Source organism: Oryx dammah, unplaced genomic scaffold (genome assembly GCF_014754425.2).
Source record: "Oryx dammah isolate SB20612 unplaced genomic scaffold, SCBI_Odam_1.1 HiC_scaffold_1, whole genome shotgun sequence".
In the NCBI taxonomy this organism is placed as follows: domain Eukaryota; kingdom Metazoa; phylum Chordata; class Mammalia; order Artiodactyla; family Bovidae; genus Oryx; species Oryx dammah.
The window spans coordinates 69285503-69401680 of record NW_024070185.1 but is presented as its reverse complement, the minus strand read 5'-3'; the positions used below and the strand labels follow the sequence as shown (position 1 = coordinate 69401680).

General features: G+C 45.1%; 1 protein-coding gene and 1 long non-coding RNA gene across 4 annotated transcripts; one reads left to right on the top strand and one right to left on the bottom strand.

The window, feature by feature from the left end:
• Nucleotides 1–43279: 43279 nt before the first annotated feature.
• SLC25A37 (solute carrier family 25 member 37) lies at nt 43280–89980 on the bottom strand. Of its 3 annotated transcripts, none has more exons than XM_040243116.1 (4): nt 89669–89980; nt 50249–50477; nt 48007–48063; nt 43280–46142 (listed from the first exon to the last, which is right to left on the bottom strand). In XM_040243116.1, the coding sequence occupies exons 1-4, from the start codon at nt 89876–89878 to the stop codon at nt 45622–45624; spliced, it is 1017 nt and encodes a 338-aa protein (XP_040099050.1). In that variant the 5' UTR covers nt 89879–89980; the 3' UTR covers nt 43280–45621. The 3 variants fall into 3 exon arrangements, with proteins under 3 accessions (XP_040099050.1, XP_040099056.1, XP_040099067.1); XM_040243122.1 differs by having other exon boundaries at nt 48822–50477; nt 89669–89896; XM_040243133.1 differs by having other exon boundaries at nt 49771–50477; nt 89669–89824.
• LOC120865821 lies at nt 88803–113938 on the top strand. Its single transcript, XR_005721521.1, has 3 exons — nt 88803–89262; nt 112061–112244; nt 113308–113938. It is a non-coding gene; the product is annotated as an uncharacterized LOC120865821 (long non-coding RNA).
• Nucleotides 113939–116178: the final 2240 nt, after the last annotated feature.

The window sequence follows — 116178 nt, the reverse complement described above, 5'->3', positions numbered from 1 at the left end:
AAATCTTCACTGACAATCAAGAAATTAGTCTATGCACATAGAAAACAAACTTACTGTTACCCAAGGGAAAAGCTGTGTGATCAGTCACATCTGACTCTTTGCAGCCCTGTGGACTGTAGCCCGTCAGACTTCTCTGACCATGGAATTTCCCAGGCAAGAACACTGGAGCGAGTTGCCATCTCCTACTCCAGGGGATCTTCCCGACATAAGGATCGAACCTTTGTCTCCTGTGCCTCTTGCTTTGGCAGGCAGATTCTTTTACCACTGGTGCCACCTGGAAAGCCGAAGGGAAAAAGGGAGGGGGATAAATATAGGAACTGGGGTTAACAGATGTACTCCATTATAACAAAACAGATAAACAACAAGGATGTATTGTATACACAGGAAACTATATTAAAAATCCTGTAATAACCAATAATGTAAAAGAATTTGAAAAAGAATATGAATATGTGCATGTATGTATATAACTGAATCACTTCTCTATTCAATGAAAACATTGTGAATCAACTAAACTTCAATTAAAAAAAAAAAAGAATTAGTCTTTGCAAACCTATTATGACCCAGAATCAAAATAGTGAAGGGGCAAACTTAGCTTTGGGCTCCCTTCTCTTTTTCAGTCACTCAGTTGTGTCCAACTCTTTGTGACCCCACGGACTGCAGCATGTCAAGCTTCCCTGTCCTTCACTATTTGCAGGAGTTTGCTCAGATTCATGTCCACTGAGTCAGTGATGCCATCCAACTATCTCCCCCCTGTCGCCCCCTTCTCCTCCTGGCCTCAATCTTTTCCAGCATCAGGGTCTTTTCCAATGAGTCTGCTGCGGAAATTAGATACCATACAGAAAAATTGAAATTCAACCTCTATCTCACACAATCCACAAAAGTCAATTCCATGTAAGTTCAAGACTTGAATGTGAAGAACAAAACTATAACACTTTCAGAGACCTATGTAAGAGAGTATATTTATGATGTAGGGATAGGAAAGGATTTCTTAAACAAGAAACAAAGCTACAAACTATAAAAGACTACAGTAAAATTAAGAGCTTAAATTAATTAAAGGATATCATGAAAACTACAAATTGAGAAAAGATATTATATAGAGTACATATACATAAAGAATAGTTAAAGAATTTCTACATACTATGGAAAACATAAATCATCCAAAAAATGGGCAAAAGATTCAAACAGACATGTCATAGAAGAGAAAAGCCAAGTAGCCAATAAACATGAGAAAATAATCAGTGAGAAATTTAAACAGTGATAAGAGATTTCTCACTTATTAGACTAGCAAAAATTTTAAATTCTTTCAACATCAAGTTTCTACAAAGATGTGAGCAACCAGAACACTGGGAGTTGGGCAAATTGGTACAGTTACTTTGAAAAACAATCTGACATTCTCAGTAATGCTAAACATGTACAAACCATATGACTGAGCAGTTTTACTCCTAGGTCTGTTATGCTAGAGAAACTTGCACACAAGCTCTGGGGACACAGATGAAAGAAAGACAGAGGAGCATTTCTGCAATAGCAAGAAAAAAACAGTGGAAAGCGCACAAGTCTTCATCAACAATATTATTATTAAAACATTATGGCATTGTCTTATAGTGAAGTACTTTGTAGCAGAGAAGGGAGTGAAGTACATTTATATGCCAAAACAAAGTTGAACTTTAAGAACATAATGTTAACCAAGAAAAGCCAGTAAATTTCAGCTATACAAGATGGATGAGTTCTAGAGATCTGCTGTGCAACATTTGCTTGTGGTTAATCATATTGTATCACATATTTAAAATCTGTTAAGAGACTAGGTTTCATGTCAGTCTCATGTCAGTTTCATGTCAGACTAGGTTGCATAATTTTTAAAAAATAGAGAAATTAACATTAATGAGAAAAGTAAAAAAAAAAAACAACGAATGCCTATGGCATTTTGTAATGATATGAATAAAAAAGTGAAAGTGTTAGTCACTCACACATGTCTGACTCTTTTTGACCCCTTGGACCGTAGCCCGCCATGCTCCTCTGTCCATGGAATTCTCCAGGCAAGAATACTGGAGTGTGTTGCCATTTCCTTCTCCAGGGGATCTTCCTGACCCAGGGATCAAACCTGGGTGTCCTGCATTGCAGGCAGATTCTTTACCATCTGAGCCATCAATGATAAGTATATATAATATATATACATCAAATAAATATAAATCTGAACAAAATGTTGTTTATAGATGCTAACATATTTGGTGAAACTATGAAGACAAGCAAAGGAATGATAAGGTGAAAATGGCAGGATTCCCCTCTGAGTGGTAAGAAGACAGGAAACGATGCAGGGAGGTGCACAGAAAGATTTCAAAGGTAAAGGTTATGTCATTTTTTAAACTGAGCTGAGTAATTGATACACATGTATTCATGATACCTATTTATACTTATATGTTATTTTGCATCTACTTTTTGCTCAATTACAGAAAATTTAAAAATAAAGGTTAATTCAATTAACAAATATATTGTGAGTCACTAAGATGTCTCAGACATGTTCTAGATGTTTAAGATACATCAGTGAATAAACAAAGTCTACTAGCCTTGGGCAGGGCAATGGCGATGGTACAAACAATAAACAGTAAGCACTATATATAAGTAAACCATACGGCATATTCAAAGATAGTTGTTGCTATGAAAAAAAAAGAGAGAGAGAGAGAGACTGTTGAGCAAGATAAATGAGAACGTTGGGTTTTGATGGGCAGTTTTGCCAAGAAACCATCTTGGAGAAGAGTGATCCAGATAAGAGAAAGAACCAAATGAGGCTTTAAGCAGGAAAATGTCTAGCTGTCTGTGGAACAACTAGGAGGCTTCTGTGGCTGAATTAAAGTGACAAAGAGGGAAAATAGCAGAGCACGGTGATCAGGGAGATACTGGATGGCAGTCAGGATGGGGGTGAGGAGTAAATAATGGCTACAGATTATGTGGGAGGTTTGAGTCAAAGGGGCTTCCCAGGTGGCTCAACAGTAAAGAATCCACCTGCCAGTGCAGGAGACAAGGGTTTGATCCCTGGGTCGAGAAGAAACTCTGCAGAAGGAAACGGCAACCCACTCCAGTATTCTTGCCTGGGAAGTCCCATGGACAGAGGAGCCTGGGGAGCTGCAGTCCATGGAGCTACAAAAGAGTTGGACACGACTTAGCAACTAAGCACACACCTACTTGTAGGGGAAAAGGGGCAAAGGGAGGACATGGGGTCGCAAAGAGTCAGACATGATTTAGTGACTAAACCTCCACCACCGCAGAAGTTGGCAGCTCTCAGTGACTCTTTTTCACAAATGGGGTCTATATAAGTCATGATCCCGGCAGGAAGCCCGTGGAACTCTCAGAATGGGTAATTCTGAAGTTTAGTAAAGGAGTAGAAGTAACTTGGGGCGGCTCTCCCCAAGGAGAAGTCTAAAAAGGACTTGGAGGGAGCAAGCACAGGAAGCTGAGGGAGCTAGGTGGAGAGGCACTCCAATAGAGTGAAGCTTTGGTAAAGGGATGAGGCCACCTGGTAGAGAGGGCCTAGGAAAGCTGCACCTCAACATATTACACATTCATTCCACTGTCTTTTAATATGCAATACTTTTTTCCTAAGTTCATAAATTTACTTTAACAGGAAAAAAAGCAAAAGCCACCAAACTTCATAGATTCTTACAATTTAAAAACTAAAAGTAATCATCCACGGTATGTAGTTCTGTTGCTTCACTGAAGATCCCCTGGAGTATGCAGTGGCAACCCATTTCAGTATTCCTGCCTGGAGGATCCAATGGATAGAGGACCCTTGGGGGCTACAGTCCGTGGGGTTGCAAAGAGTCAGACACGACTGAGCGACTAACGCGCGCCAGTGAAAGTCGCTCACTCGTGTCCGACTCTTTATGACCCCATGGACTATACAGTCCATGGAATTCTCTTGGCCAGAATACTGGAGTGGGGAGCCTATCCCTTCTCCAGCAGATCTTCCTGACCCAGGAATCGAACTGGGGTCTCCTGCATTGCAGGCGGATTCTTTACCAACTGAGCTATCGGGGAAGACTAACACATACACAAAGATTTAACCGAGAAAAATCAAAGAATAGAATAGAAACCTTCAAATGGCTAGCCTGGAAATCTTTATATCCTACTTTGTTGCTTCTTTTATCTGCTACTTAGAGAAACTAGAATTTTCTGTCCTTGGCCAAAAGTTTCTTTTCCGGAGATATGTGAATGTGTGTGTGCATGCTCAGTTGCTTCAGTCGTGTCCAACTCTTTGCAATCCTGTAGTCTGTAGCCCCAGGCTCCTCTGTCCATGGGATTCTCCAGGCAAGAATATTAGAGTGGGTTGCCATCCCCTCCTCCAGGGGATCTTCGCTACCCAGGAATCAAACTTGTGTCTCCCACATCTCTTGCATGGCAGGCAGATTCTTTGCCACTAAGCCTTCAGGGAAGCCAGATATGTGAATAGCCAGCACCAAACACTTTGAATAAAGCCCAGGGCAACTGAGATTATTTTCGCTAGGGTACCCCTCCTAACTGGTTCCTTGGTTCTCCTCACCTGACCTTAAGAGCCTATAAAGAAAAGAATTTGGCCACACTGGTAGACAAATATTTTTTACTTCTCCCCAATAATAGGATTGGACAAGGCAACGTGGGCAGAGGCGTGACTAGGACAACTATTCCGAGTCCGGCACTGCGCTGGATCCGGCCATCCAAGGTAAACAGACAGCTTAGTGAAATTTCAGGTCCTTGGCTCTCTGCTTTTATGTCCAATCCCCTATAAAGAAAGAGTTATAGTTGATGAGAAACAAAAGACTTGAGCAAACCAGATAATAATCACATATGAAAATAAGCACAGGAGTTTGATTGTTTAGATCCTGGATTAACACATGCCATCAGGTATAAAACTTCAAATGCAAGGACTCCAGCAGAAGCAGTGAATGGGGAACAACGATATGGCCCCTGCTTAGGGCTCTAGGCTGAGTAAGCGAGCACTGGAGAGTGAGGAACCCTTAAAGGGCCAAACTCTCCTTAAGTAGGAGAAGGAATCAGTTCATTCCCACGTGTCATTCTGGCAGTCTCCTATGCAAGAATAAGAACTAGAAAGTATGACTTGGTGAACTCACTGAGTAGTGCCATTAAGGAGAGGGAGTAGCAGACTATCCCCGATGCACCATGAGCAGGGCTGTCTTAGCGGTAGTCTAGGAGACAGCTGCGTATGAGGTTTCAGGACGGCCCTGTACAGTTGGGCAGCTTGCGTACTGTTCAAAGGTACTGTTCAAAAGAGTGCAGGGGCTGAAATCCAAACTACTTATCACTAGCCAGTTCACATGGGAGAAGGATTCTTTTCGCAAAAGCCCTTGCAGGCTGCTCAGAAAAGGGTACATCTTTCTGATTCATGCAAAGGTATTGTGTAGACTACTTGCCAAGATCTCAAGGTCTGCCTTAGAACTACTCAATCAGAATCTTTCTGTTATCAATATCCCAAGTAATCTGTATGCACATTGGAGTCTGGAAGCACAGAAACACTTTCAGGAGAAGGAGATGCTCAGGACAGCACTTTACTCAGGGAAAAGGTATGGGTGGCACTTCAGTTCTCTAGATTCCAGCCCTTTACTGGCTTTTCCAGGCTAATAACCTTTTATTTCTTTAAGATGATTTGATGTAGATCATTATAAAAGTAGTTGTCTGTTTTTTTACAATATTGCTTCTGTTTTTTTATGTTTTGGTCTTTTGGCCCCAAGAAATATAGTATCTTCACTCCCAACCAGGGATTGAAACTGCACCTCTTGAATTGGAAGGTGACATCTTAAATCACTAGACAGGCAGGGAAGTCCCAGACTCATAACTTTTTATTATCTCTGGTCTATTTTATCATAGTATCCCAGCACAAGAACCCATGGCCTGAATCCCTCATTAATTTTAGAGTTTTAAGGCTTCTAGAATCCTCAAGACTTGTGGCACATTTTTAAAGATTTTGTGTTCACTTCTGAATGAGGATCCTGGGGTTTTATGCGACCCCCAGCAGTAAAGTTGCCCCTGCTTGATCCTACTCAGAGCTCCAGTCCTTGGACCCCAGCTAGACCCTAGGTCTAGGAATGCTGGAGAAGCTTCGAGTGCCTGTGTGTTTACCTGTGGATGTCCCGGAGCACAGGCATGCACAGAGAGCGGGCACGCAGGGCAGACAGAATCTCACTGCCTGAAATCTTACTCTTCGACTTACCTTTTTATTTAGAGTTTTAAGCTCCCTCTAAGGGCCTCAGCCACCGTCTTAGCCTGCTCCCCCAATTTTCTTTGCACTCTTCACCTGTGCAAACAGATTGTCCTTCTAAACTTGGAGAGCCTTTCAACTTTAATTGTTCCATTGTTGATATAACTTCTCTCTCTCTCTCTCTTTTAAATCACCTTTCTTACTGCTCACTGCCTGATGATGCCCAGCTATGAGAATAGAAAATCATGAGGCAAAAGAATCAAAGTAAGAATTTAGAGTCAAAAAGCCTAGTTACTATGCATCCATTTGAAGTAATAGAGCATCTCACATTTGAGCTTACCACTTGGAAAAAATCTGTTAAGTTTTTCTACTTAGAATTTTCTCATTATCTCTTTCCTTTTTTTTTTTTTTCTGTCTCTGTCTCTCCTCTTCCTCCCTCTACTTCTCCCCAACCCACCAGAAAGTGAAAAGAAAGTGTTAGACACTCAGTTATCTCTGACTCTTTGCAATGCCATGGACTGTAGCCCACCAGGCTCCTCTGTCCCTGGAATTCTCCAGTCAAGAATACTGGAGTGGGCTGCCATTCCCTTCTCCAGGGAATCTTCCCAACCCAGGTATTGAATCTGGGTCTCCCACATTACAGGCAGATTCTTTACCATCTGAGCCACCAGAGAAGGACCCCTTTTGTCTTCTCAAAGCTGATTATAATTTTTCAAGCTCTCCTTTGTGAGTCCCAGGAAAAAGAGAAAGACAGTGGCAACAGGTGGCCACAGCAGGCTTTTGCAGTAGGAGAGCCTCTTCCTGAGCCAGGGCTCCTCTGTCTGCCCTCCTCCGGCTGAGTCTGGAGACTGGGGCCCTGTATCTAGTACTTGTGCACGCTCAGGAGGCCACTGACTCCTGTTTCTGCTCACACCCACCTCCTTTCTTCTACCCTGCCCACCTCTAGCCATTTGCAGGGTAGGTGGAGGATGCTGAAGGAGTTCCCACTGGATACTTACTCAGTTCAGTTCAGTTCAGGTGCTCAGTCGTGTCCGACTCTTTGTGAACCCATGAACCACAGCACGCCAGGCCTCCCTGTCCATCACCAACCCCCGGAGTTTACCCAAACCCATGTCCATCGAGTCGGTGACGCCATCCAGCCATCTCATCCTCTGTCATTCCCTTCTCCTCCTGCCCTCAATCTTTCCCAGCATCAGGGTCTTTTCCAATGAGTCAGCTCTTCACATCTGTTGGCCAAAATATTGGAGTTTCAGCTTCAATATCAGTCCTTCCAATGAACACCCAGGACTGATCTCCTTTAGGACGGACTGGGTGGATCTTGCAGTCCAAAGGACTCTCAAGAGTCTTCTCCAGCACCACAGTTCAAAAGCATCAATTCTTTGGCACTCAGCTTTCTTCACAGTCTAACTCTCACATCCATACATGATCACTGGAAAAACCATAGTCTTGACTAGATGGACCTTTGTTGGCAAAGTAATGTCTCTGCTTTTGAATATGCTGTCTAGGTTGGTCATAACTTTCCTTCCAAGGAGTAAGCGTCTTTTAATTTCATGGCTGCAGTCACCATCTGCAGTGATTTTGAGTGAGTGAGTGAGTGAGTGAAGTCTCTCAGTCATGTCCAACTCTTTGTGACCCCATGGATTGTAGCCTACCAGGCTCCTCCCTCCATGGGATTCTCCAGGCAAGAATACTGGAGTGGGTTGCCATTTCCTTCTCCAGGGGATCTTCCCGACCCAGGGATCAAACTCAGGTCTCCAGCATTCCAGGCAGATGCTTTAACCTCTGAGCCAGGAAAATAAAGTCAGCCACTGTTTCTACTGTTTCCCCATCTATTTCCCATGAAGTGATGGGACCAGATGCCATGATCTTTGTTTTCTGAATGTTGAGCTTTAAGCCAACTTTTTCACTCTCCTCTTTCACTTTCTTTAGTTCTTCTTCACTTTCTGCCATAAGGGTGGTGTCATCTGCCTATCTGAAGTTATTGATATTTCTCCCAGCAATCTTGATTCCAGCTTGTGCTTCCTCCAGCCCAGCGTTTCTCATGATGTACTCTGCATATAAGTTAAATAAGCAGGGTGACAATATAGAGTCTTGACATACTCCTTTTCCTATTTGGATACTTATTATTAAGACAAAAAACAGAGGAAGAGCAGCTACTTCTTAGACTGAGAGGGTAGGGGTGGGGTTAGAAGTCTAAGAAAAGTTGAGGTTTTCCATTGTTATGCTGGAGGAAAAGGGTGGGAGGTGCTCGTGGCTTTGCGACTTTCTTCCAACTGCTGTGCCAGTGGAACAGGGAAACCTTGGGTTTATACATATTTCACTTTCTTTCTCACTTTGCCTTCAGAGTATGGAGAATTATATATATAATTTTATTCATTTCATTTTGGGCTGTGCTGGGTCTTTGTTGCTGCCAGGACTTTTCTCTAAGTGTGGCGAGCCAGGGCTATTCTCTAGCTGTGGTGCACGAACTTCTCATCGCGGGGACTTCCCTTCTTGTAGACCACAGGCTCTCGAGCACTTGGGCTTCAGTAGCTGTGGGACATGGACTCAGTGGTTGCAGCTCCCTGCCGCTAGAGCACTGGCTCAGTAGCTGTGGAACATGGGTTCGGTTGCTTTGCAACGTCCAAGGAGAGGGTTTCCCCCCACAAAGAGACTCTTGACTCGTTAAAAATCAATTTATAGGGAATGAGGGGGAGGGAAGAGACATTTTTCAACAGAAGGCGCTTTGGCTGAGCCCAAGCCACGTCTCGCTACCCCTCTGAGCATCTTAATTCCCGTGGACATAAAACTGGGATGATGCCAGCTGTCCACAGGGATATTGACAGAATCATGTTTGATGATGTATAGGAAAGAATTTTGAAAAGTAGAAAGTTGCTCTAAGATTAGAAAGTGCCACTGATATCATGTCACTATTTCCAGTGCTTTGTGGAGTTTGAGTAAAAATTATTTACCAGTCAAAGAGTTTACAGTAAAATTAGGGATGCAAGACATCAGAGAATAGTACCAGCCAATAATAGGAGAGAATATATGGTGAGGAATAGATGAGAGGTACAGGGACAAGTGGAAACAGGGGTTTTGAGGATGTAATTCATTAAGGACATACTGCATTAGGGTGGATGCTTAATATAACATGACTGGTGTCCTCATAAGAAGGACAGAGGGAGATTCAGGCAGGGAAGACCATGTAATCACACACACACACACACACACACCCCCATACACACACATACATCCATACACACACACACCCATACACACACACACACCCATACACACACACACACACACCCATACACAGACACACACACACCCATACACACACACACATACATACACACACACATACACACACACATACATCCATACACACACACACCCATACACACACACCCATACACACACCCACACACCCATACACACACACACACCCACATACACACACACCCATATACACACACACCCATACACACACACACACCCATACACACACACACACCCATACACACACATACATCCATACACACACACACACACATACACACACACACCCATACACACACACACACCCATACACACACACCCACCCACATACACACACACACACCCATACACACCCACACACATACACACACACACACCCATACACACACCCATACATCCATACACACACACACACATACACACACACACACACCCATACACACACTCACACCCATACACACACACATACATCCATACACACACACATGAGGAGAGAAGGCCATGAGATGACAGAGGCAGAATCTGGAGTGACGCATCTGAATCCAAGGATGCCCAAGGACTGTTGGCAACACAAGGAGCTGGAAGAGTTAGGGAAACCTCCTCCCCTGCAGATTTCAGAAGGAGCACAGCCCTGCTCGTTGATGTCACATTTGCGGCCTCCAGAACGTAACAGAAAAAAAATTCTGTAGTTTTAAGGTCCCAAGTTTGTGGTACTTTGCGCACATGCATGCTAGGTTGTGTCCAACTCTTTGAGGCCTCATGGACTGTAGCCTGCCAGGCTCCTCCATCCATGGGTTCCCAGGCAAGAATACTGGAGTAGGTTGCCATTTCCTACTCCAGAGGATCTTCCCGACCTAGAGACTGAACCTGCATCTCTTGCATTTCCTGCATTGGCAGGCGGATTCTTTACCACTGCACCACCTGGGAAGCTCCACTTTGTTGAATATGGTCCAAATAGCATGGGATCTGAGCAGGGCCATGGAAACTATGCCTCATTGGCACAGCAGAGAAGGGCAGGCGATTCTTTGGAAGATGTTAGGATCCCCAGAAATGTCAGCAGTGAGCATGACCAGACAAGCTAATCATTTCTCAATACACTATAATCTATTGAAATAACATCTGTGTTCCCTCTGAACAATATCAGCAATTTCTAATGTACTATTTAGTAATCAATAATCAATACTATTATAACTTTGCTACCTAGTCTATTTGGTTTGGCTGCACAGACTCTTTTTGAATTATGTCTCTTTGCTTATTATCTATTTATTGCCCATGAAGAACTGTGCTGACCCTGTTTTCATTTTCTAAAAATCAGTGTTTGACTTTCATGTTTGTCAATGTTCAGATCTTCAGTTCAGTTCAGTTGCTCAGTCGTGTCTGACTCCTTGCGACCCCATGAATCGCAGCACGCCAGGCCTCCCTGTCCATCACCAACTCCCGGAGTTCACTCAGACTCACGTCCATCGACTCCGTGATACCATCCAGCCATCTCATCCTCGGTCGTCCCCTTCTCCTCCTGCCCTCAATCCCTCCCAGCATCAGTCTTTTCCAATGAGTCAACTCTTCTTAGTGGGACCCAAATTTCCTGGTAAATTTTGGCATTTAGCTCGAGGAGAAGCAGTTCAAAATGACCCACTAAGAAACTCCTAAAGCCTTCTGAGCTCTGTTTGATATTCAGATTTTGCTTCAAGGAAATCCTGTTCTCTTAAGAAGCTGTTCTGGTCGACTGGGCCAGTATCATACCTTGAGAAATGTCTAAGAGCCATATTTACACGTTGAGCTGTCATAGATCCAAAGTAGCCATTAGTAATGATTAGGTAAATAGAACAACTTCAAATGTCCCTAAATACATATTTGCAGGTTAATAGACCATTGGGTGAGGTGTTTCTCTTTTAAACAAGCCCAGTTCTTTTTTTAAATTAATTTTTATTGGAGTATAGTTGCTTTACAATGTTGTATTAGATTCTACTGTACAGCAAAATGGATTGGCCATACATAGACATAAGTCATTATATGTGTCTGTCTGATTTACTTCATTAGTATGGTAATCTCTAGGTCTATTTATGTCACAGCAAATGGCATTATTTCATTCTTTTTTATGACAGTAATATTCCATTATATTTATATACCACATCTTCTTTATCCATTTATATGTTGGTGGTTATTTAGGTTGTTTCCACATCTTGGCTATTGTAAATAGTGCCACCATAAACACTGGGATGCATGTATCTTTTTGAATTAGAATGTTCACCAGTTTTGGATATATGCCCAGGGGTGGGATTGCTGGATCATATAATAACTTTACCTTTAGTTTTTTAAGGAATCTTCATATTGTTCTCCCTGGAGAAGGCACTGGCACCCCACTCCAGTACTCTTGCCTGGAAAATCCCATGGATGGAGGAGCCTGGTAGGCTGCTGTCCATGGGGTCGCTAAGAGTCAGACATGACTGAGCGATTTCCCTTTCACTTTTCACTTTCATGCATTGGAGAAGGAAATGGCAACCCACTCCAGTGTTGTTGCCTGGAGAATCCCAGGGACGGAGGAGCCTGGTGGGCTGCTGTCTATGGGGTCGCACAGAGTCGGACACAACTGAAGCAATTTAGCACACACATGCATATATCCCTTCCCTTTTGGACTTCCTTCTCATTCAGGTCACCACAGTGCATTAAGTAGAATTCCCTGTGCTATACAGTAGGTTCTCATTAGTTATCTATTTTATAAAAGTGTCAATAGTGTAAATGTGTTAATCCCAATCTTCCAATTGCTCCCATCTCCCCTTTCCTCTTGGTATCCGTATATTTATTCTCTATGCCTGTATCTCTGTTTCTGTTTTGCAAATCAGACCATTAACAGAGGAATGGATAAAGATGTGATACATATATACAATGGAATATTACTCAGCCATAAAAGGAACAAAATTAGGTCATTTGTAGAGACGTGGATGGAGCTAGAGACTGTCAAACAGAGAGAAGTCAGAAAAACAAATATCATATATTAACACATACATGTGGAATCTAGAAAATAAGGCCAGTCATTTTCAAACAAAATTCTGGTTAGGTTATGAGAACACTGGGGAAGTTTGCCCCATTTCTGTTTATTACCAGTTACCACATCAGGGTTGTCTCTTAGCGTTCTTTGGGTTCCTTTAAAGATGCTGTGGAGTATGAACCCAGTCATCCAAAGCAAAGCTCAAGATACTAATTGGTATCTAAATGTTAAAGCAGAGACTTCTGCTTAGGTGACCCCAAAGCAGTAATAGATGTCTGTGTGATATTTTTATTATTTCAGGAACCCTAAGGATAAAGCTCAACATTCAGAAAACGAAGATCATGGCATCGGGTCCCATCACTTCATGGCAAATAGATGGGGAAACAGTGGAAACAGTCTCAGACTTTATTTTTTGGGGCTCCAAAATCACTGCAGATGGTGATTGCAGCCATGAAATTAAGACGCTTACTCCTTGGAAGAAAAGTTATGACCAACCTAGACAGCATATTCAAAAGCAGAGACATTACTTTGCTGACTAAGGTCCGTCTAGTCAAGGCTATGGTTTTTCCTGTGGTCATGTATGGATGTGAGAGTTGGACTGTGAAGCAGGCTGAGCGCCGAAGAATTGATGCTTTTGAACTGTGGTGTTGGAGAAGACTCTTGAGAGTCCCTTGGACTGCAAGAAGATCCAACCAGTCCATTCTGAGGGAGATCAGCCCTGGGATTTCTTTGGAAGGAATGATGCTAAAGCTGAAACTCCAGTACTTTGGCCACCTGATGTGAAGAGCTGACTCATTGGAAAAGACTCTGATGCTGGGAGGGATTGGGGGCAGGAGGAGAAGGGGATGACAGAGGATGAGATGGCTGGATGGCACCACTGACTTGATGGACGTGAGTCTGAGTGAACTCCGGGAGCTGGTGATGAACAGGGAGGCCTGGTGTGCTGTGATTCATGGGTCACAAAGAGTTGGACACGACTGAGCGACTGAACTGAACTGACTGAACTGAAGGATGATCACTCATTTATTTACACTCAGGTAACCACATGATCCAATTCAAGTGTCAACTCTGCATTATAAAGGTTTCAGAGTTTAGAATCTGGAGTCAGACTTCCTTACGTTCAGTGCAGCACAACTCACTAGCTGTGGAGCCTTGTCCTGTCCACTCATCCTCTTTGAACTTTGGTTTCCTCATTAGCAAAGTAATGATGACCACAGTGTGTACTTCGCATGATGGTTGTGAAGCTTACCTGATTTGATGCAAAGAAGGCACTTAGAACAATGCCTTGCACACAATCAGTTCTTGATAAGTGCTTATTATGACTTTTTCTTTTAGTGAAATTATATGAAATCCAATCAGATAGTTTATGCTAACCAGGCACTCTAATTGGCTGTGGCATGTCTCAGATTAACTTTTATTAATTAAAATAACTGATGCATAAGATATCTCTTAAACCTTGCTTTGTAGAAGGGAGGAAAAAGTAAAATGAGTCATTGGTAGTGAAAATATTGAAAATCACTTTGTTTTGGCTTTTTATAAGATCCTCTTGGGCTTCCCAGGTGGCCCTAGTGATAAAGAGCCTGCCTGCCAATGCAGGAGACATAAGAGATGTGGGTTCGATCCCTGAGTCAGGAAGATCTCCTGGAGAAGGGCATAGCAACCCACTCCAGTATTTTTGCCTGGAGAATCCCACAAACAGAGGAGCCTGGTGGATGAGAGTCCATGGGGTCGTAAAGAGTTGGACACGACTGAAGAGACTTAGCACGGCACACACAAGCCACTGTTATTTATTCTGTGTTGACACAGTATCCTCAACCATAAAGGGAAGACCCACTCACAGAACCCAGTCCTTAAAACACTACCATCCTAATATAACATTAATTGTCTTTTTCTAGTGACTTAGTGTTTTTATTGGACTATAGTTGCTCTGCAAGGAGATCCAACCAGTCCATTCTGAAGGAGATCAGCCCTGGGATTTCTTTGGAGGGAATGATGCTGAAGCTGAAACTCCAGTACTTTGGCCACCTCATGCGAAGAGTTGACTCATTGGAAAAGACTCTGATGCTGGGAGGGATTGGGGGCAGGAGGAGAAGGGGACGACCGAGGATGAGATGGCTGGATGGCATCTCTGACTCAATGGACGTGAGTCTGAGTGAGCTCCGGGAGTTGGTGTTGGACAGGGAGGCCTGGCGTGCTGCAGTTCATCGGTCGCAAAGAATCGGACGCGACTGAGCGACTGAACTGAACTGAACTGATAGCTGCTCTACAATGTTGTGTTAGTTTCTGCTGTACAGCAAAGTGAATCAGCTACACATAAGCGTATACATGTACCCACTCTTCCTTGGACTTCCTTCACATTTACGTCACCACAGAGCACCGAGTAGTTTCCTGTGCTATACTAGTCTCATTAGTTATTTCTTTTATACGCAGTAATGCATATATCAATTCTACACAAATTCGTCCGGAAAATAGAGGAGAAAATACTTCCTAATTCAAAATGGATGAAGCTAGCATTACGTTGTTATCAAAACCAGACAAGAACATTACAACGCACTACTTTAGAAGGAAACTGTATACTCATATCCCTCGTGAACATAGATACAAAATCCTTTACAAAGCATGAACAAGTTTAATCCATCAGTTTAATGATAAAAATATACAATGACCAACTGTAGTTCATCCCAGGAATTCGATATTCGTTTAGCATTTGAAAATCAAGTCATATATTTCATCATATTAACGCACTAATGAAAGAAGTCAGACATAAGACTGACCTGCACGGTTCCATTCATACGGAATTCTAGAAAAGGCAAAGCTACAGTGGCAGGAAGGTCAGTGACTCTACCTGGGATGGAAAAAGGGAATGGACTGCAAAGAAGCATGAGGAAACTTTGGGGTGTAATAGAAATATTACATTACTTGGTAGTGGAACTGGTTATGTGATATTTGTCATCATTTATCAAACTCTACACTTAAAATAGAGGAATTTCATCTAATTTATATTATACCCTAATAAAGCAGTTGTAAAAATTGTTTTCAAAAGCAACTTCCATAATCCCTCTGTTTCTCTAAGACTCCTCCTTCCCTTCTTTCTTTAGCCTAGTGATTCCTTAGTATGGTGTCAGGTCTGGAAGGTTGGTCCAAAGGTCCAGGCCTGCCACCACCAGAGATGTGAGTCGGTCACTGACTTTCCTGGAGAGTCTCTAAAAGAAGGTGGAGCTCAAACCTCCAGGCTCCTTAGTGGGTTTAGAGAAGTGTGTTGGGGGGTGAGGTGCGGGGGTTTGTATTGCGGCCATGGGCTCTCTCCTTCCTTTCCTTCTGTTGTGTAAGTAAATGTCTGAGGCCGGGCCCTCAGATATACTTTCTTTGGTTCAACTCAGAAACAAGTATTCATTTATTGTGACAAAAACTAATCCAAACCTGGACCTAAGATCAAATGACCAGATTTTACAACTGGTTTTGTGTGAGCTTGCAGAAGTGAACAAGTCGCTTAACTTCTCTTAGCTTCAATACTATCCTGCAAAAAACGAGGATTGATAATGCCTAAGATGCTTCCAATAAATATGATTCCTTACTTTCCAGAGGAAAGATATCTACACAATTACTGCTTTTCTCTCACTACATTGCTTGAGATTGTTCATCTACTTTCTATTCATAACTTCAATAACCATGTCCATCACATGTTAATGCTCAATCATATTCAGTCCAAAATCACTGCAGATGGTGACTGCAGCCATTAAATTAAAAGACGTTTACTCCTTGGAAGAAAAGATATGACCAACCTAGATAGCATATTTAAAAGCAGAGACATTACTTTGCTGACTAAGGTCTGTCTAGTCAAGGCTTTGGTTTTCCCTGTGGTCATGTATCAATGTGAGAGTTGGACTGTGAAGAAAGCTGAGCGCCAAAGAATTGATGCTTTTGAACTGTGGTGTTGGAGAAGACTCTTGAGAGTCCCTTGGACTGCAAGGAGATCCAACCAGTCCATTCTGAAGGAGATCAGCCCTGGGATTTCTTTGGAAGGAATGATGCTAAAGCTGAAACTCCAGTACTTTGGCCACCTCATGAGAAGAGATGACTCATTGGAAAAGATTCTGATGTTGGGAGGGATTGGGGGCAGGAGGAGAAGGGGACAACAGAGGATGAGATGGCTGGATGGTATCACGGACTTGATGGACGTGAGTCTGAGTGAACTCCGGGAGATGGTGATGAACAGGGAGGCCTGGCGTGCTGCGATTGATGGGGTCGCAAAGAGTTGGAACTGAACTGAAATGCAATGTACCTCATTTATCTAGCACCTCAGTTTTCTTGGTTTCTCAGTTTTCCAGAATAAAAGCAAGGATCAGATAAGGAGTTTTGAAACAAGGGGGAAAGAGTCTCTGAGTAGTCCATTCAAAGATTGGGGAATTTTCCTGAAGGAAGAAATCCATAGGCTTACTTAGAGTTAACTTGTTGCATGTTTTACAACCAAACCTAATAAAATCAGTCAGTTTGCTCTCAAACCTTTGCTAGTTTGTCATCAGTAAATTAAAAAGTACATTGACAAACCAATTACAAGGGGGGAGATAGAAAAACCATAAAACATAGGTACAATAAAATAACAAATGATCCCAACATAGAAATTGTCTTATACACATACTCCAGTAGGTCTTAAAAGAACTATTGTCTTGGAACTGAGTATAATTACTGTCTTTAATGCTACTATCTTATGTTTTAAGGGACAATCTCTCAGATACACAGAAAACTAGATTATTTTACCAGGATGAGTTAACCTTCGACAGTTCTGGAAAGCTGATGTTTACTATTTTTTATTTAGCCATTGTTTCATATGTGCAAATGTGTTCTCAACTAAACTGAAGCTTCTTAAGGAGAAGGCCAAGTCATATACTTCTTTGCCTCTCACGCAATCACTTTTATCTGTATTGTAAAATTGATGGCATCACTTTCACACGAGTGTAGATTAGGTAAAGAACCCAAACCAGATTCAGACACATAGCTGGTGCTTAACTGATGTGTCAAATGAAAGATGTTAATGTTTTGTGCATTTTAAGAGTCACTTAAATTATTGTTGATTTTAGGGATCTATATATGTACAACTGAATCACTTTGCTGCACAGTAGAAATAACACAACATTGTAAATCAGTTATACTTCAATAAGGGCTTCCCAGGTGATATTAGTGGTAAAGAAGAGCCTGCCAATGCAGGAGACATAAGAGACTCAGGTTCAGGTTCAATCCTTGGTTTGGGAAGACCCCATGGAGAAGGAAATGGCAACACATTCCAGTATTCTTGCCTTGGAAATCCCATGAACAAAGGAATCTGGTGGGCTACAGTCCATGGGGTCACAGAGTTGGACAAGATTGAGCAACTAACAGATACACACTTTGTGACCCCATGGACTGTAGCCCACCAGGTTCCTTTGTCCATGGGATTTTCCAGGCAAGAATACTGGAGAGGGTTGTCATGCCCTTCTCTAGGGGATCTTCCCAACCCAGGGATTGAAACCTCGTCTCCTTTGTCTCCTGCATTGGCAAGCAGAGTCTTTACTACTGCTCTACTTGGGAAGCCCAGAAACCATGTGTAACAAGTGCCAAATGGAGCATTTTACAAAGGAGAGAAAATAGAGCTTATAGAATCTTTCCCTCCAAACTCACTTCAAGATACTATAATCAAAGTATGCAAAAATGTCTAAAAAGCAAAACTCCCTATTCCAGCAACCTGCTGGTTAAATGACAAGCATTGAGGAAATGTTCCCCATGTCAATAACATCCAGCGATCCAAGTGGAAGACAAGGATTGTTAGCCCATCAACTCTGATGCAACCAAACCTTCAAACAAGCTGGGTTATTAGAGGTTTTACAAAGCTTTCTTCCCATTTATCCCCTGATTAGAAATGGCTTGACACCTCTATAGAGTCATGGCCAAAGCAAACTTTAGGTTAGACCTGAACTTTGGGCAGATACTAAAACACACCCCAGTCTTGAGGATGTTAAGTCCTCACCATTTTCCAAGGACAAACGACAGCCTGAGAAGAGCAAGCAGTTGTGCATTTTTGTGTTGGGAAATTCTTAAAATGCGCACTTTATTTGTGCAGGGTATGTCTCAAATCTCCCCACTCAGTGAAAAGCGCTGCCACCTCGATGCCAGGTGGCTTTTTCTTTTTGTGAAGTGGTACGGGGGCTGCTTTTCACTCTAAGCTTAAGAATCCTGGGACTTCCTTGGCAGTACAGTGGTTAAGTCTTCTCAAAGCAGGGGGTACAGGTTTGATCCCTGGTTGGGGAGCTAAGATCCCACATGCCTCCTGGCTAAAAAAACCAAATATAAAACAGAAGCAATGTTGTAACAAGTTCAACAGACTTTAAAATGATCCACATCAGGACTTCCCTGGTGGTTCAGTGGATAAGAATATGCCTGCCAATGCAGGGGATATGAGTTACATGCCTCGTCTTGAAAGATTCCACATGCCTTGGAGCAACTGAGTCCATGCACCACAACTACTGAGTCCAAGCCCTGCATTACTGAAGCCTGTGTACCTAGAGCCTGTGCCCCGCAACGAAGAGTAGCCCCGCTCACCATAACCAGAAAAAGCCCCATTGCAGCAATGAAAACTCAGCTCAATTAAAAAAAAAAAATTGGTCTGCTTCAAAAAAATCTTAGAACTGTATATGAGTTTTGGAGGTTTTTCAGTCTTTTTTCTTCACTTTGCAGTTGAGATTTTTGGAAAATAAAAGATTATCACGATAACATAACTATTTATATACAATAAATATATAGTGAAAGAATATTTAGTGTAAGAATCCTCTCATGCTTCCACCTTAGGGTAGTCAACTAGCATTTGTTGGGCATGTTGCCTGTGTCAAGAACTTGAGTTCTTACTTCTGGATTTATCAAGATGAGAAAATGTCTCAGGGAGTTTACATTCATGTAGGTTCAGATTGCTCCTAATTAGGTCTTAGAAAAATGTTAAATATTTATTTTTTTTAATTTTTGTTGGAGTACAATTGATTTACAATCTTATGTTAGTTTCTGCTGTACAGCAAAGTGAATCAGTTATACGTATAAACATATCTGCTCTTCTTTTAGATTCTTTCTCCATATAGGTTTTTATAGAGTATTAAGTAGAGCTATCTGTGCTGTATAATAGGTCCTTATTAGTTATCTGTTTTACATATAGTAGCATGTATCCGTTAATCCCAGTCTCCCAATTTATCCCTCCTCTCCTTATTACCTGGTAGTCATGCTTGTTTTCTATGTCTGTGACGCTATTTCTGTTTTATAGATAAGTTCATCTGTACCCTTTTTTAGATTTCACATATAAGAAATATCACATGATATTTATTATTTAGTACTTTTTTGGTTAAAAAAGCAAGCAAGATGTGTTATTCATACAACTCCCACTTTGTCTTAACCATGTCAAATGTAAGAGGAATGACCATATGTGTTTCAAATTTTAAAACCTATCTATGTGTGTGCTAAATCGCCCCAGTTGTGTCGGACTCTTTATGACCCTATGGACTGTAGTCTGCCAGACTCCCCTGTCCACTGGATTCTGTAGGCAAGAATACTGGAATTGGTTGTCTTCCCCTTCTCCAGAGGGCCTTCCTGACCCAGGGATTAAACCCATATCTTTTATGTCTCCTGCATTGGCAGGTGGGTTCTTTATCACTTAGGAAGCCCCTCTAAAACCTATATTGGATCCTTATTATCCCAACATGAATCATCCAGGGGACTAAGCTACAAGCTATATAAGGAAGAAAAAGTGGTTTTAATCAGAAAATGTTTACTAAATGATTTTCCACTTAAAAATGAGTGCCCTCTCAAATATCCCTCCTCACTTAGTGCTGGTGTTTAGCTTTACTCTTTGGGTCAACATCTCTGTTGTCTATTCTTTCCCTGATCATTATAAATACCAACCACAATGCTAACTGGTTTAAAAATAAAATAAAAAATCTTACTGAATCAAATTGGTGTTGAACTGCTCAATCACATGCAAAACAGTTGATAAATGAAGAGCTGCTGGCAATACAATGGTTAATGCAAGAAGAGAAAATCGTAAAGAGGGTGACATAAAAATTATTTCCAAAAAGAATGACATGAGTAACTTTGAATTAAGAGAAGCCCTTGAACAAATTAATGAAGTTCTTGAATATTTTCCCCAAAATTAACCTCTTTGTAATTGTGGGATTAAACTCAATCAAGAAGTGAAGGCCATTGTATTATGCCAACAGACAGTTTTGCCAGAAAAACCACACACTTCCAAAGGGAATGACCATTTACGTCATTCTTGGTTCATTCTAACAATAAAACAGTTTAAATTTTAAAAATATATTTTATATACAAAGTAAACTTATTTTTAAGATTTTTAGTTTGATTCTTCAAGATACAGTCCCTGTCACTCTTTAATTTGGACATTCGTTCCCAATTTCATGTAGATTTTGTACCCATGATTTTCAATAACAAGGATAACCTATGACTGTAGAGATGAAGGACTGAAACCCAGAAAGCATAGCATCTTCATAAGGTCACACATTTCACACTGGCAGCAGTCAGTCACTTGAGACTTCCATCACCCAGAGATTTCTAATCTCTATGCAAAGAGATAAAGAATTTGCCTTGCACTTAACATGGCTTTTCAGTTGAGGTAAGAATTTGATGGCAGGAGAAGAAATAAGAGAGGAAAGATCTTAAGGAAGATCAAATGAAATTTGTTCTCCCTTCACTTTATTTTATTTTATTTTATTTTTATTTATTTATTTATTTAATTTTTTTTTTTACCTGTGCCCCTTGCATTGGAAGCTCCGAGTCTTAACCACTGTCTCCCTTCACTTTAGCTAAAGAAATGACGTGTCTAAAATTGATCCTAATCCAAAGTGTACATTCCAGGGATAAGACCTGCCCATTTTAAAGTGTGTTTTGGTGCAATTAAGAGACACACTTAAGATAGGGATTAATTGTGATGGTTTGGTTGAGAGCTCTTTTTAAAAGAGAAGTTCTTCACAGACGCCATAATGCTCCCAGTATCATCACCCCTGCTGCCCCTCTCCCTCCAGCAAGTGATGATATAAGGCTGAAAGTAGTTCCAAGGTGCTATGGACTAAATGTTTTTGTCCTCCAAAAATCCATGTACTGAAGCCCTAAGGAGATGGCAACCCACTCAAGTATTCTTGCCTGGAGAATTCCATGAACAGAGGAGCCTGGCGGGCTACAGTCCATGGGGTCGCAAAGAGTTGGACACAACTGAGCGACTATCACTCACACAACCTCCAATATGATGGGCTTTGGGAGGTAATTAGATTTAGATGAGGTCATGAGGGTGGGGCCTCCTCATGACCTTATCTGCTGCTGCTGCTAAGTCACTTCAGTCGTGTTCAACTGGTGGGACTTCCCTGGTGGTCCAGAGGTTAAGACTTAGCGCGTCCCTGCAGGAGGTGCAGGTTCGATCCCTGATGGAGGAACTAAGATCCCTATACCCTGCAGGGCTGCCAGAAAAAAGAAAAAAATGTCCAGATTAGGTCACCCTGTATATGTAATTCTTATATTCTAAAACCTTGAATTCCAATTACTTATGTATTCATTTACTGCCCCCGTCTGTATGTCTGAGGTCAGGGGTGGCAGCTCTATAAAAGAGCTGCCTTTCCCCAGGGTCCAGCCAGTACTTAACACACAGCAGATGCTCAATATATTTATTTAAAGTGGGTTTTAGTTGTGGCTCAAAGGATTAGCATGATTTGAAAAGGCAGAGAGTAGAGACATTTTAAAGATGATTACAGTGATTACAAATAATATCAGGAGATTCCACTGCAGAAAATATTAGATAATTCCAAGTCCGTCCCACGTTTGACAGGTGGATTTCCTGAGAACACATGGCAGGTTTTCCAACTGTGAATGCAGGGCTGTGGCTGCAGCTGCTTCTCAAGAGCTGAGCATCCCCAGAGAGGAGGCCGAGCAGCCTGCACACAGATTTACCCAAGGGTGCCCCTGTAAAACAGAGTAGACCCAGGGTCAATCTGAGGCTACTTTTGTCTGCATGCAAGCTAAGTCACTTCAGTCGTGTCCAACTCTTTGCAGCCCCATGGACTATAGCCTGCCAGGCTCCTCTGTCCATGGGATTCTCCAGGCAAAAATACTGGACTGGGTTGCCATGCCCTCTTCTAGGGAATCTTCCCCACTCAGGGACTGAACCAGCATCTTACATTTCTTGCATTGGCAGGCAGGTTCTTACCACTTAAGCCTCCTGGGAAGCCCCCAAACAACAAGACATAACCACTTAACTTCCTTCTGAGAAGGCAAGGCCAGATGAGCTTAGGTTTTTGAGGAGAGCAGAATTGCTGTTGTTAAAGATGTTAAAAGAGGCTGGGGCACCCCTGGCATTTCTCTTCTCTGGTCTTCCCCCAGGCAGCCATCAGCCTCTCCATAAATGTAAATGTTAAAAGAAACATTTAAAGAACAATAGTGTAACAGGATATCAATTAACAGGCCTGCTCTGGGCAGCCCCACTTCTGGGTTCAGCCCTGAATCTAGAAATAAGCAATAAGGAGGAAAAAACAAGAAAAACATTCCAAGCATTGGTGATGGCACCCATTAATGTATCTAAATGCTATTAGAAGCTGTTTGCATTTTTGCAAGTTCTGTAAATGTACAACTGCTGCAGGTGTGTGTGTGTGTGTGTGTGTGTGTGTTACAGAGACACAGAGGGAAGGCTTTCACTGCAAATCTGGTGATGTTGAGATACTCATGGGAAGCAGGTCAATGACCCCTGAGCCTGGCTCCCAGTCCTCAGGAGCAAGATTCTTCAAGCTTCTAGAGGAATGGATAAAGAAGATGTGGTACCTATATACAATGGAATATTACTCAGCCATAAAGAGAACAAAATAATGCCATTTGCAACATGGGTGGAACTAGAGATTGTCATCGGAGAAGGCAATGGCACCCCACTCCAGTACTCTTGCCTGGAAAACCCCATGGACGGAGGAGCCTGGTAGGCTGCAGTCCATGGGATCGCTGAGGGTCGGACACGACTGAGCGACTTCCCTTTTACTTTTCACTTTCATGCATTGGAGAAGGAAATGGCAACCCACTCCAGTGTTGTTGCCTGGAGAATCCCAGGGGTGGGAGAACCTGGTGGGCTGCCGTGTACGGGGTTGCATAGAGTCAGATACAACTGACGCGACTTAGCAGCAGCAGCAGCAGAAATTGTCATACTGAGTGAAGTAAGTCAGAGAGAAAGACAAATATTATTCAATATTTGTTATATGTGGAATCTTAAAAAATGATACAAATGAACTTATCTACAAAACAGAGTCACAGATGTGGAAAACAAACTTATGGTTTCCAGGGGGTAAGGGAGGGGAGGGATAAACTAGGAGATTGGGACAGTCTCCGTCTAGTCAAGGCTATGGTTTTTCCAGTGGTCATGTACGGATGTGAGAGTTGGACTGTGAAGAAAGCTGAGCACCGAAGAATTGATGCCTTTGAACTGTGGTGTTGGAGAAGACTCTTGAGAGTCCCTTGGACTGCAAGGAGATCCAACCAGTCCATTCTGAGGGAGAGCAGCCTTGGGATTTCTTTGGAAGGAATGATGCTGAAGCTGAAACTCCAGTACTTTGGCCACCTCATGCGAAGAGTTGACTCATTGGAAAAGACTCTGATGCTGGGAGGGATTGGGGGCAGGAGGAGAAGGGGACAACAGAGGATGAGATGGCTGGATGGCATCACTGACTCAATGGACGTGAGTCTGAGTGAACTCTGGGAGTTGGTGATGGACAGGGAGGCCTGGCGTGCTGTGATTCATGGGGTCACAAAGAGTCGGACACGACTGAGCGACTGAACTGAACTGAACTGAACTGATATATCATCACTTCTGGATAACTAATAAGAACCTATTGTATAGCACAGGGAACTCTACTCAATACTCTGTAATGGCCTATACGGAAAAGAATCTAAAAAAGAGTAGATATGTATGTATGTATGTATAATTGGTTCATTTAGCTGTACACCTGCAACTAATACAGCATTGTAAATCAACTAGCCTCCAATAAAAATGAAAAAATAAAATATAAAGGCTTGCCTTTGACTCATCTGGCAGGCAGATGGATTAAAAACAGAAATCATCAGGCTGGGGTGTGTTGAGACAAGGATCATAGCACTGTTTGGGAGAAATGGCTAATAATGGGGGATGGGTAGTTTTTTAATTAATGAATTCATTGACTGTGTTGGGTCTTAGTTGTGGCATTAGGCTCTTCATTGCAGTGCATGAACTTCTCTGTAGTTGTGGCGGGTGGGCTTACTTGTCCTGCAACATGTGGGATCTTAGTTCCTCTACCAGGGATTGAACCCACATTCCCTGCATTGGAAGGCAAACTCCTACCACTGGACTACCAGGGAAGTCCTTGGGTGGGCTGTTTTAAATACAGCAAGGTATGCATTGGGATTTTTCTCTTGACCAGTCTCTAGAGGTTGAAGCTGGAAGCCTAGGGTTGCTCAGAATACCAGTTGCTCACATGGAGCACAGAGCTTTCCAGTGCCCTCAGTTCAAGGTTGTAAAGGCAGAAGGCAGATTCAACACTTTGCCTTTACCTGTTGGAGCACAGAATGGAAGGGTAACAAAGTCACGAGAACCTAAAGTCACTGCTAGCTCCTTGTGACCCAGAGACCCAGTGGCACCACAGGATTCTGGAGACAGAATTCTCAGAGACAATAAAAATGAGGACAAGATGGGCAAATCCAGATAAACGTTCCTGAGCCCGTATGCAACTCAGAAACTCCAAAGGACCCAAGAAAGATATGAGGGGTTGGATTATTCAGTTTTGAGAAGATTTAGTCAAATAAATACTGCTTTGGTGCAAATATGATAACTCTACCATACACACACAATCTAGAAGGTGTTGTAGGTCTTCATGGTGGCTCATTGGTAAAGAATCTGCCTGCCCGTGCAGGAGACGTGGGTTCAATCCCTGGGTTGGGAAGATCCCCTGGAGAAGGAAATGGTAACCTACTCTAGTATTCTCGCCTGGAGAACTCCATGGACAGAGGAGCCTGGAGGGCTATAGTCCATGGGGTCGCAAAGAGTTAGACATGACTTAGTGGCTGAACATCAACAACACACACACTCAACACCAGATAGTGGTTCTTGGGAAGCACAGTGTGTGTACGTGACTGGATACTGAGTTTACAAGGACCACAATTCATATCTGGACAGCTGGGAATCCCAGATGATTACTCACGTCTTAAGTGGCTTCTTAGGAGAAGTAGATGGCTGGCTCGTGGTGGGACCGCTCATCAGCAAGCCTTGGAGAAGAATTTCATCACTTCTGGAGTTTCTGCTTCTGATGGCATCTGAAATAACTAGCCTGATGCAGAAGTGAAAGTAGAACCTTCAGGAAGGTGGAGCAAATGGATATTGATGTGATCAGAGATTCTGTGGACTAAGGGAAAGTCCCAGGACTTAAAAATAACCTTTCTTCCACACGAGCCCATGCCAGATGTTTGAGAATCTGCCATTAGAGCCATTACTTTTTACTTCAGTTATTTCCATAAAATCTCACCTTCCCACTCCTGTCCTTCATTGTCCAGTTGCTGTCAATATCCTAGTACCATCATGTTATTAGTGTTCACCCTGAAAAGTTATGTCTTTAATGTCTGTACCATGTAGATGCAGTATCCATTTTAATTAATTAAATTGAAATTTAAGCTCCAGTGCATCTAGAAGCAACCCTCTACCCAGAAAAATACTACAGAACAACAGCCAGCATTAAAGACAGACAGAGGATCGCAGACATTCTGACTGGTGTGAAGTGGTACCTCATTGTGGTTTTGATTTGCATTTCTCTAATAATGAGTGATGTTGAGCATCTTTTCATGTGTTTGTTAGCCATCCGTATGTCTTCTTTGGAGAAATGTCTATTTAGTTCTTTGGCCCATTTTTTGATTGGGTCGTTTATTTTTCTGGAATTGAGCTGCAGGAGTTGCTTGTATATTTTTGAGATTAGTTGTTTGTCAGTTGCTTCATTTGCTATTATTTTCTCCCATTCGGAAGGCTGTCTTTTCAGTTTGCTTATGTTTTCCTTTGTTGTGCAGAAGCTTTTAATTTTAATTAGGTCCCATTTGTTTATTTTTGCTTTTATTTCCAGAATTCTGGGAGGTGGATCGTAGAAGATCCTGCTGTGGTTTATGTCAGAGAGTGTTTTGCCTATGTTCTCCTCTAACAGTTTTATAGTTTCTGGTCTTACATTTAGATCTTTAATCCATTTTGAGTTTATCTTTGTGTGCGGTGTTAGAAAGTGATCTAGCTTCATTCTTTTACAAGTGGTTGACCAGTTTTCCCAGCACCACTTGTTAAAGAGATTGTCTTTACTCCATTGTATATTCTTGCCTCCTTTGTCAAAGATAAGGTGTCCATATGTATGTGGATTTATCTCTGGGCTTTCTATTTTGTTCCATTGATCTATATGTCTGTCTTTGTGCCAATACCATACTGTCTTGATGACTGTGGCTTTGTAGTAGAGCCTGAAGTCAGGCAAATTGATTCCTCCAGTTCCATCCTTCTTTCTCAAGATTGCTTTGGCTATTCGTGGTTTTTTGTATTTCCATACAAATCTTGAAATTATTTGTTCTAGTTCTGCGAAAAATATCGCCGGTATCTTGATAGGGATTGCATTGAATTTGTAAATTGCTTTGGGTAATATACTCATTTTCACTATATTGATTCTGCCGATCCATGAGCATGTGGAGAGAAGGGAACCCTCCTACACTGTTGGTGGGAATGCAAACTAGTACAGCCACTATGGAGAACAGTGTGGAGATTCCTTAAAAAATTGCAAATAGAAATGCCTTATGACCCAGCAATCCCACTGTTGGGCATACACACAGAGGAAACCAGAATTGAAAGAAACACATGTACCCCAATGTTCATCGCAGCACTGTTTATAATAGCCAGGACATGGAAACAACCTAGATGTCCATCAGTAGATGAATGGATAAGAAAGCTGTGGTACATATACACAATGGAGTATTACTCAGCCATTAAAAAGAATACATTTGAATCAGTTCTGATGAGATGGATGAAACTGGAGCCAATTATACAGAGTGAAGTGAGCCAGAAAGAAAAATACCAATACAGTATACTAACACATATATATGGAATTTAGGAAGATGGCAATGATGACCCTGTATGCAGGACAGCAAAAAAGACACAGATGTGTATAGCGGACTTTTGGACTCAGAGGGAGAGGGAGAGGGTGTGATGATTTGAGAGAATGGCATTGAAACATGTATAATAACATGTAAGAATCGAAATGCCAGTCTATGTCTGATGCAGGATATGACACGCTTGGGGCTGACGCGCGGGGATGATCCAGAGAGATGTTGTGGGGAGGGGGGTTCATGTTTGGGAACGCATGTACACCTGTGGTGGATTCATGTCAAGCTATGCCAAAACCAATACAGAATTGTAAAGTAAAAATTAAAAATAAATAAATAAATTAAAAAAAAATAAAAAAAAAAAAGACAGACAGAGGGTGGCTCTAATAGCAGGTTCTCCTTCTAGAGTTTCTTTTAGAACAGATAAACAATATCAATAGGTTTTCTCACCTTGTCTTTCACACCTCAACTAACATAAAACTTTGCCTTGTTTGGGGGTTTTTCTTCACTTATTTTTTTATTTCTCTGTGTTTTTTAACTTAAAAAATGGTTTTCTTTGACACTCTTCTGTATCAGAAGTTTTCTTATTATTTAAATAGACGGGTGGCATTTCATTGCATCATTTTTAAAGTAGTTCCTTATAATTCCTTTCTTTTTGACTGTGATACATGGCAGGTAGGATCTTAGTTCCCCAGCCAGGGATCAAATCCAAGCCCGTTGCATCGGAGCTCAGAGTATGAACCACAAGACACCAGGGAAATCCTGTTCCTTGTAATTGCTATGTAGATTGTATACAATATTTTGCTATTGCAAATAATGTGACAAGAACTGAACCAGGGGTTTGTGACAATGGTCACATTGTACATGTGCAAGTATATTTGGAAAATAAATTCCCCAAAGTGGAAAAGGGATATATAAATATTGTGTTTGAGTGTGTGTATATGTGGGACATTTTTTTGTGACTTATTTTGGAATTGTTTTAGGTTTAATAAAAGTTGCAAAGGTAACACAGAGTTCCCATTTACCCCTAACAATCTTGTATGTAATACATATATTAAAATTTTTCATGTAGTCAACTCTATTCACCTTTTGCTTTATATTTTCAATTTTTGCAGAAAATAATCCTTGATTTTAAAGGTTATTTTTCGCTTTCATCTTTTACACTGAATTATTTAATCATTTGAATATTTTTGGTATACAAATGATACAGAGTGTGAGGTAGGGATATAATTTAATTTTTTCCTTTTAAAATGAAAATTTCCAAGTAGCTTTGCGATTCTTACTTTATCTCCTGGTATGTGATTTTTGCCTTTATTATATATGAAACTTTTTTATTCTTGGGTTTATTTGTGGGCTCTCTATACTGTTACATTGATCTGGCTTTTAAGTTTCGGTGCGTTGGGGACAACTTTATATTTTAATTCATTCATTCTTTATTCTGTTGGCTTGTTAGCTGCTTTTCTTGGATTAATAGCTAAACCATTATGTTTACATGATGTTTTTTAATAGTGATAGTTTTGTCTCCTTTAGAAAGAATATTGGGCACTTTCCCAATGGTCCAATGGCTAAGAATTCACCTGCCAGTGCAGGGGTAATGGGTTTGATCCCGGTTGGGGAAGATTCTACGTGCCAAGGAAAAACTAAGCCCAGGCACCACAATGACTAAGCCCCTATGCTGTGACTTCTGAAACCTGTGTACCTTACAGCCTGTGCTCTGCAACAGGAGAAGCCACCACAATGAGAAGCGTACGCACTGCATCTAGAGAAAGCCCAAGCCGAGCAGTAAAGACCCAGTGCATTCTAAATAAATAAATAATTTTAAAGAAGAATATTGGGACTTCCCTGGTAATCCTGTGTTTAAGACTTTGCCTTCTAATGCAGAGGGTGTGGGTTCAATTCCTGGTTGGGGAGCTAAAATCCCACATGACTTGGGGCCAAAAACCAGAACTTAAGAACAGAAGCAATATTATAACAAATTCAATGAAGACTTTAAAAATGGGCCACGTCAAAAAATCTTTAAAAAAAACGAATAAAAAGAACAAATATTCTCCAAAGGATTTTCATAGGACTTGGATTTTCACTACATAATATTCAATGTGTTCAGGATACAATCTAAAATTACTCAGCATGCCAACAACTAGGAAAATGTGGCCACTTCTCAAGAGACAATTATCAGATGTCAACCCTGTCAATACTTAGATGTTGGAATGATCAGACAAAGACTTTAAAGCAGTATTATAAACATACTCCATGAGATATAGGTATATACTTTTGACAATATAAAGATAGACATTCTTATCAAAGAAGAGAAAACTTAAAAAGCAAAGGTTGAACATGTAGAACTAAAAACTATATCTGAAATTAAGAATTCACTGCCTGAGTTCAGTAGTAGAATGAAGATGAAAAAAGAAAAAGTGAATGTGAGGGTAAATCAATAGAGGCTTTTCCAATCTGAAGAAGAGAGGAAAAACAAGTTTTAAAACAAACAAATTGAGCTTAAGGGACTTGTGATATGATGTTGGATGTTTAACACTGATGTCTTTAAGTCCCAGAATGAGAAGAGAGATATTGGTACAGAAATGATATTTGATGAAATAAGAGTATAAACTTTCCAAATTTTGTGGAAAATAGAGATTTACATAGTCAGGAACATCAGTGAATTCCAAGCAGGACAAACTCAGTGAAAACCAAAACATCATAACTAAATTGATGGAAAACATATAGGAAGAAAACAATCTTGAACACAGACAAAAATGACACATTACATGTATGAGACATCAGTCAAATGACTGACGATTTTTCATCAAGATCCATAGAGGTTAGGAGACAATGGAACAGCCACCTGTAACATGCTGAAAGAGTTGTCAACCCATGCTTTAAACCCACTAAATATACTCCACAAGGCAAGTAGACACCTTCAGATGAAGAAAAAGTAGGAATTTATTGCCAGAGAATCTGTCCTAAAAGAAATGCTAAAGGAAGGTCTTGAGGCTGAAAGGAAATGATACCAAAGGAAAACCTAGAACTTCAGGAATGAGGAATGATGAAGAACAAAAGAAATTCTAAAACTTGGAATAAAAATCTATTTTTCTTGTCTTCAATTCTTGAAAATATGTGTGATCAGTAAGAACAAAAATTATTTTATATTGGTTAGTGCCACTGGAATCCTCATACGTTGCTGCTAAGAATGCAAACAACATAGCCATTTTGGAAAGCTATTTGGCAGAAAGAAAGCTATTCTTCTTATAAAGATAAACATATACTTACCATATAACTCAACAATCCCATCCCTAAATATTTACCTCAGAGAAATAATTTATGTTTATACAAAAACTTGTATGCATATGTTTAGAGCAGTTTTATTCATAATCACCGAACTAGAAACAATTCAAATGTCCTTCAATTGGTGAAGGGATAAACAAGCTGAGGTGCATCCATACAATAGACAACGTTCTACAATTTATATGACCTGCAAAACTCAAAACTATAGAGGCGGAGCAGTTTCTCAAGGTTTAGAGTTAGTGGAAAAAATTGACTATGAAAGGGAAGAACAAGAAGGTTCATGGGAGAGACAGAATTACTCTGTACTTTGATTGTGATGGTGACATGACTCTACACATTTCTCAAAACTCAAAACTGAACACCAAACAAGTTCACTATTCTCAATGTAAATTTATAAATAATTTTTTAAAATTCATCAGTCTGTTACTTTCTTCAGTTTCACATATCCCTTCCTTAAGTCAACATCCATATTTCTAAAAGCTGAGTACAAATGGGACTCTTGCATATTTCAATATTTAACAATTTACCAAAGGAGCTTGCTTTTAAAAAGAATCTTAGTGTACATCCTTCTGTGAAATAAACTTAGTGCATCTGATACTCGATGTTATCTATGTAAACCAGAGTTTTGAACTCCATCATCACCATCACTTAAAGTGAGGTGGCTCTGCAACTCTGATGATCCTCCAGGATAGTCTTCCCTCCTGAAGTTCTAACCAAGGGCAGGCTAGGTAAGTTATTCTCACAGCCTTTCCAGTACAACTGGAAGAAAAAGTGAGAGCACTCTTAGGCAGTTCAAGTCCCTGGGACCAGCCCCTGGAGATACCCACATCCTCTTATTATGGAGGACAATGGGAGGCAGGGCTCAGGTGCCTGGTTGTACCAGGACTTGCCCTTTCTTAGTCTGTGCTCTTAGCTAAACATCACTGGGTCCTGAACCCCATTCAGCTGAATTATGGCCATCTCTATTCTCTCACCCTGCCAGTCCTGATGTCAAGGGCAAACAACAGCATCACAAGAAGGAGGAAGTCGTCTTTGTATCAACCTGGTGCTTAGTGATGTATGACAGACATGATACCTGTTCAACAAGCCAGGTGAACTCTGTGCAGCGTGTTCTGGCTGCTCCTTCTCCACAGTTAGCTCAGGTGCCCTGCTCTTCAGTTTGCACATCCTGGTCACGTTTCCTCAGGCCTCACTTTCCTGAGCTGTGTTTCAGGTTCAGTAGTCCTTCAAAAAATCACAGATAGCTGTGCCTTAGCGCCTCCTAGGATCGTGTTCCTTGCTTTGCTCAATAACTTCCTGGAAAAACAATGTATACAAATCCCACTGTTATCAGTGGCAGAGCATAATAGATGTCCAAGTGTATAAACATCCTCTCTCTATAAAACAAACCAGTGTGGCTTCTATACATCGAGGTCTCCTTTGGCAAAGAAGCTAATCCACCCCTCCTGCCACACACACACACACACACACACACACACACACACACACACACACACACATGCACACGCACGCGCACATGTGCCAATTTCTCTGGCAAATAAATCTTTATTGGAATATAGTGGGGTTTTTGTCTGATGAGCAGCCTAGTAGTCACTCTCTTGGGTTCCTTAAATTGTTGTTGTTCAGTTGCTAAGGTGTGTCCAACTCTCTTGTGTTCCCATGGACTGTAGCCTGACAGGCTTCTCTGTCTATGGGATTTCCTAAGCAAGAATACTGGAGTGGGTTGCCACTTCCTTCTCCAGGGGATCTTCCTGATTCAGGGACTGAACCTGCACCGCCTGTTTGTTAAATTACCCATGCTTTAATGCAGTGATTCTGGGAGGCATAAGCTTGAACTCAATTGCTGGATATTAAAACCACTCCTGGGAGCTCCAATCTCCTGATGAAGCATTTTCTCCTCTTCCTATGGCACACAGATGCTTCTGCTTTTCTCTCAGTTCCATCCAGCACTCTCCACCTTTACAGAAGGAGAAGGTAGTGGACAACTCAACCCAAGGGGAAGATATTCCTTTTTAAAATTAATTAATCTATTTATGGCTATGCTGGGTCTTTGCTGCTTCAAGGGCTTTCCTCTAGTTGCAACAAGCATGGGTTACTCTTTAGTTGCAGTGTGTGGGCTTCTCATTGCTGCAGCTCCTCTTGTTGCAGAGCATGGGCTGTAGAGCATGGACCCAGTAGTTGTGGCGCATAGGCTTAGCCGCCCCATAGGAGGTGGGATCCTCCTGGACCAGTGATCAAACCCATGTCTCCAGCACTGGCAGGTGGATTCCTTACCACTGAGCTACCAGGGAAACCTGAATATTCTTCAATAAAGCATGCATTTAGTAAATAAGAAGAAACAGAGTATAGCATGAAAGTCCTCTCAGATTGCCAACATATACCAAGAGCTTTTCTTTTTCTGAGGCTCTCAGTGCAAATGGAAAGGATCGATGCATACTGCTAGGTTTTCAAAATAAAGCATAAGTCAAATATAAATTAATTGCCTTATGACCAAGAAGCCAAGACATATCCACTAATGAGAAAGAACCCACCAAACCCTTTTTCCAATCCATTCTTCATCCTCTGTCAGGCTCACCCTATGCTATCTGATCTAGACATTGAGGGACAGTAACAGGAGGACTGATAAATGCCCCCAGACCAGCTCTGCCTCATCTGTCTTGCCAAGCCAGGTTCATCCTTAAGGATCCCATGACTACATCAGCCATAGGAGTAGAAACTTTTTTAGAACATTTTATGCCTGCATCCCTGTCTTCATTTCAAAAGTTTTAATTTACTCACATCCATGTTAAATATAATTTCTACATGATGACATAAGAGCTTGGAGCATTTAAGTTGATAGAATATTTTATAGGTATAATGAAATGTCCATTGATGCTGATTCTTTGATTTCATTTTCGGAAATCAATATATCTCTTTTTGTTTTCCAAACAGTCCCACTATTCTCTGTAAAGCTGGCACTCCTAAGGTGCTGAATCTACAGTGCTTAACAGATACAATGGCTTTGCACAGGGGAACACAGGAATGATACCTCTGAGCCAAATCCTTAGTACACACAGCTAAAGACGTTTGTACATGGTTGAATAGAGGAGAAACTCAGGGCCCTAACACCCGCCGGCCATTGGTTTCATTTATATTATTCACTTGATCTTTACAACCATCTTTTTAAGCTTTTAATTATCATCCTCAACTAACATAACAGAGAGAAACCATAGAGCACAGTCATAGCGACTTGTCCAAGGGCCCACCATCAGCAAGCTGGCTTCTGAGTCTAGGACTCACGGCCCCACGGGCTTCCCAGGTAGTGCTAGTGGTAAAGAACCCACCTGCCAGTGCAGGAAACAGGAGAGGTGTTCCATCCCTCGCTTGGGAAGATCCCCTGGAGGAGGGCATGGCAGCCCATTCCTGTATTTGCCTGGGAATCCCCATGAACAGAGGAATGCCCATGGGGTTGCAAAGAGTCAGACACGACTGAGCAACTTAGCAGGCATACACTTGTGGCCCCAAAGTCCACAGTTTTCAGCTGAGTCATGACTCCTGCAGGTCCTGTGAAAGGCCCAGGTAACACAATGGCGAACCTATCACACTTCATCACTTACCTCACAGATCTAGAGACTTTACTCATCATAATGGTCTTCAACTTAGACAATTTGCCTTGAGAGTTTTTCCTTCAGGGTTGTTTCATACATGTACCTTGTATAGACCCATCTTGCAAGTTAGATCTGTGAGTAAAGACTTCTCTGTACTCTCTCACTCCCAAACAAAATAGCATGTACCATATAATAAGCACATATCAAAATAATTCATGTTTACATCATTGGGTATAAGGTAAAGAAACATATGGGAAACGTTCCCAGGCTATGAAGTATCTTCAACACAGTGATCAATAAATACAATATTCATAAGCATGTCTTGATATAGATTTGACTTACAGATACAAAAGATTTAGTTCAACTACTATAGAAACCCACAGGAATGCAATATCCTTTGGAAATGCTGCCATTTGAAAAAATTCTGGTACCTAAAGAGTCCAGAAGCTGAGACAAATGTGGTTTTCCAGTTTGAAGGGTGAGAGATGAGCTGTGTCTTGTGTATTAATGAAAATCAGATGCCACCTTGTGGTCAGAAATAGAAATTCAGCAAAAAAAAAAAAGATTGTTCTGAGAATCAAATATTAGTACTATAGAATTACATCCATAAGTAACATGGTCTATCCAGGTGGAGACAGCGTGTTCCCACATTAATTCTCAAACATTTTTTTGCTCTAATCTGTGACATCCTTATGTGAACCGTGAACTTCCAGATGTTCAAGCTGGATTTAGAAAAGGCAGAAGAACCAGAGATCAAATTGCCAAAATCCTTTGGATCATCGAAAAAGCAAGAGAGTTCCAGAAAAACATCTACTTCTGCTTTATTGACTATGCCAAAGCTTTTGACTGTGTGGACCAAAATAAACTCTGGAAAATTCTTAAGGAGACTGGAATACCAGATCATCTGACCTGCCTCTTGAGAATCCTGTATGCGGGTCAAGAAGCAACAGGGAGAACTGGACATGGAACAGCAAACTGGTACCAAATAGGGAAAGAAGTACATCAAGACTGTATGTTGTCACCCTGCTTATTTAATTTATATGCAGAGTACATCATGAGAAATGCTGGGCTGGAGAAAGCACAAGCTGAAATTCAGATTGCCAGGAGAAATATTAATAACCTCAGACATGCAGATGACACCACCCTTATGGCAGAAAGTGAAGAAGAACTAAAAAGCCTCTTGATGAAAGTGAAAGAGGAGAGTGAAAAAGTTGGCTTAAAACTCAACATTCAGAAAAGGAAGATCATGGCATCTGGTCCCATCACTTCATGGCAAATAGATGGGGATCCTACTGCAGATGGTGACTGCAGCCATGAAATTAAAAGACACTTGCTCCTTGGAAGAAAAGTTATGATTAACCTAAACAGCATATTAAAAACCAGAGACATTACTTTGCCAACAAAGGACCATCTAGTCAAAGCTATGGTTTTTCCAGTAGTCATGTATGGGTGTGACAGTTGGACTATAAAGAAAGCTGAGCACCAAATAATTGATGCTTTTGAACTGTGGTGTTGAAGAAGACTCCCTTGGACTCCAAGCAGATCCAACCAGTCCATCCTAAAGGAAATCAGTCCTGAATATTCACTGGAAGGCCTGATGTTGAAGCTGAAACTCCAGTACTCTGGCCACCTGATGTAAAGAACTGACTCATTAGAAAAGACCCTGATGCTGGGAAAGATTGAAGGCAGGAGGAGAAGGGGACAACAGAGGATGAAATGGTTGGATGGCATCACCAACTCAATGGACATGAGTTTGGGTAAACTCTGGGTGTTGGTGATGGACAGGGAGGCCTGGTGTGCTGCAGTCCATGGGGTCACAAAGAGTCGGACACGACTGAGCGACTGAACTGATTGATGACATCCTTACAGATACAATCCTTAATTCACACATGACATTTACAAGCTTCTTGAACACCCCCTTCCTCCACTCTAATTTACAGGACTGGTTGCCATTTCACCCTAAATCCAGTGTTGATTAACCCCTAAAGCAGCGGTCCCCAACCTTTTGGCACCAGGGACCAGTTTCATGAAAGACGATTCTTCTGTAGACGGGTTGGGGATAGGTTTTGAGATGATTCAAGTGCATTACATTTATTGTGCACTTTATTTCTATTTTTATTACATCAGTTCCATCTCAGATCATCAGGCATTAGATTCCAGAGGTTGGGAACTCCTGCCCTAAGGCATTCCAAACTCAATAAGGGTTTGCAAAACACAATAATGCTGATTTTTGCTTGTAATGGGAATGCAAAATGGTAACTCCTTTGAAAGACAGCTTGGCAGTTTTTTACAAAACTAAAATAATCTTACCATATAATTTGATAATCACATTTCTTTCAACCCAAAGGAGTTGAAAACTATGTCCTCAAAAAAAAAAAAAAACAGCCCACAGATGTTTATAACAACTTTATTCAATTTTTTTGTTTGTTCTTTGATTTTTACAATATTGTGTTGGTTTCTGCCATACAACAATGCGAATGAGCCACAGGTATACATATATCGCCTCCCTCTCCTGCCCCCATCCCACCCTTTGAAGTTATCACAGAGCAGCAGACTGGGCTCCCTGTGTTTAACAGCTTTATTCATAATTGCCAAAACTTGGAAGCAACCAAGTTGTCATTCAATAGGTGAATGAATTAAAAAATAAATAAATAACTGGAATAGACTTGTGAACACAGCAGAGGAAGGAGAATGTGGGACAAATTGGAGAGTAACGTTGAAACATATATATCACCATATATAGAATAGATAGCTAGTGGGAAGTTGCTGTATAATATAGGGAGCTCAACCTGGTGAAAACCTAGAGGAGTGGGATGGCGGGGGGGAGCTTATGGCTGATACTTAGGGCTGATTCACGTTGCTATAGGGCAGAAACCAACACAACATTGTAAAGCAATTATCCTCCAATTAAACATAATTTAAAAAAACTGGCACAGTCAGAAAATGGAATATTATTCCATGCTAAAAATAAATGAGCTATCCAGCCATGAAAAGACATAGAGGAAAATTAAAATACATTGAAAGAAGCCACTCTGAAAAGATGATATACTGTATAATTCCAACTATATGACATTCTGGAAAAGTCATTAACTATGGAGGAGCAAATTGATTAATGGTTGCAGGGGTTAGAGGGAAGTAGGGATGAACAGAACAGCACACAGGAATTTTAGGGCAGTGAAGCTGTAATAGTGGACATACGTCATTGCACGTTTGTTCAAACCCATAAAATGTACACAACGCCAGGAAGGAACTGTATTTTTAGTTTTTTAAAGGAACCTCCATACTGTTCTCCATAGTGGCTGTACCAATTCACATCCCCACCAACGGTGCAAGAGGGTTTCTACAATGGAATATTACTCAGTCATAAAAAGGAACGAAATTGGGTCATTACAGAGGTGGATGGATCTAGAGTCTGTCATACAGAGTGAAGTCCGAAAGAGAAAAACAAATATCATATGTTAATGCATATATGTGGAATCTCAAATAATGGTACAGATGAATTTATCTGCAGGGCAGGAACAGAGAGGCAGACATAGAGAATGAACATGTGGACACAGGGGAAGAAGGGGAGGGTGGAACAAACCGGGAGATTAGCACTGACATATATACGCTACCAGGTATAAAATAGACAGCTAGTGGGAAGCTGCTGTGTAGCAACGGGAGCTCAGCTCAGTGCTCTGTGATGACCTAGAGGGGTCAAATGGGGGTGGGGGAGGGGGTATATGTATACAAATAACTGATTCACTTCCGTGTACAGCAGACACTAACACAACGTGGTAGAGCAATTGTGCTCCAATAAAAAGAGTGAGCCCCACGTGTCAATGCAAGTTCATCAGTTGTAACAAATGTACAACTCTGGTGGGGATGTTGATCGTGGGGGGGACTGTGCATATGTAGAGGGTCAGCAGGTATGAGAATTCTCTGTACCTCGATTCTATCGTGAACCAAAAATTGTTCTAGAAATTAAAGTATGTAATTTTCAAAAGTTTAGACATAATAGACTCTACAATTAAAAAATGCCACAGGAAGACCTCACTGACTTCTTCCTGTAGTGATGTACAACATGAAAACAAGGGTTTGCTGGTATCATGTTCCCGAAGCTGTAGGCTCTCAAGGTGACCTATTTTCTTTCAGGCACCTGATCTGGAGTTCAACACAGACAACAGCCCTCACTCAGAATTTAGAATGACACAGGCAAATCACCCAATTACCACTGCACAGAGATGCAGCCATTAAAGATACAGTAAAAACAAAGATATGAAATCCATTTACATCCATCATTTTCTTGTACTGAGCTCCTGATTTTTTATATTTCATTTGTAGAGTAGTTTAGGAAGTGAGATGTGAGTCTCAGTAAGGCAAAAAAAATAATAAATGATTCTTTCTGGCAGGTAGGCTAAAAGGCCTGCGAAGATTCTCCTTGTCATCTCACATAAAAAACATGTCATCATACTTTAATTACAGACTTAAGATACTGAATAGAGCCTGGATTAGAAGAACACAGGCTATCGCAACTGGAGGAACTATTACAGGTCATCTGACCCAACCCTTTCATGTTGCAGGTGAGAAAACTAGACTCAGAGAGATTAAATGATATGTCCAAGGTCACTCAAGATTGCCCAGCTAGTTAGTACCCATCAGGATGGCTCAGACAGTAAAGAAACTGCCTCTGATGCAGGAGACCCAGGTTCCATTCCTGGATTGGGAAGATCCCCTGGAGACGGAAATGGCAACCCACTCCAAAATTCTTGACTGGAGAATCCCATGGACAGAGGAGCCTGTTCAGCTACAGCCCATTGGGTAAAAGGGACAGACACGACCGAGTGACTAACACACAGGATAGTGTCCAGGTCTCTGAACTGCACTCATCCACTATGATTCAACGGTTAAAATGAACCAGAGCAAATAAATTACCTCATTACACCAGCAATAAAAATTACTCTTGTATTAGTATTCAGTGCGAGGTAATTACATGCTTTTCAAATTTGGCTTTCAGAAACTTGCTGATCATAAAAACAAAAGAATTACAGAGGTCAAGGTGGAACTACAAGATAGCATCAATAAACTAAGATTTTTGGCCTAGGTCAAATCAGCAAAAATAATCTCTTCAAAACAGGAAGCTAGATTGAGTGAAGCGTCAGAGTAAGAATCCAAGAACTTCTGTGAATGAGTGCTTTCGGCAACCCTCACTCAATGGAACACCATGAGGCTTAGAACCTCGTGTTCCAAGGTGTGTGAAGGGACTTTTTCTACTACGATGAATAACAGGTGCAGAGTTTGGCCTGGTATTTCCATCAAGAAAATTCTTTGTTCCTGGCTGTTGTTCCCAGTACGACTGTCATCTCAGGACCATTAATCATGATCCTCTTAGTGTGTAATTTACTATCAAATGCTTGAGGGAAAACAGGAGGAGTCGTATAATCGGCCCTCAGCCCCAGGCCCCTGCCTAAAGACTGTGTGTGTGCGTGCATATGCGCTCAGCTATGTCTGACTCTTTGTGACCCCACAGACTGCAGCCCTCCAGGCTCCTCTGTCCAAGGGATTTTCCAGGCAAGAATACTGGAGCGGGTTGCCATTTCCTTCTCCAGCGGATCTTCCTGACTCATGGATCAAACCTCCATCTCTTGCATCTCCTATATTGGCAGGTGGATTCTTTAGCAGCTAAGCCACCAGACTGACTATACACTTTCCTTATTTTTTGTTGTGTTCAGTCGCTCAGTTGTGTCTGACTCTTTGCGACCCTATGGACTGTAGCACACCAGGCTTTCCTGTCCTTGACAATCTCATGGAGTTTGTTCAAATTAATGTCCATGAGTTGGTGATGCCATCCAACTATCTGTCGTCCCCTTCTCGTCCCACCCTCAATCTTTCCCAGCATCAGGGTCTTTTCCAGTGAGTCAGCTCTTAGCATTAGGTGGCCAAAGTTTTATAGCTTCAGCTTCAACATCAGTCCTTCCAATGAAGATTCAGGGTTGATTTCCTTTAGGATTGACTTGTTTGATCTCCTTGCAGTTCAAGGGACTCTCAAGAGTCTTCTCTAGCACCACAGTTCGAAAGCATCAATTCTTTTGCTTAGCCTTCTTTATGGTCCAACTCTCACATCCGTACATGACTACTGGAAAAACCATAGCTTTAACTAGATGGCCCTTTGACAGCAAAATGATGTCTCTAGTTTTATTATGCTGTTTAGGTTTTTCCTAGCTATCTAAATTAAACCATGGATAAGACCACTGGAGATGCTAGAAAATCAGGAAGAACCAAAAGAAGCTGCTAGCACTTGAGTGTCAACAGCTTCCAGACTGGTGGTGTTCTTTTAGTCCTAGACCCAAGGCAGTTGAAGTTTGGAGACTGCTTTGAGTTCCAGGTAATTTCAGTTGTCATGGACTCTTGTTATTGAAAGCGGTTACTATAAAGCAACATCCATTTAAACCTTGTGAAGTCCAGCCCTACAGGAAAAAATGGCATATGGGTATCCATAATTACTTTTATTAAAATGTATACATTATTTTATTCCAAACTTTATACAGATTCAACCAGGCAAAGGGAGAGGATTTGTTGTCCTATTTCACTCACCTGATTGCATGAAGTTCAAAACTTGAATGTTGATATACACCTGTCACCTGTCAACCAATGCCAAAAGCATCCTTCAAGAGAATATTCTCAACATTCAGCAGAAGCCAGAATCTACTCACACACACACACACACACACACACACACACACACACACATAAATGATGAGAACAAAGGCTCCCAAAACCTTTTGGCTAAGATCAAGTGTAGTATGGGGGTTTCCCAGGTGACTCTGTGGTAAAGAATCTGCCTGCAATGCAGGAGACTCAGGTTCGATCCTTGGGTCAGGAAGATCCCCTGAAGAAGGAAATGGCAACCCACTCCAGTATTTTTGCCTGGGGAAATCCCATGCACAGAGGAGCCTGGTGGGCCACAGTCCATGGTGTCACAAAGAGTCGGACATGATTGAGTGAGCACTTCTCTTAAAGACAGCCGAGGGTCAGGGTGGTAGTGACAAGGAACCGAGCGTTCACAATCCATCGCCCTGAGCTTCATGGGCGTTCTGCTTTGTAGTATGAGCTTTCAGCAGTGAGTCCTTGACAACAGAAATTCACCAGAACTTTAAGGCAAGGCCCAAGCTTCAACTGCCTTGGGATGGAGACCCCAAAATCTCCACTATGATCCCGTATTTATAATTTTTCTTCACACAGGAGTTTCAGATGACCACAGTCATGGGCTGGACTGTCCTTTCTAAGATGACACGTGTCCTATATCCTCTAGTAGTTCTTCTCAGATGGCCCACATGCTATGGAAAGTGAAAGATTACGGCTGCCACCAGTAAATAAAACGAGTAAAGAGCTTCTTAAAGAAGCCATGTCAACAGATAACCATGGAATTCTAAACCGTGGATGAGTCATCACACATCCACCCCTTCACAAAGGGGGGCTCACATGTCCCCAAATAATGTTACTTTTAGGAGGTAAGGCTAGAGAAACGACTGGGCTTCCCTGGTGCCTCAGAGAGTAATGAATCTGCCTGCAGTGCAGGAGACCTGGGTTTGATCTTTGGATCAGGAAGATCCTGGAGAAGGGAATGGCAACTCACTCTGGTATTCTTGCCTGGAGAATTCCATGGATGGTGGGCTCTAAGGTTCATGTGGTCGCAAAGACTTGGACATGACTAACACTTTCACTAGAGAAATGACTAAGCTTGGAAGTATTCTCAAATTTTATTAATGTATTGGAAAGTCCAAGTTTTTAAACAATGTATCTGATCTGGGATCCCTGGTGAAAATTCCTTCCTTCCCACTAGAATACCAGGAGAGCTCAGATGCTCTATAAATCATTTAACTCCCCCCCCCCTTTTTTTTTAAAGTTTATTGAATTTGTTACAAGATTGCTTTGCTTTACCCTTTGGTTTTTTGGCCATGAGACATGTGGGATTTAGCTCACCAACCAGGGATCAAACCTGCATTCCCTACATTGAAAGGTGAAGTCTTAACCATCAGGGAACCATCAGGGAAGTCCCCAGTCATTTAACTTCTTGATTGATATCCAGTGTGCTTTCAGATTTGACATTCATGAACAAGCCTGGGATAGGCATTTTTGAGTACTTGTCCAATTATTGCCTTAGATGACTATTGGAATATTGTCACGAACATTAGGATGGCACTCAGAGGGAAAGAAGCTGAACCTGGTAGAAGTGGGATTTAGAAAGGAATCAGAAGCTGCCCCAGGGAAAGCACAGTTGGTAAAGAATCTGCCTGCAATGCAGGAGACGAAAGAGACACAGGTTCGATCCCTGGGTTGGGAAGACCCCCTAGAGAAGGGCATGGCAATCCACTCCAGCATTATTGTCTGGAGAATCTCATGGACAGAGGAGCCTGGTGGGCTACAGTTGCAAAGAGTCAGACACGACTGAAGTGACTTAGCACATGCCCAAAGGGAAGAAGGAAGAGAGAGAGCCAAAGAAGATAGGCATGAACGTAGGAGGCAGGAGGGTTGGGCATCACAGGTACCATCAGCCTCTCACCCTCGTGGTCCCACAAAGATAGAAGAGCTACCACCCTCCCCAGCGGAACTGAGCAAAACCCAAGGAGGCTCCCAGCCATGCCCTGGGCCTCTCACGTGATCATCCCTGGGCTGACCAAGGCGGCCACCTGCTTCAGTTTTGATAAGTGGGCTGAAGGGTACTCTCCATGTAAGCCATAGATCCTGGTCCTTAATGCACGAGACTGCAGGAGGCATAAGTCCCAAGAGTTAGGTTCCTTTTCTCCATCCACTTCCCTCTCATGTCCACATCCCTACCACAGAACCCACGACACTTCCAAGATCAAGGCTTTATTTTCCATAGCTCCAGTGTCACAACTGTAGCAGCACATCAGAAACATCCCTCCACAGAAACACACATTTCTCCCCTTCTTCTGAGAGTCGGCGATGACTTGAGAGACAGAGTTGGCGATGATTTGAGAGGCAGAAACCATGATATTTATGATGGGCATTTAAGAAACGACACTGGCCCACCACGGTAACATACACCATGCATCTCACAGGTTAAGCAGCAGCAGTACATTTGTATTCAACAGGCACACTCATCCTTAAGAAATAAGGAATATTCTGCAGCACAGTGGTGTATGAAGTGGACAAGGAGGGGAGACTGAATAATTATTTCAGAATTCAACCTGGTCTTCCTTCGTTTGCCTAACGTTAACACTAACAGAGAGTATGTTTAGGGGTATGTTTACAGAGACATAAACACTTCCCCCAGCAGCTTGATCTCCGTGGGCATTTTGCATCCCTGAGTGGGATGGAAGCTTGTTGCACAGACTTCCACTGGGGAGATGGGGGTGGGGGCTACCTCTGAGAGGGGACAGGTCAGCAGTCAAACTTCCCAGCCCAGGAGAAGACCCTGTTCATCAGGCACTTGTTGGAGCTGTCTGACGTGGGTCTCTGCTGTCCGTAACCTGCAAACTATCCTGGGAGGCACAGTGTGCAAGGTCTCAAGATGCTGATGTCCCAGGACCACCCAAGTTCTTCCTGAGAATGGGAGCACCCCAAGGAGCCCGGGTCTGAGCCCGGTGGCAACGCACAACATGGACCCTGCCCAAGGTGAAGGGCCAAAGGTCAAGGTCAGGACCAGGCTAGGTCAGAATGAAAACACACATTTGCTTCCTACTCATTTTAAAAGAAAACTGCGAAGCCACTGGGTCTTGGAGAGAGGCCTGGGAAGGGGTAGATGAAGGAAACACGCTTGCATTTGCTCTCAGGGATTATCTGGCTCAGATGTGCCATTTCAGAAAACAAGGCGGCATGTCCCCAGGTGGCGTGTACCACACCAGGTTGAAGATGGTTCAAGAGGCATCCTGACTCTGCACGAGGGCCCAGGTCCTTTCAGCAGCTGCTAGGGGAACCTGGGCGGTGAGAGGCTTTTTAAGGGAGACATTCATGATGGGCAGGGGAAACAGAGAAATGTTGTAGATACACTGCCTGTGTTTCTTAAAATCCCTAAAACTGCACAGGGAAACACAGATCAGGAATGAGCCCAACACACACAGACAAGAATACCTGAAGTGCCTGGGTTAAAAGGTGGATGGAGAATGAAGTCCAAGGATCAAGGTAGGATTGATCCCATTTGCCTGCCCAACAAGTAGCCAAGCAATGGCATTTCAAGGGCTTCTAAGTGCTAGCCCTGAGAGGCATACATTCACGTCGCCCACAAGGGAAGGAAATGGGTTTAGTAAGACCAGCCACCCTAATTCCACCGGGGGCCACTGTGCTCCAGCATGAGCCATGCTTGCCACCCAATATGTGTGTGTGGCAGGGGATGAGCTCACAGCTAGAGGAAAAGCCCCAGGGTCAGATCTTTGGTCCTGGAATTTCCAGCAAAACACAAAGGGAAAAGGCACATGACGGTGACTGATTGAATAAGGACTAAAAAAAAAAAGTAGCTAAAAGTCTTATTATTTTTTTCAACGTACCTTTTTCCCCTATGAAAAGAGAAATTCAAAATATAAACCTTATGCTTATTATTTTACATTCAAGTGGAACTTCCATGGGGAGCTCAACACAATTTTAGGCCACATGGAGCAATGTACTACTTTGGTGCCCTGTGACTTAACCTAATGGAAAAATTCAGCCCTCTATTTTTTTTTTAAACAGCTTTATATTCCCAGCTGTAACACTTGCTTGTACACACACACAGGCACACACTCAAATTCAAAAACTTCTACATAGAAAAATAAAGGATAAACATTATCCATCTATTTTATACTGTGTACTGGAACTTTTATATACATAACTTTTTGTTTCCCCTTTAATGTTCTCAGTCACTGCACACGTTCTTCCCTCCTGTGTGATCTACGGACGATTCTAGGGGAGGAGATGCTACGCTGAAGGAGAAGCTACGGGAGGAAGAGAAATAGCAATTTCTCGCTCCCCTGCCGGTCTTCCCCTCATCTGCTATCACCTGGTATGTCCCGGCGGATGGCCATCGGGTAAGCAGCTGTCCTGTCCTCTCCTCCTTCTAAGAAGGAGTCAGGGCGCGCGGAAGGCCCCTCCTGCCAACCCCGTGCCCCAGTAATCTTGGTGTGAGGGCAGGGGAATGGGCGCAGGCAGGGAGAAAGCCTTTGCATAATCAAAGACGCCGGCGTCGCTTCCCATAGCCCGTTCCTTTAGTAGGGAGTTCGACTCTCCAGCTTGTGTTTGGTGAGGAAGTACTTGAAGAACTCATAGACAGACCAGGAGATGGCGGTGGATGGCATCTGGTAGATGACCCGGGCCTGCACACCTTTGAAGTAGCCGGGCAGGCCATTGAGCTGGTACACCGTCCGGAAGGCATTGGCCATGCCCGACAGCCGGCCGCTGATGTTGGCCAGGTTGAGGGCCATGTTCTCCTGAGTGTTGAGGAGGGTCTTACAGACGTCCAGGGGGGTGGTGGCGGCGGCGGCCAGGGCCCCGGCCAGCCCGCCTGAGATGATGTGGGACTGCGGGTTGTAGCCCCGGTAGGGGTTGATCTGCTCCTGCAGGAACTCGTAGGTGATGAAGTGGATGGACTGGAAGGGAATGTTCATGGTCAGCTGCGTGGTGTAACTCCGATAGAAGGCCCCCAAGCCCTCCGTCCCCCACACTGTCCGGATGCAGCTGAGGGCCGACCGGTGCGGAGAGTTGTACATCTGCATGCGTTGCTTCACGACTGTGGTCGGGCCGCGGGGGGGTTGGGGTTGGCCCCACCCCGGGTCGGAGTGAGATGGGAAGCCAAGCCATAAAGAGAAACAAGCAAGTTTAGACACGGGTAACAGGGCATGGACAGCTAGCACACACACCCAGCCCCAGCCCAAGAAACCGCCAGGGGGCCAGCTCCAGGCCATCCCGGTTTCAACACATGCCTCCGGGACCCAGTGCCAGGAGCCAGGAAGTGGCTCTTTCTTGATGTTTCTCCTGCCTGCCTCTTGGTTCAGGTGGCCCCCACACCAGGCAGCCACTTCAGAGTCCCCGAGCTGATCCCCCAGGTCCTGGCTGCCTTGGGCATCACACACGCCGGGTATTTCAATCCTGCTTCCTGGCTCCTTTGCCCTCCTCTGTCCCACTATGTCTACTGGACACATGGCCTGTCTTTTATTCTCAGTGGTCTCCACCCCGCTGACAGCGTTTTTAGCTTCCGGGTCTCAGTGCTCTTGAAAGAGACACTCGAATGATGTTAGCCCAAGTTCGATGACAAACTTCAATGAGGACTCAGGCTCTGTTAATACAAAAGTAACTGGTGGTTCAAAGGACAAATACTGCAGTCCCTTTAGGCTTAGAATTTTAATTGTCTCCAAGCACTGCAACATAAACACATACAGTGTGCTTTAATTCTAAAGGAATAAAGATATAATGTCAAGGAGAAAAGGGGAGAGTTGAACTTCTTTTTTTTTTTTTTTAATCTCCTGGAAAAAAAAAAATTGAAATAAAATTCTTGCCTAGTTGACATGGGCTAACTAACTGGTCATTGACTCTGAATCACCTTAAACCCACAGAAGCAGCAGCCTGCCTCCCCATCTGACCCCTCATGTCCTAGAAGGTCAGAACATGTTTCCTGTCTGATGGGGCATGGGAGGCAGCTGAGAGCAGATAAACTGTAACTTTAAAAGACAAAACCAAACTTACAATACTTAAGATGTTGCACTTTTTAACCTCTGATTCTCCCTTCTGGCAAGGGACTGTTTTCAGATGAGGAAGGAAGCAGGAGAGAGGCCCACATCTTAGAGACACTAACCCAGCTGAAACTGTGCTCAGCACCAGATCCAAAAACCCCTCCCTACTCAGACCCGAGCTGGCTAAGGATATGAGGCTACAGAAAAAGCCAAAAGAACTCATCTGCACAGCTAAGAATTGTTTTATAATGCTCCCAAAATTCGAAGGGGAAAAAAGGTAACGTGAGAGGAGACAGCTACAATAAAGTGGCCAAATGTTAATTTATGAAGTAGAATGATGCATATACGGCAGGAGGCAGGGGTTCACCATACTCTTCTCCCTACATCTGCCTGTTGGAAATTTTCTGTAATAATTTCAAATGTCTTTTAACAAAGCAAATTGAACATAACCCCTAATGGATGACCTCTGACAACTCTCTTCTAAATCTGTCTATGCTTAGTAACAGTGAACAAAGGCCAGCAGGGTGTGTGTTTGTGTGTGTGCACATGTGAGCACACAAAGGTTTCAGAGTAGTACAACAGCATATAAAAGAACCGCCAGGAGAACCTGTTAAGCAGCTCTACTGACTTCGTAGGTCTGGAGTGAGATCTGTGAATCAGCATTTTAACACGCTCCCAGGAGGCACAGATGCTACTCGTCCACGGATCCCACCCTGAGAAGCTCTGTTTAAGCAAACAGGAATCCCAGAGCTTAAATGCTCACGTCCCTTCTCAAGGCCTTTCAGAACATGGTCAAGAATTCTCCTGCGTCTTCTGACTGGGGGCCAGGAGTCCCCTTGCCCAACCTGCTGCCCCGCCCCCAACTTCTGCTCCTGCCCCTCTGCACAGGCCCTGCTGCCTCTCCCTGGGACCATGAAACATTACCTTCTGCTGGATTCATGACTGCGTCGTGAAGCAGGGTGGCCATGCTCCCAGCTATCCCTGTAAAACAAACTCCAGAAAATTACCCTCTGGGACCGGGGCTTCTCAGGAAGTTCCTGGAACCTAAAGTCAGACAGAACCCTGGACCTGGCTTTCCAAGAAGCAAAACTCACTACCCATCCACCCAGGTGAGCACTGACTCTTGAAATCCTAAAGCAATCATGGAAAATCCTGGATGAAAACAGGGAAGGTAACACAGACATCGTTACTCACATTTCAATTCGGCAGAAACCTCATTTTCCCTAGGAAAAGGCTAGACCTGCCAACACGGGATGTTACTGGAAACCACACATTGGTGGCTTTTTCCACCACTGAAATTTTAATTCTTTCTCATCCCTGGCCTTTGTCTATAGAGTAACTCACTCTGCCCTTAAATTGGGGCAATCGAAGGAGATATCATGTATACAAGTATAGGGGCTTCCCAAGTGGCTCAGCGGTAAAGAATCCACCTGCAATGCAGGAGACACCAGTTCGATCCCTGGGTCGGGAATATCCCCTAGAGGAAGAAACAGCAACCCATTCCAGTATTCTTGCCTGGAGAATCCCATGGAAAGAGCAGACTGGTGAGCTACAGTCCACGGGGTCACAGAGTGGGACATGATTTACCAATTAAACAACAACGACATACACACAGGAGGGGGAAAAAAAGACAGCTTTAAGAAAATTCCTTAGTAAAATCCAGTTTTTGTTTTTTTTTTTTTTTAAAAAGCAAATGGCCAAGGGGAAAAGGCTCAGAAGACCTGCCGAGGGCAGATTACCCGGGTTAGTTTGCAAAGCGATGACATGTCTCAGGGACGGCCATGTCTCATGTCTCAGGGACAACCAAGCCCAGGTCTCCTCTGGCCTGGCTTCAAAAGCCAGATTCCAGCCTGGAATTTTGCTTTTGACTCTGGGTTTCCTCTCTTTGTAGGTCACACTGCCCAATAATCAAGACAACTGCTGGAAAGTGGGAGAAATGAAGGACACAGGCTAAAGCTTCAGAAATGCTTATGTAACCCCCTCCCTCCTCCACACACACGTAGGATCGTCTACAGAAAGATCAGAATGCAACCAGAGCACACCACAGTGAAGCGGTAACTGCGCTGGGCAGACCTTGACATAAACATAAACTCGCCTCCAAGGGGTCCAGGAGCCAAGGAGCTAGAGGCAGTTTTAGCAAAACCGGGGCCCTGAGACCATGAACTTGGAGATATCGAGACTGCAGATCTTGGTGACCGTTTGGACAAACGGAAGTAGGGGACAATTTTTAAAAAGCAAAATAAATGTCTGCAAACCAGCCAGATGGGTTCATTTTTACCAAGGTTTGCTGATGGGAATGATGCTTTGGAGAAGGTGCTAAAAAAAGCTGCTCTGCCAGTTACATCTACCTCTCCACTGCTGAAAAATAAATTTGTTAAAGACTCCTGGTGCCACCAGCCAGAGTCGCACTCCAGACCCAAACAGAAACCAACCAGAACCAAACCCACAGGAGCCGAACCCAGTAAGCCAAGCCTACGTAACAGTTGCCTGTGGCCAACTCACTCCCCCTTCCGCCCCACCGCCCGCCTGGCTCCCTCAGAACAAAAGAAAACTATTTCAGCCCTTGCTTGCAGAGAGATGCAACAAACGGAAGAGACTGGGGGTGAAATTCCCAGATCCCCCGAAGTTTAGGAGGGAAAGGTCCTTTGCGCAGGAGCAAATCCTTCGTCAGCCATAAAACTTCTTGACCTTGTAAAGCTTAGTTAGATCTTGATGCTGTAGAGACCTGTTGGGTCAGTTTTTAAATAGTCTCAAAGAAGCTGTCCACATAACTTTTTTTTTTTGGAATCCAGCATTCAAAAGTTTTGTTCCTATTCAGGGTGGTTTTTTTTTCCCCTAGATCTGATCATTAATTGCTTTTGAATGTTAAAAAAAAAAAAAAAAGGCAAAACCCACTCAACAATGAAACACCTCTGTCACTGATTCTCCCCAGACTTCAGAAAGCGAAGGAGGGGAAAGAAAAAAAAAAGCGCGCGTGCGTGTGTGTGTGTCTGTGTGGGTGTGTGCGCGTATGTCTGGGTGTGTGTGCACACACATAAGTCCTTGGTTCGTAAGCAAGCGTGGCGGAGATGAGGCGTCAGGCAGCTGGGTCACAGGGAGGAGAACCCTGGGGAAGGGTCTGTTGAATGAGAGACCTTTCTAACTCCAGACAAACGCTTGCAAATACCGTTGGCTAGGTGGCTGTTCCCCTGGTGGTGGAAAACGGCATTTAAAGTCCTTTTCATGTTTTCGTAGCAGGCAAAATACATGGCGTGGGCTGGCCCCGCGCCCATCATCATCACGTTGAGGCCTCGCAAGGGTCTCCAGAAGCCTTCAGTCCGTATGATTTTCTTGAGGGCTCCGTAGACACTTGTGTAATGGGCTTTGGGATCTGGATTCAGACTCTGCATTCGTGTCTGGGGGAGGGCGACAAAAGGAAAGAGAGGGATTAATGAAGCTGGTCAACAGGGAAAGGAAGATCTAGGGAGAGAGGGAGAGAAAAATAGGTCATTTTTTTATAGTTTCACAGGATTTCTGAGTGAAGATAACTTTTAGTCTTCTCCTTCCTGGAGTAATCCTCTACCCCTACACACATATACACATGCACTCACACACACCCACATACACACATTCACAGGGATTTCATTATACCCAGCAAAGCAAGTAGAAGACGAGGGGCAGGATTTGGAGTAGAAAGACGTGCCCAGACACTGGCAAGCTGTGTGAGTTCATGCATGCCAAGTTACTTCAGTCGTGTCCGACTCTTTGTGACCTCATGGACTGTAGCCCACCAGGCTCCTCTGTCCACGAGATTCTCCAGGCAAGAATACTGGAATGGGTTGCCATGCCCTCCTCCAGGCAAGCTGTGTGACTTCTGCTGAATCCCTTAACCTCCCTGGGCCTTGGGAGCCTCAGTGAAAAAAAAAAACACAAGATTGCTGCAAGCATTAAATGAAACAATGGGTCTGAAAATTCTTAAGAAATTCAGCGCTGTTAGTAGCTTGGTCATGTCCAACTCTTCGCAACTCCATGGACTGTAGCCTGCCAGGCTCCTCTGTCCATGGGATTTCCCAGATAAGAACACAGGAGTGGGTAGCTATTTCCTTCTGCAGGGGATCTTCCTTGAGAGATTCAGGGATTGAACCCTGGTCCCCTGCGTTGTGGGCAGATGCTTTACCATCTGAGCCACCAAGGAAGGTGGCAATAAACTCAGAGACCTAGTCAAATAGAAGTATTATTATTATCCAAGGGTTCCCACTTGGTTCTCAAGACTTCTGTGTCCTCACTTATCTGGGTCCTCTGTGTTGTTAAAGTTCCTGTTCAGCCTCAACCATAAATCTCCCTGGAATCCTCCATCCCTCGCCCCCTCATCTCCTCTAAATACTTTTTACATTTCATCATTACAAGTTAGCACTGAAATATACGGTCATGTTCTTAACACATTAAAGACTGGGGGATTTTTGCAAAAACTAATGCCTGTGGAATTAATACATGTTATAACATCAACTCCTCCCTGAGTCCCCAGCTGGCCTGTCCCACTGACTTTGTACTTGCCAGTCTCCACAATCATGTGAACCAACTCTCTCTCACATCACACTGGTCAATAATGTGTTAATTTTTTCCTAAGTGTAGTCTGGCCTCCTGGAGGTAGAGACCAGCCTTCCCCATCTCTGTCATCCCCAACACACCCCCCAGGCACTTGAGTAGGTGTGATGGTTAATCTTATATGTCAACAACCTGACAAGGTCATAGTACTCAGGCTGGCTCCAACTACAGTCAAACATGCTGCTGTGAAGCAACATTTTATAGATGAGATTAATATCAGTTTATAGATGAGAATGACATTTGAAGTCAGTAGGCTCTGAATACGGAGAAGGCACTGGTGACCCACTCCAGTACTCTTGCCTGGAAAATCCCATGGATGGAGGAGCCTGGTGGGCTGCAGTCCATGGGGTCACTGAGAGGAGGACACGACTGAGTGACTTCACTTTCACTTTTCACTTTCATGCATTGGAGAAGGAAATGGCAACCCACTCCAGTGTTCTTGCCTGGAGAATCCCAGGGACAAGGGAGCCTGGTGGGCTGCAGTCCATGGGGTCACACAGAGTCGGACACGACTCACGTGACTTAGCAGCAGCAGACTCTGTCCCACTGATTTTGTACTTGCCAGTCTCCACAATCACGTGAACCAACTCTCTCACACACACGCGCGCGCGCGCACACACACACACACACACACACACACACACCCTATTGGCTCTGTTTCTCTGAAGAGCCCTGACCAGTACAGCAGGTAAGAAATATTTATGGACAAAGATCACTGGCTCAGTCCTGCAAAAGCAGCATTCTCTCCCCTACTCCTCTCCCCCAAACACAGGCACAGTCTAGACTAGAGAATCTCCAAACTTTGGTAGGAATACCCTTCAACCTCCAGACAAAATCATACAGAAACTAACCTATAAAACAGAAGAGCCTCTGATTGTAAATGAGACAAAATGCTCTGCGCCCTCCTCTCACTCCCCAAGCCGAAATCTGGCCCCCTCCAGGAACACTGGGGCTCAGAGGGACAATGTGAAAACCAAACTGGCAGTCCTTTTCAGACACAGGATTTTGCCAGCTAGTAAAACCACAAAGAAAATGGGCACACTGTAGGCAAATTTTCATTTTGCCAAGAAAGGATATAAACATAATAGCAATATAAGCAACAGGTACCACTGCCCTGTTTGATTCCTAAAAGAGAGAACTCTTTTTTTCTGGCTATGCTGCATGGCCTGAGGGATCTTAGTTCCCTGACCAGGGATTGAACCTTTGCCCTCTTCAGTGTAAGTGCAAAGTTGTAACCACTGGACTGCTAGGAAAGTCCCAAGACAATTTTAATGCTTCCAAAAAAAAAAAAAAAAAGTCAAGACTACTTCTGATTACCAAATTGGTCTTTAAGTTAAATTTAGCTTTAATAAATACTAGTTCCTTTCTCCTTTTTTTCTACCACAGACTAGTGAAAATACCTCTGAACTAATCAGAAGAAGCCACCAGACACTTGGGCCCCACATTCCCAGGGTAGAATGGACAGGGTCAGCATCTCTGTATCTTTTTAACTGAGTTTTTACTCCAACTCATTTCAAAAGGCTTCTCAGGTGGTGCAGTTGGTAAAGAATCTGCCTGCCAATGAAGGAGACCCAAGTTCGATCCCTGAGTTGGAAAGATCCCTTGGAGATGGAAATAGCAACCCACTCCAGTATTCTTGCCTGAGAAATCTCATGGAAAGAGGAGCCTGACGGGCTACAGTCCATAGGGTCACAAAGAGTCAGACACGACTGAGATCACACACATACATACACACACACACGCAATAATGGTGGGCACACTGTAGACAAAGGAGACGAAAGAAGTGGGAGAGTGTGCCAACCAGGGAGGGAGCTGACTCAGAACCCAGGCTTTGCTCTAAAGTGCGCTGCTGGCGGGAGCCAATAATGTACATGAAATGCAAAGTGCCGTCCTTGGAAGAGGAAGATATGGTGTTTCAGGGACGGCAGAGATTCTCTAGCGTTCAGTTCTAAAGGATATTTGAAATTTCTTAAGTTTTACAGCAAATGAAGCTTCGTACTTCCCATGGCCTTTTCTGATCACTGCTCTGATAAAAACCAGGAGCCTGAGGCAGGAGGTGGTACAACCAGGTGGCCCAGAAGGTAAGCTCTGCTATCAGACAGAACTGATCTTATCACTTATGGTGTGACCCTGGATAAGACAGTTAACCTCTCTAAGCCTCAGCTTCCTCTTTCTAGAGAATGGCTGAGAAAATTAAATGCCTATTCCTATCCTTCTGGTTAATGACAATAAGGGATTTGTTCAAGAGGCTAAGTAATATGGTTCTTGTACATAGACTTCCAGAACATTCCATGGAGTTCTAGAAAGTTCCATGGAGGTGGGGTTGTGTCTGAGTCACAGCACACTCTAACGCCTATTATAGTGTCTAACCATGGGGTGCGTGCATGCTAAGTCATTTCAGTTTTATATATATATATTTATTTGGTTAGTTGTTGTTACTATAAACTAATATATAGTTTAGTCACTAAGTTGTGTCCACTATTTGTGACCCCATGGACCAGGCTGCTCTGTCCGTGGGATTCTCCAGGAAAGAATACTGGAGTGGGTTGCCATTTCCTTCTCCAGGGGATCTTCCCAAACTAGGGATCAAAGCTCTATCACCTGCATTAGCAGGTTGGTTCTTTACCACTAGCACCACCTGTGGGGGTAGGGGGGCAATAAACATTTGTTAAATGTACAGATAAGCAAACAAACACACCCACAACTTCAGATACCAAGGAGGGTAAAGCAGTACTGTGTCTCTTGCCACCCCTAAATACAAGCACACTTTCCCGGAATTACCTGTCCCTCCCATCACCCTTTATATCTAGAGCTTTCCTCATTAATGAAAAATCCTCTTTGGCTGCATTCCTCAAGCCCAGAGTGTGAGCCTCTGAACCACAAGGAAGTGGAAGCAGCCTGTCCCTGGGGACCTAGCTGGAGCCTGTCAGTAAGAAGTGGCTCTGCCATGCCCACTCCCAGAGGAGAGCCCTGCCTTGGGCAAGGTGTGCAGCAGCAGCCCAAGCCTCCTCTCTCAAATTTCTAGCCTGGGTGGCAAGACCAGCCTATGGAGGATGGCCTTTCTCAGTCCCAGCAGACCCTGGCAAGCAAGGGTGTCGCCGTGTGAGAAAACACAGCACCGCAGTGAGGAGCCAAGAGAAGGGATCCTGGTCCAAGGCCAGTGGCCTTGGCTGCGCCATCTGTCACTCTGGTCCCCAGAGTCTTCAACTGGGAAACAAAGAGGGGGATCAGAACAGTGGCTAATTATCAAAATCACCTGGGAAATGTCTAGAAATATCTGGGCATCACCCCGACATGAATTGACTCAAAACTTTTTAAATTGAAGTGTAGTTGATTTACAACGTGAGGTTAGTTTCAGGTGTGCAACAAGGTGATTCAGTTTCACACACACACGTGTGTGTGTGTGCGTGTTTAAGTCGTGTCTGACTCTTTGCAACCCTGTCGACTATATAGTCCACCAGGCTCTATCCATGTGATTTCCCAGGCAAGAATACTGGAGTAGGTTGCCATTTCCTTCTCCAGGGAATCTTTCTGACCATGGATCGAAACAGCATCCCTTGCATTGGCAGGTGGGTTCAACCATCGTCCTATAAAAGGCCAGCTGGGTGTCTGCACACTCATTGGACTTCTCTGTCCTCAGGTGTTGGACTACTCAAGGAGAGGCCACATTCAATAAGCCATACCCAGAACAGAAGCAAGTGGCCCGTAAGCACTGAGGACCCAGGGAAGACTCCTCTCAGCCCATGTCAACCCCCACAGCCAGGCTTGAATCCAGTGCCTCTTAAGTCCTGTGGCACCTTCACTTCTCCAATCTGCCTGCAGGGGGCACCCACTCAGTGTCAGGCACCAGGAGACAGCGAGGAAATAAATGGGCAAAGGGAAGAATGACAAGGATTGTCAGAAGGAGTTCAGAAGAGAGAGCAGGAGTCATCATGTGCACCATTTACGTAATTTACATAAGATCGGGAAAGCAGTCTCAGAAGACAGACTGAGAGAAGCTCAAGGTGGGCAGCGGAAAGTGAGGTGGCAGGGACTGACGCCAGAGAGGAGATAATCAATGTAACTTTTTTTTTTTTTCTTTTTCTGTGACTCTGCCTATAAAATGTACATATGAGGGCACAGCATTTTCTATCTACCTGTCGGCCAGAGAAGGAGAAGAAGTTAGGAGTGAGAGAGAACCACCCAAGTGTCCATCAATGGCTGAATGGATAAACAGAATGTGATCCACCCACACAGTGGAATTTTATTCATCTTAAAAAAGAAGGAAATTGTCACATGTGCTACTGTGCTCAATCTGTCGTGTCCGACTCTCTGCGACCCCATGGACTGTAGCCCCCGAGGCTCCTCTGTCCTTGGGATTCTCCAGGCAAGAATACTGGAGTGGGTTGCCATGCCCTCCTCCAGGGAATCTTCCCCATCCAGGGATCAAACCTATGTCTCTAGTGTCTCCTGCACTGGCAGACAGAGTCTTCACCCCTGGCATCCCCTGGAAAACCCGACACACGCTACTACACGGGTGAGCTCTGAAGGCATGATGCCAAGTGAGAGAAGCCGGTCACAGAAAGACAAACAGTGCACGACTCCACTTATATGAGGTCCTCAGTTCAGTTCAGATCAGTCACTCAGTCGTGTCCGACTCTTTGTGACCCCATGACTCGCAGCACACCAGGCCTCCCTGTCCATCACCAACTCCCGGAGTTCACCCAGACTCACGTCCTTCGAGTCGGTGATGCCATCCAGCCATCTCATCCTCGGTCGTCCCCTTCTCCTCCTGCCCCCAATCCCTCCCAGCATCAGGGTCTTTTCCAATGAGTCAACTCTTCTCATGAGGTGGCCAAAGTACTGGAGCTTCAGCTTTAGCATCAGTCCCTCCAAAGAACACCCAGGACTGTTCTCCTTTAGAATGGACTGGTTGGATCTCCTTGCAGTCCAAGGGACTCTCAAGACTCTTCTCCAACACCACAGTTCAAAAGCATCAATTCTTCGGTGCTCAGCTTTCTTCATAGTCTAACTCTCACATTCATACATGACTACTGGAAAAACCATAGCCTTGACTAGACGGACCTTTGTTGGCAAAGTAATGTCTCTGCTTTTCAATATGCTGTCTAGGTTAGTCATAACTTTCCTTCCAAGGAGTAAGCATCTTTTAATTTCATGGCTGTAGTCCCCATCTGCAGTGATTTTGGAGCCCCCCAAAATAAAGTCTGACACCTTTTCCACTGTTTCCCCATCTATTTCCCATGAAGGGATGGGACCAAATGCCATGATTTTCATTTTCTGAATGTTAGGCTTCAAGCCAACTTTTTCACTCTTCTCTTTCACTTTCATTAAGAGGCTTTTTAGTTCCTCTTCACTTTCTACCATAAGGGTGGTGTCGTCTGCATATCTGAGGTTATTGAGGTCCTAGAGACCTCAAATTCATAGAGGCAGACAACAGAATGATGATCTGTCAGGAGCTGAGGGGGGAGCAGATGTGGGGAGTTATTGTTTAAAATGTAGGTTTTGCAAGATATAGAGTTCTGTGGATGAATAGTGGTGATGGGAGAACAACAATACAAACGTACTTAACGCCACTGTATGGAACACTTAAAAATGGGTAAGATGGTACACTTGATGTTATGTATATTTTACCACAATCTTTTAAAAGGGCAGGGTGTAAGAGTGACTAGAAGGAAAAACAAAATGAATGAATGAAGAGGCACAGAGAGAGGGCAGAAATCAGAATTAAAAAAAAAAAAAGAAGAAACAATTTCACCAACTGCCATTCCCATCCTGGGGTTTCAATTCCTGCCTAGCTGTCCAGCTCTCCTATTTCCATATCATAAACACCCATTCTTTGCATTTTAATTCTCTTCTCTTGGAAATTCATAATGTACATTAGTGCATCCAGGACTCTGGGAAGTTCTGCAGGAAAGTCGACCGTGGAGCTTTGTTTCAAGGCACTTCAACATCTGTCTTTGGCCATGGAAGCCTCTTCTCTCTGAATGATGGGTTACACCTTGCAGAATACACTTGAGAAATCACAGCTGTGGCCAAGGGCACACACCCTGGAAGCAGGAAGTGCAGAGCTCACTCGAAGGGTTACAGGATCCCCTGGGGAGCCCCTGCAGAGAGTAGGCAGCAGGGAACAGCTTGGAAGACCAGACCTGAGAAGGGGGATGGGGGACAAATGAGCAGGACGAGCCCTGTGCTGCTTGGGATGGAGCCTTACTCCATGTCAATCTGCATACTGCTTTTCCTCTCAAAAGGGCCGAATGGAGGACAGTGCCTGGGGTCCCAAGGTGGCTCAGTGGGTAAGGAATCCGCCTGCAATGCAGGAGATGCAGGAGACACGGGTTCGATCCCTGGGTTGGGAAGATCCCCTGGAGAAGGGCATGGCAAGCCCCTCCAGTATTCTTGCCTGGAGAATCCCAAGGACAGAGGAGCCTGGCGGGCTACAGCCCATAGGCTCCCAAAGAGTTGGATGTGACTCAGCATGCACCCAAGATTAGGAGATTGGTTTTGCCATTCACTGCATCTGATCTAATCAAGTACCCCTCCCCGCCTGGCCCCATCCACTGTCCCAATCCTCCACAGTCCCAAGGACTAGAACATCAATTCTACAGGAAGGCTCACATCAATGATATAAACACTGTATTTATTGAACGGGCTCCATCACAGCCAGCAAGACTGCAATGGAGGGGACAAGCCCCTTCCTCAAATTCTCCGCCAAGAATACAGAACAGGACAAACCCTCCTTGCAGGCCTGTTAGCTTATAGAGAGGGCAGGGAGGGAGTGGAAAATGTGGGTTCTGTCCCAGGTGAGCTCCAAGGATCGTATAACATGGGCTTCAAGTGCTGGGTGGAGAGCAGAGCTGGCTCCGCACCTGCCTTTTCTGCTGGGAGACTGTGGCCTAGAACGGGAGAGGGATTTTCCCAAGAGTCACAGATCTGTGTCCCTCAGAAAAGAAGAGGACACGCTGGGCCTGGGAGGGAGCCCTCAGACCTCCCTGCATATCCCACAAAAGACAGCCCAGCCTGGCCCCAGCTTCCACAGCATCTCTGGGCCACTGTCCTCCACCTGACCTGGACATAGCTGGGGATTCCCAACCTTTCTTTCTGAATCCCTCAAAAATAAAAACCAAGTAATAAGAAAACTTCCCCTAACACGCAGCACTTCCAGGACCAGAAAAAGATAATGGGAAATCTATCCATCCATCCGTTCAAATGCAGTTGCCATGCTCCTCCTCAGAGGCAGGCGTGATAGGGAGGCAGGCAGGGAGGGGCGTGCACAGGGCTCCAAGTTCATGGTGTGAACAAACATGATGAGTGGGCACTGCTCCCATAAAGGAACGAAGGCTGCACTCCAGAAGGTCACTCAGGAATCTCTGCTCCAGATCCCTTCCGGGAAAAAGGATACAAGGTTTAAGCACCCAGGAAGTGCTAGGAAAATGCCAAACAATGTTAGCATCTGCCACCCGGTGGTGGCTGTTTCAGCATTAGATATCAAGTTGGTGAGTTTAATTCCCTCCCATCTGCCAAATGTTTCCAAGTAGCACTGACACCATCAACAAACCACAAAGCTGGACTTCGGGGCCAGCCCCCAGCCCTCTCTCTGTTTTCTAAGCCCTTCAGCCACCCACCCATGGGTGCAAGGCCTCCCCCTGCAGCCCGTTTCTACCCACGGTCCATCCACGGCACTGTGTATGGGATCTATCTGCTGTGGATGCCCCAGCCCCCTTGCACAGCTGCCTGGGCCAGAGACTGCAGCCAAGAGCCGGTTCCCACGCAGGCCAGGAGGGAAAGGCTTTTTGGGGGCACTTTCTAAATTTTTTTAGCTTTTCTTTTTTGTGGGGAAAGGATTGTCATCCAGAGCAAAGCCACAGACCTCATTGAGGGCTTGGAAAGCCCTATCTCGCTTTCAAGAATCCTTAGGAGGCATGTATAGCAGATGAAGAAACCCAAACCACATCAAGGGAACCAACGCACAGTAAAACTTTCAGCACTTGATTTCAAAACAGCAGCGTCCTGACTTGGACGGAACCTGTGGCCTCATTATATTCATTACAGGGGATGGACTTCCGGTGATGCTTCCTACAGTCACACCCTGGCCCTTTGAAAACATGTGCAGAAATCATAAGAACTCAGGCATGAGGATACCGCCAGCATCACTCCCCACACATGAGCCAGGATCAGAGCAACACAGAAAATCCTGTAAGACCAGGGTCCCCAACCTCCAGGGCTTAATGCCTGATTATCTGAAGTGCGTACCTGCGTGCTAAGTCACTTCAGCCGTGTCCAACTCCTTGTGACCCTATGGACTGTAGCCTGCCAGGCTCCTCTGTCCGTGGGATTCTCCAGGCAAGAACACTGGAGAGGGTTGCCATGCCCTCCTCTAGCGGAATCTTCCCAACCGAGGGATTGAACCTGGGGGATTGAACCTGGGTTATATTTCCAAGTTCAAAATTCCAAATGGTGTCTTTTTATGTCTCTCAAGTTGGCAAAAGTGGATACATAGGAGAATATACTTTGTTTCTGTTTTTTTTTAATCAAAAGGAAAACTTAGGAACCAGAAAGAGAAAAATGACTCCTCTATAGCAGCCCTTCCTTGCTTCCCACACCCTGCAAAAAATGGGGGGCTGTTGGGAGAATGCATACCAGAAGCATGTGGGGGTTGATGTATGGGGAGGTCCAGGCATTTGCATTCTGAAAGCCTCTGTTGAGAACCCCTACATGGGAGACATCATTTTGCTGACGAAAGTCCATACAGTCAAAGCTATGGGTTTTCTAGTAGTCATGTTCGAATGTGAGAGTTGGACCATAAAGAAATCTGAGCAAAGAAGAACTGATGCTTTGAAATTGTGGTGCTGAAGAAGACTCATGAGAGTCCCGTGGACAGCAAGGAGATTAAACAAGTCAATCCTAAAGGAAATCAACCCTGAATATTCATTATTCAGAGAAGGACTAACACTGAAGCTGAAGCTCCAATACCTTGGCCACCTGATGCAAAGAGCCAGCTCATCAGGAAAAGTCCCTGATGCTGGGAATAAAGGAGGAAAGTGCGGCAAAGATGAGATGGTTGGATGGCATCACCGCCTCAATGGACATGAGTTTGAGCAAACTCCAGGAGATAGTGAAGGACAGAGGAGCCAGGCAAGTTGCAGTCCATGGGGTCACGAAGAGTCAGACACAACAACTGAACAACAGCAACATGGGAGCAGCCAAAGGGCCAGCTCACTGGAAACCAGGTAGAAAAGGTGAACAGAAAGTGAGGTGAGAGGTGGTGGAAACATGTTTCCAGCTAAATCAGGCATCACTGTCCCTGCCTCACCTATAGGAAGGCCCAGACCTCCCAGAGTTTCAGGTGGCCCCAGTGTGGGGAGAGGGTGGGTTCACACATAGGGGAGGAAACCTTCAGGCCCAAGCTGCCTTTTCACTTATTTCCCATGGGGCCCAATGTTCACCAAAGGCACACTTGCTCTTTTCATCAGACCAACCAGCCTCATATGCTCCTGATTATCTGCTGCCTCTACAGCTCAGGGCCTGGACTGCAAAGGACCCCGGTCATCTGTCATTCACACACATCGTCAGAACACAATCCTGCAAGTTTCAGGCCCACTAGAAGTGTACTTAAGAGGTGCTGGTATTTCTAGAGACAAAAGGATTAAGCGATGATACCACTTACATGTGGAACCTAAAAAATAATATGGATGAATTAACTTATAAAATAGAAACAGACTCACAGACATAGAAAACAAACTATGGTTCCCAAAGGGGAAAGTGGAGGAGAGGGATAAATTAGGAGTTTGGGATTAACAGATACACACTACTATATATAAAATAGATAAGCAACAAAGACCTACTGTATAACACAGGGAATAATATCTTATAATAGCCTATAATGGAAACAAATCTGAAAAAAAAATATATATATATATATTGCTATACACCTGAAACTAACACAATATTGTAAATTACATAGTAAACTAACACAATGTTCTAAGTCAACTATACTTCAAATAAAACAAAACAAAACAGGATTAACTGAAGAGCTCCCCTGATGTATTTGGTAGAAATACACAAATTCCACCAAGACAACCCAAACCAAGTTCCTCCTCGGCCTCCCAGTGAAAAAGCCACAGCGCCAAACACTACTTCTCTTGGTAACAGGCCACAAACCCCAGAGCACCTTCGACCCAGAAAGGGTGACAGAAGAGGGGTTAGTTGAGCTTCACCTGGAAAGAAGGATGGTATTCACACTGGCAAGAAATGGGGCTGTCATTGTAATCTCTTTCACACTATTTTATTTTTGACTTAGCCGTAGGTGTCACTTTGATTGAAAAAACAAAATGTAAACGGAGCAGAGAAAGAGAATATTCTAGCTGAGGGAGCTGTGAATGGGCTAGTGGGTCTGGGGAAGGGAGGCGGGCCTGGCCAGAGGGCATGTGTCAGGGGATGCAGATGTGGATGGAGAAGGAGCCTGGAACTCAGGAGAGCGGCTGAACCCTAGATGATGGGTGAACACACGTTTGCTGGGGCTTCCTGGGTGCCTCAGCAGTAAAGGATCCACCTGCCAATGCAGGAGACTCGGGTTCCATCCTTGGTCCAGGAAGATCCCCTGGAGAAGGAAACGACAGCCCAGTCCAGTGCTCTTGCCTGGAGAGCTCCATGGACAGAGGAACCTGGCGGGCTACAGCTCATAGGGTCGATAAAGAGTAAGACAAGAGTTAGCAGCTAAACAACAACAACACATTTGCTGGCTGGGAGAAAAGGCAGCTCGCGGCTGGACTAGGGGAGGCCCTGCCTGAAGAGCTTGCTAAGGTGTTTGGAATTTACTTTCCAGTCAAGTGTTTTCCATGGTTACATCCCTCACTTGACACAAGAGTGGCAGAGAAGGCAAGCCAGCTGGGGCCTGCCACCTCTGGGAGAAGGCGCCAGGCTCAGAAGCCCTCTCCAGCGGGTCCCGCGTCGCGTTACAGGCTGCAAGGCCACTGTAACAGCGCAGCCACGGAGGTCTCCCTCCCCACCCCCAGGCAGCAGCTCACAGCACAGCCGCAGGTGGCTCCAAGGATGCCACTCCCGTATACCTTTATCTTGGGAGTCAAACCTGCTTCTTTTTCCCTTTCTCAAGAAAATTCTATAGCAGAAGGGAGGGATGGGACAATATGTACCTGGCTCAGACCCAGTGTACCTAGGACACGCTCGGAGCACCTAGTTGGTGGCCCGCCCAAAGGATTAAATTACCTCTGCTGTAGAGGCAGCCAAATTCCCAAGATTACAGGTAACAGGGTTGGAATTCCATGGGTGGGATTGGAGATCTCACTGGGAAACAGACAGGGGGTTGCAGGGAGTGCTGGCTGCAGGGGAAGTCTGGACCACTGGTCACTGCGACCCACCTCGCCTGGCTCTAGTAAGACAAGCTAGGGCTGGATTCCTGTGTTCAAGCCCCACATGCAGCAGGAAGGGCTGTGCTGTCACTGTTGAGTTGCTCAGTCGTGTCCCACTCTTTGCGACCCGATAGACTGTGGCCCACTAGGCTCCTTTGTTTCTGCGATTTTCCAGGCAAGGATACTGCAGTGGGTTGCCATTTCCTTCTGCAGCGGATCTTCCCGACCCAGGGACAGAACTCATGTCTCCTGCATTGGCAGGTGGATTCTTTACCACTGAGCCACCAGGGAAGCCCTGAAGGGCTGTGTGGCCTTAGGCAAACTGCTTTACTTCTCTGAGGCTCAATGCCTCTATACATGAATAATTATAATAAGCAGTCACATCACCAGCTAACTCTACCCATTTTACAGACAAAGAAACTGAGGCACAGTAGGATAAGCGACTGGCCCCAAGGTCACAGAGTACAGAAAGGACTGGAAGTCAGATGGACTGGCTCCAGACCATGCCCTTAACCACCAGGCTACATGACCCCCACCTCATGAAAATGTGGACTGGAAAGGTCACTTATGACCTGCAGCTTCTCCCTCATCTCTGATGTGCCCTGCTTCTGTGCTGTGCTGTGCTTAGTTGCTCAGTAGTGTCTGACTCTTTGTGACCCCAAGGACTGTAGCCCACCAGGCTCCTCTGTCCATGGGGATTCTCCAGACAAGAATTCTGGAGTGGGTTGCTATGCCCTCCTCCAGGGGATCTTCCCAACCCAGGGACTGAACTCAGGTCTCCCACACAGCATACAGATTCTTTACCGTCTAAGCCACCAGGGACGCCACCCCACTTCTACGACTGTGCTAAGTCACATGTACACCAGCTCAAGTACACAACCTTTTAAAGATCAAGTAGCCTTGATGCCTCAAAGACACCGAAATCCTTGATGCGGAAGTCCACGAAGGGCCAGGGGCAGAGGGTTGAGGGGTGGAGGGCTCTATATCCAGACGGTACTTACAGGCCGTCAGAACCTAGTCCCTTGGAGGTCACACAGCATCGTTCTTCTCCAACTCTGGCCGTCAGCCTCACCACTAGGCTCACACAGATCAGGGTACTAGCAGCTAGTTCAACATGAACTCACCTCTCTCTTGGAAAAGACCCTGAATCACCTGTCCATTCAGGCTGTGGGCTGGAAAGACACCCTGACCGACAATGAATGTCCGGCACTCAGTCGGGATTCAAAAACACGTGAGACGAAATGCTCCAGTGGCCAGGCTGCTTGCAAGGAAGAATTTCACTCACCTGGCCTCCCAGAGGCCTCCCCAGACTCAGTGGCCTTGTCTATGTCATTGGCTTAAAAACACCCCACCCACAAGTGAGGACAAGACATCAGGGGCAGAACTGGAAAAACACCTCATTCACCCAAGTGTTCTGACTTCCTAGCATCCGGGCAAATTTGCTAACCCACCACTGTGCACTGAAGAAGTTTAATACAAGTGTCCTCGTGGAAGTGACCTGGGAGCACATGACCACGCCCCTCCCCCACACTCAGAGCACCAGCACATTGAATGTGTGTGGAAGAAGCAGAGTCCAGACAGTCCCACTCCCTGCTTCAGCCCCCGAAGCTCAGCCATCACCTGTTCTGCATGACAGGGGTGGGGAGGGGATTTCCTCTGGGTTTCCATCTGATTTCAGAGTTCTCCCGTCGCACCCATCCAGCTCACACAACGCTGCCTGGCTGATGGGGAAAACGATGTGCGACTTGCCTATGCTTCTAGGGGTGGTCACCACTGTGCCAGGACTGGACAGCTCTCCAACTCCCAGATCCTGCCCACCTGACCCTCCTTCAACTGTTACTTTGCTATAAGAATCCCAATCGGGGAATCTCAAAGAAATTTCATTCAATCAGACAGTGCCTGGGGTCTGAAGTTCATCCATTCAGTCACCCATCACATACTGAGCCCTGACAACAGGCCAGACTCCGTTCTTAGGATCTGGGGACACAGTAATGGCCCCATCCTCAACCACTGCACTATTTTTGAGCTGCACACGTTTGGCGAAGTTACTAAAATTCTTTGCCTTTCAGTGGCCTCATGGGAGAAAATCTCTACTTCATATGCTTCTGGAAATGAACAACAAACTCGTGTCTCTTGTGTCTCCTGCAAAGGTGAATTCTTTACCACTAGCTCTACCTGGGAAGTCCAAATGAGAAAATATAATAAGTACATTACTTTGTGGACATCACTTTGCTGACAAAGGTCCGTCTAGTCAAAGCTATGGTTTTTCCAAGAGTCATGTAAGGATGTGAGAGTTGAACCATAAAGAAGGCTGAGCACCAAAGAATTGATGCTTTCAAACTGTGATGTAGAAGAAGACTCTTGAGAGTCCCTTAGACAGCAGGAAATCCACCCTGAGTATTCATTGGAAGGACTGATGCTGAAGCGCCAGTACTTGCCTACCTGATGCAAAGAGCTGACTCTTTGGAAAAGACCCTGATGCTGGGAAAGATTGAGGGCAGGAGGAGAAGGGAGAGACAGAGGATGAGATGGTTGGATGGCATCATCAACTCAATGGACATAAGTTTGAGCAAACTCCTGGAGATAGTGAAGGACAGGGAAGCCTGGCGTGCTGTAGTCCTTGGGGTTGTAAAGAGTCGGACACGACTTAGCAACTGAACAACAAAAAAAGCACATTAACCACCTAGCATAGTAGAGGAGATGCTTGGTAAATGTGACCATTACTAAAAGTTTTTGTAAAAGGGCTCCAGCAAGTATGGAATCACCTGTATTAATACAAATGTCTTTGAAATATCATTAAGAACCACCACCCAAACTAGCTTAACCTTGCCTAGATAGGAGATGAGGGTATTTTTCTCTGCTTGCTCATAAATGGCTGTTTGGCACAAAGGATGTTCATTACAGGCTTGAACTGAATCATTAAGACTATAGAATCAGATAGGCCAGAAATTAAACAACAGAGCCCAGGGTCCCAGAAGGAAGCTACCAGCCACAAGGCACTGAGGACTCCAGGACACAGTTCCTACAACCTCACAATAAAAGGACAGGGCACTTTCCTAGAAGTCCAGTGGTTAGGACTCTGAATTTCCACTGCAGGGGGCACAGGTTTGATCCCCGGTCCAGAACTAAGATCCTGCATGCCACACGGTGTGGTAAAATAAACAAAAATAAAGGGCTGGGGGCTTTCCTGGTGGTCCAGTGACGAGAAATCTGCCTGCCAACACCGGAGACACAGGTTGATCCCCCTTCTGGGAAGAATCCATATGCCACGGAACAGCTAAGCCTGTGTAACACAACTACTGAGCTTGTGCCCTAGAGCCCGTACTCTGCAAAAAGAGAAGCCTGCGCACCGAAACTGCAAAGTACCCCCACTCACTGCCACTGGAGAAAGCCTGCGAGTAGCCATGAAGACCCAGCACAGCCAAAAATAAATAAATAAATATTTTTTAAAAAGCAATAGCAATGGAATTCCCACTCTAACCCCCTCCGACCAGAAAGAGGCTGGACAAAGGGGAGGTGGCCCTGTGGTTTCCGATGGAGTCCAGACCCTTAAAGACCAATGGAACAGGCTCTGGAGTGCCACGTGACCTACAACCCAGCCCGGCAGCTTCCTCCTCCCACCTCTGCACCTTTGGCAAGTTACTCAGTCCCTCCTACCCTGTTTCCTTCTCTGGAAATGGCGCTCATCGCAGCAGCCACCTTCTAGTCTCTGTGAAGATTAAAAAATACAATGAATGAAAAGCCCTTTGCCTGGGGTCTGGCATCCAGCTGCTGGCGCTTTTATTTACACTTTTGGTTCTTTTTGGTGGGGGTGTTAGTCACTCAGTCACGTCTGACTCTTTGTGCCATAGACTGTAGCCTGCCAGGCTCCTCTGTCCATGGAATTCTCCAGGCAAGAATATTGGAGGAGGTAGCCATTTCCTTCTCCAGGGAATCTTCCCAACCAGGGATTGAACCCAGGTATCCTGCATTGCAGGCAGATTTCTTGAGCCACCAGGGAATTCCCAATTTGGTGGTGGTGGGGAGGAGATAAATAGCAAATTCCTAGGAAGATGTCATTTGTACTTGAATTCCTTCACAAGATGACCACCTCCTAGAGAAGGATGTTCCCAGAATCCACCCTGGTTGGAAGCAACACCCCACAAATCACTGCCTATTTGGATGAGATGACCTGAGCCATTGTTGGGAATGACTGGCAGCCCTTACATTCTCACTGCTTCTCTTAACAGAAGAGAATCTGAAGCCCAGGAAAGTGAGGGGATTTGCACATAGAAGCCTCTAAGGGTCTCGGTCCCTCCCACCCACTCCGTTTCCACATTCACCTTCCTCTGTTCCCCAATTCTAAATGAATGGAACCTGCTGCTTACATTAATCTAAGGAAGGAAATTTGGAGAGTCAGAGAGGAGGGAGGGAAAAGCTAGTGTCAACTTACACTAGTGCAAAGGGCCCAAGATGAAAGAGCTGCAGAAAGTTCACTAAGAGCCCAGGACAATTCAGACCTTTAACTGGTGCTGAAGTCCAGGGCCCCTGCCAGGGTAAGGCCCTTAAGTACCAAGGTTCCCTGACACTGCTGACTGGCACCCATTCCTGCACGGTCACCACAGGGTGAAGGTCCTCCCCAGCGCTCAAGCACCTGCCACCCTCTGAACTGCAAAGAAACAGGCAGCCGGGGCCACGCTGAGCTACAGGACTGGGCACAGGGCGTCTGCTCCCTCCACTGTGCTCTACCCGTAGGTGGGGCAGGCTCTCAGGCCCCTCAGATTCTGGGCATAAATAAACCCACATGGTACTGCCGGGCACAGATATTTCCAAGAATGTCTCACTTTCCCAAACAAGGGCAATCCCCCCAAATGTTCTCACACAGAAAGGAGAGAGTGTGCACCGAGAGTCAGAAAACCTCAATTCTCATCCAGCTTTGCCAACAAGTCCCTAAGGAACTCCTGGCTGGGTATCCACAGGAATTCCCACCAGCAGGTAAACCTGAGATGTGGGAAATTTCCTCTGTCTAGTCACCCATCCATTACAATTGCAAATACTTGTCTAATGAATGGGCTTCCCCAGTGGTGCTAGTGGTAAAGAACACACCTGTCAATGCAGGAGACAGACGAGACATGAGTTCAATCCCTGGGTCAAGAAGATCCCCTGGAGGAAGGCATGGCAACCCCCGCCAGTACTCTTGCCTGGAGAATCCCATGGACAGAGAAGCCTGGTGGGCTACAGTCCACAGAGTCGCACAGAGTCGGACACGACTAAAGTTGACTTAGCACACACACACATCCAGTGAATAGAGTCACGAGATGATCTCTAAGACTAAGTCTTAGTCTGATCTTAGATGATCTCTAAGTCTTAGAGATCTTAAGTCTTAGAGTCTCTAAGTCTTAGAATCTCTGTCTCTTTTTGACTTCTAACATTCTAAATCTATAAAGCCACTAAAGAGTCCTTTGGAAAACATGTTTGGGAGGGGAAGTGTTTAATTTGATGCGTGCTTGTGTGGTCAGTTGCTAAGTCGTTTCCAATTCTTTGCAACCCCATGGACTGTAGCCCACCAAGCTCCTCTGTCCATGGTGTTTTCCAGGCAAGAATACTGGAGTGGGTTACCATTTTCTTTTCCAGGGGATCTTTCTGACCCAGGGACTGAACCCACATCTTTTGCATCTCCTGCATTGGCAGGCAGATTCTTTATCACTGAGCCACCAGTAAATGTACGTTATGTTATATACTATACATCTATACCATAGAACCGCGGCTTAAAAACACTTGTATTGGACTTCCCTGGTGACACAGTGGATAAGAATCCACCTGCCAACGGAGGAGACACGGGTTCCATCCTTGGTCCGGGAAGATTCCACATGCCTCGAAGCAATGAAGCACATGCACCACAACTACTGAGCCCAGACACCCTATGCTCTGCAGTAAGAGAAGCCACCGTAATGAGAAGCCTGTGCACCAAAACAAAGGGGAGCTCCCCTCACCACTACTAGAGAAAGCTCACACAAAGCACTGAAGACCCAGAACAGCCAAAAATAAAAAATAGACAAATAAAAATTTTAAACACTGTATTAAAAAAAAAAAAAAAGAATTCCAGCAGAGATTAGAACCCATGTGCATCGCCAGTGGGAGTGTAAAAAGGTGCAGCCCCTATGGAAAATAGTATGGAAGTTCCTTAAATAATTAAAAATAACTACCACATGATCCAGCCATCCCACCTCTGGGTATAGATCCAGAAGAACGGAAAGCCGAGTCCCAAAGACATATATAAACATATATATATATAGCCACGTTCACAGCAGTATTCTTCAAAATAGCCAAAAAGTGGAAGCAACCCAAGTGCCCATCCATGGATGAATGAATAAACAAAAGGTGATATTATCCATGCAATGGTATACTATTTAGCCTCAAGAAGGAAAGAAATTCTGACCTGTGCTGCAACACAGATGAACATCAAAGACATGATGCTAAGTGAAATAAACTGGTCACAAAAAGACAAACACTGTATGACTGCACTTAGATGTGGTATCTGGAACAGTCAAATGCAACGTGACAGAAAGTAGAATGGTGATTGCCAGGGGGCTGGGGACAATGAGGCAATGCTGTTTAGTGGGGACAGTTTCAGTTAGCAAAGATGAGAAAAGTTCTGGAGGTGGATGGGGATGATGGTTGTACAATAATGTCAATATACCACAGTAGTGAAATGCACACTGAAAAAAGGCTAAGATGCCAAGTTTTATGTGTATTTTAACCACAACTTTTTAAATTTTAAGACATTTTAAATTTAAAATGATTTTTCTAATAACCACAATTTTTAAACACTAACAATCTAATCAATAGCTCACTCCACATGCATTTCTGAAATCATAGTCTGAAGTCTGGCCACAATCCAATAGTTCCCTGAGGTTTCCTTGAACACCTGGGAGAGCAGTTTGGGGTTTGTTTATCTGTTTGGTGAAGGCAGTCAGGGGTCTCAAATGCACTATGTAATCCCCATGGACACAGTAACATTCCCAGCCTAGAGGAAGTACCTGGAAATTCCACCCAAGATGGAACGAAGGCACAAGCATTGATGTAAGACAGAAAGCCTTTGGGGCTTCCCAGGTGGCACTGTGGTTAAAAAAAAATCTGCCTGCCAATGGAGAAGATGCAAGAGACATGGGTTCCATCTCTGGGTTGGGAAGATCCCCTGGAGGAGGGCATGGTAATCCACTCCTGTATTCTTGCCTGGAGAATCCGATGGACAGAGGAGCCTGGTGGGCTCCACTCCATGGGGTCGCAAAGAGTCAGACACAACTGAGCAACTAAACAAACACACAACAGAAAGGCTTAAGATGCAGAGCTGGGATGCTCACCCTTTTCCACAGGCTGGAGGTCAGTACACACAGGCCTGTCCCAGCACAAGGCCATCACGCCAGGAAGCAGTATCCCACCTGTTCAGGTGTGGCAGTAGCTGCCAAAAACAAGCCACACATTTGTATCTGAGAGACTGGGTGACCACGCAGGTGGTTCCTGCCCTGCCTTCAGAGCCAGGGAGCAGAGGTGGCCGACTCGGGGCTGTGGATGACAGCTCTCCTGGATCCACCCTGGACAGACTCAGACAGCCGGGTACCTCACAAGCCCCATGCACGGTTCCCCAGTCAAGAGTGGTCCTGCCAGCTTCCGCAAGACCGGCTTCCACACCCTTCCACAGAGACCACATCTTCCAAAGGAAGCCTCACGATTAGCCTATTATCCACAGGAAAAAAAACCTTTTCAAAGCTACCCTGTCACCAGCCTTCTCTTGCTCACTCCTCTACTACTAATTATATCAGGTGATGCATCTGCATGCCTGCCTCCTATTAAAGTCTGAGAGAAACACAAAGGAAGAGGCAGCCGCAGATGCTGTGACCTCTGTGCCCCAGCACTGTGCTTTACTGCAACAGACACTCAAGAACTGAGGGGCTTCCCTAGTGGCTCAGTGGTAAAGAATCTGTCTGCCAATGCAGGAGACATGGGTTCAATCCCTGGTCCCGGAGGATTTCACATGCCACGGGGCAACTAAGCCTGTGGACTACAACTATTGAGCCTGTGCTCCACGACTATTGAGCCTGTGCTCCGCAACAAGAGAAGTCATTGCAATGAGAGTAGCCCCCACAACAAGAGTAGCCCCCATTCACCGCAACTAGAGAGAAGCCTGCACATCAACAAAGGCCCAGCACAGCCAAAAATAAATAAACAATAATAATACATCATCAGTGGAGGAGGGCTCTGAGGTACACTGTATTTCATTCACAAAGCAGGCATTTTAAGGCCCGGATGCACTCTGCTCCCCAAATAGCAATCTGCTTGCTGAGCTTCTATGTGTCATGGGGCGAGACATTTCATGTTTTCTGGGGCCTAACACGCAGGATAAGAGCCCAGGATATGAGCCCCGTGAGAGCCAAGCTCCAGAGTTGAGGGGAACACCAGAGGGCGAAGGACAGGCCGCAGGGAAAATTTCCAGACGTTACTGAAGCCAGATTTCCCACAAACATTGCTGTCAAATCAGCCCCGTAAGGCTGAAAGATTTACATGCAGGCGGGGCCAGGTCACAGCTGGAGGGGATGTTCTCCCGTTTCTTCACATACCCTTCCTACCAGACAAAAACAGAGAAAGAGGACAAAAGACCAGAACCACCAGGCTTGATGTGCTAAAGGTCTCAGAGGAAAGATGCCAAAGGTAACATCCTGAACACTCACCTTTCAGTCTCCAAAATCCACTTGCACGTACTACTTTCTGCACAGACAAATTATCTTCTAAGTTCGAGGGGAGCTATTTTTGTTTCCCTGGATGCCAAAGAGAATGGCAAGGTTTGATCCTGGATGAGATTTCATACCAATGAAAACCCTCATCCTGGAAACAGAGCTTAGGTGTATGATTGAAACCAAAGTCAAATGACAAGAAGGGAGGAGAGATGAATGGGTGCTGGGGATGAAAGTGAGGGGCCAGACCACAGGAGTCTCGTGTTGGTAAAACAGGGTCATTCTACCAACAGATTCTCCCAACAACGAATAGTGTGCTGCTAGGGAAGCTGGGGATGCTTGGGGTAGGCAGACAGTCCCTGCCTTCAAGGAGGTTATAGTCCAGGAGGGGCAGGAAAGAGCAAACCAAAATCATACAAATAAAAAGTTACAAACTAAGGGGGTGACAGAGGATGAAATGGTTGGATGACATCATCGACTCAATGGACATGAGTCTGAGCAAACTCCAGGAGATAGGGAAGGGCAGGGAAGCCTAGAGTGCTGCAGTCCATGGGGCTGCAAAGAGTCAGACACAACTGAGTAACTGAACGACAACAACAAACCATCCTGAAGTAAAGGACAAGGTAAAGATGCTGTGACAGTAAAGGCAGGGATCGAGTTTAGATTCGAGGGTCTCGGAAGCAACTTTGAAGCAGTGACTGGAAGCCTGGGGAGAGTCACACAGAAAGAAGCATGGGAGAAGAAGGGGGCCATCTCGGGATGCAGGTACCGGCAAGGTGGGATGTGAACAGAGGCCCCGAGGAAGGTGATGTCACTGCAGCCAGCTGGGTGCCAGAAGCACAGCGCAGCCTGTGCTGAGCCCTGAAAAGAGCACAGTCAGCTGACCGTCTATGCAATGTTTCAGTCTCTTTGGTTCTGACCTGAACACAAGCCACGGGGAGAGATGGTGTTCCCGTCACCATGATGGGAGTGGCAGCAACAAGCCTTCCAAGGTAAGGAGTGGCCCCTTCATCCTGTCATTCCCACCAAAGTTCACCCAAAATGCCCCGGCTGTCTGGGCTCACCCATCGTTGCTGCTGGCAAAGCTGGGTGACCGTGGCTGTGCCGGCTGACCCCTCGATGACTCAGCTTCCTGGTAGTGAGCTCATAAAACGGCCCAGGCAGGAAGGAGTCAGAGAGCTATAAACAGAGCCTTCCAGAAGCATCGGCTACATGGCTCCCCCCTTGATTCCACAGTGGGACTGTGGCCATTCAGCCTTTCTAGAATTGTCTGAATGAACAGTTCACAGTCTTCTAGTGTTGCAGTTAAAGGTTTCAAGTAAATTAAATAGACTACCATTTCTTGGCAGATACTCTAGGAAACAAGGTCCCCCAAAAGTATTTGGGCATCTAGTTCTTTTCCTGCTAGCTCCCTGGTAGAATTCCAGGGTGTGTGTGTCGGGGTGTGGGGGGGTCGTCTTCCTAGCTTCCTCCTTCAAGCCGAAGTGCTTGTAAGTCTATACTTTACATTCCAAATCAAAAGACAGTGCCCAAAGTTATACAGCCCATGCAAACAAAGAGTAGAACTTTTAGAACTAGAAGCCTCCTAAGAAACCATATAGTTTTAGTTCCATTTTGCCATTTTACAGATGAACAAACTGAGACTCAGACAACTGAAATGCTTTCTAAGAGTCACTCGGCTGGTGGGCTTCTGGTTATCACAAGCTAATTATAACTCACCCTAAAATGCAAATTTAATGTTCTGTGTGTGTCTCCAGAGAAAGGATCCATTTTGCTATGTTTTTCCTCCTTTCATTCCCTGCCCTCCATACTCAAGCTCTCGGTTGGCAAAGGTTCTTCCTGTCCCTTCAACTCTGGCTGCTCAGAGAGGATCAGAAATCTGTTTTCAATTTAAAAGCCACTTCTAGTAAAAGCCCAGCTCTGTAGTTAACTTTCATTTTTTTAGGTTCTGAAAGGGAATTTCAGAAATTTTCTTATGATTAGATTATCAGAACACTCAAAAGACCCTGGAAGAGACATTCAAGGGAAGGTTAAAGTGAGAATTTTTACACCAAGTCAGGGGAAGTGTCACCGGCTGGCCCAATCACAGATACCAGTGGAGGGAACAGCACTAACTCCAAGGATAACAGATCCCATGGTGACAAACTGCAGTGTCAACTCCTTCTCTACCTCCTTCTGAACCTCAAAAGACTTTCTCGGAGGCAAAGAAGGAACTAGGAGTCACTCTAACTTGTCAATGTATTTCCTTATTATTATTCTGTTGTTTTTACAAAGAAAAATTGCTAAAGCTGACATTCTTTCTTTTTTAATCAATGTCTTTTTCATCTTGCTTTAGGTATTTTTAAAAATTGAATTATAGCTGATTTACAATGCTATTTAATTTCAGGTGTATAGCAAAGTGATTCATATATATATATAATACTTTTTCAGATTCTTTTCCATTATGGGTTATTATAAGGTGTTGAATATAGTTTCCTGTGCAATGCAGTAGGTTCCTGTTGTTTATCTGTTTTATATATAGTAGTGTCTATCTGTTAATCCCAAACTCCTAATTTATCCCTTCCCCATCCCCCTTCCCCTTTGGTAACTGTAAATTTGCTTTCTTTGTCATTGAGTCTGTTTCTGTTTTATAAATAAGTTCATCTGTAACATTTTTTTTAGATTCCACAAGTGACATCATATGATATTTGTCTTGCTCTGTCTGAGTGAAGCTGATATTCTTGCTGCTCTGAGGACTAATTATAAATCTTCAGTCATTTTCGAAATAAATTTATTTAACGCTTCACACTTCCTGGCATAAATACACTCATTAATTCAGTGATTGTCTGAGAAGCCAAGATTCTAGGGAAAACAGTTTTTCAACACACACTAAAAGATAGTTCTCTAGTCTTTCTCGCTCATTTTAGGTTATTAACCCTTTCACTGACAGCCCCTATTCCAGCAGGGCATCTTCTATGGTTTAATGTCCACCAGATCCAACTTTCGCTTCGACCCCAACTGTTTCTCCTGGGGAACAGCTCGGCATTGTTAAGCAACACTGAAAAAGGCCCACGCACATCCTCCTTCAAAACACCCAGCAGGTTTAGTAACAAAGACCTCAGATGCCAGGGAAATCCACAGACACAGAAAGAGAAGGCTGGCGTTGGGGTCGGTCAGTTCTTGCCCGTATCACAGGACTGGTCTTGTGGAGAAACAGGACTCAGTTTTTAGAAGCCGGGAGATCCAGGAGCGTTTCTCTCTTAACCTGGACTGATACGGGCACCAGAAGGAAAATCCTCAAGAGCCAGCAGCTTCCAGCCTTTATCAGAATCACTGGAGGTGGGTGGACAAGCCCCAGGAACTGAACTCTCTGCATTTAGAGAAGGATCCACCAGAGACAGAAGGACTCAAAGAAAAGAGAGGGCAGGGAAAAAAAAAAGTCCAACTATTCAGCTGCCTTTAAAAAGTGACAAAGAGGGGGCGACCCTGGTGGATCAGCAGTAAAGAATCTGCCTGCCAACGCAGGAGACACAGGTCGATCCCTGGTCCTAGAGGATTCCACATGCAGTGAAACAACTAAGCTAGTGCGCTATAACTACTGAGCCTGTGCTCTAGAGCCCAGCAGCCACAACTACTGAAGTCTGTGAGCCTAAAGCCTGTGCTCCGCAAAAAGAGAAGCCGTTGCAATGAGAAGCCCAAGGACTGCAATTAGAGAGCAGCCCCCACTTGCCGTGACCAGAGAAAAGCCCATGCGGCAGTGAAGACTCAGCAAAGCCAAAAATAAATGAATAAAAACATTTTTAATGTCATTAAAAGGAAGTAACAAGGAATGAGGCAGGAATCTGAGTATCCATCACAGGTCCCTGTATGGGGCTTGAGATTAACTTCTGTCACCGCCACGTTTCTCTCATCACTCTCTAAACTGTGATCTGGGCCTGAAAAGGTTACTCAGGCAAACCCTAAACCTCACCAAATCATGTGACTGTATTTAATTTTTAGCTACTTGCCTGGCTGCTGCTCCAGCTGGCATTTGCCACTCATGTCACCCATCAGTTAGGAGCCGATTATGAGCAGACATGCCTGTAACATGACAGCTTTCCTCCTTTCCTCTGTGTTATTGACTCCTCTGGTCCTCAGCTCTGCAGAGCAAGTTCCCACCAGGGGGAGGCTGGGCCTCCCTGGATGCTGCCAAGCAGTCACTTGGTGGTCAAACAGTGAATTAAAATTCAGAATGCGGGGGGGGGGGGGGGGGGGCGGGGAGGGAAGAAGAAGGAATTTCAGAATGGAGGGCAGGCCCTGGTGTGACCCCCTCCCCCACCCAACACAAAAACTTCCTTAGCTGATTCTGTGGGCAGAAGGCTCAGAGCAGAAACCCAAAATCAGAGTGACAGGGGAGGGTACAGGTGTTCTGGAGATGGCCAGGCACCCTGGGGACAGGCTGTGACATTCCAGGGTAGAGGGAATTGTACAGTTCTGTCCTACCATCTATATCTCCTTCGGTCTAGATACAGATGTTGATATATTATTTCTTCCAGGGCCCTTTTCCTGATCGCTCTTGACAAGGTTTGGTTTCTGTGAGAAGAGACTCATCACCCGTCTCCAGGAATAATTCAATGATACCTCTGTCCTCCTGGCAGACGGGGGACTTCTGTGGGGACGGACCTCACAGGCGAGAAGCCTCCAGGCTTCCAGTGCTTGGCACATGTAGTCACACCCACATGCTCCCAGTTTTGAATTAATTTTGTCATTAAAATGAAGACTAGGGGATGATGATGCACTTTTACAAATGCCTTTTAACTCTTTCTCGGTAGAGAAATTCCATGAATCAGGCTTATGCAAGCCAACACTTAGCAAACAAGCCGTGGAAACAATGACTAAGGGAAGAGAGCTGGTTCTACAGTCCATGACATGCCCTGGGTTCGTCCTTAGACTTTCTCACTCATGTACACACACACCAGCATCTTCTTTCCCTTAGAAAGGTTTCCCCCTATTTCTTCAGTGTGGCTTCTGAGATCTGATCATCAGGCAATCACTCATTCCTCTAATTCAGGCTGGAGACAGCCCTGGGACACCCATGGGATACAGCCTCTATTCCAGGGGAGCAGAGCACCCCACTGCAAGTCAGAGGCAGGGCCCTGCATGTTTCCATTCCTAGCAAGTTGGCTGGCAAGCTTCCTGCAGCTGCCAGCACCCACCCTCACATCCACCTTCCACACCATCTGCCAGGCCCAGGGCAAGGCAACATGCCAGCAAAACCCCCTCCCTGTGGGCAGTGTGAGGAAAGGAGGACCAGGGACCCCAGGACAAAGGCATCTGTGCTCTACTTCCTTCCCTTCTTACTTTCAATAATCAGTGGCCATGAGTAACCACAGCACACAGAGCAGCAAGGGACCAAGGTAGGTAAGGGCATCAGCAGATACAGAGAGTCATGCTCCAGAATGATCGGCCACCTTTCTCAGTCCCCAACCTCACCCGCCTGCCACTCAAGGGGACAGACTCACCTGCAAAATGAAATGGAGCCTCTAAGGTGATAACCCCACGGAGATGAAAGGGAGGGGCCCCCACTCCCTGGAGGAATCCTTAATCACTGGCCTTAATCACAGAAGTTGTATGCAGGCCTCTCATCACTGGTCCGACATCATCAATTTTAAATGTATTTCTGAGCATGCCCCAGAGTATAATTGGTTCTTCCTGATTACCCAGCGAAAGAGGTGGTGGCAGACGGCCACCCTGGTCTTTATTCAACAGATGGGAGACACAGAAGGTAAGGAGAGAGGCTAAGTGCCCAAGGCCATGCAGCTGCAGCAAATCCTGCAGTGGCCGGAACCAGAGCCTGTATTTTCCATTCCAACTAGCTAAACCTACCCCTTTAACAGGATCCCAGTTTGATAATAAATACCACGGCCTGGCACCTGCAGAGAGCTTTATACTTTATAAATGGTATAAAGGTCTGTTGACTGCAAAACAGGCTGTATTTTCTTACCACATGTATTAAGTAGAACTGAAAGGGAGGTGCAGCGGGCATTGTTACTCTTCCTTATTTGAGATGAGAAAACTGCAGCCCTAGCAGACCAAGGAACTATGATGTAGTACTCTTTCCACAGGTCATTTTTAGGCTGTCTTTTGGAAAGGAATCCTTAAGCTAATCCAAAATCAAGTTACTATACTGAGTCCAACTTTGACTCACTGCTAAAATGAGAATGTGCCATAGCAGCTGCAGTTTGCTCCAGAGAAAGAAGCCAGAGAGAACCAAAAATATCCTATGGCAATAACCATTTGTGATCATCCCCTTGCCCTACATATTGGAAAAGGAGACCAAGGAACTCCTAACATGGAACCTACATGTTAGAGGTCCGAGTTCCATGCCAGACTATGACTTTTTGCCAGAGCTTCCTCAGCTCCAGTTTCCCCTCCCAAAAATGGAGCTGGGACCCCAAAGTCTCCTCTCAGAACCCAGCTCAAGGGCTCTGCCATCATTAACATGAGTCTACATCTCAGCACTTCACATGCTTGCTCCTACCTGATTCCTTTCCTCAACTTGCCTTTAACAGGATCCCGGTTTGGTAATAAATACCATGGCCTGGCACCTGCAGAGAGCTTTATACTTTGTCCATGGTATAAAGGTCTATACCAGTACCTTCAGTGCTGGTATAGCAGAAAGAGGCGCAAGTTCCAGGCCATGATATTGTTCTGAAGCTTAGTTTTCTCATTTATGAAATGAGAGACTGTGGGTACCTTTTCCTATCTTCAGAGGAGAGCTAAGAGGATCAAGTGACAGAATATAGTTTAAAACAACACGAAAATAATGCAATATAGAGTTACAACAGCAACATACAAGTATAACCAAGCATTCAAGCAATAACACTTTCTGGGGTGGTCCAGTGGTTAAGAATTCACCTTGCAATGCAGGGGACGTGGGCATGATCCCTTGTCAGGGAATAAGGATTCCACATGTGGAGCAACTAAGCCCGTGTGCCGCACAACTACTGAGGCCATCTGCCACAACTAGAGAGCCCATGCACGTCAACGAAAGATCCTGCCTGATGCAACGAAGATCCTGTGGGAGTCAATTAAGATCCAATGCAAATAAAAAATGAATTAAAAAAAATCAGTCTAAAAAAAGTAATAGCACTTTCAGAAATGATAATAGGAGCTAATAGAAAGTAAGAGCTTACCACTTACCACTGACACTATTCTTAACATTCTAGTTGTAGCATAATTCATTCTCATAACAACACACTATGAGGTGTGTAGTGTTTTATTCCCATTTCACTGATGAGAAAAATAAGGCACAGAAAGGTTTCAGCAATTTGTCCAGGCACCAGCCAGGCAGTCTGGACTCAGGGCCCATGCTGTTAACCTGAAAGGCCCTTAATCATTCAATATATTACCTCTGATACAATCTGTCATTAGTGGGGCCTGTCGAGATTTGGGCTTTCCTGGTGTCTCAGAGGATAAATAATCTGCCTGCAATGCAGGAGATGCAGGTTTGATCCCTGGGTCAGGAAGATCCCCTGGAGAAGGAAATGGCTATTCACTCCAAAATTCTTGCCGGGAGAAATCTATGGACAGAGGAGGCTAGTGGGCTAGAGTCCATGGGGTCACAAAGAGGTGGACATAACTGAGACAAACCACCTGCAAACGTGATCCCACCTGGGCTACTCAACAGCCCTGTCCAGTAGGTAAACAGATGATGTCAGTCCAGGCGACTAATAATAGTCTATGAGACACGGAGACACCAAGCCAGAGAAATAACTCATACAGGTTTCCAAGCAGGATGGGGACTTCAATTCATGGGGCCTGACCCCTCCACCTCCAGCCTAGTGCCTTTTCCAGGGGTCCCAACAACAGCACAAGTCTGACACACACGCCCCCCTCCCCAACGCCTGCCCACAGCAGCATCTCCAGGGAACAAAGGCTGAGGCCACACTGAGAGATACATCAGGGGCCTCTGCCACCAGACCTCAGGCAACAGCGCCTTTCTGAGTCGCTCACAGGATTTTGTGTGTGATGGATCCGGAGGCTGGTGGCCCCGGAGGACGTCCTCTCGGGGACACCAAGTGGCAGTCCCTCCACCTGACCCACGGTGGCCAGACATTTCCTAAACCTGTTTTGCAACTTTTGCTTCAACCAAGCTGCTGCTGGGATTTCGCTCTATTTCAACATGTTTTGTTTTCTCTTCAGAGAGAAAGCACGAATGTGAAACCAAAACACTTCTTAGTGACCAGACAACGGCCCTTCCTGGCAGGCTGGGATTACTGGGCGGGTAGGGGGCGGGGCAGGGGGGTTGGTTCTCAAAGTTACCTTCTGGGAGCCAATTTCAGTTTCCAAAATGACTAATAACCACAGGGGTGAGGAAGAGGATGTGTGTGTGTGGTGGGGGGTGGGGCACAGTACAACTGAAGGCCAGTGTTTCCCAGAGGGGAAGGAGCCAACTCGAGTGCCCAGCAAAGAGCCCCCAGTGACACTGCCCTGCCGGCCCCAGAATTTCAAGATGGCAGGCTGAGCCCTTCTGAGTTCACACACCCCGGCCCTTGCACCCATATGGAAGTCAATATCAAGTTGGGTCATTCTTCTCCCCAAAGTGAGCCGGTCTCATCACCTAAGCTCAGGGTCTAATTACAGGGAACAGGCTCTGGAAATAGGAGCCAGGACTTATTTTGGTTGCCTGGTTAAGGAGGGCCCACAGTCAGTGTGCACGAATGAAGTGGGTGGCCAGATGAATAAACAGCCTCATCGGGGGCTTATGGGTTCCACCACAGAAAACGGACAGACAAAGGGGCTGAGAGAGTTCCTGTGTGGCCAAGGACAGTAGGGATCCCAAACAACGCTAAGCAAAACAAAATAAAAACTAGCACTTGTTTAATAGCAGGTTTTACAGCACTTCCCCCACCCCCACCTCACATCTCTTTAAAACAACTGACTCATTCAAAGAAGAGTCACAGAAAACCTTTACGTGTCTCTGGAGAGTAAGTCCGAGGGGGAGAGGGTCTGGGTCTCAGCATGCCACTCAAGGTAGTCCAGGTTTATTCTGAAGGCAATGGGGACAGCCATGTGGTGTCAGGTGGAGAAAGGCACCACCGAAGTGAACTGAGACAATGGGGCTGCAGCTCGACCCCCTCAGGCCCCTCTCAGGCTCTGCTGCACCATGGAGAACAGGCTGGATTTTCAGTTCCAATCAGCTAGCTTCGCCCCTTTAACATGATCCTCATTTGATAATAAATACCATGGCCTGGCACCTGCAGACAGCTTTAAGCTTTATAAACTGATCACTACAAACCTGGTTGCATTTTCTTCCAAGACTCGATTAAGTAGATCTGAAAGGTAGGTAGGATGAGTATTATTACTCTTACCTGTTTAAGGAGAGAAAACTGGGGATGAGCAGGATCAGCTAAGAAGTATTGTGGGCATTCATTCAACAAATACTTAACTGAGCACCTACTATGTGCCCGGAACTGTTTCTGGCAAAGGGAACACCCAAGAGAACAAAGGAGTCAAAAATTCCTGCCCTTTGGGAGCTGACATTCGAATGAGGGAAGACAGACTGTGAAAAATGGAGATCATATTACAACTATGAAAAAAATACTAAACTATGTAAATAATACATATAAGTTAATGGTATTGTGGGTTACAGGGTAACACTTGCTGTGGAGAAAAGCAGGTCTAGGCAGTGGGGAAGTGCGAGCAGAAAAGGAGGGGAGAGAAGGGGCGGTTTTATCCAATTGTGACTCTGTGATCAGGGAAGCCCACAAAGTACAGGAGACAGCGGCAGAGTCCCCTGAACCAGCAGGAGGGAGAAGAAAACAGATCTAAGGAGGATCACAGATGCAGGAGTGGACAGGTCTTGGAAGCATATGGGGAGAGGGGAAGTGGGGCAGAGATGGGGGAAATGCTGAAGACCATCCCCAACCTTCTGAGGAAGGGGGCCCAGGCCAAAGGGAAGACCAGAGGAGAGGGCAGGACGTCCATGATGGACACTGAGGCAGCCAACTGGACATGTCTCCAAGGCAACAAGATACTCAGCTCCCAGACAGACCCGACCAGAGACACAGATGTGCAACCCGTGAGTTATCAGCACCCAGGGAGGAAAAGAGATGTGTCCTGAGAGACAAAAAGAAGTTGGAGGACAGAACTGTGAGGAAGACCAAGAGGCTGCCTGTCATCAAGAGAGACCGGGAAAAGGGTAGCTGAATTTATTAGCCAGGAAATCACTGGTAGCCTAGTGGGGTTTCAGCAGAGCGGTGGGTGCAAAGGAAATCAACCCTGAATAGTCACCGGAAAGTACTGATGCTGAAGCTGAAGCTCCAATACTTTGGCCACCTAACACAAAGAGCCGACTCACTGGAAAAGACCCTGATGCTGAGAAAGATTGAAGGCAAAAGGAGAAGGGGGCTGCAGAGGATGAGATGGTTAGAGAGCATCACCAACTCAGTAGACATGAATCTAGACAAACTGCAGGAGACAGTGACTAAATAGATGCAAAATGCCAGAGGTCTGGGGGGAGGGGGGAGGTGCCAAGGGGAGGAGGCAGAAACTGAGTGTCAACCATCCTTTCCCAACATTTGTTATTTTAAGAAGAAAAAACTCTCGGGGCACATGGGGTCAAAGTGAGCTGCCTGGGGTTGGTTTGTTATTTAAGATGAGACAAGTATGGATTCAGAAATGCTCTTAAGAAGGAACCAATGGCTGGAGATGGGGGTGGAATAAAGGCCAAGATACTGGAACTGGGTTACTCAAGAGACAGACGACCAAAATAACTATGACCGTGACCTTGAGAACTTAGGCACCAGACACTGCAGCAAAAGCTTTACATACGTCATGCCCACTTGGTTCTTTCAATAAAAAAGAATCTGGGTCTTGGGATTCATATTCCCAGTCTGTAGACAAGGAAACTGAGCTTAGAGAGGTCAAGTAAGATGGCCCAGGTGAAAAGTCAGGATTTAAACCCAGGTGTACATCGGTGGTTGCTACACCCACTGATTCTCCTTAGAAGAAGGAAGGACCCTCTTACTTTACAATAGGAGAAGGGGCAGGGGTGGGCAGGCTAGTAGGAAGGACAGTTAGAGGAAGAAGAATTGGATGGAGTCCAGGTTCCTCTAGGAACAGAGAGCAAGATGCCACACAGGCTGAAAAAAGTGGAAGGGTGGGAGTCTGAGAAGCAAGGTGGTCTGAAGCAGCTGCTGAGCAGGATGGAAGCCAACTGACCAAAGCACAGGGAAGGCCAGGCTGGGGCCCCAAACGCTTGGCACACAGGGCAACAGGGTCTCTCCCGAAGGGCTGGGCTTCCCTGTGGGCAGTGGGTTGTTGGGGATCAGATGTGGGCAGGCAGGTGTCGGAAGATCCCAAGGCAAAGAAACTATGGGCTGGGGAGTGGCTGCAGTGATGGGCTGTGGGGGCCAGGCTGGATGAGGAAGCCAGGATGCGATGAGATGAGACAGAGAAGAGGTGAGAGTCTTCACAGTGTGACCATGAGAAAGCTGTGGCCAGACTCTGAGACGTCTGAATGCACAATTTCAGGGGTAGAAAAGTTCAGGGCCAGGAGAAGGCCCTTAGAAGTAACAGCCATGGACCTGAGTGGCGTAAAGAATAGAGGGATTTGGGACTTCCTTGGTGGTCTGTGCTTCAGATGCAGGGGACATAGGTTCGATCTCTGGTTGGGGAAGTTCCACACAATGTGAAGTGGGCAAAAAAAAAAAAAAAAAAAAAAAGAATGGAGGCACTTGGATGTTAGTCAGGTGGTGATCAAAATGGAACACTCTCAGGATGATAATAGAATTCAGGATAGACAAACAGTCTGTGAGCCAGATGTCAACATCCAGAGGATGAGGGAAAGTGGCTGGATCGTGTTGTTGTTGATGATGGTACTGAAGCTGAAAGGTCCCACCCAGAGGACAGTCCTAACAGGAGGTAATGATAAGCGCTGTAAGGACTTAACCCTCACAGATACTCAGGACATCAGTACCATTTTTCCCTTCTTTTATAAATGGAGAAACTGGGCAGAGAGATGAAGACATTTGCCCCAGGTCACACCCAAGCAGGGAGCAGGACCACAGTCTGGCTCAAGAGTCGGGGGGGCACCCACCCCACCATCCCAGTGGAGAAGAAGGTGAGTGGTAACACAGGGAGAAGACAGACAGACACTGGTGGAAGTGGATGGCAGGAGCCTCAAAGGGAAGGGAGAGCTTGATACGGTGAGCAAGTAACAGTGGGAGGGTCGCAGCCCCAAGGTGCCTGGTTTAAACGAATGGGAATCATCTCTACCTGAGAGGCATCAGGGAGAGGCCTCAGGAGAAGTGCCGGATGTCTATCGGCATAGGGAGGAGGAAGGAACATTCAGTGAAGATGTGAAGGAGTCAATTACAAGGAATTTCCACAGGGTCCAGGGGTAAAATAAAGAAGGAAGCCAGGGAAAGTTGGTTCAGGAAAGAGAAAGCAGGAAGAAAATTAGTTTCTGCATTTCATAGATAAGGAAACTACCAGAATTCCGAAAAGCTAAGTGTCCCACCCAACCGGTAAGGCAAAAGCCTAGGATCTGAACTGCCCCAAGCCAGTTCTCTGCCGGTGAGAATTCAGGCTCAGAAGGAGTCTGAGGGCACATTTGCAGTTAAACTGATTGGAGGAAGCTTCCTATGAAAAATGGCAGCAGTGAACATTCCAAGGTGTTGGCTGGGAGAGGAGGGCAGGCTTTGGGTGAAGCAGAACTCACAAGGAAGATTTAAAAACAAAAAGAAAACTCTCTGAGCAGGAAAGCCTGGGGACCAGGAGAGACAGGAAAAAAGCACACAAGCAGGCCAGTTCATCCAGGGCATCAGGGAATGCCAGAGGGGTCCAGACCCCAAGCCTGGAAACAAAGGAAAGCAGGACTCGAGTTTGAAGACTGGTCACCACCCTAAAGATCGAGGGGACAAAGGCCCTAATCAATGAAAGAGCCACAGGTGGCTAAAATGTGCCCAGGGGCAACCAGGAAAGGCACAGGATGCCCACTCCACAGAGCGATGCCCTCTGCCTCACGTGACAAGCCCCCTACCTCAAGGGCACATCCCCTACCCCTTGTGAGCCCCAAGGCGTGATTTGAAAAATGTAATTGAACCCCCCCTCCAAGTTAGCCCCAGTGCCTCCCCTATTGAAGATCTGAGGCTGCCTTGGCTGCCCGCTGTAATCTCAAGGGCTATCCCCTCCAAGCCCTCTGCCCTGGCCTTGCTCTCCCCCATTTCCAGACAGAGGGGGCCAGCGGCAGGCAGGAAAGTGGCCACGTGGGGGCCAAGCGCTGTCTCTGGAACCAGATCCCTGCCCCCACTCCTCCAGCAGACCCTAGGCCTGGGCATCAGCACGTGGCCTGGGCATTCATGAAACGAACAACAGTACAGAAGTTCAAGAAGAATTCCTCGCTGGACTCCACGCCACTCCCAGATCCACCTTACAGAAAAGTGCTCCTTCCCACTGAAGGAGGATGGAGAAGAAGGGAAGGGCAGGATTGGAAGGAGACTGAAAAATCACTGTACTTTTGTCGCAAGAAACAAGAGCAACTTGGGATTTCACACTCTTTGGAAGCAGAGTGGCATCTCCTGAGCTGTATGTGGTTTTGAAAGCACTGGAGTGGGTGGGAGGGACGCTGGCAGCTGCCTTCATCACCTTGTCCCATGCTGAGGACCCTAGCAGTCTGCTTGGCACTGCAGAGACCAAGATGAGCAAAGCCAGAGGTGGAGGAACGCTGAGCTGCCTGGCACCTGCCCGCCTCGCTGCTGCTGCTCCTCAGAGCTCAGCACTGCCAGGGACAGAAACCCCTGAGGCCAAGTGAGGCTTCCAACTGGCTCGGCACCCACCAGCTCCTAGAGAGAAGGCTTAGACTCAACCAGCTCGGCCGTTAGTCAGTAAGTGCCCTGCCATCCGGCTGCACCCTAGCGGGGCAGGAGGGCTTCCCCGAGCAGAGCTTAAAGGGACTGCGTTTCCCTGACAAGCAAAGCAAGAGAAGGGTCAGCGGAAGATCTCTTACTTCAAATCTTTCCTGTTTCCTTCTGCCCCTGCTTTCGCCACCGCGAGACGCAGGGCATGGTCGGAGAGCGGTGTGCCTAATCTGGTTGGAATTTCCTCCTCCACCCACCTGGCATTCTCCCCATAGTCCTGAGCGCTCCAGACCAGGGGTTCTCACGTCTATCCCAAGTGCTGGTCTAGGCGACCATACCACTGGGCCCTCTGGAGCACCAGGGAGAGAGAGGCGTATGGCAGAGCTGCTGCAAAGCCCTAGCTGGAATGGAACAAGTCATGGCGACCTCTGGGTGACAGCTCTACAGGGTCCCTCACTCCCTCCCTTGGGACCACTGCGAGGTCCTGGCAGCCTGTCCCTTTACAGATGAGTAAGCAGTCATATGCCACTACCGTGGGGCCAAGGGAAAGAGAAAGACACAGAAAGGAGGGGGAAAGTTGCCAAAAGTCTTCTAAATACCCACTTAAGAATCACAGGCTGTTGACTGCTGGAACTCGAGAGGTGTTAGTGATGATGAGGTTCAGTGTTTTCTCAGACTTTTTGGCCTAGCCAGAAGTACACTTTGCACAGCCACTCAGAGAACACACATATACACAACCCAGACTGTCACAGAGCAACAGTACTTCTTACTGCATGCCACACGTGCTTGTATTAATATTTTGTACTCTCACCAACCTGGCTTTTTAAGAATGTTTCTCCCACTAATGGTCACCACCCATTTTGAAAAATGCAAGTCATTAAGGTGACATTGGGTGGAGGGGATTTCACAGAAAAGTATATGCAATATTACAATGTGAAGCATTTGCTAGGCTGACTTTCCACACCGTAAGGCACAACAGAGCAGCTTGCTGGGCTCAGAACTGAAAGTGACCAGTTCTGAGCACCATGGTCCACACACCATACAGGAGAGAAAAACTGGAAAACACAGGCCCATCCAACACTCTCACTGAACTTTACAAGATCAAGGTTAAAAATGTGTGCCTTATAAAATACAAAAAAAAAAAATTTTTTTTTTCCTTTCAAGATACAATTTACATTGATTGGGCTTCAAGTGTAATTAATTATTTCAAATTGCAAGTAATATAAAAAGAAGACAATTAGTATTCTGTGTTCATAGAAAGGGGGACAGGTGAAAAATAGGAAATATTAACTGGTCCATAGCCCCCATTTCACTAGTGACAGAACAGTGCCTAAAGAATGAAGCAAGTTAGGGGCTGGGCTTGAACCCCAACCCAGGGCTCCTGACTCAGTTACTCACAGTCTCCACCATCCCTGTTATTTAAGAACACAGTGAAGGTCTCCCCAGGTGGAGCATTTCCCTGTCTGAAGCATGGATGGTCCCTGACATCTCATGTTGGACACCAACACTTATGTTGGTTTTAGCACACCTCTGTTGCAGCCTTGCTGGGGTCACACAGGGGGGCTCATGCCACTTAACTGTCTCTGTGCCTTTTAGCCCCACTGCAAAATGAAAAGAGTAATCCAAGGAAACTGTAGCAAAAAAAAAAAAAAAAACAAAAACAAAAAAAGCACCAAGAGGTGATTTAAAGCCAAACCGGGATGCTCAAAACCAGAACCCCCAAAGGTCTTTATTCAGAGCCAGGATTATAATCCCAGAATCTAGAAATTGTTCCTGATTAGCTAACCCAAACCTGTATTTTATTTATTATTTTTAAAATTTTATTTTTTGGCTGCACCACACAGCATGTGGGATCTTAGTTCGCCAACCAGGGATCGAACTCGTGCCCCCTATGTCTGAAGCGCAGTTAACCATTGGACCACCAGGGAAGGTCCCCCAAGCCTTCATTTTACAGTCAAGTTCCACAGAATGACTTGCCCAGGACAGCTAAACCAACTCCTTCCACCACACACGTGACATTAACCTGTCTACAAGTGAAAACTGCTACAGAAAGCAATACTAAGTACATAGTAACAAGTGGATCAAAACATACCAACACCTAGAGAGCAGGAGGGGCAGGGAAGAGACTAAACATAGATCACACAATTCAAACACAAGCAATTAAGCCCTCTTAGGGGCTTCCCCAGTGGCTCAGCAGGAAAGAATCCACCTGCCATGCAGGAGATCCAAGAGATCTAGATCCCTGGGTCAGGAAGATGCCCTGGAGAAGGCAATAGAAGCCCGCTCCAGTACTCTTGCCTGGAGAACCCATAGACAACAGAGCCTGATGGGTTACAGTCCATACGGTCGCAAAACAGTCAGACACGACTGAGCGACTTAGCACGCACATGAGAGTGTCATGCTGCATAACTAACCCTAAAAACAAGCTCCAATGATGCCTTGAACCAAACTCACAGCAGAGGTCAAGAGCCTCAGAAGTGGTCTAGTTCTTTGACGGCTCATGCCTGCTCAAATGACATCTCCCGGCTCCTAACCTTCCCACACTCTGTCCAAGGCACTTGAGACAACAGCTTCAAATATGGGGACTTTTTATTACATGTGAAGGATTATTTCCTATACAAATGCCACCCGGTGTCCGTCCAGGGTCTTTCTTGGAGTGACTTTGAAAACCTAAGAGAAAAAAATCTCCCTGTGGCCTCCATAACCCTGGCAGGCAAGGACCGTTCCTTTAATCTCCCTCTGGCATGGCGGAGAGCAGAGGGGTGATGATGACTCAGACCCAGCAGCACGACATAAGACTTGGGGCTCACCTTAATGTGAATGCCCATGGCCTTCTCTCTGGACCGCTGTCTGTCCAGCCACTGACTGCCAGCTCTAAGAACTGCTCAGAACAGGGAAAACTCTCTGCATTAGACATTCTGGCCTTCCCACCACTCATGTGGGGCAAGCATCAGAAACAAGATACAGACGCTAGCTGGGGAACTCTGTTGGGTCTGCCTTCCAAGGTAACTGCCACCTAGAGAAGTCCCCAAATCTCCGAAGCACACCGGGGCTGGAGTTGGCGGGTACCGCTAGTGCATGAGCCCTGGCAGGCTAATCCAGTTCACCGTTCTGTGCCTCAGTTTCTTCATGTTAATTTCCACGGCTGCTGTACGAATTAGATGAGTTCTGCCTACAGAACTGCAATGTATCAGTAATAGTATTTCTTCCCGGAGCACTCTATCCCCGGTCATTCTGTATCCTGAACAAGCTGACTTAGTGCAGCTCAGGCAAAAATCCGCCTGGTTAAAGCTACCTCCTGACAGCAATGCATTTAAAACCACCCGGGAAGCGCGGGGCAAACTGAAAGGCTATTACACAACCCATAAGAAAGGCTACATAGCACGAGCTCTGCCTGCCTGCCCGCCTCCCTGCAACAGAAGGAGAAGGCAAATGTCACTGTCTCACTGCCTCTCAGCTGCTCGGCTGCCAAAGGGTGGGTGGCCGGGCCAGCCGGGTCGGGTCCACGTTTCTCGGCGCGAGTGTGGTTAGCGCTCCCGGCGGCGAGCCCCTTGGGGACGGCGCACGTGTGTGGAAGCCCCGATCACCCGGCGGCGGCCAGCTGACGCCACTCGCCGCGGCTCGGACACCGAGCACGCAAGTGGGAGCCGCGACTAGCCGGGACCGCAAACCCCTCCGATCGCGTGGCCAGACGTGGTAAGACTGCTCAAAGCCATACCGGCCGGCTCCGTCTGGAGCCCCGCCGCCACCGCCGAGGCCAGCGGTGCTCTCTCCTTCTCCTCGCCGGCGGCAGCGCCGCCAGCAGCCTGGGCCTGGAACTCGGCCGGAGAGGCGAAGCGGGGCGCCGGCTGGGGCACCCTCTTGGGCGCGGGGCGGGGGGGCTGCCCCCGGGGGCCCAAGCGCACAGCGGAAGGAGCTACGCGACGCACTTCCAGGCACCCCGGCTGCGCGCGCCAGCTCCCGGTGGGACCCAGGAGATCCGGGGGCGCCGCGGCGCTAAGAAGAGCGCGGTTGCGGAGGGCTGCTTCCAGGCGGCTCCCGCGCGGGATGCAGAAGCACACGCGTGCGCTCGCTCCTTCTCTAAAGTCTTCTGGAGCCTCACCTTCACTGAGTCTACCGGGTACATGACCGAGTGCTCCAGGATCCCGGCCATCGCTCCGGCTGTCATGTGGGTGGATAAGGAGGCGCTGGTCGGCAGGTTCTCATAGTCCTCCGACCCGGCGTCCTTGCAGCCGCCGCCGCCATCTCGGCTGTCCCCATCCATCCTGCGCGCCCCAGCCTGGCTCCCTACGCCGCCACGGCGTAGCTCCATTCGCCGGCTCCGCGCGGCGCGGGAGGCTGCAGGAGGCGGGCGGGGCGGGGGAGGGGGCGAAAAACTTCACTTCTTTAAAGTGGGAACCACCTCCCCGGTGCTGCGGGGCCTGACGCCATGGCGGGCTGGGGTGGAGCAGAGGGGCCCGAGACACCAATCACTGAAAAAGAAGAGACGGGCTCCGGCCGCGCCATTGGTGTGCAGGATAGTGGGGACCCGCCTCCCTGTGTGACGTAACGGTCCAGTGCAAATTTCCAAGCTACCGGACGGGGGCGAGAGGAGGACGTGGGGTGTCCCGGGAAGTCGTCTTACCTCCTGGTGGGGTGGTGCTGCCTGGCTTGGAGCAGGCCAGGGGGGCAGCTGCTGGGAAGGGTCACCCGGATCGCAGAGGGGGAAGTGCTTGAGGCTGGAGGGGGATCCGGAACAGCGGCCAATCTACCCACAGAGCCCAGGGTTTTGTTGCGAACAGTATTGCTCAGCAAGCTTTGGCATTCCTCGGGCCTGGAGCAGGGAAGTTACTGCTAATGTCACTTATAGAGCAATTATTGTGGCTGGAGGAGGAGTGGGGGCGCACGTGGGGGTGGATGGAGTTCCAGAATTGAGGACCCACTGTGCGATACGAGGGATGCACCTCCTTTTCTGCAGCACAAGAGCATGTACCTTGGAGGGAACAAAGTGAAATCTCGAGATCCTGCCCCCAGGCTGCTTCGTTGGCGCGAACACTAAAGTTTTTCTTTCTCAAAAGAAAACACGTGATTCATAGAGCAAAGTTTATTCCTCCTTATTCTCACAAAGGGGCTAAAGCCACACAGCCCTGGACTAGTGAAGACGATAAGTGGTCACCAGGATGAAGCCCTTCTGAATGGGTACCTTCAGCACGTTTTCCTGGGGCAGAAAGGGCTTTAAAAGCCTGGCATCACAATAGAAAAGTGACAGAGTAAACTATTGCAGTATTGCATGTGCCTGGGCTTCCCCGGTGGTGCAGTGGTAAAGAGCCCACCTGCCAAGCAGGAGACCCGAGTTCCATCCCTGGGTCAAGAAGATCCCCTGGAGGAGGAAATGGCAACTCACTCCAGTATTCTTGCCTGGTAAATCCCATAGACAGAGGAGCCTGGGAGGCTACAGTCCATGGGGTCACAAAGAGTCAGACACAACTGAGCAACTGAGTGCGCATGTATAGTTCTTTAAAGACTCTGGTCTTCTAGTTCATAAACTCATCCCAAACTATTAAATATCTTCTTAAATAAAGTGTAACCCAGGTTACTTTAATGTGAAAGTGAAGTCGCTCAGTCGTGTCCGACTGTTTGCGACCCCATAGACGGTAGCCTACCAGGCTCCTCTGTCCATGGGATTTTCCAGGCAAGAGTACTGGAGTGGGTTGCCATTTCCTTCTCTAGAAAATCTTCCGGACCCAGGGATTGAACCCGGGTCTCCCGCATTGTAGGCAGACGCTTTACTGTCTGAGCCACCAGGGAAGCCTTAGGTTACTTTATTGTAACCTAAATAATAATGTCTTCTCCATCTGAGAGAAGAGGGAGGAATCAAAAATTAGGGGAGTAACCTGTCTGTTTATCTAAGGCTCCCTGAAATGTGCGTCTAAATGTGCATGTTCTGGGCTTGAGATTTGGCTTGAGCTGATCAACTTTTACTGCACCTTATCTGGAGAAGACTTCTAGTCAGGAAAGCCGTTCCTTGAGATATGAAAGGGTGGGGGAGACCCTGAGGATGCTGTATCTCCTCCTTGGCCTCACCCTGGTCCCAAGATTCGAGTCACAGTCACCTAAACAGCTCCCCGGGATTTGAGATTCAGTGATGTGAACAATGTCAATAGAGGCTTCAAGACCTAGGGCACTGTTTCTGAATTTTCAGCAGCTGCCAATAGTTGCTCCCAAGAGAAGTGCTAACGATGGGATAGGTAGAAACAAGCTCTGCATTTAGTCATTCCTGGAGACATTTCTCTGCTTTTGCTAAAGGTGATTTTCAAGAAATATTAGTCAAAACCTGTTGATACTCATTTAAAAAATAGATACCCTGTAACCAGTACGTATTAACTCGTCATCTCACGTCAGTGACCAACACTCGGAAAATACGTGATGCTCTTCAAAGCATTGTTCATAGTAAGAAATAATTGGAAACAAGCTAAGGGTTCAACTAGAGAGGAGGAGCTGAGCAATTATGATACCTGCATTAGTGAAATATTATGGGGCCATTAAATTGTGGTTATGCAACAACATGGGAAATAATTTTGATGCAGTTCTAAGTAAGAAAACAGAGCAGAGTTCTATGAACACTACATTCACCAAGATATAAATATGCACATAAAAAGAGTGAAGCGGTTATTGTGATAGTGATGTAGGATACAGTTATGTTTGCTTGTATTGTTTCTGTAATTGAAAAAAATATAAAGAATGAAAGTGGATCATTCTTTGTAGGATCTAATCTCTCGATGGATGAGAAAACCCCTGAACTTTGATTGGTGAAGAAAAGTCAGCCCATAGATGCTTAAAAGAACTCTTGGCATTTTTGAACATCCTCATAATCTTCAGAGACATACAGTTTTTTAATAATTTCATTAAATTAAAGCCAAAGCCTTTAGAAAATCTTCAAAATATTTATTATGAATATTCAATATTTTTTCTCACCAAATGTGGTAGTTATAGTGGTTTGGCCCTCAATACCTTAAACTTCTCCTTGTACTGTAGTGGCCAGAAAATTTAAACCACATTTCTTGCAGTTATAGTCTCAGTTCAGTTCAGTCACTCAGTTGTGTCCAACTCTTTGCAACCCCATGAATTGCAGCACTCCAGGCCTCCCTGTCCATCACCAACTCCTGGAGATCACTCAAACTCATGCCCATCGAGTCGGTGATGCCATCCAGCTATCTCATCCTCTGTTGTCCCCTTCTCCTCCTGACCCCAATCCCCCCCAGCATGAGGGTCTTTTCCAATGAGTCAACTCTTTGCATGAGTGGCCAAAGTGTTGGACTTTCAGCTTTAGCATCAGTCCTTCCGATGAACACCCTGGACTGATCTCCTTTAGAATGGACTGGTTGGATCTCCTTGCAGTCCAAGGGACTCTCAAGAGTTTTCTCCAACACCAGTCGGAGTCTAGATATGACTTAAATTCTGACAGCTGAACTAGAGAGTTCTGGGAGGGGGAAGGCAGAGACCACCATCCTGCTGTTTTGCTGTTGTTTGCTGCCTAGCAAAATCATAGACCCTTGGGTCAGGAGCAGTTGGAGTGGGCAGTGGCTTGCCTATTACAAGAGCATCACAGTGTCTGGACCCCAAGTTCATGGATGTTGAAAGACAGTTTTGGCGGTGGGAGTGGCAGCAGGGAAGGTGGCAGCAACATAGATTCCATAGGTGGCCTCCTACACCTTTGAGGGTTCGGTGGGGCTTCCCTTAGGAAGCCAGTTACAAGTCATGAGTCTGAGAGTCATCTCTGGAGACCCTGCCTAGGTTTCCCATTCAGCAATATTCTGTAGAGTAACAAATGGGCATCATAAAGAGGGAGGTATCTCTGGACGTCAGAATACAGTGGCCAGCCCTGGTGCTCGACCTCTGTGGAAGGCCTGCTGGGAGACAGGTGACATCCCCAGACACCGTGGCCCAATGCTCTGGCCCCACTGCCAACAAGAAGGGGACATCACAGGGATGCAGGGACAGAGCAGTGATCCTGCCCTGTGGGGTGAACCAGGAGCCTCGAGTGATTTGCTGGTTCCAGCTGAATCTTAGGTGAAGTTCCTGAACGTTGAAGTTCTGAAGATGTCTTTGGTTCCCAGCTGCCTTCACCCAACTGGGAGTCCACTTAGAAGCAGGAAGCCACAGAGAATGTAGGGGTAATAGCACTTGAGTTGGAATCACAGACATGTTCAAGCTTGGGTTCCACCTCTGACCAGTGGTGTGACTCTGGCCCTTTTGGTTGGCTTGCTTCCTCACCTGCTGATGATGACCATTGCTGATTAACACCTTATTGTTATTCAGTGGCTAAGTCATGGCTGACTCTTTGTGACCCCATGGACTGCAGCACACCAGGCTTCCACGTCCTTCACTCTCCCAGAGTTTGCTCAGACTCATGTCCATTGAGTTGGTGATGCCATCCAACCATCTCATCTTCTGTCATCCCCTTCGCCTCCTGCCCTCAATCTTTCCCAGCATCAGGGTCTTTTCCAGTGAGTTGGCTCTTCACATCAGGTGGTCAAAGTATTAGAGCTTCAACTTCACCATCAGTCCTTCCAGTGAATATTCAGTGTTGATTTCCTTTAGAATTGACACACAGTGAATGAAATACAGAAACAAAAAAATACAATAAAGGCCTACAATGAATTATATATAATTTGAGGATGTTTGGAAGAAGGAAGACAGAAAGGAGTTAATGCTATACAGGGAAGACATTCAGGCTTTCTCCAAAATCTTGCTTTTCTCACAATAATAATCAAGTCTTGTCATCTGCCTACCCACTCATGCAACACACGTATATCCACTCATGCAACACACGTATATATTAACACTTTGCCCAGAATTTAGTCAATGCAGTGTCTTCCCCTGGGGCTCTAGAATTCCTCTACCAGGGGCGGGTGGCGAATTCCTCTACCAGGGGCGGGTGGCAGGGGATGGGTGCATGGAGGAACTGCATGGTGTGATGTCTCCTAGAGCATAGTGTGCTGGGTACCTGGTGTGGCTGTGCATTTTGCTTTTTTTTGTTTTGCAATGTGCATTCCTCCACATTTTCATTATTTTTAAGTCCTTCACTAGACTCCTGAAGACTTCCTGTGGTTTCTATCTCCTACACCTTTCTAAAGAAGCTCTTGAAAAGGTCACCCATGACCACATTCCAAGTCAGCCCATCTCTCCCAGCACAAACCTCTCGACCCGGCCTCCCCGGGAATTCCTCCCTTACTTCCGCTCTCTTCCTGCCTTTCTAACAATGCTCTTTGCCGCCTCTCCTTCCTGCTCATAGGATGTCCTCAGTGCCCCTTATCTTCCCTTTGGTCCTCGCTTCAGTTTCCATTTTCCTATTCCCAACCCTGGCTGGGTTTTCAATTCTGACCATTTCTCTGCACTCCAGTCCCATATTTTCTTGTGCCTCCCAGATACCTCAGTCAGTTCAGTCTCTCAGTAGTGTCCAACTCTTTGCAACCCCATGGACTGCAGTATGCCAGGCTTCCCTGTCCATCACCAACTCCTGGAGCTTGCTCAAACTCATGTCCATTGAGTTGGTGATGAGTCTTTTCCAATGAGTCAGTTCTTCACATCAGGTGACCAAAGTATTGGAGCTTCAGCTTCAGCATCAGTCCTTCCAATTAATATTCAGGACTGATTTCCTTTAGGATTGACTGGTTAGATCTCCTTGCAGTCCAAGGGACCCTCAAGAATCTTCTCCAGCATCACAGTTCAAAAGCATCAATTCTTTAGTGCTCAGCTTTCTCTATGGTCCAACTCTCACATCCATACATGACTACTGGGAAAACCATAGCTTTAACTATATGGACCTTGGTCGGTAATGTCTCTGCTTTTTAATATTCTGTCTAGGTTAGTCATAGTCAAGGAGCAAGCATCTTTTAATTTCATGGCTGCAGTCACCATCTGCAGTGATTTGGGGGCCCAAGAAAATAAAGTCTGTCACTGTTTCCATTGTTCCCCATCTATTTGCCATGAAGTGATGGGACTGGATGCCATGATCTTAGTTTTTTTAATATTGAGTTTTAAGACACCTAGCTCCACCTGAAGCTCAGACAATGGAGCAAGGTCCTAGGGCCATCGTCACAAAACACCCTAAATGGGCAGCTTGAAACAACAGCATCATACTGTCTCACAGCTCCAGAGGCTAGAAGTCCAAGGTCAAGGCATTGGCAGGGCCACGCTCCTTCCAAAGAGTCTAAGGAAGTATCCTTCCTGGCCTATTCCTAGCTTTCTGTGGCTCCCTTGCAATCCTCAACATTCCATGGCTTTAGATGTGTCATTCCAGTCTCTTCATCCGTTGTCACATTCCTATTTGTCTCCATGTCTACACGCACATTTCCTTCTCCTTTTTTTCTATATTTATTTATTTAATTTAGTTATTTGGCTGCATCAGATCTTGGTTGCAGCACAGGAGATCTTTGTTGCATCATGCAAAACGTTTCATTGCAGGACAGAGATTCTCTAGTTACGGCATGCAGGCTCAGTAGTTGTGGCACATGGGCTTAGTTGCTCTGCAGCATGTGGGATCTTAGTTCCCCAACCAGGGATAGAGTTTGCATCCCCTGCATTGGAAGGCAGATTCTTAACCACTGGACACTGAGGAAGTCCCCATTTCCCTCTTCTTGTTAGAACACCAGCCATATTGGATTAGGGGCCCATGCTACACCAGGATGATTTGATTGTATTTGCAAAGATATTTCTAAATAAGACCACAGGTTCTCAGCAGACATGCATGTTGGAGGGGCACTACTGAGCTCAGGACAGGGAGGTAGCGAGACTAGAGCTACAGACCGAGGTGGGAGATACCTGGGTTCCAGTCCTGACTCAGATTCTTTGCCCCCAATCCTTTGATCTGTGAGAGGAGGAGCTGGACCCAATGAGGTGCTGATTGCTCTCCAGCTGAATCTTTCAGATCTAAAACTGAATTCATAATCTTTCCTCCTACTTGGCAACTCCTTCTAATGCTACTTTTTCCTGTACATTTTACTTCTGTTTTACCAGGTGATAGATCTTCAAGTTCAGTCATTCCTGACTCTTTTTCTTTTGGATCCTTTCAGCCAGGGGAAGATCAGGCCTCTGAGAGAATGTCACTTACAGCTATGGTGACTATGTAATTTATCATCCAAACTGGGATAATTTTTGAGTGACAAGGGGCATCTTTGAGAATTCCACCAGGACAGAAAAAGGTAGCTTTGGAGAAACAAGGATATGGTCACTGTAGCCAGACTTTGCTTTTCCATCCCTGAAAAGAGAAAGTGTTTGTCACTCAGTCGTGTCCAATCCTTTGCGACCCATGGGCTGTAGCCTGCCAGTCTCCTCTGTCCATGGAATTCTCCAGGCAGGAATACTTTCGGAAGTACCCATCCCTGAACATCCTCCTTAAACCCATGGTCCTACACCCTCCAAAGGGAGGGCTCTTCAGGTCTCTACCTGTCAAAGGTGCTCATTTCTCAGTTCAGATGCTTCCCTTTCCAGGAAGCCTTCTCTGACCCTCAGAAGTGAGCCGAACCCCACCACTCTTTCATGCCTCCTTCATGGCTCTCCCAACCTTCTATTTATTCTTACAGTTATATGGTCTTAAGTTCCTTGAGGATGTACATTGAGTGAACAATCAATATTTATTGCAGGAATAAGCGTTTCTTTCAAAGGAAGTCCATATTCCTATAAAATAACATTAAAATTCTGCATGCATCTGTGATCTCCAAGAAGTTAAACTATGTTGTACTATAGCTCCCAAGGCTCTGAACACAGAAAGTTGGTGGAGAAGAGAGAAAAAGGGGACATTTGCTTTTCTTCCAAAGCACATGTCACAAATGCTAAAGGAAGGTGCTACACTTTTCTTGGGAGTGTGGATTTGCAAAGCTTAAGAAGTAGAAGAGACCTGGAATATGACAAAGCCTATAAACCCATGGGGTTGCAAAAGAGTCAGACAGAACTTAGTGACTAAACAACAACATAAACCCAACCCACAAGTGACCAAAGAAATCTAACAGGTAAAATAACTTGTCCACGGACACAGGAGTGGATAGTGGCAGAATTGGGGTAAAAACCCAGGTGTTCGATTCAGTACTTTTTCGTTCACCTGCTTTTGAAATAACCCTGGAAGCTGATAAGACTCCTTTATTGCTGTCATTAGTCTTATCTGAGATGCCTGTTCGGTAAAAATCAATAGTCATCAATGCTCCTCTCTAGTCATGTTGACATGACACAGCACATTAGCACACGGCCTTATTTGCCAGATTCCACAGGGCAGTTTCAAACTGAGCCCTACCATCATTAAGAATTTGTTGGGCTTCCATGGTGGTTCAGTGGTAAAGAATCCGCATGCCAATGCAGGAAACACAGGCTCGATCCCTGGTCCAGGAAGATCCCACATGGAGCCACAAAGCCTGTGTGACACTACTGTGCTCTAGAGCCCAGTAGCCCACAACGTCTGAGCCCATGCCCTGCAACTACTGAACCTGGCTCTCTAGAGCCCGTGCTCTGTAATAAGAGAATCCACCACGTTGAGAAGCCCGGGCACCACAGCTAGAGAGTAGGCCCTGCTCTCTGCAACTCTAGAAAAGCCCACACCGCAACAAAGACCCAGCACAGCCAAAAATAAAGTAAATAATTTTTTAAAATTTTGGGGAAAGGTAAAGGATTTGGTGTTCATGATCCTCCAGGAAGCATAGTTGTCATATTTCCAGATGGCTGAGCATAGCGAAGGAGCTCTTTGCTGCTAAGTTGAGACAGTCGTGTCCGACTCTGTGCGACCCCATAGACGGCAGCCCACCACGCTCCCCCGTCCCCGGGATTCTCCAGGCAAGAACACTGGAGTGGGTTGCCATTTCCTTCTCCAACGCATGAAAGTGAAAAGTGAAAGTGAAGTCGCTCAGTCGAGTCCGACTCTTTGAGACCCCATGGACTGCAGCCCACCAGGCTCCTCTGTCCATGGGATTTTCCAGGCAAAAGTACTGGAGTGGGGTGCCATTGCCTTCTCCAGGAGGAGCTCTTTAGGAGGTGATATTCCCATATCTAGAACCTCCAGGGCCTGTTCTTCCCATGGACAGATTCTGGTCTTTCAATTTCAACTCTAAGGTCATTTCCTCAGAAAGAACAATGTAAACCTGTCCCACAATCTCATTTTTAAAATGTTGATTCTTTTCTATTTGCTTTTGTTTTGGCTGCGCTGGGTCGTCTTTGCTTTTGCTCAGGTTTTCTCTGGTTCCAGTGAATGGGGGCTACTCTCCATTGCCGTGCTTGGGCTCTAGAGCACACTCTCGGCAGTTGTGCCACGTGGGCTCAGTGGTCTAGCGGCACATGTGATCTTCCCAGACCAGGGATAGAATCAGTGTTCCCTCACTGGCAGGCAGATTCTTTACCCACTAGACCACCCAGAAGCCTCATGATCATTTTTTTTAAATGTATAGCACTGATTACTTTCTTAAATTATCTTATTTGATTATTCTATTTCTTGCTCTCTCTTTCTATCTCACACACACACACACTGTAAGTTTCAAGGAAACAGACACTGGATATCACATCTTCACAGCTCTGTCCTCCGTGTCTAACACCATGCCTGGCACAAAATAGGCTCGGACTGAATAAATGCAAATGAATTAATAAAAAGCACCTCTTCCAGGAAGCCTCCCCTGAACCTGACAGCCCCCACACAGCTTTCTTCACTGAACTTCTCTAGGAGTGTGTGCTACCTCACCTACAGGACATTGATCACTTACTTCCTTGTACTGTACTTTGTTTCAGTACACACCTTAGTCCCCCATCTAGGTCCTAGGTCCTGGAAAGCAGAGTCTCTGGTTTATGCTCCTTTATAGACCCAGAACCTAGCACAGATTCCCGCACATAATAGGGGAGTAACTGGCTTGTGTTTACTCAGTCGAGGAGGAAACAGAGCATAGCAGAAAAGGTGAACTTTGAATTCAGAAGTCCTGACATATCACTTACTACCTAGCTGTGTGTCCTTGGAAAAATTACTTAGCATCTCTGGGTCTAGTTTCTCAATTGTAAAATGGACACATTAATTCCTATGTTGTAGGATTAAAAAAGAAATATAAAGCATGCTTTATATGTATATATATGTGTGTGTGTATATATATATATATATATATATTTATAAATATATTTGGGGGCTTCTCTGATGGCTCAGTGGTTAAGAATCTGCCTGCAGTGCAGAAGATGAAGGTTCAATCCCTGGGTTGGGAAGATCCCCTGGAAATGGCAATCCACTCCAGTACTCTTGCCTGGAAAATCCCAGGGACGGAGGAGCCTGATAGGCTACAGTCCATGGGGTTGCAAAGAGTTGGACATGACTGAGCGACTTCACTTTCACTTTCACTGATGGCTCAGTGGTTAAGAATTTGCCTGCAGTGCAGGAGATGAAGATTCAATCCCTGGGTTGGAAAGATTCTCTGGAGAAGGAAATTGTTACTCCAGTATTCTTGCCTGGGAAAAAAAAGAGTCAGACACAATTTAGAGACTAAACAACAACAACAATATACATATTCAGAAATGTCATTTCCCTATTTGTGTTTGACAAGTGTTTGTCAGATCGTACTGTGGCCATGGACATTTTTCATAGCATGCTAATGTTCATTAAGGATTTTCTCTCTCTTAACCAGCAGTTAATTTTGCTTTTTAAGTGTTCTCTCCTTTTTTTTTTTTTTCAAAAATGCAGGTCTGTAATATTTTTATCAAAATGTTTTTGATACATGCAAATATATTTAATGAGGACATGAACACAGCTTGCTACATTTAACAGCAGTCCCCAACATTTTTGGCACCAGCGACCGGTTTCATGGAAGACAACTTTTCCACGGGCTTGGGGCAAGGTGGAGGGTACTTTGGGGATGATTCAAGCACGTTACATATGTTGTGCACTTTATTTCTATGATTATTATATCAGCTCCACCTCAGATCAGGCATTGGATTCTAGAGATAGGAGACCCCTGATTTAACAGACTTCTTTTCCATATGATAATTGCTTACTTGCTTGCTCAGTCGCTCAATTTGTGTCCAACTCTTTGCAACCCTATGAACTATAACCCGCCAGGCTCCTCTGTCCATGAGATTTCCCAGGCAAGAATACTGGAGTGGGTTACCATTTCCTCCTTCTGGGGATTTTCCTGACCCAAGGACTGAACCCACACCTCCTGCGTCCCCTGCATTGCAGACAGATTCTTTACCACTGAGCCATGAGGGAAGCCCCCATAAGATCATAAAAAGGACCAATTCAGATTCTCACCATTTGCGTCATGCTCACAAAAGTCACTTCAAGAGCTATAGCCTTCTCTCAAAAGGCATCAGTTTGGCGTGAGTAAAGCATGTTTCTTTTAAAAGGCTGTGCACTTACTCAGGTGTGAGGTTTTTTAACAATGTTGCACATTTATCCAGAGGGAAATACAGAGAGGCTGCTCTGTCATTTAATCGCCTGGACTGTGGCAGCAGTGTGCTCATTTAATCTCCATGTTTCTCCATTCCCAGAAGTTTGGTGTCCAAGTCATGCTAAGCAATGGCAGCTTGTTGAACTCCAGAGAGTTTTCTTTATTCCTTCCTTTCATTCTCCCTTCCTTCTTTCCCTCCATCCTTCCTTCCTCCCTCCTTCCCTCCCCTCCCTTTCTTTCTTTCCCCCCCTCCCCCCCCCCTTTTTTTTCTGGCCAATGATAGTTACCATTCATAGAACTACTTAGCAGTTGTGGAGAACGTTTAAGTATTTTCTCATATCTTATCTCATTTGACCCTTAGGGCTGTTACTGTAGAGTTAGATGGAGAAATACAGGCCACGTAACATTATCTTATGGTTGGATTGATTTGTAAGCTGTCCTACCCAAGGAGGCTGATTAATAGGGCTAATATAAGCAAGAAAGGTGTGACATAATACACTGTCCTTGACCAAGTTTGGTTCAACTATTTTTTTTTTTTTTTTATCAACTACTGGAAAAAGTCATGGACTGCAAACTTATCAACCCCTTAGAAGACACAATACTGGGAGGAGTAGCTCCTTGGAAGGCTGGAAGTCAAGGTTGTGTTTTAAATCTGTAAAAACATAAAATTGTACCCTTAAATCCTGAGACTTGTGGACATACAAGGCAGGATGGAATCCTCCTGGACTGATATGACTTTACGTGATACTGGAATTGCCTGTCTGCTGAGGACAAGCTACAGCTGCCTGGATTTTTTCCTGCCTCTGTTCACTTGGATGGTGGCTGTTTGGCCTTCCAGTCCCCAGTTAGATGCCACTTCCTCAGGGAAACATCCTGACCTCACAGCTTTGCTTCTAGTTCTCAAGCTGAAACCTCTGGAGTCATCCCAAAGTCCTAATTGTCACTCATTTAGGATGTACAATTTATCAAAAATCATCCTGCTCTGCCTCCAACAGACAGTAGAGTTGTGTTTATTATTTATTCATGTGCAGACTAATTATTATTATTTATAGTTGCATTTATCCTGTTGTTGTCTGTCTCCTATCAGTAGAATGTAAGCTTCCCAGGAGAGAGATTTCTGTTTTGTTCATAGATACTTCCCAGAATCAGCAATCATACCTAATACTAGTAGGAACTCAATAAGTATAGTTTTTGCTTTTTTAAAAATACTTATTTTATGGATATATGATTGACTTACAATGTTGTGTTAGTTTCTGGTATACAACCAAGTGATTCAGATGTACAGACATATAATAGCTTATGCTGCTAACTCCAAACGCCCAATCCATCCTTCCCCCACAACCCCTCCCTCTTGGCAGCCACAAGTCTGTTCTCTCTGTGAGTCTGTTTTTGTTTAATAGGTAAGCTCATTGGTGTTGTATTTTAGATTACACGTATAAGTGATATCCTGTGGTATTTGTCTTTCTCTTTCTGACTTACTTCATTTAGTATGATTTTCTGTAGACCCATCCATGTTGCTGCAAATGGCATTACTTCATTTTCTTTTTATAACTGACTAGTATTCCATTTTGTGTGTATATATATATAAAATATGTGTATATTGTGTATATATATATATATATATGTATCACATCTTCTTTATCCATTCATTTGTTGATGGACATTTAGGTTGCTTCCACATCCTGGCTATTGTAAATAGTACTGCAATGAACATTGGGGTGCATATATCTTTTCAAATTATGGTTTTCTCAGAATATATGCCCAGAATATATGGGATTCCTGAATCATTTGGCAACACTGTTTTTAGTTTTCTGAGGAATCTCCATAAGTTCTTCATAGAGGCTGCGCAAATAAGAATTTATTCTTAGTGAGTAAGTGAATAAGTGGGGGTGAGTTAGGTGCCCCCCTGCTGTGCCCCCACCTCACCCTGCAATCTTTTCATAAGACTTCATACCCTGTAGTGTAGTAGGTGTTTTTCTACTTAAAAACATATCTTTAACAAACCATGAATAAATTCTGGTTGTCATGTAATGGTTAGCTTGTCTGACCATTTTGTTAGACTGGGAACCACAAAGAGTCCAGAGCTGGTCTGCCTGGCTGACTGCTTACCCCCAGCACCCGGCACAGTGCCCTGTGCAGAGAAATAGCACATTTATTGAGTGCCAGGCACACTTCTCATGTTTGGGCACTAATTCATGTAATCCTCACAACTACTCAGTGAGGCCGATTCTGTTACTATGATTATTATTTTATAGATAAGGAAGCAAGGCCCTGAGAAGTTGAAGTCCAATGACTCATTGTAAAGGATGGATCTTGGATTCTGACCTAGGAAATCTGGCTTCCGAGTTCAAGCTCTAAACTACTAACTGAATTGCCTCACCTTTACGAGGCAACCAATAAAACTTGTTCAATAAATGAATTGGTGAAATAAGGCTGCCAAGAAAAGGCAACGCATTCTTCAGCTGTGTGAGTAAAGGGTCAAGGAAAGGGAAGTTAATCCTGGAGTAGAGTATAAGTCAGTTCAGGTTATGGTCATCCCTTCTGAATATGAGAAGCTTCCTACATGTATGTGTTTAGGGTGGTTCCTTTTGAACTCGAGATCAGGAAGTTTCATGAATGCATGCTCAGTCACTATGTCATGTCCAACTCTTTGTGACCCTATGGACTGTAGCCCTCCAGGCGCCTCTGTCCATGAGATTTCCCACGCAAGAATACTGGAATGGCTTGCCATTTCCTACTCAGGGGATCTTCCTGACCCAGGGATCGAAACCATGTCTCTTGCATCTCCTTCATTCGAAGGCAGATTCTTTACCACTGTGCCACCGGGGAAGCCCCTCTATATCAGTGTTGTTGTTCAGTAACTAAGCCATGTCTGACTCTCTGTGACCAGCTGGACTGCAGCATGCCAGGATTCTCTGTCCTTACCATCTCCCAGAGTTTGCTCAAATTCATGTCCATTGAGTTGGTGATGCTATCTAACCATCTCATCCTCTGTTGCTCCCTTCTCCTTTTGCCTTCAGTCTTTCTCAACATCAGGGTCTTTTCCAATGAGTCGGCTCTTTGCATCAGGTGGCTAAAGTATTGAAGCTCCAACTTCAGCAACAATCCTTCCATTGGCAGTCCTTCAGGGTTGATTTCCTTTAGGATTGACTGGTTTGATCTCCTTGTAGTCCAAAGAACTTAAGTGGATCCAAAGACTTAAACCACAATGGCAGAAGGTCTGGAAATTAGGAAACACTGCTCAGTCTTTGAGGAGGTGGTGGTTCACATCCAGGGATTTTTGTGGGCAGGGGCCCAGCTGATGCTCTCGCTCAAGGGCAGACCTGGGTAGATGGGTTTAAGTCACAGGAAGGCACAAATGAGCTTACCTGGTGGCAGAACTGATAGTTAGAGACATTCAAAACCTGAGGGTCAGGACTTCCATTGAAGTCCGGTGATTAAGACTCCCCCTTCCAATACAGGGAGTGCAGGTTCGATCCCTGGTCAGGGAGTTAAGATCCCACATGCTTCACGGCCAAAAAACTAAAACATAAAACAAAAGCAATTCTGTAACAAATTCAAAAAAGTCTTTAAAAATGATCCACATCAAAACAGTCTAAAAAAAAATCTTGAGTGTCCATCAACAGATGAATGGATAAACAAAATGTGGTATGTACATACCATGGAATATTATATAGCTTTAAAAAGGAAAGAAACTCTGACATATGCTATAGCATAGATGACTCTTAAAGACATTACATTAAGTGAAATAAGCCAGACACAAAAGAACAAATGCTATGGGGTTCTATCTACTTGAGATACCTAAAGTAGTCACATTCATAGAGACAGAAACAACGATGGTTACCAGAGTCTGGGGGGACAAGAGAATGAGGAGTTATTGTTTAATAGGTACAGTTTCTGTTTCACATAATGAAAAAGTTTTGGAGCTGGATGGTGGGAAGTTCATATAACAACAAGGAAATGTACTCAATGCCACAGAACTGTACACTTTAAAATGATTAAAATGGTAACATTATGCTACTTCATCACAATAAAATAAAATTTAAAGACAAACAAACAAGGTCTGTGCTATGAGATGATAGGATTCCCACCATTGGCAGTGAACAAAGGGAGGCCAGATATGAGGGGAAATGCATGGGCACTCGTGAGTTTGGGTGGGAGTTGGACCGAGTGGCCCTTAAGATCCTTTTCAGTTTGTAAGTTTTTATTTGTTTTTAACGTTTTGGAGGCATTTACTGGGCGTGAATTCTCTTGTTGAGTCTCTATCAATCTGTAAGAAAGCACTGTCCTAGTCTCCGTCTTATAAACAGGAAATGGAGGCATAGAGATCTCCAGTCTGTGCTCAAGCCCTTCCAGGTTCTAAGGCTGAGGATGGGGACTCCAGAGACAGCGCTGTGGTATAGCACAAAGACTGCACCAAGGGTGAAACCTAGAGGCTTGGTGACTTATGTGAGGCCGCACTGAGCTAGCCAGGTCTTCCAGTAACTCCATGCTGCCTCCCTACTCTTTATTCCTCCTCCCTGGGGGCATCAAATGCCCCCAACAGCTTCTGAGGATGTTAAGAAAGTCAAGATGTCCTATGAGAGGCATAAAGCCTGAACCAACACTGACTGTATCACTATTGTCTTTCAGGGTCAATTTCTCTGATTAATAAGCAGGCTACCTTGCTATTTCCATCACAATTTCCCATGTCACCACCTCTATGTTTCTTTACTTAAAAGGTGATTGAAAATAATGGCTGGAGAATACAACCGCTTCCATACACTCAATGCCCATTTTAATTTTATGAGCATTGCACTCTGTAATTGAGATGGTCTTTAAATGCTTTGAAGCAGACTCGACCAGCACTGCCCAATAGAAATACAGTGCCATGAATGTAATTTAAAATTTTCTGGTTGCCACATTAAAAATAGTAAAAGAAACAGAGAAATGAATGTTAATAATATATGTTGTTTATTCCAATTTATTCAATATATTTATGATGAGATATTTTATATTCTTTTTTCAAGCATGCATGCTCAGTTGCTCAGTCATGTCTGCTATAGCCCACCAGGCTCCTCTGTCCATGAGATTTTCCAGGCAAAAATACTGGAGTGGGTTGCCATTTCCTTCTCCAGGGGATCTTCCCGACCCAGCGATAGAACCCAGATCTCCCGCACCTTCTGCATTGACAGGGAGATTCTTTAACACTGTGCCACAAGCTCACTTAACCCTTTTATCATATTGTCCTTGAAATCAGTGTATATTTCATACTCACAGCACATCTCAGTTTAGACCAGGCATGTTTCAGGAAGTCTACTCAACACTCTGTAATGGCCTGCTTGGGAAGAGAATCTAAAAAAACTGGATACATGTATATTCCTAACTGATTTGCTTTGCTGTACAGCTGAAACTAATATAACACCGTAAATCAACTATATTCCAATATAATTTTTTTTAATTTTTAAAAGTTATGTTCACGCTATACTGTAGTCTATTAACTATGAAGGTGATCCCTGGGTTGGGAAGATCCCCTGGAGTAGGAAATGGCAACCCACTCCAGTATTCTCACCTGGAGGATTCCGTGGTCAGAGGAGCCTGACAAGCTACAATCGATGGAGTTGCAAAGAGCTGGACATGAGGAGCGCACAGGGTGGCCACAAACCTTCAGTTCATTAAAAAACAAAAAAGCGCGATATCTGCGAAGCCTGATAAAGCAAAGTGCAATACAGCAAGGTATGCCTGCATTTTAAGTCATTTTACTCTTTTATGATCCCTTATTTCCTTCACTCCACCCCAGCTCTCCTTAAGTTTTCCGGTTGCTATCATTGTAATAACACAAGCACAGAGCTGAGACTCAGGTCCCCTACAAGCCAGTCCCAGGTGCCATTGCTATGCTATGTGACTCAGCAAATCAACATCCGCTGTGGCTTCAGTTTCCTCCTCTGTGTAATGAGGAGGTTGGGTTATTCAAGTAGTCATTCAGTCCTTCAGACAGTCAGTCAACAAACATCCAGTGCCTGGAAGCACTGACCACTGTCCTGGGTGCCCTCTGATCATCACTTCCTTCTGATTCCATGGTCTTCTGCTCCCTGTGACTTCTGGGTGGTTGTTTCTCTGTTGCCGTGTGCTGGATCTCGCAGATTGAAGATTTCTGTTCCCAAAAGAAACCAGAGACTCCTCAGGCAGATCAGACAGTCCATGCTAGTGAATTTCTCAGTAGCAGTGGCCTCCTTAGTTGACTTTAGAGGTTTTGACCTACATCCATCTAAGCTCTTTGTAATATACCCATGGCACTGAGAGGGTAGAGGGAGGAAAAGGTGAAGCAAACAAAAAAAATCCCTAAATTGATCTTCTATCTAGAAATATGATTTATAACTGTTTTCAGTTAGTTCTTGGGGGCTTCCTAGGTGGCACAGTGGTAAAGAATCCGCCTGCTAATGCAAGAGATTCAGATTATCTTCCCGGGTGGGGAAGATCCCCTGGAGAAGGAAATGGCAAACCACTCCAGTATTCTTGCCTGGAAAATTCCTTGGACAGAGGAGTCTGGTAGGTGACAATTCATGGAGTTGCAAAGAGTCAGACACGACTGAGCATGCATGCCAGTACTTGGTGGGGGGGCATGGGGTGGCTACAGAACGATACCCTTCACCACTTTGGCAAGGTGGAACTTTAGCTTCCTTCTGGGTGTTATAAGTCCAAAGTCTGTTCACATCAGAGGTGGGCTGTCACCTGAAAGAGGGGAGGATGCCCAGGTTCCCCAAATCTGACTGATAATGGATTGAAAGTAACAATTTTCCAATTAAAGAAAAAAAAAATGGACCTTGAAGGCATTCTGCTAAGTAAATGCATTGCACGTGTGGGTGCTAAGTCACTCCGTCGCGTGTGACATTTTGCAAACCTGAGTCTTTGTGACCCAGTGGACTATAGCCCACCAGGCTCCTCTGTCAAAGAGATTCTCCAGGCAAGAATACTGGAGTGGGTTGCCATTCAGGGGAATGAACCTGGGTCTCTTACATCTGCATAGGCAGGCGAGTTCTTTACCACTAGCACCACCTGTAAGTAAATAGACAGAAAAAGACAAATACCACACGCTCTCATATAGATGTAGACTCTAATGAAACCTAACTCAGAAAAAGAGAACAGATTTGTGTTTCTGGGAGGTAGAGGGGAGAGGGGAATTGGATGGACTCAAAAGGTACAAACTTCCAGTTACAAGATAAATAAGTCCTGGGAATTAATGTACCATGTGATGACTACAGTTAACGCCACTGTATAGTATATATGAAAGTTGGTAAGAGATATAGATCCTTAATGCTCTCATCAGGAATAAAAAATATTTTGTAACTGTATGAGGTGATGGATGTTAACTAAACTTATTGTGGTAACATTTTGCAACATACATACTTCAAGTCATTAAGCATACAGCTTAACACTCACACAGAACTATGTGTCAATTACATTTCAATAAAACTGACGGAATAAAACAATGGGCTGTTCAGAAATGGTCTTGAAATCTGGAAGTGAAAGGAGAGTCAGAGATGGAAACCTCAGCAGCACCTGTCTGTGCAGAGAGGTAGGAAGAGGCACCCTCTGCAAAGCCTCAATGTCCCCTCCTGTGACAGCCCCCCAGAAACCAGGACACACTGGAGTCATGAGCGCTGATTCAGGACTATATTTTGGTGCCTATAGCTGGTTTTATTGTTGTTTAGTTGCCAAGTCATGCCCGACTCTTTTGCGATCCCCATGGACTGTAGCCTGCCAGGCTCCTCTGTCCATAGGTTTTCCCAGGCAAGAATACTGGAGTGGGTTACCATTTCCTTCTCCAGGGGACCTTCCCAAACCAGGGATCGAACCCGTGTCTCCTGCATTTGCCGGTGCATTCTTTACCTCTGAGCCACCAGGGAAGCCTGCCTTTGGCTGGGCAGTTGTGTCAAATCCTGTTACTTATCTTATTGCCCTGAGAAATCTGATTCATTTGGTCTCCCTGGTTCTGGTTGTCTGCTCACTAGGTCACCATCTGGTCACCCTTTGGTTTCTAGGAGGATTAGCTCACCGAAAGAGGACACGTGAGGCCCCAGCACATTTATTTCTCACTGTGATTCCTGGGTAACTTGGTATTCCAGTCCCACACATCAGTTTGGGGAGTTTGATAAATACAAATCAGCCCCTGATCATCAAAATACTCTCAAGGCACCAACAGAAGCAGGGCTGCCGAATCTAGACGTCTGCAGCTCGTACCCTGGACTGTGTGATCAGTCACCGTGTGTCAATGAATGCCATTTAGCAGGAAGTGGCTGTGCCTCCAGTGGTCACCCTCAGATTGTTGTTGTTCGATCACTCAGCCATATCTGACTCTTTTGTGACCCCATGGACTGTAGTCTGCCAGGCTCCTCTGTCCATTCGATTTTCCAAGCAAGAATACTAGAGTGGGTAGCCATTTCCTTCTTCAGGGGATCTTCCCAACCTAGGGATAGAACCCGTGTCTCTTGCATTGGCTGGTGGATTCTCTACCACTGAGCCACCAGGGAAGTCCCACCTCCAGATAGTGGCTTATTATCTGACACATTTTTGAGCACTGTCATAGCTGCTAGACACTGAGTTGGGTTTGGGGGAACACCAAGCCCCTGCTTCCTTGGAGCCTCTGGTTTTGTTTTCTAGAGCAGATTTCAGAGAAATTCAAATAACAACCCTTTCTGACCTCTCCACAAACCTAAAAACTACCTTTTTAAAAAAATAGGTGCAGATCAAAGGGAAGTTCTGCAGTTGTCTTTTGTTACACCCTGGGGTTTTGCTGACATGAAGGTTGTCATTTAATGAGTGCTTCTCTACGACGGGGCCTCTCTTGAAATCTGGCTCCATCTTTGCTGTTGCTGCCTGGGCAGAGGAGAAAGTAATACAGCTGGGCACTCTGAAGCCCGGTAAGGACCCGCTGGGAGGAAGGAAGGGAGAAGTCCAGTGCGTGAGCACACAAGAGACAGATCCTCCCTAACCTTGAGCCATTATGGAGTAACCAGGGATCCAGCTGGGTTCAGAGGTTTTCATCTCTTTCAGATGAACTCTGCTTGGACATGCCCAGCCCAGCTGATGTCCTTGTGCAAAGAGCCCTTCCATGGGCATTACGTGGAAACTGCTGGCAACCCCATCACTTGTTTACATACCCTATTTAACCTCCCAAGAGGCTTCTACAGGGACGATCTCAGCTTTATTTATCTCCCATGGACCTGACAAGTCACTCTGCGTTGATTAAGGGAAGGGTGGGTTCAGCCCTGTATCAGAATCTATCTACTTTCAGGCCAGAGACACTTGTATGAAACCAGATGTCTCAGAGAGGTGGCGGGGACAGTAAGATAAGCTGGGAGTGACCTGCAAAGGAGCGACCTGCAAAGGAGCACACACCCATCCCCAAACTCAGGCAAAGAGAGGCTCTTAAAGGGACCACATGAGCTGTGTTTGTTTCCCAAATGTGCTTTGATTGTTCAGAACATTCAAGGAGATGATGGTGCCCTACAGGAGACTGACTGTCATACAATGTAGCTAATTGAGGACATGGCAACTAATAGCATGTGTCCTTTCTATATTCTCTAGGAGATGATTCCTTAAGCGTGGCCATTTTACATAGGCAATTTAGAAGCAACACTTCGAGGTATTGTTGAAATAAAGCAGAGCTGTGTACGAATCGCCTCGTCCTTGACTTCCCTCATCCTTCCCTCATCCTTGACATCCTTAAGAATCCACTTGCCAGTGCAGGGAACACAGATTCGATCCCTAGTCCAAGAAGATCCCACCTGCCATGGAGCAACTAAACCCATGCACCACAGCTACTGAAGCCCGTGTGCCTAGGGTCCATGCTCCACAACAGGAGAAGCCACCGCAAAGAGAAGCTTGCACACTACAGATAGAGAGTAGCCACTGCTTGCCACAGCTAGAGAAGGCCCACGTGAAGCAATGAAGACTCAGTGCAGCCAAAAAAAAAAAAAGAATTGTTTCATCCTAAAATACAGACTCTCAGGTACTTGCTCCCAAAGCTTGTGATTCAGGTCAGGGAATGTGCATTTATATAATCAACTCTCTTCACCAATACCTCCCTGGTGCCCCCATATACATGTCAGGTGATTCTGACATGCAATCTCAGAGGACCCCACTTTGAGAAAGTCTGTGAAAAGGGCCCTGGGCTCATCAACTGAAGCCATGTATTTGAAAAAAGCCGTGTGACCTCAGAGAAGTCTGTTCACCTCTCTGGGCCTTCATTTCTGTGTCTATGCAATGAGGGAAGTGATCTTCAGACCCTTTCCAGGACCCATATTCTAGGAGTTCAGGCATATTCACAATATCCCCCCAAGGCTGTGGTTGTTCTGAACCTCCTAGAATGGGAACCAAACTTCAGACTGAGCTTACCCTAAAGGGGAACAGTTGATAAACCAAAGAACTTTCTCCTGTTCCCTTACAAGGATTAGGTCTCTTGGGAGAGATAATTGTTGTTTAGTTGCTCAGTTGTGTCTGACTCTTTGCGACCCCATGGACTTTAGCCGGCCAGGCTCTTCTGTCCATGGGATTTCCCAGGCAAGAATACTGGAGTGAATTGCCATTCCCTTCTCAGGGGATCTTCCTGAGCCAGAGATCAAACACGTGTCTCCTGCACTAGCAGGCAGATTCTTTACTACTGAACCACCAAGGGAAGCCCAAGGAGAGACAATATGATACTTCATTTTAACACAGTCACATTTGTTTCCAAGTAACTCTAAGCACTTCCACAGGCATCATTTATTTTTGCCTTTCCTAAGGCTGGAAAAGGATGAGCTTCCTCGCTTACTGAAAAAGGACTGAGGCAAAGGGAGATGGGAGAGACAGCCCATCTATCCCTAACTCCTATGCTTTCATCCCCATCCTCTTTGAATCTTCAGAGCAACAACATTAACTCACTCAGAGCCACCATCTGCTCTGGGTCTGCTAGCAATGAACATCGTATCTCTCTATGAGATACCTGAACAGGCCATCTCTCTGCTACAGTATTCTGTGAGTTTATCTCACATGAACACATGGCAGGAGCAATTTGCACAGGTCCTGTACTCTTTAGAGTGAGCATAATCCTTCTGAAAGAAATTTGAAACTTCTGTCCTTTGTGTTTTTATTAGATTTGGTCACTACCACCCGCAGCTAACTGATAACATCAAATGGAGCCTCAACTTCCTGACTCAGAGCCTTGGAATGTAGTTCTGAATCATCACTTCTCTGTGTTGCTGCCTGATTATTGCAATAGGAGGAAAAATGAAGAACATGACATGTGCACAAGAAAAGACTTTACCTGTGATTCTTGAGGTTCGTAGCTCCATTTCATGCCCTCTGTTCCCTTCCCCTTTCTGGTTTTACAAAGAGTAGGCCTGAGATTATAGATCTAGCTCTGTATGAACCCTCTTGGACTCCCACCTTACTCAGATGTACAAGGCTATTCCCAGGTGGCTCAGTGAGTAAAGAATCTGCCTGCGATGCAGGAGACTCAGGAGATGCAGGTTCAGTCCCTGGGTTGAGAGGAGCCCCTAAAGAAGGAAATGGCAACGCTTTCCAGTATTTTTGCCTGGAAAATCCCATGGACAAAGGAGCATGGCGGGTTACAGTCCACGGGGTCACAAAGAGTTGGACATGACCGAGCACAACACATATGTATGTATAAGGCTGTTCGGAGAAGGCAATGGCAACCCACTCCAGTACTCTTGCCTGGAAAATCCCATGGACGGGGGAGCCTGGTAGGCTACAGTCCATGGGGTCGCTAAGAGTCGGACACGACTGAGCAACTTCACTTTCACTTTTCACTTACATGCATTGGAGAAGGAAATGGCAACCCACTCCAGTGTTCTTGCCTGGAGAATCCCAGGGACGGTGGAGCCTGATGGGCTGCCGTCTGTGGGGTCACACAGAGTCGGACACGATTGAAGCGACGTAGCAGCAGCAGCAGCAGCATAAGGCTATTACTTACAAAGGCTTCATTAATAATCACCTGCTGTATCTTGGGAAATTCTTGGATAAGATCACAAAATTTTCTAGCAGCTGCTGTACAATTGCTATAAGGGTATGGTTTTTGTCTTAATTTAGAATTATTCGATCCCTGGATTGGGAGGATCCCCTGGAGGAGGGCATGGCAACCCACTCCAGTATTCTTGCCTGGAGAATCTCATGGGCAGAGAAGCCTGTCAGGCTACAGTCCATATGGTTGCAGAGTCGGACACGACTGAAGCAACTTAGCACAGGCATGCATTTCATCTATTGGTAGCTCTGTTCTGTGGCAAGAGCCCTGTGCCAACAGCTAAAGCTTTGATCTTGATAGAGATCACTGTTCTACAAGAAATAATCCTGTTCTTTCTTCTCTACCTGTATCACCTTCCAGGCTTGCAGCCAGCACTTTCAGAACGTCCCTGAACACCAGAAAGAAGAGAAGGGGAAAAGAGGGATTGTGAAAAAGCCAGAATAGATGCCATGAAGTTTGTATGTTCTTTTATCTGAGGCAATCCTCTTTGTGTGAGCCCCATACACTGATTATTTTACAAACAGTTCCAAGAAGTTGACTTCTAAAGCCTTAGCAGGAAAGACAGTGTTGCTATAAGACAGATCCTGACAGTGTACCATATGGCAACCTTTAGAAATAGCAAAGTTGGAAAAGCTGAAACTCGATACTCTTTTCTGTTGAAGAAGGCAGAGAAGTACCTACAACATTCTAGACATTTTTCTACTCCAGATCATTACAATGTAAAAATGTAAAAGAGATGAAAATCTCTCAGCTATTTGAGAAGTTTCATCCCCAGAAAGTAGCTAAATTTAACTGTGGTTAAACATTGATTGTCAGTAAATCTTAAGTCTCTGGAGTGTCCTGGTTAATGGAACATCAGTGAGTTAAAAATAAGAGCTATTTCCCCTGATCCCCCTAAACTAAGCTAAATAATTCCCAGAATCATTTTCTCTGCTTCCACAGTTTGGGGAATGTACCTAATTTTGCAATAAAACATGCCAGTCTTCCCAAACACGTGCTATGTATTTAAGTTGGTGGGGGAAGAAGGGAGGGTGTATTTAAAGGTAAGGTGATGGACAGGGAGGCCTGGCGTGCTGCGATTCATGGGGTCGCAGAGTCAGACACGACTGAGCAACTGAACTGAACTGAACTGAAAGCTAACCTTTTAAGAATTTTTGAACTTTCAACAATCCTTGACAAATAACTGGTTTCCTATTGCAAATGTGATGGGCAAATACTATGAAAATTTTAGGAAAAAAAATATGTATTGTTTTAGTCACTAGGTCCTGTCCAACTTTTTTTTAACCCCATGGACTATAGCCCACCAGGCTCTTCTGTCAATGGGATCCTCCAGGCAAGAATACACCTGTGGGCTGCCATGCCCTCTTCCAGGGGATCTTCCCCACCCAGGGATCAAACCCTGGTCTCCTATGGTTCCTGCACTGGCATGCAAGTTCTTTACCCCTAGCTCCACTTGGGAGGCCCTCCAGAACCTTATCATTGTATATTGATGTATTTGTGTGCTGTGTTTACATAAGAGGCATTATACTATAGGTGTGATTTTGTAATTTAGCAGTATTTTTGGAATCTAATTGTGTTGCTATATTGACCAAGTGAATTTCTTTTAACTGCTGAGTAGTATTCCATTGTATTACTATACTGTATTTTATTTATTATCCTCTCTCTTTTTAATGGATACTTGAAAGTGTTAATCGCTCAGTTGTATCTGATTCTTTGCGATCCCATGGACTGCATCCTGCCAGGCTCCTGTGTTGTTGAAAAATTCCAGGCAATATTTCTGGAATGGGTAGCCATTCCCTTCACCAGGGGATCTTCGTGACCCCAGGATTGAACCTGGCTCTCCTGTATTGCAGGCAGATTTTTTACCACCTGAACTACCAGAGAAGCCCTAGTGGATATTTAGGATTGTTAACAATTTTTCACTACCTCCAACAACATTGCAATAAATGTCCTATGTGTCTTTTATGTGTCTCAAGACTCCAAATTCCTACAAGAGGAAATTGTGGATCCAAGGCTATGCCCACATTGCCTCTCAAGTGGCTCCACCATCTTGAAGTATGAAAACAGAATCCAGAAGTTCCCACTTCTCAGCAGTCTCAATAATGCTTCACCTACCAGACCTTTCAAAATGTTCAGTATACTAGGTATACAAAGGTATCTCTTCAATGTTTTCATTAGTAGACGCCTGATGAAAACTGTGTTCGAGCATCTTCTTACATGTTTCTCCTCTTTTATGAATTGCTTATTCATATCCTTTGCTCATTTTTCTAAAGAGTGTTTATTTCTTTGTTTGTTTGTTTTCCTACATATATCTGTTATACCCATTCTTTGTTACATAAGTTGCAAAATTTTCTCCTAGTCTTCAGCTTGCCTTTCATGTTGTTTGGGATGTCTGGTTTTGTTTTGTTTAAAAATTTTTTTTTGAAATATAGTTGATTTGCAATGTTGTGTTAGTTTCAAATATACAGGAAAGTGATTTGGCTATACATATTTGTGTATATATATTATATATATATATATATATATATATATATATATGCTCTTCCCTGGTGGCTCAGTGGTAAAAAGAAAAACCTGCCTGCTAATGCAGGAGGCATGGGTTCCACCTCTGAGTCAGGAAGACCGCCTGGGTAGGAAGTGACAACCTACTCCGGTATTCTTGCCTGGGAAATCCCATGGACAGAGAAGAGTGGCAAGCTATAATCCTTAGGGTCTGAAAAAAGTCAGACAGGACTCAGTAACCAAACAACCACAATATATAAGTATATATATATTCTTTTCTTCTCTTCCATTATAGGTTATCTCAAGATATTGAATATAGTTCCCTGTGTTATATAGTAAGTCCTTGTTGGTTATCTCGGAGAAGGCAGTGGCACCCCACTCCAGTACTCTCGCCTGGAAAATCCCATGGACGGAGGAGCCTGGTAGGCTGCAGTCCATGGGGTCGCTAAGAGTCGGACAAGACTGAGTGACTTCACTTTCACTTTTCACTTTCATGCACTGGAGAAGGAAATGGCAACCCACTCCAGTGTTCTTGCTTAGAGAATCCCAGGGACGGCATAGCCTGGTGGGCTGCCGTCTATGGTTGATAATCATGTTTGTTTTCTATGTTGGGGTATCTTTTATTTTTCAGATGCTTTTTTTATACTTTAGATAATATTTATTCATTAATTTGATTTAAATTGTTAGGCCTTTTACTGTGTGAGTGCTTTCTATGACTTATTTAAGGTT

Bases quoted from the DNA above. Each gene is read 5' to 3' on its own strand.
- SLC25A37 (XM_040243116.1), bottom strand. From the start codon at position 89,878: ATGGAGCTACGCCGTGGCGGCGTAGGGAGCCAGGCTGGGGCGCGCAGG. The intron at 48,064-50,248 runs GTATTTGCAAGC...TTTGTTTTACAG, and splicing joins GAACAGCCACCTAGCCAACG to GGATAGCTGGGAGCATGGCC. The intron at 46,143-48,006 runs GTAATGTTTCAT...GCCCGACCACAG, and splicing joins AGTCATGAATCCAGCAGAAG to TCGTGAAGCAACGCATGCAG.